General features: G+C 39.5%; 3 long non-coding RNA genes, 1 other non-coding gene and 1 pseudogene across 5 annotated transcripts; 3 read left to right on the top strand and 2 right to left on the bottom strand.

Annotated features, from left to right (window-relative positions):
• The first annotated feature begins 33,183 nt into the window (after positions 1-33,183).
• TRNAE-UUC (transfer RNA glutamic acid (anticodon UUC)) lies at positions 33,184-33,255 on the top strand. Its single transcript has one exon. It is a non-coding gene; the product is annotated as a tRNA-Glu (tRNA).
• An 11,476-nt stretch (positions 33,256-44,731) lies between these two features.
• Positions 44,732-56,087, bottom strand: LOC139083527 (uncharacterized). Of its 2 annotated transcripts, none has more exons than XR_011540330.1 (3): positions 52,006-56,087; positions 47,750-47,811; positions 44,732-46,012 (listed from the first exon to the last, which is right to left on the bottom strand). It is a non-coding gene; the product is annotated as an uncharacterized lncRNA (long non-coding RNA). The 2 variants fall into 2 exon arrangements; XR_011540329.1 differs by having other exon boundaries at positions 55,971-56,070.
• On the top strand, positions 55,501-66,580 carry LOC139083526 (uncharacterized). Its single transcript, XR_011540328.1, has 6 exons — positions 55,501-55,820; positions 55,960-60,926; positions 63,071-63,296; positions 64,766-64,890; positions 64,964-65,138; positions 65,952-66,580. It is a non-coding gene; the product is annotated as an uncharacterized lncRNA (long non-coding RNA).
• An 11,850-nt stretch (positions 66,581-78,430) lies between these two features.
• Positions 78,431-93,352, bottom strand: LOC139083523 (uncharacterized). Its single transcript, XR_011540325.1, has 3 exons — positions 93,138-93,352; positions 89,511-89,566; positions 78,431-79,377 (listed from the first exon to the last, which is right to left on the bottom strand). It is a non-coding gene; the product is annotated as an uncharacterized lncRNA (long non-coding RNA).
• Positions 93,353-139,530: 46,178 nt separating this feature from the next.
• LOC103567321 (RNA helicase Mov10l1-like) overlaps positions 139,531-144,179 on the top strand; it is a 6,967-nt pseudogene continuing 2,318 nt past the window's right edge.

Genomic DNA, 144,179 nt, shown 5'->3' with positions numbered 1-144,179 from the left:
TTGTTTACTCAGACTTCTTGACTATGAGTCCCCCAGCTCTGGGGATGAGGATGCAGGGAGAGCACCTTTCACATGGGAGATTTCCTGCTTTCAAGGGGAACAGAGACAGGAGGTGTCACTAGTACATTCCCTAAGCAGCTGGAAGGAAGTTTAAAGGTGCTTTACACTCCCGCGAGGTTGTTTTTCAGAGCTTTGTCGGGAAGAGATACCAGTGTCAACTGGCCTGAGTCAGATCGAGCCCCACTGCAAGTGCAGCACCTGTGCAAATGACCCGAAGATGACCAGAAAGTGCCCTTTTCTCTCATCTTAATACTATAATTTCCATCCTAAGAGGAGCTTAGGCCTTAGTAGGATAACCTGTGATGTTTGTGAGAGCTTGTCTTCAGACCATGCCCACACCAGCTAATACCCACCTCTACACTTGATGACAAACTTCCCTTTTAAATATTCATTCCCCACCTGAAATAAAAGGACCTGCTTCCTTTTGCTTAGAGAGTGCTATGACTTGGAAATGATTCTGCATTGTCTCCTATTTGCTGCAAATAGGCTTTACTTTACGTGACAGCTACTTCTGCTGGACGTCTGATTTTAACTCACCAGGGAGCGAACTCATTTTGGTTCAGTAGCAGGGGTTCAGAATGCCCATTTTGCTTCTCAAGTAACTATAATTCAAAATAATCAGTAGGACATAGTGGACAATTTGGGGGTCGCCTGCCCTAGGCCCAACAGAAGACATTATCCTGAATTATCCAGGTAGGCATGAAGTAAACACAAGAGTCCTTACAAAAGGGAGACAGGAGTTTCAGAGTCAGAGGAGACATGACAATGGGAGCAGAGACTGGAGTGATATGATACCAAGAGATGAAGAATGCAGGCGACCTTGAGAAGCTGGAAAGGCAAGGAAATGGATTCTCCCCAAGAACCTCCAGAAGGAACACAGCCGTACTGACTCATAAAAGACTTCCCACCTCCAGAACTGTAAGGGAGTAAATTTACGTTGCTTTAAGTCAACAAATTTGTGGTAATTTGTGACAGTAGCAGTAGGAAACTAACACAATGCCTCTTCAGTCTATTTTAGTCTACGACATTGCCCTGGTTATTTTTGCTTTGTTTTTGCATTTTATTTGTTGAAGAAACAGTACCCTTCGTCCTGTAAAATTTCCCATGTTTTGGATTTGGCTGACTGCATTCCGGTGGTTGTGTCTAATTCTTCTATTTTTTCATTTCCTGTAAACTGGTAATTTGACCTAGAGGCCGGGTCAGATATAAGTTTAAATTTGAGGGAAGAAGGCCTCATAGATGGGGCCATACATGTCCTATGGTATCAGCTCAGGAGGCACATCATGTCTGACTGTCTCTCTTTCTGTGAGTAAAGATTAATCACTCGATTCAGGCATCAGTTTGATCAATGCCTCGTGATGTTCCCATCAGCCTTTCAACTAATGGTTTTAGTGACATTCCCGTAAAGGAAGAAAAATGGTCATATTCTCATCCTATCATTTCTTCTGCAGTTATCGGTTTGGTTTATTCCATACAAAGAACCTTTTCTAATCAAATGTTTACACAACCTCAGGTACAGTTTGAACAGGACAGGTAGAGGTATTTGTTTTTCGCTATCAGTTTTCAGAAGAATGAATTAATTTTTTGCATCCATCAAAGGTAATCAATGAATTGGGTTTTTGTTTGAGTTTTGTGATAATCTCATGCACTCTACCATATTTGATGCATCTCAATCCATTGCAATTATTATTGTTTTGCACTGAATTGTCTCCTCTGGCCAGTAGCTGGCCCTGGGTGTGGATGTTGACAGGTGTAATTGGTTCTCTCACGCGTCCTCTGGCAGCCCAGCTCTTTTCTGAGTCTTAGGGCACTGACCCAGTTGGTGATTTTCTTTTCCAGTGAAAGGTAGTTGTCAGAGACCGTCACTTTTACATGGGGTCTCATGCTCAGGTCCCTGTGCCAGGGTGGGTCAAAGTGAAAGGGGATATTAGCACATGGGTGTGAGGGGCTCGGTGCACGTCCCTGGGGTGGGTCTCCATCTGGTCTAAAACCAGTGGTGTGTAGGAGCTAGCTTATACGGACTCAGACAGGTGAATACTTTCTTCCCAACTCTGTATTCAGTGATGTCATGTTGACAGGTTGAAGTAAAACACAGTGGGAGTACTTACACCACGGAAATTAGCAAACATGACAAATCAGAGCTTTTTGTCACTGGAGATCTGCTATTAAACATTTACCACACACCTATGTATACCTTCACAGGCCACTCAGCTCCTCATCTGGCTCTAATCTTTCTTCCTATTTTTTGGCTCCTGGGAATTTCCAATTACTTGCTGCATTTACATTTAATGCTATATCTGATTCAAAATGTGTTTGTGTTTGTAGCAGGAAAGAAGGCCAAGGGCCAAGTTGCCAGGCCAAAAGGGCCAGTAGCAGGAAAGAAGGCCAGTGTGCCAAGTTGTTAGAAACATCTATAAGTAGTAACTATGACAGGATGTGAGTACTGATTGATTATGGGGTAGGGAGGGGGTAAGAGAAAGGGTGGAAAATACTAAGAACTTGCCCACTGCACCCGCCTCACAGCTTTCCCATGATGCCCAGGCTCCAGTGGCCCACATGCAGATATTTTTAAAGTTTTGCAAGGCAATACTAATTACAACAGCAAAGGGGAAAAGCGCAGTGACCAGGGAGTGCAGTCAGACTCAGGTTACAAGAGAAACTCCTACATAGGGCAGGCTGCCTTTCAAATCATTGAGGAAAAGACAGGTTAGCCTGAAATTAAAATTAATCATATTAAAAGAATTTTTAAAACAGAATCTTTAACTCACTCCTTGTAACAAATAAGCTCCAAATAAAATACATTTCAGTTTTTCAAAGGAAATTATAAAAGCAAAATAATACGAAAAAATGTAGGTGAATATTTTAATATTGTTTTCATGACCAATCCCAAAGTCTAAAAATCGATATGTCCTCAAAGCCAGAAGTTAGGAGGAAAAATATTGATAGGGTTTATCCTTATAATATAAAACCTGTCAACTTTTTTCATGAACAAATAAGACAAATGACTGAGTTTACAATATCTGCAATATGTATCGAGTTTTTGAACTTGATATGATTCTAAAGTTCACCAGACAAGACTTGGAAATAAAAATTTGAACAAGAAAAATGACACAGAACCTGCCTCAATGGACATGAAAGTTTATCTAGCGCTACAAAGCTTATAAGAATATTACTCCAGCACAGGAATAGACTGGGGCATGTTGAGTAACCACACTGTAGATAAGAATTTGTAAGTAAACATTTTAATCAGGGGAGAAAGGAAGGGTGATTCAATAGATAATGCTGAGCCAAGTGGTTATTTCTAGGGAGAAAAATAAAGCTAGATTTCACTGTTACAAAACACACTAAAATATATTCCAGGTAGCTTTCAGGGTAATGCTTTAGTAATTAATTCTTGGTCAATTTTAAAGTATAAGAAAAATCAGTTAAACAACTAAAGGTAATATAGCACTTTTCTGGAAAATCTCTCTTTTATAAATTTGATAAGATAAGACTTGATAAGAAAATTGAAACACAGGAATTCACTCTCTGACTGGTGGAAACTTGTGTTATCCTGGGTACTTGGGAGTGTTTCCATCAAGGCTGAAAATCTGCACAGCTGTCAGTCTAATGGCTCCACTCCCAAGGCATCTCCCTTGAGAAACAAGAGCACGTGTACAGTGGGAGACATGTGCAAGATGTTCATGGTAGCATTACTTCAATTAAGGACAGAATGGAACCAATCTAAGCACCCCCCAACAAGGGAATAGAAAGCCTGTAAACTGATGAACAAGATCTACAACTACATCTATCAATTCAGAGAAATCTCCCAAAATATTAAGTGAATAAAATGAAATTAAATAATCATAATTTTATATAAATATCTCAACATACAGATATACAATGCAAATGGATATTATATATATTCTATGGACAAATACACACTGAGAAAGAAAGTACAATGAAAAACATGCATGCTAAAGAAGACCCACCAAATTTGAGGTGGTAGTGAGCAAATCCAGGGGGGTGATGGGCTTTAGCTGTATCTTTAATGTTTCATTTTTTAAAAAATTAATCTAAAGCAAACAGTATAAGCCAATAATGTTTGTTAACCACAATTAGTGTGTATACGGATGTTTGGTACGTTTTTTCTTAATTTTTCTGAACTGCTTTATAATTAACAATTTAAAAGTGATTAGAGAGAAGGAAATGTAGATTAAAATTTAAGTACCTTCAGATGAGAGATATCTTTCTAGATCAAACAAATAGGATAAAATAGAAAATAAAAATTAGAATACCCCAGAAAACACTTTCAGAAAAGTTAAAATGCAATTTAAAAGCTGGAAAAAAGTATTTACAAATTTATAAAGAGGCACAAAAAATCAATAAAAAGAGTAAATACCATTTTAGAAAAATGGGCAAAGATAATGAAGAACAAATAAATACAGAAAATAAGAAATTTTAGGCACTCATTATCATCTTAGGCAAGGGATATGTTTTTGGAGAAGCAAAAGCAACCTAAAAACACATATTTCAAAAGGAAATAACCTCAAAGGATTATCAGGAAAGCAGGGAGTTGGAAGATTTAGTTTCAAGGAGAAGACGCTGTGGGGAAGCAGAATTTGCTACCCCAAAATATTTCTCTTTGGCTTTATTATTTTTAAGAACAAAAGACTCAGGAGGAGACTTTGAACTTCCCCCCAATCACCTAACAGAATTTAAGATAGGAGACCTGTTCCAGGAAGGAGCTCTCACCATAGACAACTATGGTATAATACGAACCAGGTGTGGTAGACAGAAAAGTAGCTGGCAAGGCCCATTTGATCAAAGTCTTCTCCGCGTCTTATTGTTTCTTCAAGGCATGGCAAATATTTGTTTACCAAGCACTTGTTTTTCCATCTCCATGTGAATTGCCTTCCTCCCCTTTGAAGTCCCAAAGCCCAAATATCCTTCTTTGTCTTTAACTAAAGACTGTATTTAAGGGGGTTGCTTCAGCCATTTTGGAGAGTTCATCAGTTTTCCCGGTTTCCCCCAAGTATACGTGTTATTAAACTTTTGGCAGCCAGCCTGGTGGTGTAGCAGTTAAGTTTGCACGTTCTGCTTCCTGGCGGCCTGGGTTTTGCCAGTTCGGATCCCAGGTGTGGGCAGACAAGGCACCGCTTGGCACGTCACGCTGTGGTAGGCATCTCATATAAAATAGAGGAAGATGGGCACTGATGTCAGCTCAGGGCCAGGCTTTCTCAGCAAAAAGAAGAGGATTGGAAGAGTAGTTAGTTCAGGGCTGATCCTCCTCAAAAAAGAAAAAAAGAAAATTAAAAAAATAAAATAAACTATTTTTATTTTCTCCTGTTATTCTATCTCATGTCACCTCAATTCTTAGACCAGCCAGAAGAACATAGAAGGGTAGAGGAATATTTTTTCCTCCCTTACAGCAATCTGTGTTTCAGTCTAGACTTTAGCCTTATTTAGACATGGAGTAGGAGAGATACATGTGGAGGACAAGGAGGAGTAGGATGGGGAGGAATGAAGGGGGTGAGGAGTGCCAAGGGAGTGACAAGACCTCTGCATTCTTTGCTAGCAGTTGGAGCTTCCTGCTCCTTAATTTTAAGAAATGGAAAAAAGTTCATTCCTTTGTGATGCTCTTTCCATGTAGATATGCTCAGGTTAAGAGTTGCTAAATCCCAACCAGAGCAATCCTCACAAGGCAAACTCACAAGGAGTGATGGCCCATGTGTGCCAGGCGCAGCTTTTTTTGTGTGTTTAAAAATCTGTATGTGCAGAGAAAAAGGGACAGAAAGGCATATGTCAAAAGTTTTAATTAATAGTTTTTTTGTTTAAAAATGTGGATATGCAGAGAAAAAAATGCATGGCAGTGTATATATATACATGACACCAGGCATTGTTTTTTGGTGCTGGGTTATTTGTGATTTTAATTCCTTCTTCTTATTTTTCTGTTTCCCAAAACTCCTTGAAGATACTTATTTGGCTTTTTAAAATTAAACAAAAATTAAGAGTTAATTGACTTTCTTTTACAACGGTATGGTGAAGTAAGTACACTGAGAAACCCTCCTGCTGAAAAAAATTTAAAAAGGTAAAAAAGTTTTAAAATATGTTTTAAGTGAGTGGGCAACATAATAAGGAAGTCTCAGAGAGTGTGACAGCAGGGACCAGAAAGACAAGTGGCTTTGCAGCTCACTGTCCCTCAGGGACATGTACCACATGGTGGGTGGAGGTCAGGACCGACTGGATGCAGGGACTCCAAGGGCACAGCCAGAGTGACATGGGGACCACAGAGGCTGCATGAGAGGGACAGAGAGGAAATGGGCCTGCCTCCAGCTTCAGTGAGGACAGCAACCATAGACTGGCCCTATGTCACTGGTGCACCCAATTCATACTTCTCGTGGTTCCTCCAAAATTTCAAATAGAGAATTTATCCTACACAGGTCCCAGATTGATAGTGGGTCCCTACCTGGTCAATATGAATTAATCTCAGAAATATAATGACGAGCAAAATAAGCAAGTCACACAGGAATAAATATTGGATGAAAGTAGTCAAAAGGTACAAACTTCCAGCTATAAGATAAATAAGTACTGAAGGGGTAACATACAATATGATGACTATGGTTAACACTGCTGTATGGTATATATGAAAGTTAAGAGAGTAGATCTTAACAGTTCTCATCACAAGAAAAAAACGTTTTTTCTTTTTAGTGTGTATGAGGTAATGGATGTTAACTAAACTTACTGTGGTAATCATTTCACAATATATGTAAGTCAGGTTATCATGCTGTACACCTTAAACTTATACAGTGTGTATGTTAACTACATCTCAATAAAACTGGAAGAAAACAAAGAATAAACACTAGATGCTTCCATTTTGACGATTTCCAAAAATATAAAAAGTTTCACTATGTATTGTTTAGGGATGTGTGTGATAAGATTTTAAAGAAAAGCACCATAGCTTCAAAATACAGAACTCCAAATTCTACTTGGGGGTGGACTTAACCACACCTCTCTCAGAAAAGGGCAGATTGAATAGAGCAAATAATTAACGATAGAGAAGCTTTAAATCTGCAGTTACTGAAGTTGCATTCATTCATGAAAGAATATGCTTTCTTTTCAAATACATACATAATTTCAAAATAAATTAACCATATCCTGAACCACAAAGGCAATTGTCATAAATTGCAAGAAGTTAGTATCATTCAAATCACATTTATTTTCACAAAGCAATAAAATTAGAAAACAATTTTAAAAAGCCAAATGTTTACATAAGTTTAAATTAAAAATCAAATCAAAGTAGAAACTGCAAACCAATCGTACCTGAATAACAAATGAGAGCACCATATTTCCAATCCCATGGATCAAGGAAGGCAAAAGAGACATTTAAGAAAAGAGATACTCTTAAATGCATTGATTAGATTCAAAGATAGATTAAAAATAAATTAAACTTTCCACTCAAGAATCTAGGTAAAAGAAGAACCAATAAATCCAAAGAAATTAGAATAAAAAACATTAATAAAGAGAAAAACAATTTAATTCAGTAAAATAAACCCATACACAAAACTTTCAGATGATCAGCAACACCAAAAGAAATTCTATGAAATCAAAATAAAACAAACTTTTGACAAATAAAATAAATAATAGGGAAGACACAAATAACTAATACAGGGAACAAAGGGCACACAGGAGTGCCAATACGGGGAGGAGTAATATGTTATAAAAGAATTATGTGCAACTTTAGTTCAATAGAAATAAAGATTGGCTTGAGAACCATTCCATGTATTGGCAACTCCTCCCTATCCTATTTTATTCCTGCAAGAGGGATTCCTAGCAGATAACTGATACACAAATGGCAAACAATATGATACACTGGAGAACACGAGGAAGATATTTGGTGTAAACATAATTCAGCCTGACCTTGTTTTTCCAAAAGGGCCTAACATGGCCATTGAGCATGCACTGTATATCCACTTTAAGCATTTGTTATATCCCTAACATAAGAAGAAACGGCCGTAAGATAAAGATGTAACTTTGCCTGCATTGGCGTTTCCTTAAGGATAAGCATCTCTCCCTAGGCTAGGGATTGATTACCTGCTCACTCTGTGACCACCCAGCTCCAGACCACAGACCCGCCACCCTGCTGTGTCCATCAAGACAACAGATCTGTTACCTACTGTGTGAACAGCTTTGCTGTGCCAGCTAGGCAATCTCATGACTGTGTAAAAGGCACATTCCGATCATATGTTATGTATGCTCTTTGTTCCAAGATGGTACATAACCACTTTGTTCTAAGCTGGTGTATAACTCGACTTCTTTGCTGCCCTTCCTTCCTTGGGGAAGGAAGGCCCTGGGCTAAGCTAGTCCTCAGATCTGGCTCATAATAAACTCATCCCAATTTTTATTTATAGGTTGGTTATGGATTATTTTCTTCAACATAACCATTAAACGTGTATCTCCTATCTCTTTCATGGTAACGCACACTAAAAAGTAGATATTTTAAATGAAGAATAGTATTGTTGGTTGACAAATAGAAATGGCAAGCAATAGGGTATATTGGAGTATACGAGGAAGCCATTTGGTGTAAACCTAATTCGGCCTGACTTTGTTTTTCCAAAAGGGGCTGACACGGCCATTGAGCATGCATTGTATATCTGCTTTAAACATTTCCTATGGCAAGAACAAATGCCTTTAAGATAAAGGTGCAACTTCCCCGACATTGACATTTCCTTAAGGATAAGCATCTCTGCCTAGGCTAGAAACTGATTGCTGTGCTCCCCTGTGACCACCCAGCTCACCTGTGACCACCCAGCTCGAGACAACAGACCTGCCGCCCTGCTGTGTCCACCAAGACAGCAGACCTACCTGCTATGTCCATCAATCGCTGTGCCGACAGAGCAGTTTCGTGACTATTGTAAAAGGGGCATTTGAATCCTATGTGAAACATCCTCTTTGGGGGTATACAACCACTCTATACCCCCCACTTCTTTGGTGCCCTTTCTTCCTTCAGGAAGAAAGGCCCCGGGCCACGGTCTTCACATATTAACTCAGAATAAACTCACCCAAATTTTCATTTATAGATTGGTTATGGATTATTTTCATCGACATTGTCATGATTCAGCAGACATTCACATTTTATAGCCTTAGGAGTGCCCACTTCCCTGAGATACATCCCATGGTGCACCCTCACATCCTTGCCTCCTTCTCAAGTACCTGGTGGGACTCTGCATGTAATTTCTCTGAAGAGGGAAAATGCAGTGCTAAAAGTAGCTCTCAAAAAGGACCACCTTAACAAGAGTTTGTTCCAGCAACGAGCACTTCCAGGGCACAGGTTGGGTTTAAACTTCCCGGGAATTTAGAAACTAAATTCCAGAAGAAAGATTCACAGCTGTCTCCCTTGCTCCTTCTCAGGAATTTAGCAAGCATTGTGACTGCCGTGTGATTTATAGAACAGCATGCCCTGTTCAGGCCAGGTAACCTCCACAGAGCAGGCCATGAAGGCTTCCCCAGAGGAGCAGTGCTTGGCTCTCCAGCTTGTTCTGCCCACTCCCTGAGGAGCTATTCCCCACAGGTAATGCCCCCAACTAGGGCACTCCAGCCTTCTGTTTCATATGGAAGAGTAACGAGTGTAAATCTCTGAAGATGTGTGATAAAGAGAAGGAAAGACTATATTTTCTATACAAAAAAAACAACTCTAGAGCAACTCTAAATGAATAATTTCAGAATTATTTTGCCAAGAAGAAATTTTTATTGAAAATAATCATTGTTTGGGGGATTTTTCACCTGCTGTGTTTCTCCTCCAGGAGCAGACTGCATGATGAACTGAGGGATCCCAAGCTTTCTTGGCTTGTCCCACATCTTGCCAACCACCACCTGATTATTCTGCCATGACAGTCCTCAGGTACCCCCACTCCCAGAACTGACGGCAGGCTCTCACTGTGCCAGTTGACGGGGTTCAGGACATGCTACCCAAAATATGGCAAATTGGCATACTGAATATCTAAAACTGAGGGAATTTGAGAAAATGGCAGAAGCAAGAGAGTCACTCTGACCTCCTCCACCCCTCTTCTTCCCTGAAACAGATCATAAGTCCCAGGTGAAAGGTGCTCTCCCTGTACCAGGGGGAGAGAAGACATTCTTCTCACCAAAGATGGGGATTTGGGGGCCAAGAAATCTGCACAAACAAACCTTGTTAAAATAACCTTATCTTCCTAGTTACTCCTTTACCATTTACTCTCTTAGCCCAAATCCCTTTGTCCTGTCAATTCTTCACATATTTATTGTTTCTTTGTCTAAAAGACATAGAAGCTTCCTGCTCTGGTCACTTCTTTGGGTCTTCATTCTCTTGTGAAGCCTCCCACATACATGTAAAAATTCAATAAGTATGCTTTTCTCCTGTTAATCTATCTTTGTCAGTTTAATTTTCAGACCCAGCCAGGGACCTAGAGGATCATGGAAAACTTTTTCTTCCCTACACCATAATAACCAGAGCACCCGCACCCCTTCTCTCTCACAGTCTCTCAGTGTTCACAAGCTCAGGTTGATGTTTACAGGTGGCCTTTAGTCCTCTGGAGCACCTAGATTTAATTTTGGTATGCAAGATCAGAAAGCCACCTCTGTGTTTCTACTTCTCAAATAGCTTAAATACCAAAAGCTTTTTTTTTAAGATTGGCCCCTGAGCTAACAACTGTTGCCAGTCTTTCTTTCTTTTTTATTTTTTTTGCCTCTTCTCCCCAAATCCCCCCAGTACATAGTTGCATATTTTAGTTGTGGGTCCTTCTAGTTGTGGCATGTGGGATGCCACCTAAACATGGCCTGATGAGCAGTGCCATGTCCGCGCCCAGGTTCCGAACTGCCGAAACCCTGGGCCGCCGAAGCAGATCACGCAAACTTAACCACTCAGCCACAGGGGCGGCCCCCCAAAACATTTTACTGATAAAAAAAGTGTCAATCTTCTCATTGTCATTTTTAAAGTCAGTAAAGGAGTTCATTCTAAGTTATAAAAATATGTCATTTAAAACCTTAGGACTCAAATACATTTATATAAAAATAAAATATTTCATAAAATGTCTCCTCCAAAAATCACAGTGTCAACAAAAATAATCCATAACCAATCTATAAACGAAAATTGGAGTGAGTTTATTATGAGCCAGATCTGAGGACTAGCTTAGCCTGGGGCCTTCCTTCCCCAAGGAAGGAAGGGCACCAAAGAAGTAGGGATGTACAGTGTGATTATATACTGTCAAAGGGCATGTATCACATATGATTGAAATGTCCCTTTAACAATAGTCACAAGGTTGCTCTGTGGGCACAGCGATTGATGGACACAACAGGTAGTAAGTCTGCTGTGTCGGTGGACACAGTGCATATCCCGTCTGTTGTCCTGAGCTGGGTGGTCACAGGGTGGGTGCAGCAATCAGTTCCTAGCTCAGGGAGAGATGCTTATCCTTAAGGAAATGCAAATGCAGAGAAGGTGCATCTTTATCTTAAGACCATTTGTTCTTGTCTTTGGGACATAGCAAATGCTTAAAGCAGATATCCAATGCATGTTCAACAGCCACGTCAGGCCCTTTTGAAAGAGCAAAGTCAGGCCAAATTAGGTTTACACCAAGTGGCTTTCTCATATACTCCAATATATCCTATTGCTTGCCATTTGTTTATCAACAGTATAAGATATGTAGTATATCCTGTAAACCATTATAGAGACCTACAGAGAACATGATCATGAGCTTTCCATTCCCCTTCTTTTTACCTCTGATCCCTCCATCAGAGAGCTAGCTTTAACCTGGTGAGTGTCATCCTAAAACTATGTGCATTATACCTTAAAAAAATTATGAATACACATATACATGTAAACAAATGCCATCATATATTCACACTTATAAATGGCGATTTGTGTTATTGATAGTTTTAAATTATCTAATTTATTTATTTTGAATACATAATAAAGATACAGAGTACAAATTTCAAAAGATCCATGAGGGTATACAAAGGCATACTGAGGTGAGCAGTGCCCCTCAAAAATTCACGTCCACCCAGAAGCACCCAATGTGACCTTATTTGGAAATAGGATCTTTGCAGATCTAATTAGTTTAGAATTTTGAGATAAAATCATCTTGGAATTAGGGTCAGCCCCAAATCCAATGACTAGTGTCCTTATAAGAAGAGGAGACGACACCCTGAATGACAGAGGGAAGGAGGTCAGGTGAAGACAGAGGCAGTGATTGGATTATGCTGCCAAAAACCAAGGAACACCAGGCCCACCAGAAGATGGAAGAGGCCAGGAGGACCCTCCCCTAGAGCCTCCAACGATCACATAGTCCTGCCCACAGCTGGATTCCAAGATTGTTGATTTCAGAGTCTAGCCTCTAGAACTATGAAGGAATAAATTTCTGTTGTTTTAAGCCACTAAGTTAGTGGCAATTTGTTATGGCACCACAGGAAAGTAATATAAAAGGAAAGTAGGTAACCCACCCATCCTTTTCCTGTGTTCCCAATTTCCTTTCCTGTGCACTTACTGTCACTAGTCTCTTGTATATAGTTCCAGAAACAATCGATGCTTAACAAGCACGTTCACCTGTGTGTGCTCTTTCAGTCAACAGCAGGATCAGTGCACTCCCTTCTGCACCTCATTTTCCCGCTAGTGATAACTCTTGGAGTTCCTTTTACATTAGCTCCTATACTGCTGTCTCATTCTTTTTAGCAGCTGTACACTCTTCACTTAATTATCTTTTCCCAGTCTTGCTACTACAAACAATGCTGCAGTGAATGCTCCCACACATTTTTTTCATTTGCACACGTGGGAGCATGTCTCTAGGCTACAATTCTAACAATGCAACTGTTAGGACAAAGGCTATATGCCTTTTAATTTTTAGTAGTTATGGCCAAATTTGATCTCAAGGCATGCTGCCAACAGAGTGTGCTATCAACCATCTTGATCTTTGGCAATCTGATAAGGGAAAACGGCATTATGATTTCACTTGGCTATCTACTCATATGTCTAGAAGCAATTTTTATTTCCTTTCTTGTATAAAGTTAAAATCTTTTTCTATTTTTCTGTTGGTTTGTTGAGGATTTTATTGATTTACAGAAGCTCATTATAGGTTAAGAAAATTTTTCCTGTGCTATAAATTGTATATAACTTTCACGGATTGTTATTTTCCTCTGACTTTGCTTATGGTGATGGTTGGTTGCTACTGATTTTTTTAATTACCTATAATTTATTCTTTCAAACTTTCTGTTTTTGTTGCTTTTTTCTAACGTGGTAAAATATACACAACATAAAACATTTTTTAACTATTTTTAAGTGTACAGTTCAGTGGCATTAAGTACTTTCACACTGTCATGCAACTGTCACCACCATCCATCCCAAGAAGTTTTTTTCATCTTCCCAAACTGAAACTCGACCTACTGCACACTCACTACTCTCCCCTACCCCGGCCCGGACACCCGCCATTCTTACGCTGTATCATACTTTAAAAGGCATTCCCTACTAGCTATCAACATTCTCTGATATCTTATTGAGGTATTTGTTTTGGTTGGGTTTTTAGATTTAAATTTTTGATGTATCTGTAATTATTTTGGTGAAGATATAAAGGATGCATATAAATTTACTTGGATATGCAGTTTCCCAACTCCATTTATGAATGCATTTCCAACCGATTTTTATTCCAACTTGGTTGTGTGAATGTAGGTCTATTTTGGCATTTGCAGTATTTTTCATTTATCCTTCTTTTTAAGAGCCGGCATCATATTCTTTTAATTATGAAATCTTAAAATATGTTTTAAATTCTGGTAAAATGTTTCTCTTCTATCATTCTTAGCTATAATTATCCTAGCAATTATTTATTTATTTTTAATACAAACTTTATAACCAGCTTGCCTAGTTCCTGCAAATATATTCTGTTAGCATTTTATTGCGATTACATTACATGTATACATTACTATAGTTGCAATCAGTATCATCATGATGTTAATTCTTTCCCGAGAAGTTATGTCTTTCCAGTTGTTCGTGCCTTCTTTTGTATTACTCAGCACTATTTTAAATGTTTCTTCATATAGGCTTTACACATTTCTTATTGTTTAGTCCTAAATATTTATTCTTTGTTATTATTTAAAAGTAACAGTTTTTCAGGCTGGCCCAGTGGTGCAGCGGTTAAGTTCGCATGTTCCGCTTCTCCTTGGCCCGGAGTTCGCCAGTTGGGATCCTAGGTGAGTACATGGCACCTCTTGGCACGCCATGCTGTGGCAGGCATCTCACATATGAAGTAGAGGAAGATGGGCACGGATGTTAGCTCAGAGCCAGTCTTGCTCAGCGAAAAGAGGAGGATTGACAGCAAATGTTAGCTCAGGGCTAATCTTCCTCATTAAAAAAAAAATTATTTAAAAATAACAGTTTTTCTGCCATTAAATTAACTAGTTGTAGCTTGTATTTTATAAAGTCAACTCATTTCTGCGTATTAATTTTGTAGTTAATCAGCTGTTAGCATCCTCTATTTGCTTGTAATATCTTCATCCTCCAATTTTCTCTGATATTCCAAATATTTAAATATATCACCTGCAAATAATGACCATTTTATCTCCTCTTTTACATATGTTTTCATCTTTTTGCATTAGCTAGTAATTCTGAAACAATGTTAAATACTAGTAGTAATGTTTTGTATCCTTGCCTTTTACCTAATTTTAATGGAAGATATTCTTGTGTTCTCATTAAACATGACACTGGGCTTTAATTTGAGATTACACACTCACACATACACCCACATACATACACACACAAGAGTTCATCACGTGAAGGAACTATCTCATTTTTTGGGAGGTTTGATAAAAATTAAATGTCAAATTCTTAAAAAATATCTTTTCAGCATCTACAGATATAATCACATTTTATATATAAATGTACAATTATATTAATAGAAATACATACATTGTATTCGGAAAACTGTATTAAGAGATTTCCCAGTGTTGAACCATACTTTCATTTTAAAAAATAAATCAGAAATTGGTTAATTATTTTAATATTGTCTGATGGAATATTTCATTGATATTTAATTTAGGTTGATGCATCAATATTTATGTCAAGTCAGTACGTAGTTTTCTTATTTTGTCCTTTTTATTGTTGTTCTATGTTTTATAAATTTTATTTAAGTAATTTAAAAGATTTTCTGGGTTTTCTATGTTCTTCAATAGTTTACAGAGTTATCTATTCTTTAAAGATATTAGAGTTACCTATTCTTTAAAGTTTGGGTTGAATTTCTGTCAGTGAATTCTGTTTTTGTAATTTCCTTTATAGCTATTTCTTTAATTTATGATATTCGCTTTGTTTTGAGTTTCTTTGTGCATTTTTTTGCCAACCTGAAGGATTTTATTTAATATTTGTTCCAGCAATGAACTTTATAGCTCTAACACTATTACAAACTCAGTCCTCGGGGTCTTTAAAGAGTCTCCACTGTTTTCTTGCTGCAATAACAATCCTGGCGTATTCCCCATGCTAAGCACCTCTCCTCTCTCGCTTCAACCACTGTATTTTAGTTGGTTATTATTTTAGTGTTTACCTTTAAAATTTAAAAACATTTATCCCTCTATTATCTTACTATCTGTTTTGAAACGGTTATCTTGAAGTCAGCCATGAAAGACAAAGGCATCAGAACACTCAAATCACCTTTCATCCTTTGTCCTACTGCCACGGAGTTACAGCCAGCCGGGTGTTCTCTATAGCATTAAAGTCTGAAACATTCGCAGCACATTCTCTGTTCATCATTCCCACCTTGGCTTTAGTCTTTTCATTGAACAGATTTAATCCCAATTGCCTGTATTCTTTCCATAGTATATCCATTCATCTGTTGGCTCTCTGAAATTTGTCTTTAGCACTTTCTTCAGGACCAACTAAAAGGACATATACAATTTAAAAATATTTGTTCTGCTGTCTTTGTAATTAAAAGAATCTTTGCCTTGCAGCGGAATTTTGGCCATAATTCCATTCCATAAGAATTTAGAAAATACTGTTTTACTGTCTTTTAATATTGAATGTTTATATGGAGAGGTCTAAGGCCTGAAGGTAGTCTTATGTTTTGTTTTGGTTTTTTCCTTCTTCATTAAACGAGAGGTAATCATATTAAATGGATGCAAAGGGATTGTTTCTCTAGTCTTGAAGTTTAGTAATTTTGTTAGGATACATTTAAAATGTAATTTTCTGTGTCAGTTTTTCCTGGACAATCAGTTTGTAGATTCAAATTTGTTTTTCTTTATGGAATGTGTTCTTTAACTATTTCCATAGCTTTTCCCTTATATTATATCCCCTCTGTTTCAGCAATCTTTAATTAACACATATGGTTCAAGTTCTCCATCAAACTCTAATTACTCTCTAGATTTTAGATATTACAGGATTATTCAGGGATCGGCAATCTTCCCATCTGTCTTGAGATTTCTTTTTTGGTTGAAGTACTATCTGTTTCAGAAACTTTTGCAAGTATTTTCTTCACTTATAATTGTCAGGTGATACATTCTAAATCAATGCATATGCAAAAATATCATCTTTAACCATGACAAATGAATGGTATCTTAGTTGGGAATGTGTTCTGGGATCAAATTCTTTAACGCTTAGTATTTTGTAGCTATGATCTCACTGCCTCTGAGGTCCAGTGCCACAGAAGAAAGTTCTAACACTATGCTTATTTCTGTTTTGTCTGTTTTCTCAGTTTGGAAGTTAAATCAATTCTCTCTTTATATTGACAATATTAGAATTGCAAAGCCTAAGCATCTCTTTCTTTTTTTAATTAAATGTCTCTCTACGCAGAAAATTTTTCAATCCACAGACTCAAGATTTTATTTTTTATTTTATTTTATTGTAGAAAGAAGACTTAATATGAGATTCACCCTGTTAAAACAATTTTCAGCGTACCATACAGTATTGTAGACTCTAGTTACACTGCTGTCCAGCAAACCTCTAAAGCTGACTCATCTTGCTTGACTGAAACTCCGTGCCTGTTGATTAGTAATGCCGCATTTCTCCCACCCACCAGCCCCTGGCAACCACCAGTTCACTCTTTGAGTCCATGAATTTGACTATTTTAGATACCTCACATGAGCGGAATTGAGCAGTATTTGTCTTTTTATGGCTGGTTTATTTCACTTAATATAATGTCCTCAAGGTTCATCCATGTTGTCACATGTTGCATAATTTCCTTCCTTTTTAAGGTTGAATAACATTTCACTGTATGTGTATATCACATTTCTTTATCCACTCATCTGTTTGTGGAGATCTACGTTGCTTTTGTATTTTGGCTATTGTGAATAACGTTGCAATGAACATGGGAATATAAATATCTCTTTGAGATCCTGATTTCAATTCTTTGGATAAATATCCAAAAGTGAGACTGCTGCATCATATAGTAGTTCTATTTTTAATTTTTTGTGGAACCTTCAAACTGCTTTCCACAGTGGCTGTACCATTTTGCATTCCCATCAATAGTGTCCAAGAGTTCCATATCCTCACCAACACTTGCCTTTTGTATTTTTGAAAATAGTCATCCTGCTGGGTGTGAAGTGATATTTCATTGTGGTTTTGATTTGCATTCTCTAATGATTAGTGATGTTGAGCAACTCTGCATATACGAGTTGGTCATTTGCATATCTTCCTTGAAGAAATGTCTGTTCAGGCCCTTTGCCCTTTTTGTTCCTTTTCTTAAGGAAGATTAGCCCTGAGCTAACATCTGCCACCAATTCTCCTCTTTTTGCTGAGGAAGACTGGCCCTGAGCTAACATCTGTGCCCATCTTCTTCTGTTTTATGTGGGATGCCTGCAATAGCACTGCCGAACAGTGGGTGCGCAGGTCCACACTGGGGATCCGAACCAGCGAACCCTGGGCTACTGTAGCAGAAGGTGTGAACTTAGCTAGGCAGGCACCTCTTTCCCCATTTTTTAATTGGGTTATTAGTATTTTAACTATTGAGTTATAGGAGCTCCTTATATATTTTGGATATTAACCCTTTATCAAATATATGGCTTGCAAATATTTTCTCCCATTCTATAGGTTGCCTTTTCATTTTGTTGATCATTTCCTTTGCTGTACAGAAGCTTTTTAGTTGGATCTAGTCTCACTTGTTTATTTTTGTTTTTGTTGCCTTTATTTTTGTGTCAAATCTCTGAAATCATTGCCAAGACCAATGCAATGGTCATAAAGCTTTTTTCCTATGTTTTTTTCTAGGAGTTTTACAGTTTCAGGTTTTATGGCAAAGTCTTTAATCCATTTTAAGTTAATTTTTTGTGTATGGTATAAGGTAAGGGTCCAATTTCATTCTTTTGCATATAGATGTTCAGTTTTTCACTCAAGACCTTACCCTCATGAAATTTTCCTTTATTATTTAATTATTGTCTCTCTTCGAGCTGTTTATTTTTACCTTTTTGGACAGTTGAATTATTTGCTTGTTATACTTCCTAAAACTACTCTCAGTTTCTAACATCTTTTCTTTCATTATTTCCTTTGGACCTTTTGTTTTAAATTGTGAAATATTTTTCCAGTTTGCCTATAAAATTTAAATTTGGGAAAGTCACTTTTTGTGCTTTAATGAATCTCTTCTTTAGTCCTATTTTTTGTTAAAAATTGTCAGTTGGTTTTTCTGCCAGTTCTGCTTCATTGATGTTGACCTGTAGCTCGTAATTCCCCTTAAGTGTGTTGTTGTTCTTCACCAGCTGTTCATGATCCTGCACACACCCTCAGCTGCTGGGTCACTGAGAGTCTGTCGAGAAGTAGTGAACCAGTAATGTGGGTAGATCTACTTCCCTTCATGCCCACTGGCACTGAACAGGCTTACAAACTACTAAGCCTTTCTTGAGGCAGAAGGACAAAGCATTTTATATATATAGTCTGTAAATGCTGTTCCTCAAAATTGGTCCTTCAACAAAGAAAAAGGAATTATCTACCCAGATATATTCCACTGCCTGAACCCTATGCCAAGATTTCCCTCATATAGCCTTCACTAAGGTCAGCTCCATCTCCTGCATGTGACGTGCCTTCTATAAATAGTAAATTCCTTGTTCACAGCATGGATAGATTCACACAACAGCTAAATCCTCAAGCAATCCTGGGCAAAGAGCCTGAAAGAAGGAAGGCCTGTCACACGTATTATCTCATGTCATCCTTACAAACATCCTGTGAAGCATAGGCGATGCCACTGGTTCACAAATGAGGAAAGAGAGACCCAGAGAATTAGCCATTATCTCATGTCAAAACTGTAGCACATGGAGACCTGTGGTGTTGACCTAGCTTTGCCTGAGGTTTAAACTGGGCTCTGTACTCCACACCATCCCCTGGTCTTGTTTCCTGATTAAGGACATGTTTCCAAGACAGCTAGAGAAGCAGTTTGTGGCTGTGACTCAGATTGAAGTGAATCGTCACTGAGATCACAAATGAGTGTTTTTAAAAAACTATCATAGGAAATTAATTTCAAGTGTAATAGAGAATGTTCAAACTTACTAGTAAATTAAATGCATCTGAATTAACACAAGATACCATGTTGGGCTGACAGCCTGACAAAGATGAAAACCTCTGACTTTACTCAGTGCTGGTGGAATGTAATGATGAAAATCCTCAGTCCCTGTCAGTGGAAATAAAATGTTAGTAATTTTGTGGGAAATATACTTGAATGTATGTATAAAAAAACCCTTTAAAGGATTGTTAAAGTTTTACATGGAAATTCTAAGTCTGGGGTTTTATCGGAAATGAGGACAAAGATTTATGAAGCATATGGTTTGTTTCAGCATGATTTAAAATTGGAAAAAGTTGAAAATAAATGTCTAACATAAAGAAAAAATATGTGAAGGAAAATAATCCCACAGAAGAAAAAAGCCTGGAAGGAATTGTGACAAATTGATTGAGTTGACTATTCCTGGATGAAAGTGTCAGTAGGTATATATTTTGATAATTACATATTTTCGAAATTTGCTACCGTGTGTCATTTGATTGTCAGATTAAATGCAGCAGGCTCTGGCCTGGTCTGCTGGAGGCTGTAACAGAGTAAGAAATGGCACCTAGAATCACGTTACGTGTAGCAAGGCAAGAGTGTCTACCTGCTGTAGTAGAGAGATCATCGAGCGCTGACAGGGCAAAAGATCAGAACAGAACCACAGAACCTACACAGATTGCAAATAAGCATAGGAAAAGGTACATAACATAATTTATCATTAAGGAAATGCCAATTAAGACAACCATGAGATACCACTACACATGTATTAGAACGACTAAAATCCAAGAATTTGACAAAATGAGTGGCTGGCAAGGATATGGAGCAAAAGGGACTCTCACTCATTGCTAGTGGGAACGCAAAATGGTACAGCCACTTTGGAAGATGTTTTGGCAGGGTCTTACAAAACTAAACATACTCTTACCATGTGATCTATCAATGGCACGCCTAGGTAAACACCTAACTGATTTGAAAATCTATGCCCACACAAAAACCTGCCTGTAAATGTCTATTGCTGTTTTATTCATAATTGCCAAAAACTGAAAGCAACCAAGATGTCCTTCAATAGGTGAATAGATAAACTCTGGATACAATACAATGTAATACTATTCAGTGATAAACAGAAATGAGCTGTCAAACTACACAAAAACATGTGAATCTTCAATGCACATTGCTAAGTGAAAGAAGCCAGTCTGAAAAGATCACATACTGTGTGATTCCATTTATCTGACATTCTGGAAACAGCAAAACTATAGCGACAATAAAGAACAGTTGCCAGGGATTTGGAGAGGGAAGATGGTTGAATCAAAGGGAACTTTCAGGGTAGTGAAACTGTTCTGAGTGATACTGTAATGGGGAACACATGCAACCATGCTTTTGTCAAAATGCATAGAACTTATGGCACAAAGAGGAACCCTACATATGTAGACGTTTAAAAATCATTTGTCAGGGGTTCCCAGGATGGAGTTCAGACTGTGAAAAAAGAATCTAACTGCATTGCAAATGATGACACAACCTCACTGAAAAGAGTGGGAAGAAAAAGTGCTGATCTAAGTACTTTTAGAAATGAGTACTTATTATAAGACTAAAGGCAAAAGGAACTATGCATCTGCACTGTATTCTAGATGGAAACGCTGTTTTCTTTCAGGATATGGGTTAACACATCTGAAACTATTATACATAAGTATGGAACTGAAAAGGAAGTGGATGAAGGATGGCGGATGGTGGGTGTCAGTTTTCTCATTGTTAAAGCAGGATGTTACATATAAGCAAGGGTAGAAGACTAGAATGATCTATAGATAATGGATTAGAGTTGGAGACTTCAGTATGAACTCATGTTTAGTTGCATATAGATAGGTACATATAGGAATATAGATCTCTTAGTATCTATAAATATAGACACATATTTAGTGTGTGTACACACATAAATTTCCTTGCTCTTTCCGCCAAGAAGGCCTAGAAGCAATAACACCCAGTAGCAATGAGGACACCTAGCACCCAGATCTTCGTTTCTAATACCAGTCTCTAATAAAAAGAACAAGGACTTGTGGGAGATCAGAATTTGCCACCCCAAAATGTGTCTCTTCAGCTTGATTATTTTGAACAACAAAAGACTCAGAAAGAAACTTTGACCTTCCCCTGACTGTCTAAAAGAATTTAAGACAGAAGTCCTGTCCCAGGAAGGAGCTATCACCACTGGTAACTCTAGGTATGGTAGACAGGAAGGTACCTGGAAAGGCCCATTTCTATCAAAGTTAGATAGCCCAGGAAACATCTGTTTACCAAACATTGCTTTTCCATCTCCATGTGAATTGCCTTTCCCCCTTTTCAAGTCCTAAACCTCTATCCCCAACATCCTCCTTTGTCTTTAGCTGAAGATGGTATTTAAGGTAGTGTCTTTGGCCATTTTGGTGAGTTGCTCACTTTTCCTGGGTTTCTCCCACGCGTACATGTTGTTAAACTTTGTTTGATTTTCTCCTGTTATTCTATCTTATGTCCATTTAATTCTTAGGTCACTCAGAAGAACCTAGACGGTGGAGGAATGGTTCTTCCTCCCGTTCATATTCCTTGGAGAAATGGCTTATTCTTGAGGAAAGGAATATACAAAATGAGCATCTCATTCTGCCAAAAAACAAGGAAGTGATAAAACACACTCACATATACACACACAAAATGACTGAATAAATAAATAGATGTGAAATAATAGGCTAATTTTCTTTGCAGAAGAATTTCAAGTAATTTATGCAGCTACTTCACACTGAAGAAGGTTGAATGTAACTGCCCCTCCTTAAGTCAGAAGTGTGCATAATGACTTCCTTCCAAAAAGTACAATATGCAAAGGAGGGAAAAATACTTTTATAGTAGAGAAACCTGGAAAAACTACCTCAGCCAGGTGAACAAGGTTAAGATCAACAGTTATAAGTCATGTTGATAATAGTACCCTTGAAATGATGTGATGAGAATGGCAATTTACCTCTGTGTTCTTCCTCCTAAAAGCCCATATGTTCAGTTTAATCATAAGAAAAAATCAGTCAAATCCCAACTGGGGGACATTCTACAAAATGTTTGAAGAGTACTCCTCAAAACTTTCAAGGTCATCAAAAACAAGGAAAGTCTGAGAAATTGTCACAACCCAGGGAACCTAAGGAGATGCAATGACTCTATATAATGTGATGTCCTAGATAGAATCCTGGAACAGAAAAAGGACATTATGTAAAGACTAAGGCAAACTGAATATAGTAAGAACATTAGTTGATAATAATGTACCAATGTTGGTTTATTACTTGTAACAAATATACCTTACTAATACAAGATGTTAATAATTAAGGGCTATGCACTCTTTTCACAATTTTTCTGTATACCTGACACTATTCTAAAATAAAACATTATTAATAAAAAAGACATCAACATTATCACTGTATTTAATTAAGTACAAGTTTATAAACAAAATTTTTAATGAATAAAAAATGGAAATAGTGGAAACTCACTAACTCATAAAACCAGTATAGAAGGTTTGAATCACAAGAAAATTTAACCTTGGTCTTGAACAATTCAAAATATTGTACTAACATTTTTTATGGTGAACTAATTGTTCAAGACTAAATCATGTCAAGGTTTTCTTCTATTTTGAAATTGAATCCTTTTCTTATTATAGCTATAGTCACAAAGAGTATTATGTGGATATATTTTTCAGTGTCTACAAAGAGAAACATGGTTTGATAATCTTTCTCTCTTTTTTAGAGAATTTTTACTGTTTATCTGAACTAAATATTCATAGGGTATGCACAGAACGACTGAATGATTTTTCTTATCAGTTAATCTATAAAGTTTCTCAAGAAAGGGGGAAAGATGGGACAAAAAGATGTGGGGAAGCAATCTGCAGACAACTAGCTAATTATCTGCTTTTGCAGGGAGAGAAGAAAGTTTCGAGGTATTTAAACAAAGGTTTTGACATATACACACATGAAAGAGAGTGTCATGCAGCTGGTTTTGATATAATATGGATGCTTGAGAATTTTATTAAGTCATACGATCAAAAAGCCCACACTTAGTGATCCTCAAGGATGAAAACAAAGGAGATCCTCCCCTTTAAACAAAATGATCTCTCTTTCGGACAAATAAGGTAATTTCCTTGTGAGGGTTTTTTAAACTTTCTAAAGTCCCTAGAAAATGTTCACTCAAATGTTGAAGTTAGTGCAATGGGGTGATTTGCCAGCCACTTTCTTTCTTTAGGATCATATCTGCAATTTCTGGCTTCAAACCATTGAGAACAAAGTGGGAAGGTCTTTGGAAATGTCAGCAGTAGCTAATCTTGAACACTGTTAAACTGAACACTGTTCAGGGTCAGGGTTAGGGTTAAATGGGTTTAATATGTGTTTGGGTTAGGGTTAAGCAGTGTTAAATCCTGAACACTGTTAAAGAGGCTGCTTAGAGAGATGGTTTTGCACATTTTCCATTAGCTTTAGCTAAACAATATTTTAAGGAGGCAAATTTGGGGCCTAAATTGCATTTAGAAGCCTCCTCGTACCAATTAAAGACAACAGACAATTGGACAGTTGGAATTTTGTTTCTTTCTTGTTCTAAAGCACTGATAAATGAACAATTTTGCCCATATTAGAAATTCTGTAAAGTGGTCTCTGTGGTTTCAAATTGTCTTGGTGTTCATTGTGCCAGTTAGAAAGATATGCACCAGAATCAGTCACAGTGATAAAACATAAGGAAAGCAGGAGGTCAACCTGGAGGAGGTGCAGTTTATATTGAAGAGACTCATGACAAATGCAAAGTATCTATAAGTGTGGCTCTGGTGTTATTCTGTGTCTCTATAGCTTGGCAAAGACCAACCATCACCTGCAGAGCCAGAAAAACTCCCCTGGTTTCAAGCAGACTAAATTAAATAAAAGCAGTTTTCAGGGACACAAAAACAAGACTGAGGAAGAAATTCTTATCAGACTTTGAAATGGTGACCTGGGCAAAAGTTGCCCAAGGAACACTAGTCTGAGAAGAAACCTCAATTTCTCAGCTCCTGAGATTGACTTGATGATGGATTTCTCAGGTCTAGATCCATTCTCTTCAAATATACTTTTGCCCTCACAGGCAAACAACTTTTAAGACACAAGAGAAGCAGACAGACAGAAAGGGCATTAGACAAGCAGGCATTTGGTGCTAGAAAATAATTTTGCCGAAGAACAATACAAATCCGGTCTAATAACTAAAAATCCCAAGGGCCTAATTCCTAAGAAAACAAAATAAACCCAATGCTGAAAGGCTTTAACTGAATAGTGTAGCCGCCCCTGACACAGGAAGGGTTAATAATCACTGGAAAAAGCTTGCCAACAAACTGTGACCCGGAGGTGAGAAGGCCGGGTTAGCCAATGACGGGTAAGACCCCCTGGGGGGGCAACCTAAGCCAGGCGGCGGCCGCCCGGGGGCACAGATGGAGAAACGATATCGATATCGGGAGCAAGAGGGACCGTTGCCTAAGAGACCTTGCCTGCTCTGAGATAAAAATATAGGACCACAGCAACAACATGATAATATCAAAACAGAGGCCAAGGGAGGGCTCCTTGAGAAATCACTAAGAATTCTTGGCATTCGCTAATTACTTCATCCAGAACACCTGTGTATGTTTAACAGATGTAAGCTATGTATATATTGAAACACTGGTTATAATAAACTCAGAGTGGCCATCAGCCCTCTCCGCATCTATCCTGATGTGTACATTGGATTGCGACACCGACAAATAGCAGAGTTTAATTCAGCATGAACTTACCTTCCCACTAGGGCAGGTGGCACCTGGTGCAGGTAGAGGCACAGGGTCTCAGATGTACGCACCGTCACTGAGTCAAGTGTGCCAGGCCAAAGCAGGAAGCTCCAAGTTCAACTGAGTGGAGCCTCTGTTTCTTTCACTGCCCTTCAGCCAAAGACCACCAGAGGCACACCTGTAGTTAAACAAGTTGGTTTTATTACTCTTTGAAGCGAGAGACAACATGCACCATAGGGAACCACAGCATCTCCACAAGAGACCATTAGAAAGAATCTGCCATATGATTTGGATTCTGGTTGGGTGAGTTGAGAGAGGGTCAGAGGAAGTGGGAGTTTGCTCTATTTGGGATGCTGATAGAAAGTGGAGGCAATTCTATAATTGGGTATCCCAATTCATCTTCTCTAGGGGGAGGGCAGCTCAGACTAGAGGATAAAGGTTGTAATTGATCGGGAAGTGCAGTCACTCATTTTAGCCAAGAGAGGGGGTTTTTTGGTATCTTGTGGGTGGCACAGGGATCTTTTTTGGTCTGTGCTTAGAGACAATGATGAAGAAGGCTTGCTTTGTTTCACTTTACTGTGGCCTCAGAGTGATCTCGTGTTCTGTGAGATTGCTTCTGTCCAAAAGGAGAACAACACGGCCTAGCTATGAGTGCTAGGCCAGCTCCCTGATATCTGGGGCTGTTTTATTTTGCTTTGTCAGAACTAAAGTTTTGGGAGAGGGGAGGAAATAGACACAAGCACACAATTAGAATTAATCATAATATAGAGTGAGAAATGAGTTACAAAGATGTGTACAAAGTAGCGTGGTGGCATAATGGAAGGAATCATCCATTTGGCGTGGATGGAGGGCACCATGGGGACAGAGCTTGGTTCCAGGAAAACGTCCATAATGAGGTGATATTCAAGGAGGCTGTATGAGTGCATGAGTCAGATGCTAATGACCTCTCTGTATTGCTAAGGGATTTGATCTTATATAATTAATAAACATTGAAAGGTTTTGGGTAGTGTACTAATGTAATTATATTAGATAGGAGACAACCCCAAAGTATAGAGAAAGAAGATAGGAAACTTTTGCAGTAGTTCAGGAGTGACCAATGAATGCCTGGCCTGGGGTATTGTTGATGGGACAGAGGGAGAAAGATGACAGAGACCTTCAGTTTATTCCTTATAGCCAGGAGTGAATTTTCCCTGAAGTGAACGGGAAAGCTGAAGCTTCAGGGAGCCTCACTTTGCACTGGCCCTTTCAAGTCCCTGGGAGTAGCCCCTGATGTGTCATCTTATAGTCGTGTTTTTGTAAAGTGTTCAAAATAAGGTATTTTAACCCCAATCAGTTAGATGCTTCTTTCTCCCCAGAATTCTACTCCTTCACAGCTCCCCTCACTTTGGGTGGAACTGGGTGGCTGTGAGAATTCCGGGTCTGGTTAAGGGAAGGCTCAGTCAGGGATACGTTGAATTTGACTTTAAGAGACAAAATCTAGGGGTTCACAGTCACTTTCATGTCAGGTGTTACCAGCCATCCCACGTAAAAACCACTTTCAGGAATACCTCCACTGCTCACCATGCTAATCACCCAACATTGTGACACAAACTGCTAGAGGTGTTATCTTGGTAAGAATATTCCCTATGGCTCTAGCATTGGAAGATGTCTGCAATGGAAGGAAAACAGCATGGACATGTACAGAGCCAGAAGCTAGCCTGTGGAAAATTCTTCCAATCACCAGACATGTAAAATTTTAAGTACAGGATGTCATTATCACAGGTCTCCTCTTAGGAATATATTTGACAACACAACATTCAAACACCCCAAATAGTTTTCTGGATAGAAATCACATGGAATATAATTTAAAAGAATTCCTGTGATTGTTAAGTTGTAAACTCACAACCATCCTACAGGCTGTGAATGTCCATCTGCGTGCTAAGTTGCATCTTTTATGCATTCCAACCCAATGGATCACATCATGAGGTATGTGACAAATCTTGGACACATGGTATGAAATGGCACATAAATCATACCAAAGCCATATCTCATTAAGAGGAAGATATAAATTTCAAAAGTATTTGTGTTTCCCTGATAGCTAATGATGTTGAGCATCTTTTCATATGCCTGTTGGCCATCCATATACCTTCTTTGGAGAAATCTCTGTTCATATCTTTTGCCCATTTTTTAATTGGGTTGTTGGCTTTTTTGTTGTTGAGCTATATGAGTTCTTTATATATTTTGGATATTAACCCCTTACCTGATATATGGTTTGCAAATATCTTCTCCCAATTGTTAGGTTGTCTTTTCATTTTATTGATGGTTTCCTTTGCTGTGCAGAAGCTTTTTAGTTTGATGTAGTCCCATTTGTTCATTTTTTTCTTTTGGTTCCCTTGCCTGATCAGACATGGGACTTGAAAATATGCTGCTAAGACCAACGTCAAAAAGCGTACTGCCTATGGTGTCACCTTACTCTGGTAAGAATGGCTATACTTAACAAGACAGGAAACAACAAATGCTGGAGAGGATGCGGAGAGAAGGGAACCCTTGTACACTGCTGGTGGGAGTGAAAACTGGTGCCACCACTATGGAAAGCAGTATGGAGTATCCTCAGAAAATTAAGAATAGATCTATCATATGATCCAGCTATCCCACTGCTGGGTATTTATCTGAAGAACTTGAAAACACAAAGGCATAAAGATACATGCACCCCTATGTTCATTGCAGCATTATACACAATAGTCAAGACTTGGAAGCAACCTAGGTGCCCATCAGGTGACAAATGGATAAAGAAGGTTTGGTATATATACATAACGGAATACTACTCAGCCATAAGAAATGATGAAATCTGGCCATTTGTGACAACATGGATAGACCCTGAGGGTATTACGCTAAGTGGAATAAGTCAGAGGGAGAAAGTCAAATACCATATGATCTCACTCATAAGCAGAAGATAAGAACAGCAACAAACAAACACACAGCAATGGAGATTGGATTGGGGGTTACCATGGGGAAGCGGGGGAGGGCAAAATGGGTGATTAGGCTCACATGTGAGGGGATGGACTATAATTAGTTTTTGGGTGGTGAACATGATGTAATCTACACAGAATTCGAAATATAGTATGATGTACATCCGAAAGCTATATAATGTTATAATCCAATGTTACTGCAATTAAAAAAAAAAAGATCATGTAGTACAATGATTAGCACAAGGATTTAAGACCACAAGTTGAAAATCAAGAAGTATTGTTTGGTTTTTCATCAGTATTTTTAAAATAAATTTTGATGAGACAAAAAAAATTTTCAGAAGGAAGTGATAAATAGGCTCTCGGATTATTTGATAATCCAGTTAATGAAAAGAAGCAAATCACACAAATTCATTGGAAAACTACTTAAATTTCCCACTGATTTGACACAAAATACTGATATCAACAGAGACTGAAACAACAATGAAACCTCCTAAGATGCCACTGCAATCAGACAGCAACAAAAACTGGTGAATAGTGTCATCAACCTAGAGAACATTTGAAATACCGAGAAATTTTATGGTTCATACATGAAAGAATCTTGAGAGAGGTTTCCTTAATTTGACAGCAATGCTAAAAATTTAAATTACATTGCCAATAATGAGTTATGAAACTGAAGGTAACTTTCCTAAACTATCAATAACAAAAGGACAAATTTCAAAAACCATGTTAAAATAAAGGCTGCATTATTTTTTTATTCTCTCCATAGGAAATATTACAATCTCTGTCATGTGACGATCCCTTCATCCCTTGATCAAACAGTGTGCAGCCAAAAAGAGGCAGGGGAAAAAAAGTCATGCAGGAGGCCTTAGATAGGTAATATGTAAAAACACTCTTTTCTAGATTTTTTTATATGTGTAATTTTTTATTTTTAAATATTTAATTTGTTGTGATTTCTTCTTCTAAATAAATATCCACTTTCACACACTATTTTGTATTCGTGATTTTATATTGCTTTCCTTTAAATGGATCCCAACATTTGTATAAACTCTAAGTCCCACAGACTCAAATAGGCTCCCATTGAACCAGGGCAAACTCTGAACCTGGACTTTCTTCCTGCTGACTTCACTCTTAGAATCAAGCGCAGCTTCACTATTCCGTCATAACTTTTTTAACGGTTCTGCAATCTCTTTAGCGACTTGCTAATTTTCCTAAATGATTACTGTTTTTTTTAATGTGCTTTGAAATGTAATTTATTTTAAAAGTCTCCATTTTAAAGATGAATCCATAAATACTTTTTATATACGGAAAGGAATATTTTCTGCCCCTAATAACATGGGAATTCTGATCAACTTAAATAAAGCTGAAGTTGTGAATCACATTTTAGCTCTGCTCTTACAAATCCAGAACAGATTTGTTAAACAATTACTCTGTGACTGCTCTTTTCCCCAAGGCCACAGCCCTTCTAGAATAATTATTACCCACTACACTTTCATCTTTGCACTATTATTTTAAAAGCAAAGCATCTATATTCTGGAAGCAAGTGTAGTTTTTCTTGCTGTTGATGTTGGAAAAACTCAGATTTTAATTAAATAGCATGCTTTCTATTAATAGTTTCTCTTATGAATGTAATAGGTGAATCCGGATGCTCAGAGTTAGGGAAAGAATCGTGTTAAAACACCAAATTTCCATTGTAGTAATCAAAACCAGTGGGTCACCGGCAATTTCATGTGGTTAACCCAATATAACGAACAATTACTTTTTAAATAGAAGTTTGGTTTGGCTTAGAGAATAACCAAACATGTTGTCTGGAAGCAAGGCCAATTTTTTTGTTTTGTTTTATGTGTTCATTAGAGCAAGATTAAGGGTCGTCATAATCTCCCTTCCCAAATGGACACATTTTTTTGAAACATGACTTAAGAAACTTTGACTTGCCAAAAAATTATTTCCATAATCTTACTATCATTGAAAAGGAAAAAAAGAAAATCAATTAAAAACTTGCACATCTAGCCCATAATTGGCACCGATAGGGCAGAAAAACAGTTCAGACATGGTCTTACCCCAGGGTGCTTGCATTCTACTTAAGATTTTTTCATATATACATATCAAAAGATGATTAAAACTTCAAGGCCTTAAACAATTGCCAAATAAATAATAAAGAGAAGAAGCATTGTCAGATTCTAGCAAAAAATAAAAAACAAAAACAAAAAAACAGAGAAGACAAAGAGCATGCTTCCAAATGGAGAGAGAACACGAGAAATCTTCCCTCTAGTGCGGCCAAATATTGGCTGTGTGCACTCACGCAAGTCACCACAGCTTTCTTCACAGAGGCGCGGGCAGCCTGTGTAATGGTGAAATGCGGGCAACTTCCTCAATCAGACCCAAAATCAAGCTGGAGAAGCCATCATCTACAAAATCTATCAGTGGAGGAAGTGTGGGTCCATTCCATCCATTGTTGGGTAGCTGAGTGAAGGTGGCCAGGTCAAAGCCTTCTGCTAGAGCCTCTGGGGGTGACAGCGACCACTGACAACGCACAAAAGCAGCACCTTCAATTCAGGCAGGATGCTAAGAACTTGCCCTCACAATGACTCACTGAGCTATATATTACTATGGGGAAACTCATATTAAGAGATTCAATAGTATTTCCAGAAATTAACAGCTAGTCAGCTTTTAAATTTAGGATTCATGCCAGGAATATCTGCCTTCAAAAGACAGGAGACATTTATGTGCACGAATACATACACTCGCTATCTGTAGTGTTCTATTTTAACCATCAAGTTACCTGAGTTAATAAACAATTTATTACCAGTAGATTATGCCACCCAAATTACAACTCATAGAAAGACATTGGAATTTAATAACTTTTTATTTAGCATGTATGTTGTCATTGGAATTTTCTATTCCTTTCTGGAGAAACTGCTTTCGAGTTTCTTATTCATTTCAGCATATTCCAATCTTATCCTCATCATGGGATCAATACAAGAAGATCTCCTAGAAAGATTTCACTAAGTGTATTAGTTGGGTGAGTTTGGGCAAATCATTTTAATCTCCTGGATATTTTTGAGATTCTGGCAGTGAAAATCCCCAAGGCTATCTTTCAGATCTAAAAGTTTCAACTCTAAATTCTAATTTATTAAAATACATCAAATACACAATAAAAGACATGTGAGACATTAATTCCTAATTTTTTTTTAATTGCTTCAGTTAATACTACCAAACAGAAGATAAGGATCCTGGTGCACTGCTCCGTAAAGCAAAGCAAAATATTCAAGCTTGCCTATTGGACTTCACTTTTTACCAAAAAACAAAAACAATAAAACAACCAGTGTCTGAGGCACTTAATCATCCACTAGAAAATTCTTTTCCATAGCGCTTGCTCTTATAATTTCAAGAACCTAATGCATTACTCAGGGTAGTACTAACAAGCCCTAAAAGGCTGTGTCCATTTCTGTTGTCTGAGTTTGTGTCCTCACTTCCTCCCCTGGATATTTTAGCATTGTTTTAAACTGTGTCACTATGGTTACAAGTGAGGCTGAGCTCCCCTACCCCTTGAATTTATTGACTTATCAGAACTCCTCACCTCTAGATCCCCTAGTCATATCTTTGGCCCCTTTCCCTGTGAGATTTTTCGAGGTGCTTAGGTTCAGCTATATGGTAAGGACAGTCACTTTTTCCTACCAAACGTATTTCAAATATTTTCTTCCAGTCTGTGGCTTGCCTGTTGACATTATTTATGGCGCCTTTCACCCCACAAATGTTTCAAATTCTTGAGTTTTTATTTTTTTATAGTACAGACATTAGAAATTCTTAGAGATTAAGAATCTCTTAATCCCTCCACTCTTTGATTTTTGCCTAGGGTGATCCTGGCCCTCAGTCGCGGTAATGTTAGCCTGCCTCATGGTGTGTCTGTTACTTTCAGATCAGCATTTCTTCGCATCCAGTGCGTGAGAGGCAATTCTAGAACCATACCGGTTTTACGAACATTAAAAAAAAAAACAATTGCTTGCTCATAGGCACCTTTAGGAGATCCTGACAACCTGCCTCCCCGATCAAGGTTTAGGAGTTTCTAAGTTTCCTTTTTCCCACACACTTGCTAACACTTGACATTTTCACACTTCGGCTTTTTAGCCAAAAAATTCTCACTTTTGCTTTTTAGCCAACTGGGAGTCACTGAGGTTGATATTTTTTTCAAATGCTTTTTAGCCACTGAGCTCCTCTCTAATGGCCTGTTCACAACAAGGTCTCTCTTTTATAGTGAAGTGTTCGTTTCATTATAATTAGATACCAATCTTTTACACAGGTTGTGCAGGTTTACCTCTCAGTCTGTGGCTTGTTTTTTACTTTTTCTTTTCCAAAATATGAACTGTTAACCTACTGCAAGGTGTGGACTTTTCCTTTACTATTTTTGGTGTTTCGCTTTTGTTTTAATAACGTAAGGTCATCCCTAAACAAGTTCTTGATGACAGTCGTCTATGAAGGCCCTTTGCCCCAAAATATTCTCTATGGGCTACTCAGGGGTTCATTCAGCCTTCTAAATGCAAAAACTCAAAGTGTCCTATGACCTAAAACATGACGATTGGAAAATCTAGTCTAATAAAGGTTACCCTCAGCGTCAGACCGGTGCACAGGGACCTGGGGAGCCCAGCTCATAACTTGCTCTGAGCCGTCAAACCATTCTTCTCTCAGATCTCACCACGGAATCTTTTAACAGAGATTTTTGGACACATAGGCCCAGAAGCGGCCTCCGAGACCGGCCGTGTGGCTCCCGGGAGAGGCTGCGGGTCGCGTGGTCCAACGTTGACCCGGGAACGCGCCGCAGCCCGCAGCTGGAGGAGCACAGCGCTGACTGCAATGCTGGGTGCCGAAAAGCCGCGCAGCCGCAAAAAGCTGGCCGGGTCGGGAGGCGGGGCTGAGCATGAAAGGCGGAAGTAGACCCGAAGGATTCAAATGACTTACATTTCAAGACGCTTTTGTCGTCTCCCACATGGTCTAGCGGTTAGGATTCCTGGTTTTCACCCAGGCGGCCCGGGTTCGACTCCCGGTGTGGGAAGACATTAGATGTTTTTGGAAAATCTAAGCGAAGAAATTCATCAGATAAATTTAGATCCTTCTTAGCAATAGTAAGAAAATTAGATTTAATTGGTGAAAGCTGTAATTCCCTAGGGCAAATGTTGAGGCCTGAAGACCACCCTGTGACTCGCAATGTGGAAAAGTCCTGCTTGTGTAATAAGTATTGTTCTTTTGCCCATCATACAGATTATTTAAAATGTCACAATAAATTATCTTAATTTATATTTAGTGGTCAAACTCTATTAGACAAAGAAATTCTCTTTTTTTCACAGCTTTATTGAGATATAATTGACATACAACCTCCTGTAAGTTTAAGGTGTATAACGTGATGATTTGATACAAGTATGTTGTGAAATGATTACCACAGTAGTGTTCGCTAATGCTTCCATCACCTCATATAATTACCATTTCTTTTAGACAAATGCATTCTTATGTTCTGCCCAGTTCACTGGTTTCTGCCCCCACTAAGTGTTTCTGGCCCTAGAATAGAGAGATAGCACTTAATGACTGCTCTGTGTTCTGAGAGATGAGTCATTAGGTGATTTCGTTGTTGTGGAAACATCACAGAATGTACTACACAAACCTAAATGGTATAGCCTACTACACACCTAGGCTCTATGGCAATAATCTTATGGCACCACCATATATATGTGGTCTGTCACTGACAGAAAAACATTGTTATGTGGAGTGTGACTATACTGTGTTTCTGATCAAGGGGAGCCTTTACAGGGACTCAAAGGTTATCTAAGTTTCCGTTTGTTGATGCAGCACCCCAGGCACGGAAGGCTCCATCTTGGGCCCAGAAATTTATTTCAACAACTTCTACATAGAAAACATATAGTATCCAATGCTTCAATCTGGCTTGGTTGAGAAAACAGAGCCACTACAAAAAATTAAGGGAATAACAAGTTGTAATATAGGAATTTGGGCTTGCTTAAATGTTGAAGAGTTGAAGGTCTGAGGAACTGCCACCAGAAAATGGGCACAACAGTCACTAACAACTTTGGTGTCAGGCCTGGAGAAGCTGAGAAGCTGGACTTCACAGGGAAGTTGCCCCACAGAGCTAGCTGTCATGACCAGCCAAGGATAATATTCACTCTTCCTCCACCATCCATACCTCACCACTTCTCATGCTAGGAAACTCTAACCCAGAACCACTCAGCAAAAGGGAAGCTGCAAGTGTCAAATGACAAAAATAATACAATTCAGTAAAGAGTTTGATGTCCCTTATTCAAGGGAAAACAGTCTATGGACTGGGGGAGTGCAGTGCCTCACAAGCAGTGGAGTGCTCTTCCCAAGGGATTCTGGGGCGAGAGCAAGTTTTACAGAACCTTAGAAGAGGCAATGTGTAAACAGGGCAGGATTGGCCAGGAGATCAGGATTTCCTTACAAGGCCAGCGGGTCCTGTTTTCTAGGGAAAGGTGAGCTAGCTAGAGCTGAGTTGGAGGATTGTGACGGGTGTTTGCCAGGTTTCGTTGACAGTGAGGCATTTCACGTAAGTGCAGGGTGACTTAGGTTTAGATTTGTGACTGGGCCAGGCCACTGGGGTGCCTCCATTTTGTGGGTCCTGGTGTACAAATTACCTTTATCACTGGCTTCTCTCTCACAATCCCTTTCTCTAGGCCCAATACAGAGGAGACGTTAGAAATGCAAAGTTATCAAAACAAGACAAAACACCCAGTTCACCTAAAAAAAATACAACCAAGCAAAATCAGTAAGACCTCTGACTTCTGGGCCATATCAGAAGACAAATAGAAAAGGTTTACAAAGCTGGAGCTTACAAACACCCCACCCACAGGCTACTGTGAAACAACTAGCCCAGATATAATGAAGAATTTGACCTTATCTAAAGAAAATATCTGGCCTTGGCCCTGCAGCTTCAGGGATGTAATCTCTGGATCCTTGGAATATTATGCCTGATGGGATTGCCTTTGTTTGCCTGGGGGCCTCTGGTCATACTGGATAGTCTAAAATGTGAGTTAGGGTAGTGGCTGGCTAGATCCATGTAATGGGTGGGATGGGGGCTGGCCATGTCAGAAAGATCAACAATGTGAGAGGTTTGGGTCACATGGTATCAGTCTATCTGGAGACTGAGATTAACCACATGGGCAATCAACCAATCGATCATGCCCACCTGATGAAGCCCCAGCAAAACTCTGGACACCAAAGTTCTGATGGGCTTCCTTTGCTGGCAGTACTTATGTGTATCGTCATACCTAGATGCCAGGACAGTAAAAATCCTGATTCCATGGGGAGAGGACAATGGAAACTCTGCATCTGATACTTCTCCTAGACTCTGCTTCTTCCCTAGGCTGATTCTAATCTGTATCCTTTCCCTGTAATCAGCTCTAATCATGAGTATAACAGCTTTTAGTGAGTTCGGTAAGTCCTAGGAAATTATCAAAACTGAGGGTGATTTTGGATACCCCCTGAACTTGTAGTTGATATTAGAAGTGAGGACAGTTTTTCAGGGACTGTGCCCTCTAACTTTGTGGCTGTGTGTGTGATAGCTTCTAAATACCATAGTCCACTAAATGGAACCAGAGCTCCTTAGAGAAAGGGCTGACTCGAGAGTGGGGGCAGGAAAAGTACAAGATGAGCTAAAAGATCTGTTTTCGTGCCAGAAATGAAGTAAGAGCTCAAAGAAGGATGGGAATGTGTCAAAAAGACAGAAATTGACTTGAAGGGGTTCCTATTGGCCAAATCAGGGGATTTGATCTGTACATAAAAGAAAGAACGCTATAGAAGTGGATTATAACCTTTTGTAAAAATAAAAAGCCATGTGCCCATACAGATATAAATAAAAAAGTAAAATTTGGTAAGGATGGGCTGTTTATGTAGTTTCAAAGTTCTCAAGAGTTCTGAGGTTTTACCCTTGCAATCTAACGAGCTAGCTGCTGAGAGTTTCATGGAGGCTTGAAGAAAACCAAGGACTTTATTACTTGCTACACAACAGGCAACGTGAGCTTCATGTTTCTCTTGGTTCTTCTGTCCTCCAAATCCCATAGGTACAACACGAGGTGGCCCAGGTGGATGCTGCACATACAGTGGGTTCACCTCGCAGTGGAGAAGCCCTGAGCTTAGAAAACTCCAAACTTTTATAATAGCCTCCAAGCAATTTGCCCAGCATTTGCCCCTGAGTGAAACATTATCTTCATTACTCTAGATAGCAAACAAAGCTGCCCTGTGCTCCAGAGGCAGACATTAACTCTAACAAGGTTGCTTGCCATAAAAATATCCTTGAAAATGTTACCGAACCTGAAGTGAGTTCGCCCACCCATTGCGCAGCAAGCCAATCTCTGACACCAGCTGTGGTGGAAGAAAGTAGGAATTTCATTTTTGCACAGCGCTGAGCAAGGAGAGAGGGCAGCTAACGCTGAAATCCCAACCTCCCCGAAAAGCTAAAAGGAAGGGTTTTTATTTGGGGTTTTAGGTAGGGGAGGGGGAGCATATGGCCTTGCTGGTCGGAGCTTTCCCACCAGCCTGTCTTTGGCCTTCCGACACTTGCAGAGAGGAGAAAGCCTGTGACCTTGCTGGTCAGCAGCTTTCCCACCAGTCTGTATCTCTTTGTGGGGAGGAGATAATCCAGGTGCTTGTCCTTGAAGGTGTCTGTCTCCATGGAGGATAGTGGATTCTGGAGCCAGGAAACCAGAGAGTAAGCAGGGAATGAGTGTTTTGGTTTTAACCTCATATATGCTGGGTTTAATGTGGGGAAACTGATATCAGGGTCGGTATCAAAAAGACAGGCCAAAACAAAAGCTAGTCAGTGCCTCTGAGTTGCAGAAATGCAAGAGAGTTGTCTCCCAACAAGAGTATTTCCACAGAAAATACTTATCAATTACAAAGGATTAAAGGAGTCACTTTTCAGTGGAGAATCCCAGCTGACAACTTAATCAAACGATTCCTATGCACATCATCAGCAATGGTACAAATCAAAATTATGCATCCATCTGATAGGATGGAATGGGAAAAACACATTCTTTCTGTGTTATCCCTGCCAAACATCATAATCAGATTCTAATCATGAAGAAACCTCAGACAAACCCAGACTGAGGGACATTCTATCGCAGAACTTCCCTGAAATCTTCAGAAGTACCAAAGTCACCAGAGTCCCAGACAACCTGAAGAACTGTTCCAGGCTGAAGGTGACAATAGACATGACAGGGGCCGGCCCTGTGGCAAGTGGTTAAGTTCATGCGCTCCACTTGGGCGGCACAGGGTTTCACCAGTTGGAATCCTGGGCGCGGACATGGCACCACTCATCAGGTCATGCTGAGGCGGCATCCCATGTACCACAACTAGAAGGACCCACAACTAAAATATATATACAACTATGTACTGGGGGACTTGGGGAGGAAAAAGGGAAAACAAAAAAATCTTTAAAAAAAAAAACGGGGCATGCCTGGTGGTGCAGTGGTTAAGTGTGCATGTTCTGCTTTGGCGGCCTGGGGTTCACCGGTTCGCATCGTGGGTGCGGACATGGCACCGCATGGCAAAGCCATGCTGTGGCAGGCGTCCCACATATAAAGTAGAGGAAGATGGGCATGGATGTTAGCTCAGGGCCAGTCTTCTTCAGCAAAAAGAGGAGGACTGGCAGCAGTTAGCTCAGGGCTAATCTTCCTCAAAAAAAAAAAAAAAAAGACATGACAGCCAAATGCCACATGTGATTCTGAACCTGATCCTTTTTCTTAAAAGGATATTTGGGGACAATTGGAAAAAAAATTGAAATCTGAGGATTGTACTAACATTAATTTCATGACTTTCTCTCTTGACCTGTTCATTTGAGATCGAGTAAGGGAACGTTCTCGTTGGTGGGGATTCAGGTGGGAGGTGGGGAGGTGGCTGCATCCAGTGGGTAACTTACCTGCAGTTGGTTCAAGGAAAAGAATTCTTTTTATTGTACTTTCAACTTTTCCTTAAGTTTGTGATGGTTTTAAAATTTTTTAAAAATTCAGTATCATGGTTTATCATTTTTATAAGTATATTTAATACATATTTTATACTTTTTTAGTATACATATGCCTACATGACTGTGGAAAAAAAACATTAAAATGTGTTAACACTGGGTATTTCTCGTGGTAAGACAATTGGTACTTTCCCCTGCCTCTACTAGTCATATTTTCCAAATTTTCACGATGAGCTGGTATTAATTTCATAATATGAAATATACATGTAAAAGGCCAGAGGTTTGCCATTAGCTTTAGAGTCAGGTGCTCCAGTCTCAGCTCGATGAGCAGACCTTCCACAAACTGCATGCTCACGGCCTCTCCAGCCTCCTCGCCCACTCCTCCACACACACCTGCGTTGCAACCACGCTTCATTTCCAGCAGGTTCAACAAATATCCTGTGCTGGTTTGTGCCTCTTTGATCTAGAATAATCTCTCTTTTCTGCCTACCTAACTCTTTCTTCTTAAGCCTCTCTTCAAGTTTTGTTTTCTCACAGAAGATTTTCCAAAAGCCTCCAATTCTGAGAATCCTCTTTCCGGCCGCATTCAACTGTGCATATGCTTCTACTGTAGAGATTACCCTGCTGTCTTAATCATTGCTTTGATTGTTCGTGCTGCCCTCTAGATGCTAAGACAAAAGCAGGCACTCTCTCTCATTGTCTTAACCACACTCGCTCAGTCATTGAAACAAGGTCTGTCCCTAAAAGTGTTTGACGGATGAATGAACTAACATAGTTTTAATTATAAAACTCTGCTGAGGCCACCTAGACATACTAGTTTTGTTTCATTTATTCATTCCTTCATTTAAAAAAAATGTATTGAGCCCCTTTCATGTGCCAAGAAATGAGCTAGGAGGAAAGACATTTCCCTCACCTCAAGGAGCTCACAGTCTGAGAGGTCAGATGAGCTGTTAACAGACAATTAGCAGAGACTGTGGAAAGCGTGTAGAGATGCAGCAACATGGGGCTGTCCTCGGGGTGGGAGACTGAACAAAACAAAACAAGTGCTAAGGATTTGAAAACACTACCAGCTCAACACACTATAGCTTGAAGTGCATAGAAGAAAAGAGCTACCGCTCGTGCCATTTGGATATTTTTCTGTCTTCCTTTGAGCATATTTTCCTTTGTGTCTATATCCTTATGGAGTTGCTTTGAGGCACTAATAAATTAATAAAAACACCAGGAATGCCCTTGACCCAGGTCAGGGAGCCCAACAGTGGCCAGGCCTGGAGCAGATGGCTGGGATGCAGGATATTAGGAGCGTGAAGACCCGGGTTCATCTCAGCTTCACGTCCTGTGAACACGTTATCTCACCTCTGTTTTCCTCAATTTCCAAAACTATAGGAAGAGTCTGTATATCTCCTCTTCCATGTGTATCATAAAACTGATTGTCCTATTTAGACAATGCCTGTGCATTTTAATATCTATAAATACTTTAGCAGGTGCCTACTCAGCCTCCTATGTGGGGCACACTATTAGCTAAGAATTGACAGTATTAGAGGATCTCCATTCTGCTCAAAGAAATAGGTTACCAAAGGAGAATATATATGTATACTTTTTTTCATTTTACATAGCAGACATTAAAACACTTACCAAAAAGCACCAACAATATAAATGGTGTATTAAAATTTTTTTAAGCTAGTGATTTTTTATGTTACACAGCTGCTCTCCTTTGTGGTGGTCATTGTATTTTTATCTTCACTTTGATTACTGCTGCTGGAAACAGCTGTTTCCACAATCCACGAGAGCATATGGTGCATACAGTTATCACGTGATGAAGAATAACCACCATCAGGCATCTTCTCTCACACTGGAGTTTCACTCTCCAGTTGTTCTCTGCATTCTCTCATTAGTTATCCCAGTGCTGGAAAAACAAATCTTCAAGCCAGGTTCCTGATTTCTACACTAATCTATTATTCAATAATAACATTCCTTACAGAGCTGGGTTAATTAAAAGCAAGTACCACAAGAAACCTGTCACTTCAAGTGTCATTTGTCAAAGCAACCTGATGTTCTTTTCTGTCATTTTTGGAACTTTGGTTACCATGACAACCCATAGTCCCTTTTATATATAGCATCACTTATATTCAGTTGGTTTATTTATTTATTTTTTACCATCAGGAATACAAACTGTTTTTTCTTCTTTTAATAACGCTCATAATGTGGTGGAATAATCAGGCATAATGATAGGTTAATCCACAAAGGAGTACTACATGTTAAATGAAAAATTATTATCTTACATCTGTATATTAAAATACTCTGTTTAAAAAATAAAATATCTTAGAAAAATGAGTCCAGGTTTTATCTCCCAGGTACCGGCTCATTAGAAGTCGGTAGCCCTAGGATGTAATTAGTATCCCATAAAATAGCAGACAAAACAATGATGTAGTCAAGGAAAATTCAGGTGTACATAGCAAGCAATATTCAGCTTTAAGCTGGCTCCATCCATTCAGGGCTCATGGAGCTCACTGACCTAGCTCAGGTCTCTTCTGGAGTTCTCTGTGCTTCTCCACACACTTCCCTAGAACTAACACCAGTATGCTCTGAGGACAAAGCCTTCCTAAGACAGACAGGAAAAGTAGCCTTCTGCAGTGTACAGATGACATTCCAGAAGATTCCAAACTACCTGCCAAATAAAGAGAGACTGGGGAGGAAACACCACAGGTGGAGACTATGTCTGGAAACCATGTTGAGCAAGCCAACCTCCACAGCCAGCCCACCCTACATCCACAAGGCAGTTCTCAATTCTCCCCAAGTCTTTCACCTTCCAATCCATCCAGTCTCGTTATTTTCAAGATAATATATGTCTCTTCTCATTTTGCTTCACTTTCTAATTGTAAGCACCTGACCTGAACTGATCTTGTCTTCTTTCTCCCATCCAAGTCCTACTTGCCTGAAACAATCCATGTCCTGTTTCCTTGGTGACTCCTCCTAACACTTCAGCTCTTGGCAAGCTCTTAACTTCTTCTTTAATCTGTTACTCTTAATGCCTCCATACTACTTAGCAACTAAAGCTATGGCTTCCTTTCATTCAGTTCAATAAGTCCTTATTGGGTATCTACTATGTGCCAAGTCTTTTTAAGAGGCACTGTGGTGAAAAACATGAACAAATTCAGGTTTCAGACTTAAGAACTTTCAGCCTAGTGGGGGAAAACTAGTACAAAAACAGTTGATTTCAGTATAATTCAATAAAAAAGAGACATTCACAGCTCAGGCAGAAGTACAAACTATACATAAGAATATCTGGAGTTTCCTGAAAAAAATAATGCCTGAAATGAAACATTAAAGGTGAGGAATATTTTACCAAGCAAAGAAAGAGGACGAACACTCCAGGCAGGGGAACAGCATGGACAAAAGTCCAGAGGCATGGGATATTGGAGGCTGTGCAGGACCACACAACAGGTATGGCTAGACAATAGAAAGAGGGCAGGCAAGTTGGAGACATGAGGAGGAATCATGTGCTAAAGATCCTTGCTTGTCTTGAATAAGAACTTGGGCCTTATTTGGAAAAGAGGAAGGAGCCTTTAAGGGGTTTGGGGCTCGGGAATGACATGTTTCAATTTGTTTTTAGATTAGAATGTTTTATATTCCTGAGTCCTTCAGTGTTTCTTAGTATATTGATATATTAAGCATATTTCTTTTATTTTATAGTATTTGAAAACAGAATTTGCTTTTTAATTTCTTTTATATATATCACACTTTAGAATATATAAAGATAAGAACTCTAGAAATACGAACCTTCTAAAAACCACTCTTTCTGATTTTCTAGGACTTATTGAGATAGCCACAAAAGTAGTGTGCACAAAAGTCATAGATACTAAGGCAGGATGAACTAAAACAGCCTGTCATCAAAAACATCTAATATGGATTAGCCAATACTTTGGTGATTTAGTAAAAGCAGTGCTAATAGGGAAATTTATAGTTGTAAATGCCTACATTAAAAAAGAAGAAAGATCTCAAATCAATGGCTTAAATTTACATCTTAAGGAAATTGAAAAAGAGGAACAAACTAAACCCAAAGCCAACAGAAAGAAGGAAATAATGAGGATTATAGCAGATAAAATTGAAATAGAAAATAGATAAAATCAATAAAACCTAAAGTTGGTTCTTTGAAAACAATCAACAAAATTGGCACAACGCCATGATCATCTCAATAGACACAGAGAAAGCATTTGACAAGAACCAACATCCATTTATGATAAAAACTCTCAAGAAAATGGGTATAGAAAGGAAGTTCTTCAACATAATAAAGGCCATATATGACAAACTCAAGGAAACATCATATTCAATGGGGAAAAACTGAAAGTTATCCCTCTAAGAACAGGAACAGGACAAGGGTGCCCACTCTTGCCACTCTTATTCAACATAGTACTGGGGGTTTTGACCAGAGCAATTAGGCAAGAAAAAGAAATAAAAACTATCCAAATTGCAATGAAGAAGTGAACATCTTGCTGTTTGCAGATGACATGATTTTATATAAAGAAAACCCTAAAGAATCCATCAGAAAACTGTTAGACATAATCAACAACTATAGCAAAGTTGCAGGGTACAAAATCAACTTACAAAAATCAGCTGCATTTCTATACTGTAATAACAAACTAATGGAAAGAGAACTCAAGAATACAATCCCATTTACAATCACAACAAAAAGAATAAAATATCTAGGAATAAATTTAACAAAGGAGATGAAAGATCTATACAATGAAAGCTGTAAGACACTCTTGAAAGAAATTGATGATGATATAAAGAAATGGAAAGATATTCTATGCACATGGATTGGAAGAATAAACTTAGCTAAAATGTCCATATTACCTAAAGCAATCTACAGATTCAATGCAATCCCAATCACAATCCCAATGACATACTTAACAGAAATAGAACGAAGAATCCTAAAATTCATATGGGGCAACAAAAGACCCTGAATAGCTAAATCTTATGAAAAAAAGAACACAGCTGGAGGCATCATAATCCCTGACTTCAAAATATGCTACAAAGCTATCATAATCAAAACAACATGGTACTGGCACAAAAACAGACAAACAGATCAAAGGACAGAATTGACAGCCCAGACATAAAACCACACATCTATGGACAGCTAATCTTCAACAAAGGAGCTAAGAACATACAACAGAGAAAGGAAAGTCTCTTCAATAAATGGTGTTAAGAAAACTGGACAGGCACATGCAAAAGAATGAAAGTAGACTATTATCTTACACCATATACAAAATTAACTCAAAATGGATTAAAGACCTGATAATACATGAAACCACAAAAATCCTACAAGAAAATATAGGCAGTATGCTCTTTGACATTGGTCTTAGAAGGATCTTTTCAAATACCATGTCTACTTGGGAAAGGGAGACAAAAGAAAATAAACAAATGGGACTTCATCAGACTGAAGAGCTTCTGCAAGGCAAAGGAAACCAGGAACAAAATGAAACAACAGCCCACCAACATGGAGAAAATATTTGCAAATCATATATCTGACAAGTGGTTAATCTCCAATATCTATAAAGAACTCATATAACTCAGCAACAAAACAATGAACAACCTGAGCAAAAGATGGATGGAGGATCTGAACAGACATTTTTCAAAAGAAGATATACAGCTGGCCAAGAGGCACATGAAAAGATGTTCAGCAACACTAATCATTAGGGAAATGCAAATCAAAACTACACCTTACATCTATCAGAATGACTATAATTACCAAGACAAAAACCAGCATAGGTTGGAGAGGCTGTGTAGAAAAGGGAACCCCCCTACACTGCTGTTGGGAATGCAAACTGGTGCAGCCACTGTGGAAAATAGTATGGAGATTTCTCAAAAAATTAAACACAGAAATACCATCCAACCCAGCTATCCCACTACTGAGTGTTTATCCAAACAACATGAAATCAACAATTCAAAGAGACTTATGCACCCCTATGTTCATTGCAGCATTATTCACAATAGCCAAGATGTGGAAGCAACCCAAGTGCCCACCAACTTATGAATGGATAAAGAAGATGTGGTATATCTATACAATGGAATACTACTCAGGCATAAAAGAAAAATCCAGAATCGTCCCATTTGCAACAACAAGGATGGACCTTGAGGGTATTATGTTAAGTGAAATAAGCCAGACAGAGGGACAAACACTGCATAATTTCACTCACGTGGAAGATAAACAAACACAGGGACAAAGATAATAGATTAGTGGTTACCAGAGGGGAAGGGGGTTGGCAGGTGGGCATAAAGGTTAAAGGGGCACATATATATGGTGACTGACAAATAATAATGTACAACTGAAATTTCACAATGTTATAAACTATTATGGCCTCAATAAAAAAAGAAAAAGATGCTTCAAATTAAAAAAAAAAATGGGCAAAGGACTTGAATAGACATTTCTCTAAAGAAGATTTACAAATGGCCAATTGACACATGAAAAGATGCTCAAAAATCTTTCGTCATTAGGGAAATACAAATTAAAACCACAGTCAAGTACCACTCCAAACTCAGTAGGATGGTGAGAATAATTTTTTTTATAAAAGTAAAATAACAAATCTGGCAAGGATATGGAGAAATTGGGATGCTTATACATTGCCAGTGGTAATATAAAATGTTCAGCCACTGTGGAAAACAATTTGGCAGTTCCTCAAAACGTTCAGCATAGAATTACCATATGACTCAGCAATTCCACATTTAGATATATACCCAGAACAACTGAAAATAGGTTCTTAAACAAATACATGTGTACGCATGTTTATAGAAGCTCTACATGCAATAGCCAAAAGTTGGTAACAGCCCAAATGTTCATCAGTGGACGAATGAATAAATAAATTGTACTAGGGGCTGGCTGAGTGGTTAAGTTCACACACTCTGCTTCAGCGGCCCAGAGTTTCACAGATTGGAGTCCTGGGCGCAGACATGGCACCGCTCATCAGGCCATGCTGAGGCAGCGTCCCACATAGCACAACCAGAAGGACCTACAACTAGAATATACAACTATGTACTGGGGGCTTTGGGGAGAAGAAGGAAAAAAAAAAAAAGACTGGCAATAGATGTTAGCTCAGGTGCCAATTTTCAAAAGATAAATAATTCCGTGATTCCATTTATATGAAGTATCCAGAATAGATAAATCCATAGAAATGGAACACAGATTAGTGTTTACCAGAAGCTAAGGAAAAGGAGGAATGGGGAGTGAGTGCTAATGGGTATGGTATGTTATCTTTTGTGATGATGGATATATTTGAAACTTGATAGAGGTGATAGTTGCACAACATTGTTAATGTACTAAATGCCATTGAATTGTAGACTTTAAAATGGTTGATTTTAATGTTAGGTGAATTTTTCTTCAACAAAAAAGGAAGAAAAAATTTGAAAGAAATTTCTAATGTGATAAAGGAATTGTAAAATTTTAGAATTAAAGGCAACTTCAGAAGCCTCTGGTCCAAGCCCCTTGCAGTGGGCATCTTTAGAGTAGTTGGTTAGCTATCTTCACACTTTTCTGGGCATTTGCTTCCTCTCCTACCTTCCTTCCATCAGATCCCCATTCCCGTGGTTCACTGGGAGCATCTGAGCTTACACAACTGACAACAACACCATTCATCCTCACCATCAAAAGTGAATAATTTGGGGGTAAGCCCCTGATCGAGACAGGTCATCCAGAGGCCATGTCCATCTTCAAATTTGAAATCTGAACTAGGAGATATCAGGTTCAGTCTGACTGGCTTCTTTAACGGAAGAAATGTAGACCCAAATGCAGATGGTCATGTTCCACTATGTTTTATCATGGAGCCTGGAGTGAAAAAGCCTGGGAGGAAAGAAAAACAAAGTAGTTTTACAAGGTGGAGCAAAGAGGAATAAAAGGGAAAAATTACTGATTACAGATCATTCTTTGGAGCAATTCTTTCCTGAGACTTGATTGATTCTCAGAGCTTGGGTCCTATGAGAGACTGTGTAACTCTAATTAATTCCAATTTTTTCATGTCAATAACTTGAATGGATTTCTATATCTTGCAACCATTACATTTCTCTTATGCAGTTGAGAAACCAATGATCATATATGATTTAACTATAAATATTAGTTTTCTAATCAGAATTTGTTAAGCATTCATGAGAAGCATTAATTCTAAGAGGTTTAATCAGATAGATTGATACCAAGAAATTATTATGTTGATACTATTATATTTTGTTGATTACTATTGACAGAAACATAAAGTGTGCTTAAATACAACAGCAAAAATTCTTTGTCACTGCACGTAGGCCCTAATAAGCTAGGTAGAAGGCAGAAGGTGACTGCAAGATGTCTCATGGTTGAGTCATGGGGAAAAATGATAAAATATTGACAAAAATGAAAAATAATTTTACCTTAAAAAAAGATTATGTAAAGACAACTGCAGATTGTAAAGTCTGGATTTTAATTTACCCAATTATTTAAATATATATTTACCTGCGTATAAAGCACCAAAGTGTAAACCAGTGAGTGAATGAATGGAAGTAACTGACACCTGATATTGTCACTCTATTTTGTCATTGAAAATAGGTGAAATATGAAGATACAGTTGAAGTTAAGTCTGTATAGAGGCTGTTTTTAGCCATGGAAGTGATTCTACTGTGTATATGTCTAAGTCTGCTTCAAGATGAAGGTACTTATTTATGATGGTTAAGTGTTCCCTCCGTGATCATTACTTTCTAAGGCAACACAAAGATATCTGTAACAGCATCTAGGCTTTCTCGTTACCCTTTATCCAGTTTTAGTGAGGAACATAGAGACTAAAGTAAACATGGAAGTTGAGAAACTAAGTACCATAATTTATTTCTGTGTGTGTGTTTATGGAAGTATGTATGGAAGAATTAAAGGTGAATAGAGATAGAGGATTCCAGAAAATCAGAGATTTGTAAGAGATTGAATTTGGAAAACCCAAAAGAGTTTCCCTTGAAAGTCTAGAACTCTAATGCTACCTATTCAAGTGCCCCATGTAGTAGGGGACTGGTTTGACTCTATTCACATGCTCTTTTAGTCATGTAGCCAGTGTCCAGTGACACAAAGCAGAAACCTGAGCTCTGAACAAATTTACTTGCAGATACACGCATCTAGTATCATGCAAGCTCATCTTCCAAATGTAGCTCAAGACTCTGTGAAGCACAAGACTGAAAGAGGAGAAATTCCATTTCCCCCAACTTTGCGTCCCCTGTGGTGAGAAACATTGTTTTCACCTACCAGGTACTATTTAACTGTGGTAAGTTTAACTGCTTACCAGAGTAAAAAATCTTCAGGAATTGAAATAAGATCATTTGGCATGAAATACATAAAGTTGATCCCTTGCTTTGTCAGCCCAAGACTGTTAGCCTATCTTATTTCATTCTTACAATTGGAGTTTCAGGTATAGGGTAGCACATTTCTCTTCCAGTTATCAGCATGCACCACATAAAGTGACAACATAGAGCTCACTCTTTTCTACTACGGTTCAGCATGTATTAATTACATCAGTTTCCGAAGCGTAGGATGGATAGATATAATAAGTTGGGAGGAGGTTGAATAAAGTACCTTTGTTTCTGTTTCTGCCACATCCTTGAAAGGTTTACCTTCTCAGTGCCTTGTTTATGCCCCTGTAAAGTAGGGATGGTATTTGTAAAATCAAGCTGGAGAGTTGACAAGTCTCAAAAGCAAATGAGACTTTTTTTCTACCCACAAAATAAGCAGAAATGTCCCATAAATAGTTCTTCTCCAAGCAAGCTCATAGCCAATGTTATGTTTTTCTATAAGAAAGATATTCCTGTCCAAACAGCCTGAAAACCTGAACCCTCCTGTAGCTGGGCAGATGTGTGCAGCATAGGAAGGTTCCCTGTGGCAAAATCCCCTTCCCAAGTTTACTTTTCATTTCATGCTCAGACCAGGAGGCAAATGTCAATATAGTTCCATCACCCCAGAGCTTTCATGGCAGAGCACCCCATGGCTTTCATGGACTGATGTCTCCAGTCCTGTTTAAAAAGTTTCTAAGACTTCATTTAGAAATCAGCCTCATTTCTTTTCAGATATCATTCAAGGCCAAATTATAATGTGTAGTTCGATATTTCTTTCACATGATATTTTAGGTCCTCTTGTTTGAAACAAGGATTTATTTTATTTTGTTTCAATGCCTTCTAGCTCTTGCTCTTCAAGTCCTTCTTGAACTTAAGCTAGTTGCCTTCTATATGTTAGTGTAACACTGGGGAAATGAGCTTGTTGTCAGAAATGGAAAATTATGGAGATGAGTCTCTCTTTGGGGATGGATTTAGAAGGATTAGGGGTAGGGGAAATCTTAAACAAGAAAATAATGGACAGCAAACATTGACACAAACATTAATAGTAAATTAATAATAAATAAGGTATAAAGGAGACACATAGAGACAATAGATGAAGGGGGAGCTATTTCAGAATAATCCTTGCAAGGTTTTAAAGGAGGAATCTGCAAATTATTAAAGTAAATGTGAATATGAAGGCAAGTGCAGGTTTGAGAAAATGCTGAAGCTCTGGAGACATTCTCTGAAGGCTTCTGGATGGCCCTCTGATGGCCATGAAAAGCTGGAGGAATCACACGTATCTGCTGAACTGGTGGCCAAGACTTCCAGAGCCCCTACTGCCTGACGTGGCAGATGCCTCCATCAGGGTCAGCATTTGGTTGATTAATTTTTAAAACTCACGTAAAGCAAGAAGTTAACAAAAGTACTGAAACATACTTTGAAAAAAATTTAGATTTAAACGCATAAGTATGTATTTATCAACAAATCTTGTTCTGTAGACCAAGACCTTTCCTTTGACTAAGGTTATAGCTCTGTTTTCCTTACATTAACCACACTCATATTATATCAACTCTGATTATCAGTCAGTGAAGTGAACAATTTAAAAACACTTGCAAAGCAATTTGAGTGTAGAATGTTTCCAGATTTTTGTTTTCCCTGCCTTTGACACTTGCCTATTCAAGAGCAGCCTTATGAAGTCTTTCAAAAGCTTTCAACTAAATTTTCTAGAAATAATTCTCTTTTTAAGATTGTTTTTCCTGGGGTTGTGTAATATTTCATTGTATTATTACATGAATATACATGTTATTGTAATTGTGTGATATAATGAAATAGTATATACAAGGCTCAGAGCTTGGACACAGTCTAGTGGCCTTCAGCATTCCATGACTGTGAAGTCCCTGGCTTTAGGAGGTAATGAAGAGGATCTATTACTTGCAGACTTTAGCACACAAAGTTGGGTTAGGGTACATCCACTGCACCACAAAAGCAGAGCTGGGGCACTTACCCTTTTCAGCCATGTACTCTAGTGAAGAAACAAGAAGCATGGTATGCAGGAAAAATGAAGAAAAGACCAGCAGATTATAGAACAAAAGAGGGCAGACAGAAAAGTGAGAAAAATGTCACAAAGTATACAAAAATATCCAGGAATTCTAGCAATGGAGTTTTTAAAATTTGGGGTTAATACAGTTTTAGAAATTATTTAGGTTTGAAACAAGGAGAATTACATTTCTGTGCTTTGAATTAGTGCGATGGTTCAACAGATGAAAAGCACAGTTGCTTTAAATTAATTCTCTCTGATTTTTCATGCTTGTTTCTCATTGAAAAACACCTCGTTGAGTAAATACCATTTACGACATACTCGTTACGTAACATAACCAAGCTGAGGTGACAAAGGAGATGATGATAGTCCAGCTCCACTCCCCATCAGCTCTAAGAACCTGCATCTCACTCATAGGCTCTTTAAGAGGATCACATGAAGTGATACGTATAAAGACATTCTGTTCTCCTCCCCTACCACGTCATCTTTGTGTTAGAGGGAGTTAGTAGACCAAGATCCAGCTATACATTAGACCATACGCTTCTGGAAGAGGGGGGCTGTCTGACTCACTTGAGGTATCACCAAGTATACCGAGTATTTGCTTTTTCCATTGTGGATACTCAACAAATGCTTGTCGAATTAAATTTAGAGATTTTTTTGAGGCTAAGACTATACCTCTTATATCCTAACATTTGCCCCACACATTTTTATGTTTCTAATGTTTTTCAATTATTGTATGATGATGGTAGGTGTGGAGTAAGGAATTGTTAGGAATCAAAGACAGTTTAATAAGCTTATATTTAAGCGTCATTTTCTCACAAAAGAGGTAAGGAGCCCAGAAGCATAAAGTTAGGAAAGAAGGAGGGTCCTTTGGCATCACATAAGTCTCTGTAGGGTAAATTATTCTTATCTTGGATGTAATATATGACAATTTAAATAATACTGGTACTTATTAAAGCTTCATTCATACTCAAAAGAAAATTTGGGACAACAAATAAATATTGAGGATTCTGGTCTCATTTAAAGTAAATGTATATAAAGCTTTCTACTTTCAGATTGGTTTAAGCAACCTGCATGAAACAATGCCTGCAAATGGGAGCTTAAAAACCAGCGTCTGGGGGCGATCAAGACTTTTGTGTTATCATTCATCATTCCTTAACCTGCCCTGCAAGTTTGGGTAATTCAAGCAATGTGTTTCTTTTTCCCTATTTTATTTTACTTCAGCTCCTATTTTTAAAAATGATGTATAAGGTATAGCTATTAACCTAATTAAATTTTCTTATATATGAGAAAGTTTTTTGAGTTCTTGAGAAGGTAAAGAAATTATAACAATTAAAAGGACAATGAAATTTACTGTAATGATAACTTCTGGATGTATAATCACTAAAGTACATTATAAATAACGGTTTCTTCCTTGTGCTAATATCTTCCTGATATTTCCAATATATCTCTGTCTCCTCTATCCTTCAATAATGGATAGTGGATGATGGTTCTAATACCTGATTCTGGATTCAAAAGGCCGGGTTTCCAATGAGGCTGGAGCAGTGAAGTTTTAATCTTTTCATAGCCAACATTTCCATTTAGTTCACTACTGTTTTGGGGTGTGGGTTGTTTTGGGGTTTTTTTGGTACTGATTGTTTAACTCATAGATTCTTAATAAACTTAATCTATCCTCTTTATTCATTGTTTATTCTCATTTATTCATTAGCATCCCAAACAGAAGAAACAGAGGAAACAAACTGAAAATCACGCCCAAGGCCATCTGTTTTCTCCTTGTCAATGTAGATAAAGGTTTCTAAACCCAGGCTTCCTCTCATCTGAAAGCGTGTCCAAATCTCAGCCATTCCCAAGGCTCCAACTATGTTTTCTTTTTGTGTGATTGCAAGTCAATAGATTCACTCCTTATCTCCCTCATGCCTTCTGAACATCTCATCATGGTGCCTTGTAGGCAATTCAAGTTCAGTGTTTCAAAAGCTATGCTATTTACACACACACGTGCACACACACACACACAAGTCTGTACTTCTTTTTGGCTCCTTTCTTGGTTAATGATAGCACTATTAACCCAGTGGCCTGAGCTGACAACTTGAGAGGAGACTTTGGGGATGACTGGGGTAGCTAGCAGGAGAGAGTTGGTTGGAATGAAGTGAAGACCAAGTTCTGTCCATTCAGCTGCTATGTTCTGCTCTGGGTCTCCACCCTCACCTCAGAAGACTGAGGCCTCATCCACCTTTTTCCAGTTCCTTGTGACAACTTCACGGTCACTTTCTCAGCCTACAAGCTCTCCCCTATAACTTACCCTCTATACTGTGGCCAGATTTATCATCCCAAAACACAGATCTGATGGAGTGGTTCCTCTTCCTACAAGCCTTTAGCTAACCCCTCACTGTGCCCAGGATAAGGGCTGCAGTCTGACCCTCCGCTCTCTCCTAGCACCTTCTTCCTCATTCCATCCCCCCGTTATCCTCCCTCTAACCACTTACCTCTCTCCCTCTGCTCAACCTTCCTTGTCCAGCTCAAATGTCACCCATGTCACTTCTTCTTTGAAGAATTTATGGACTCTCTAAGGAAAAATTAACAGCTTTCTTCTCTAGGCTTCCATAGCTTTCTTTCCATACTGGCAGCAGAACCTTTGTCACATGGAATGGGGAGTCTCAGTCCTCTCATCTGAGTGAACTCATCTCTACACTCATAGGGAACATGGTGGTGATTAGTAAATGCTTATTAAGTGAATCTATAGAATTAAGGGAGAAACGAATAAATGAATGCATGGCACCATCTGTGGACAAGAGTTGTACGGGGAAAGCCAATTTGGGGACTCTTTGCAGATGTGACTAACTCCCAGCCTCTCTCCCTTGTGCACCCTGTGTTCCCAGTGGCATGCCTTTGCCATGGTGGGTGAACCATGGACCCCACTCTGAAGCAGCTTACATACCTTAGCTGGATAAATGACAGTTAACACATGAAAAGTTAAACATAAGTGAGATTGAAAGTAATTATCAAATGTCTCCACATACTACACATTACCATCCAGTGGGTAGGTTTGTAAAAAATAAAATTCCTAGCCCTCATAGCAGACCCACAGACACTATATTGTGAACAAGCTCTCAGGTATATTTATCTACCAGCTCAGCTGCATTCTACAGACTAATATCTGGGAGCCAATGGACTACCTGCTCCAAAATATTTCGGAGTTGATTGGTGGATGGAGCATTGATAAAAATATTCATGGAAGAAAGAAGACCTAAAGAGATTTCTGAAGAATAAGTGGGATTTGGTTGATGGAGCAGAGAAAGCAGGAAAAGCACTTCATAGAAGATGGACTTCTTTGTGAAGACATGGTGGTAGGAATAAGCACCGCATATGTAGGGGCCAGAGAGAGTTTACCAATTTGGCTGAAATAGAGGTAGCTGATGAAGATGTGGTTGGAATTATGAGTTGAAGCTATAGAGGAGGAAGAAATTTTCCTCTGCTCTTCTAAGTTCTTCTGGCTGGCCTAAGAGGTACATTGACAGGAGACAGATGAACCAGAGAAAATCAAAGTTTAGTAACATGTGTCTATGGGAGAGATCCAGGAAAACTGAGTAATTCACCAAAGTGGTTGAAGCCACCACCTTAAATACCATCTTCAGCTAAAGACAAAGGAAGATGTTGGAGTAGTGGTTTGGGACTTCAACGGGGAGGAAGGCAATTCACTCGGAGATGGAAAAGCAAATGTTTGGTAAAAGTAATGTGTGCCATGCCATGCAGAGACAAGGGGACACGGGGAAGACGCTGATCTCTTGGCCGTTGCCAACTCTCCCCCACCACACTTAGCCCATATTCTTTGCAGATAGTCCTGGTGATAGCTCTGTTCTTGTTACAGGCAATTTATCTAAATTCTTTCAGGCAGTTAAGCGGGAGGTAACAAGGAAAACTTTCTGAGTCTTTTGTTTCTTAAACGTAATTAGCCTTAAATAATCCTCATGATAAAGAGACACATTTTGGGTGGCAAATTTTGTTCCCCTTCAGGGCCAGATTTCCTAGAGCCTGCAATGTTAAGCAAGGTAATAAGCAGTGTTTAAGCAAGGGGGATATGCATGATGCAGGTGTTATTTTGGGAGTTTAACTGTGTGAATTGGATAATACAGTGTGTAGAAAGGGCTAAAAGCAGAAATATCAACCAAAAGTTTATTGCAATAAAGTCTTGAAGTAACGATAGCCCTGATTAGTGTGGTGACACCAAATGGACAGGAAGAAGCAAAAGCAGCAAGAGGAGTGAGCAAGGGAAGATAAACTAGTAGAACACATGATCCTGGAGGAATAAAACAAGCCTCCAGAGAAAAGGGAGGACTCAACTGTCAGAAACAGAAATCTGGAGAGGAAGCCAGGCCAAAGTGGAAAGGGGAAGTTTGTTTTGTGGTTATTTTCAGTCTAACGCAAAAGCACAACAGAGGAAGGACTGGTGCTTTAGAGAGAAGATATGCTAGAAATAGCATTTTGGAATCACATTCATAGAAATAATAGCTAGAGCTCTGAGACTGTTTGAGGTTTCCAAGGGAGGGCACACTGACAGAGAGGATAGAACCACCCAAGAGAGTGGCTAAGAATGCCCATAGTCAGGAAGGGGAAGGATAAGAAGGGACAAAGAAGAAGCTCAAAATGCTAGCAAGGACGGCAAGGGCAACATAATTTTAAGTCAAGGGTGGAAAACATTTCAAAGATCAGATTAAGTGCTGAATAAAAATGAGAAAAACATAACGTGGAAAAACTCATAGAATTTGCTAAGGGGTGTCGTAGATGCTCTGCACGTGTAGTTTCTGTAGGTGTGGGGTCAGATCAGAGTGTGGCCATACAGAGGCTAGTCATTGGAGAATTCTCCCTGGGAAAAGAAAGAGATGAACAAACCGAGCTGGAGGGTGGACCAAGGTTTATCAGGAAAGTGAAGACTCTATAGTTTGATGGCAGAGAGCAGGAAAACTGTGCTGGAGAAAGTGACAAGCTCGAAATGACAGGAGCGATAAGGACTCAGTAGAAGTAGAGAATCTCTTGGAAGCACGGAAAGAAGAGAGACCTCTGTCCCTAAGATAGAAGGAGGTAAGATGATGCAAGTATAGCTGAATCACTGTGGGATGGAGATACTGTGAGCAGGTCTGTGCTGAAGATCTGTCTAGAAACATGGGGCTTAGAACCTCCTTGGTGTGTGGCCTGTAGCTGTAGGAAGTGGCAGTCCTTTTACTCTTGGTCCTCAGTGTGGTGATAACAACCCCTGCCCAGCTCTTGAGCCCAGAGCTTCTTGGTTATTTTTACCAGATGTCGCTACAGGCAAATGTAGTCCAATGACTTGACCAGGAAAAGACATTCATGTGGGGAAGTTTCATCAATTCTCTCAATGCCTTGAGTCCCCATGTTACATCTCCAGCCCCTTCCACTGCCTGCAAAAGAGGACTTCACAAGGATAAGGAAACAGAGTGATTTACCACACTTTGAGGGTATTTTATCTACTTATCAAGCACAAGCTCTTTGCTGTAAACAGTATTTTACTGTAGCAAGCACACACATCTCAAATTCCTCTGGGGTGGGGATGTGGCACACAGCACAGACACAGTCAGAGGCCAGGAAAGAAACTTGAGGAGAACCTGAAGAGAGAAGGGAGAAGGATGCAACTGCATCCAGCACCGGCTCTGGTCTTCAGCCCTGAGTAGGGGCACCCTGAGCAGGACACTCTACGGCTCTGTAGCTCAGTTTCCTCATCGGGTAAGGGATAAAACAGCATGAACTTCATGGTGTTATTATGGGATCAAGTAAATCACCATATATGAAGTCTTTAGAAGAGGGAGGCCCTCTAGAGGCATTATGTAAGGGCAGCCTTCAGCAGCAGTGGGAGCGATAGCTACTTTGAAGGCAGAAGGATGCAGCATGTTCTCTGAGCTACAAGTAGTTCTGATTGGCTGGAACCCAATGTTCCTAGAACTTTACATTCAGTGCTGCAAGTCCCTGCACAGGAGGCACAGCCTGCACTTGTCAGGAAGAACTCTACTTGTTTGGTCACGTGACTGTGCCCGTTTGAAACTGTAAACTCCAAGAGGAACATGGACCACAACGTTCTGACAAACTACTGTATCCCGACTTCCTAGTCCTGGAACGTCATAGACAATGAAAAGATATGCTAGTGGGTAGAAGGATGGATGGATGAAGAAATGGAGAGAAGGAAGGAGGGAGAGAGAGAGTTATATAAAGTTATATAAATAAATGGATGGAAGGAGGAACAGAAAGGAAGAAACAGAAAGAGGAAAGGAGGGGTGGAGGGAGGAATGTGGTAAGTTTCTCTATTTCTTAAAACGTGGCAGATGTCGCTGGGGTTGATTGCTTTTTAGTGTAAAATGTGTTTTGCAGAAGGAAAAAAGAAGGAAATGTTTTATAATTGAGTTTGCCCTGTTCTCTGTCCTAATTTTCAGGTGAAATCTACCTGCTCTTTGCTCAGGAGCCAGGACATTCTCTCCCCTTCAGCTTTTAGATTCAGCACACAATGCAACCGGAGGCCCGAGTCATCTCTCCTCCCATTTGCCTTCAGACAGAACACATTTGTTCCTCTGGCCTTCAGTTCCTCACATGATAAGCTATTTGATTGGCCGACTTTGCATTTCAACTTGATTTTTCATTGGCAGCTGGCCGTTTCTAGGAAACGCTGAACAGCGTAGGATATGGGGACAGCTTGTCTCTCATCTTCCTATAAATTCTTGCTTAATGGTTTCCAAAAGCATTTTGCCTCCTGATTATTCTGTTACTTTCATGAATGCAGTTTTCCACAATTGAATTCAAATCATTTGCCTTTCAATCGACAAATTATAGCAGATAAATGCTACCAATTTCTACATAAAACAATTAAGATCCTAGAAGGATTTGCCCAACTGCATTCTTGTTGCATTTTTGGTTGATGTGGAATTTTTTGGATGTGATTTGTATACTGCCATAACAGAACCACTTTCACTGTGTGTTTGAGAAGTCAGGTTTTCCTCCTCTCCTGGCTTTCTTTCTCACCATTTGCAAAAGCTAAGGCCAGCCTTGTGTCTCAGGATTCTACAAAAAAAATATCATAAGGAGCAGCTGAACAGAGCTAGTCAGAAGACAGTATTGCCAGCCTTGACCTTGAGAAGTTCCCTGACCTCTCCCAGTCTCAGCTTCCACACGTGAAAAATGCGGGCAATAAATCCCACCACCAGGGTGCCATGAGGACTGATGGAATCCTGCATTTTGGGGAAAGCGCTCATGAAGCAGGGAGAGTTGAATCTGAAACTGAGCCACTCTACTTGCTCCTGCTCACTCTGGAATTATTCACAAAAAACTCCACTTTGATAAAAGAACCAGCAGAAAAAGAAAATGTAAAGCAAGCATTCATTAACTAAATCATTCGTCAACCACTGCCCAGACCTACAGTGATTATTTTTAAAAACACAAAAAGATTCAGAGAAACCAGCACTTGCCTCAGAAAAAAGAGAGCTAGGAGGTGAACGTGAGCCTTGAGCTCCTGTGTGACGTCCAGGTGCAAATGCTGTGAGTATGCTCTGAACTGGGCCCCTTGCTGTGCTCTGGTTCCGCTGAGGGCAGCGAGTCACTGCGTCAATCAAATACCCTCCTCGGTGCAGTCTCTGTCTATACCTCCCAGGAATTACTAACTTAAAAAATTTGAAATCCAATGAAAGCACTTAGTAAAACTACACTGAAACAATTGCTTTTATTCAGAAAGCATTTCAGCATCTTGCAGTGTCTTCTTTGTTCATTTATCAAGGAGCATTAGACTTGTCGCTGTGAAAATCAATCTTCTCTGCACTAAAGATGCTGTCATCACCATCAATAAACACGAATTAGGTATTGACTGGGTCCATGAGGCTCCTGATAGCAACCATTATATGTTGATGGAAAGGAGATTTTAAAAAGTCCTGATAATATAATGCCAAATAACATAACATTAACTACAAATGACTACAGAACATCCTGTGATATCATATGTGATTCCTTAAACATTTTCATCATATATTTGACATCAAGCCTCTTAATCTCAAGTTCGTGTGCCTGATGCACAGGAGGCCAAACGTAAGACATCGGTGCTTAAAAATGGAGAAAGATTTATTTCAATTGGCCAAAACGAGTAGGTGGGAGCCTAGGTTCACTCAAATCCGCCTCCCCAAGAGCAGAAAGCAGGGGGGTTTTATGGAGCCAAGGCATGTGGCAGGAAGAGCTTTGGGGAAACAAAGGAGTCACTACTGATAAATCCCCGGGCAATCTGACTTCTGTGCTTCAACAGCTGCAGAGCGCCAGCCACTCGGAGATCAGAACCTCCTCAAAGGGATTCTCTTTCTTCTGCAAAACAAGCTCACAAATCCTTGAGACCCCTGAGTTACCCCTCAAGTTCAATGGGAAAAGAGCAAATTGGTTTAATATCTACAGTAATCCTCAGGTACCCAGCTTCATATTTATCTCACTGGTACAATTCATTTAGACAAAGGACTTATGAGCAACAAAGATATGCCAAGCTGGACATTTATTGTGGGTCTACTTGACACCAAGCACAAATGATTCAGTTGTGAGCAAAGACAGATGTGTCCCCTGCCCTCAAAGTGGCTTCGCGCTAGTGGAGGAGGAGCAGCCAACTCAGGTGACATTATCACTATCACAATGGTTGGTTGGACATTATCCAAACAGTCCATGGCGCTTGGGAGAATGAGTGATGGGGGATCTGACCTGGCCTGCTTGGTCATGATTGAGTTAAGATAACCAATAAGAGTTAACTACCTGGAAGGGGATTTTGGTCCATAGGGAACAACAGGGCCCGAGAGGGAACACGGTACACCAAAGCAGCAAAGAAGGCCAGGGTGGCTGGAGATCCGAATGAGGGAAAGAGTACTGGATGGGATGTCAGCGGGTGCAGAGGCAGGAGAGGGGACAGGGTCAGATTTTCTTTTGCTTTTGAAAGGCCCTCTGACAGTTCTTGGAGATAATGGACTGGCGGGGGAAGGAGTGGGTACTGGAGCACTGCCATAGACTCTATCAATGCCAAGACAGGACTGGCAATCTAGGGCCTACAACCCAGGCAGAAGCTAGCTGACTGCAGAGTATGCAAGCTTTTATAAAGCAGACTGAAGGACAAAAGAACATATGGGAAAAAGAAGCAATGGCAACACGACACTGTGAAGCCCAACTTGAGAGGTGGATCTTGTGTGCCAAGCACTGAGCCACAGTGGCTTCTTCCCAAGCAGCAGGGAGAGGTGCTCTCTGTCGAAAACCTCCGAGAGCAGGACAACTCGTTGTAAATAACTAGAGCCCAACTCTACAGCAGTGCCCCTCCCTCATTGCCTAAGGTGCAAACCCATGACGAGAGGCCAAGGATGGCGGATGGGAAGAGCTGCAGTTCAGCATTAGATTTCCAGATCACGTTCTCAAGACGAGAGTGACACCAATAGCCACATCTTTTCAAAGAGGAAGCATGATTATATGCGGCACATCTGTAGAATCTTAAGGACAGAAAATAACCTAGAGAACACAGTCATCCGTTCTTCCAGGACAAAACCAAACCCCTAAGGGATAAAGCCTGTGTAAAGGTACCCTAGCTTTGTGGAGGTACAGAGAGCTTAGTAAACCACTCCAAGATGACACCATTCTCTAAGGGGAAGAAATGGACCCTCTTTTGCTCCAAGACTCCTCACTAGGTCCCTCTGCAACTTTGCTTTGAAAAACAGCCATGCTTTCCAAATCTAGAATTGGCACAAATCTATGGGCATTCTAAGTGGTCCCAACAGGAGTCTAGTTTTCAATTCTTCCTTCAAATGTTCACATACCTGCATACAGATTGAAGTGCCACTAAGATTGCACAGAAAGTGATACCCTTTTTCAAGACAGTTGTGGGATAAGATCAGTAACATTTCCGTAAATTAAAAATTATTTTACTTTGTCTAGGCTAATAACTAATTCTACCTGACTTGGGCTATCAAAGTGGGACCAGAGATCATCCACAAAACTTCTAGTGTTTCTAAAGCTCAAGATCTGTGAGAGTCTCCTAACCAAAGAGTGTCAAGAAAACAATCATATACTGGCTTCCACACCTAAGTGAATCTCACCTTAAATGTCATGTGCAGCCATTTCCAGAAGGCTTGCTGTTTCAGGAGAGTGAAAAATGCCCAGAGAACTTAATGTTCCTTAGAATGATCTCTGGGAGAAAACCTTTTCAGGTGAATCTCCAGCTCATATTGATATCGACCCTGATATCATTTTCCCCACATTAAACCCAGTATATATGGGGTTAAAACCAAAACACTCTTTCCCTGCTTACTCTCTGGCTTTCTGGCTCCAGAATCCACTATCCTCCATGGTGACAGACACTGCCAAGGACAAGCACCTGGATTATCTCCTCCCCGCAAGGAGATACAGGCTGGTGGGATAGGTCTGACCAGCAAGGCCATGTGCTCCCTCTCCCCTACCTAAAACCCCAAATAAAAACCCTTCCTTTCAGCTTTTCGGGGAGTTTGGGATTTCAGCGTTAACTTCCCTCTCTCCTTCCTCAGCGCTGTGCAAAAATAACATTCCTACCTTCTTCCACCACACCTGGTGTCAGAGATTGGCTTGCTGTGCAACTGGTAAGTGAACTCACTTCAGGTTTGGTATCAATTTGCTGACCCAGATGGGACAGTGTCCCAGGTGGACATCTTGCCTGTGGCACACTGGACTCTGGCTAGAGGCCTCTCTTGGAAGCTGTCCTGCAGCTGCCTGAGCCCCTTGTCTCAGGGACAGCCCCAAGTGACTGGTTGCTAGCCAGACATCATTGGCCCATGGCACTTTTGCTTTGGTGGTGGAAGAAACTAGGTTTAGGACTTAGGAAGACGTCTCTTGTAAGTAGCTGGTAGTTTTTGTTTTTGTCTTTGTGTTAACCTTTTCCAACAGGACCAGCTGAAAATAATGGGTACCTTGGCAGCCCTCTGAGCTCCATTTGTTTTGAAGTCGCTGCGACACCGGAGCCAAATTTTGGTTAAGTCCCCCAGTGTGCACAACCGAGGTCCCTTGTCCTTGCTCATTTGGGAAGATCTGCATGGCGGATCTTCATTTTGTTGATGAAAATAATCCATAACCAATCTATAAATGAAAATCTGGGTGAGTTTATTCTGAGCTTAAATTTTAGGATTATAACCCGGGAGAGTCTTTCCACAAAGGAACAGAGCACTCCAAAGAAGTGGGGGTATAAGGGTGGTTATATACCCTCAAAGAGGGTGTTTCACATAGGATTGAAATGTCCCTCCCACAATAGTCACAAGACTGCTCTGTCGGCACAGCCATTGATGAAAATAGCAGGTAGGTCTTCTGTCTCAGTGAACACAGCAGGGTGGCAGCCTGTTGTCTCCAGCTGAGTGGTCACAGGTGAGCTGGGTGGTCAAAGGTGAGTGCAGCAATCAGTTCCTAGCCTAAGGAAAAATGCTTATCCCTAAGGAAATGCCAGTGTGGGGGGAAGTTGCAGCTTTATCTCAAGGGCCTTTGTTCTGGCCATAGGAAATGTCTAAGCAGATATGCAATGTGTGCTCAATAGCCACAGTCAGGCCCTTTTGAAAAAAAAAGTCAGGCCGAATTAGGTTTATACCAAATGGCTTCCTCATATACTCCAATACATCCTATTGCTTGCCATTTTTATTTGTCAATTTGTTGGGTGCCCACCGAGTGTAGGACACGCACTAAGCTGGGACTGGAAGCACTTTGGTTTTTGGTTTTGGTCTTTGTTTTGGCTTCCGTTTGTGGTTGAGGGTTTTTGGGAATGCACACTTGTTTGGTATTTGTTGTTGTTCGTCTGTTTGTCCTTTTAAAAGTGTTAACATGGGAGGTGCTGCATTTATTCCGTCTAAGAGAAACCCTTGGGAAAAACTTGGCTGATGGTTGACCTACAGCTATAAGCCAGTGTCTAAAGAGGGATGATTTTCTTTTGTAACACCACATAGCCACAATATTCTTTAGACTCCGGAGAGAGAAAAAATGACCAAATGATGGATCCTCAATTTGGGGAACTTTTTATAGAACTCTTATGATAAACAACTGTTTTATTGGTACATATGAAAAGGCCAACTTAAGAGGAAACTATAATGACTAGTCTTAAGAACTTAATCAAACTTGGGGTCTCAGCTTCTCATAGTCTTACAGATGCTAATGAAAATGTTAAGTTAACAAAGAGAAATCAGAAAGGGAAGAGTCAGAGGACTCATCCCAATGGGATAAATGGAACAGATATAAATGAAGTTAAAACAAAGGTTTTAATAAAACACTGCCTAAGGTTGGATGGACTAAAGGGACCCCCCCCATTGGCTCCCCAACATTAAAGGACATCAGACAAATCTGTTCTATTTACCCCAGTTTGAAAAATTTAAAAGGTCAGGACGCAAAAATCAAAGTGAGAAACCTGACCAACAATTGTTTGGGGCAACAGTCAGGCTACTAAGATTAATAAGACTATAAAAATTAAAATGTTTAAGCTAATATTATATGAAGAGGTTATGTCAGCTTTGCCTGGATGTTTTCTTTGGGAATAAATGTTATGTCTAACTGGGAATGCTTCCCCTGAACAATATTGTAATACCAAAACTTGTTAATAGAATTCTAATGTAAGTTATAATTAAAAGTATAAGGGGTAGTAAAACTAAGATAAAGTTTTGTAAAAATTGATATACATAAATGGGCCAATTTCAGTTCACCCAAACTGATGTATACAATTGGAAAAGCCAGCTGCAACAACAGGGAGCCTGTTTTAATCTTTTGAGGCTTCTAAATAAAATTTAAAAAACTTTACTGCCTCTTTAAGAGAAAATAATTAAATAACTAACATGCCAGCAGCCAACCCAAATCTGCTGCTTTTGTGTACTCTCTTGCTGAGCTTCCCAGCAAGCTGAGCTTCACTTCAACTCCCCCAAAATTCCTGATCTAAAATTGAACAAGTAAAAATAAGTAAACTTTTGAGATAATTTGGAATTGTAATGACCATTCTGAAGATCTGTTTCAGAAAAGGATTCAAAATCTCTCATAATGTAATGCAGTCTTTAATGAATATGCAAATACTTCTGAGAGACAAAGTTATTTAACATGATATAAAATGATCTTTGATGAATGAAAGCCTGTTTAAGTTTGCTGGTTTCATTTAAAATAGACATGTCCTCAAAGTTATCAGCATTGGCTATAATGCAGACATACAGCCTGGGTTTACTGGTCAAATGAGCTCATGTCATCTCCGTTCCAAAATTTATCAGCACAACTCATAACCCAGTATAATAGCTAATTTTGTTTAATGTCTCATGGAGTTTTTGTAGACGATCTAAATATAAATTTTAAGAGCAGGTAAAATAAATAAATGTAAAAAAATAAAAGTTTTTGGAAAAACTTTTTAACAATAATTATATGTATAACTATATGCATAATAATTATATTATAATATATGTACTTAAAACAACTGAGGATGATAGTTAACTGCTGTAATGTCACATGAAGTTTTTAAGAGTAATTGTTAAAACTGGGTAAGAGTTTTTTTTTTTTTTTTTTTTGAGGAAGATTAGCCCTGAGCTAACTACTGCCAGTCCTCCTCTTTTTGCTGAGGAAGACCGGCCCTGAGCTAACATCTGTGCCCATCTTCCTCCTCTTTATATGTGGGATGCCTACCACAGCATGGCATGCCAAGCGGTGCCATGTCTGCACCAGGGATCCAAACCGGCAAACCCCAGGCCACTGAGAAGTGAATGTGCGAACTTAACCACTGCACCACCGGGCCAGCCCCTGGGTAAGAATCTTAAGTACAATAATTATGTTTTGTAGTCTGCATACTTACAAAACAGCTTCCAAACTCTTTTTGGAACTTAAATTTTATACCTGTACTAAGTTAAGTTAAATAATAACAGTTTATTGGGTATCTAGGTCATTTCCACACGAGATAAAATATTGAAGGTTACCTACTAAGCATATATTTGTCTGCCTTTGGTTTCTTATATCAAAGAGACTAAAAAGTGCCTAGGTTTATTGATAAACATGTTATATGTATGCTGAGAAATTTTCTATGAGAAAACATATATTTCCAAAAGGTCTGTATACAAAGAAAGTAAAATATATGTTCTCAATAAAAAGATATAAAGAATGGAAATATTTTTGTTTCCTGAGTTGAGAAAGATAAATTTGTCCTAAAGTGCTGGGACAAATTCTGAATGTAAAAAAGTAACCAAAGGTTTGTAAAAGTAAAGCCCCAAAGAGATTTATGTATGGTCAAGTTGGCCAGGATAAAAGTAAATTCAATTAAGTAAATAAACTTCTATGTCAAAAGTAAACTGGTACAAAATTAAAACTTCGTTTCCTCTTTCTTAAAAGGATAATTTTCCTAAATTTTAATCTGCTCTTGATAAAACGATTATAAAAAGGCTTTTTTTTTTTGACTATTTTAACTGTTTCCCCTTGACTGTTTCTGTTGTCACTTTGAATAGATACCTGAACATGGTTTTACAGTGAACTTTGTGGTTTTACAGTGAACTTTGTTTCCTATCTAAATAAATGTTTGAAAGCTTTTAATATTTTTGACAAACTTCCCCCCCCACGCAAATATTCAAGTCTTGAATAAAAGCTTTCTTTTGACCTGGAAGAGGAGGGAGAGGTTCCCTGGGGATTTTCAGAGGGCCCCTGGGACTTCTCGGAGAAATTTTCTCTCTTCCTACAAGAAAAGAATGCTAAACTAATAAGGCTTATTTTTTATGTTAAATTACATAAGAAGCGTTGTCAAATAAGTTATGATAAACTTTCTTAAATGGTATTATGTAAATGAGTGTTATTGATATAAGTATTTTAAAAACGATCTGATCTGTTCTGATTGTCAGCTACAATCCTGGTTATTATCTCAAAATGTTGTGTATTGCAGACATGGTCAAATGCCTTTGTCAATTCCCATTTTTGAATGTTTTGTTATTTATACACAGTGGCTGTTTTACTTTGATGTTTTTGCAAATATATTTCATCTTCAGAGAAATTCATGGAAAGGACTCTGACACTCTAGAATATAGGTTTCCAATAAACATTCAGATTGTAAAACCAAACTGGGTAAAAATTACAGAACCTCAACAGAGAAACTGATGACCTCACAAACTGCTGACAGAAGATTAAGATCAAGAACCAATTACACAGGAAAGAATAAATTGATAGGGATGATTATAACTTTTACAACTTTTTGATTGAGATATTGCTGATTTTTGATGTTTTGCTTTTTTTCAGAGTTAAGAAAACCTTTTTCTCTATTCTCTTAAAGAACTATGACTTACAGCAATTTATAAACAAAATTGAAACATTCGTCTTTTCTTCACTACCTGAGCCCTCCAAAACGTAAAAACCCCTGATGAGTAAGTATTCTTATTCTTATGGCAACATAGTTGTTTGCATGAGTCCAGTAAGAATCTGTGCTTCTTTTAACAGGACACAATTGGAAACACTGCTTATATTACCAAGGCTTTGACTGGAACATCATATTTAAAAAAACATACGGGCTTGGATATAACAAGACAGCTTTTGAGGAACGAAGGTTGACATTCTGGAATAAAGCCACTTGGAAATATTGGGCTGGTACTGTGCTTATGGGTTCTGTAGCCTGGTAAGTTTGAGCAAAGAATGTCTCTCCCTCTAGCAGGTACAAGGAACCTCAATATTTTGGGGAACATCACAAAGAGAGGGATTCACCCAAATCTGTAGGTACTGCAGGTAGAATGTGATAACAGGTCCTTTGCCTGGTTTTCCTTGAGAGGCTTTTAAAGTTCAACCTGAGATTCCTTATAAGGTTCTAGCAAAGCAGATTTAAAAGAGCCTATATGATCAATTACTATTCTTGCTGTACTTATGTAAATAATTATGCCAAGTTTATCAAAACTAGACTTATTTTTCAAACCAGTTAGTCTTAATTTGACTATATCTGGTGAAATTGAGGGTGATTTTAGGGAGGAAGATTATGTTTCAATAAAAACTATATTACACATTTATAGATATTGGATTTTAGTTTTTTCAATTGTCTTTGAAATTTTATTTTACTTCTGTTAACTGAACTGGATCTTAAATTCTTCTAGTCTCCTAAAATATCTGGCTAAAAACCTCCAAACTAACATTTTCAGGGTTTTTTTCCCATTATTTTCATTTGGAGTCATTGAAAACTAAATCTGCCCTTTTTCCTAAAGCCTTACAAACTGAAGCTGGAAGACCTAATATAAACATAAGAGAGATTCACGTCTACTGCTGTGTACGCCACTCAAAAACGTACCTGAGTGCCCAATGACACCATCAGAGACATTTCAAACTGCAAAAGATGCTTCGACCCTGACTTCTAGGAATATTGATTGGCTGCCCCCTGGGCCCAAAAAGTGGTTTATAATTTACTCCAAACATTAACCTTGTTTTTCTCTTTTTGTTTCTCTAGAAAAACTTCTTATTAAACACCTGGTTACTTACCTACATGACACAGGCCTAACTTCAGGAGCCCACCAGCATCACTGCCTTATTAAAAGACTAGTTCAATGAGATGAAACAACCTATGCCCCATTTCAACAGGAAGTAGCTATATCAGTCACTGTCCCAAATCCCTCAAGATTGAGGCATGGACATAAAATAGGGGAGAGTTGATATCAACCCTGATATCAGTTTCCCCACGTTAAACCCAGCATATATGGGGTTAAAAACAAAACACTCATTCCTATCTTACTCTCTGGTTTCCTGGCTCCAGAATCCACTATCCTCCATGGAGACAGACACCACCAAGGAGAGGCACCTGGATTATCTCCTCCCCACAAAGAGATACAGGCTGGTGGGAAAGTTGCTGACCATCAAGGTCATGGGCTCCCTCCTCTCTGCAAGTGGTCTCAAGGCCAAAGACAGGCTAGGTGGGAAAGCTCTGACCAGCAAGGCCTTATGCTCTCTCTTCCCTACCTAAAACCCCAAATAAAAACCCTTCCTTTTAGCTTTTTGGGGAGTTTGGGATTTCAGCATTAGCTGCCCTCTCTCCTTGCTCAGTGCTGTGCAAAAATAAAATTTCTACTTTCTTCCACCACACCTGGTGTCAGAGATTGGCTTGCTGCACAATGGGTAAATGAACTCACTTCAGGTTCGGTATCAATAAGAAACTCTGAGTGAATCATCTTTTATTTCAAATCCAAATTTATTTCAATTAAGTTGGAAACATTCCAATAACCCCTTTTCTTTGCCCAAGCTACATAAGTCAACTCACTGTAGATTCTACCATGATTTTCTGAAACTGCTTTTCAAAATTTGATCAATACAAATCATCATAAAACGGTTTACTGAAAATCTTGTGGGAGAGATGTATTTATATGCTACAGTGACCTGGCTGTGAAATCTTAGAATGCCATCATAATTTCAGTTATTTATACTGCACTTGTTTTGTGAAAATGAGTGAGTCACCTGATTGCATACCCCTGAATTGTAGCTTACAATGATTAACTGACATGCCCCACCCCATCATTTCATTGTGTTAGTTGGCTATAGGCTGAGGTCTCTCCCCATAGCCCCGGCAGCTGGACATGAGGCTGCCAAGGCCCTAGGGGAACCAGCTTAGCCAGATCAGGACATAAAGATGTCAAATTCTTGGGTTTTAAGTTTTAGAAATAATAAGTAACCTCAAAGGCATATAAAGACAGGAAGCTTTTAGGAAAATACTTGCTAAAGATCCTGTAAGCTGAAAAGAGAGATGGAGAGGATGTAGGAGAAAGCAGGAGAGCCGGGTACTGATGGAGCACTGAGGAGGGGATTTTTGCATCAAGATCCCCAGAGTTCTCCTACCCCCACCAGCACCACACTCTTGGCCTATGGAGTCTCTCAGCTCTCTGTGAGGGTGTGGAAAGATGGCAAACATTTTTCCTGCGTTGCCTGGAGACACACAAGTCTGAGGCTGAGGGATAAGGTCCTGGAAAGCCTCCTAGTCAAGAGTAGGGGACACGTCCCAGACAGTGGCCTTGACCATGCCCTGCAGAAGATATGCTCCATAAATGCCCAGGTGGAGGTGGACGAGTTCTCATGGTGAGGAGCACACATGATGGCACCTGAAGCAGACACTGTGTGGAAAAGAGCCATCCCTCCCCTTTAAGCCACAGGAAGCCCTTACCAATTAAATATATTCTCCAAATAAGGAGGGGGAGGGGAAATCTTGAATAACAGAAAACCCAGAATTCACAGATTACTTTTTTGGGTGGCAGGAGGGAACTTCATAAAATATAATGGGGTCTTGAAATAGGGATTAAACTGAGTTGTGGTAAGATAAGTCAGTTTTCTTTTTTACACCAAAGTTTGTGACATGAAACCTTGTGCCCCACACAGGGAATTCTATGGCAAGTAAATAAGCCCTGCACGCAGCATGGGATGAAAAAGCCTTGTGTGCAGTCCTTGCTGGTTGTGGGATTTCTATATCAACATAACACAAACCAAAAGAGATGGTGGGAAGAGGGTCTGGAGAGATATGACACATTTCTTGACATACTCTAACAGTATTCCAAATTTTATTAGTAGTCAGAAAAATACATATTCCATCATTATTGTGGTAAAACCATATAAAAATTACTGTGTTCTACTTTTACTAAACAAATAATATGTAAATCTCAAGTCAGTCATGGCCTTTGTTTTATTTCTTTTTTAAGCAATTTTCAGAGTAAGAATAAGGTTAATGGGAATTCAGGCCAGTGGGCCACAACTTTGGTGTCCACAGCTCTGTCCAGCTAGCAGGGAGGACCTTACATGTCTTTCAAATTACTGAACACATTAAGTGCAGGGTAGTTGGTGGGGTGAGAGAACTTCGTGTCTTCTCATTCCTGACACCAGTGATCCATGAATGATGTAGAAGGCAGCCCTTCTGAGGCCAGAATAATCCAGTACTAGTTACTAATAACCCTAGTAACCCCATGAGCAAATGGTACTACCATTTTTACAGCCTCTGCTGAGATCAAATACATAAGTTTCAAATGCACAGATAACTAAACATGATAAAAATTCATTACATGCTATTTGCATATGATATGGGTCTATCTCTACACCATCCAATATGATGGTCACTCACCAGAATGTGACTCTTGAATGTGACCACTTGAAATTGAGATGCGCTGTAAGTACAAAATACACACCACATTTCAAAGGGTTAGTACAAAAAAAAAAAAGAGCTTAAAATATCACATTGATAATGTTTTATATTGATTACATGCTGAAGTAATGTTTTGGATATATTAGGTTAAATTAAATCTTTTATTATAATTAATTTTACCTGTTTCCTTTTGCTTTTTCTAATATGGCACTGGAAAATTTTAAATTACATATGTGGCTTGCATTATATTTCAATCGGATAGTGCTGGTCTGTATGATTGATTTCCTTAGAAAAGGTATAAAAGAAACATGATTCCCATATATATTATGACTATCTCTGAGTTTTGTGACATTGGGAGAAGAAATGTTCATACCACTAAATTTATAATAGTTGGCAATGGCTTATGAAGGAATTCAACATTTTTTAGTGTCTACTATGTGCCAAACACTGCTGGATGTGTCACATAAATTATCTCAAACTTTCCATACCAGTCAAGGGTCTGCACCCAATCAGAGAAGTAAAACCATTAGGAAATATACATGTATTATGCAAAATAAAGGGATTATTCTAGGCATTTAACTTTATGTAATTGTGAGAGTTGGTTAAACAGTCTCAGAAAGGCTGGTGTCTTTGACTCTAAATTTGCAACTTAAAGTTTGCAGAGCAGGCAGTTGGGAAGGGAAGATGGCTGTAAAGAGGGGAAGGGCCAGGACAAGCTGGAACTTAAAAGCACGTGTTGTAATTGATAAAAATGTACTGGACCCATGTCAGCAGTGGTGTGCTGGAGCCCTCTCATTCCAGTTCACAAGAGTCTATTGTATGTGTCTCCTCCCCAACTTCACATTCAGGGACCCTACATTGGTAACTTGAAATCAGCCAAGAGAGTAGTGTTTACACCACGTGAATTGGCAAACACTGCAAATTAGGGCTTTTGTTTTTTTCTGGAGAGTTAATTTTAAAACATTTATCAACACCACTCTGTGCATCCGTCTCTCAGTGCCTTCACTTTTTATGATATAGGTCATCTGCAGGAGAAGCTGACACCCTGCATTGTGGAGTTAAACATACACCTGACCCAGGATTTGGAGGAGCTGACTGAGAACCAACTGCAGATTTGGCTGCTGCTGCACACCAGTAAAGTAAGCCAGCAAGTAAGTGACATCCTGTGTGCCCCTGCTCCAAACTTCCAAGCGTAGGGGAAGAAGACATTTCCTCTACCTGCTCTGGGTCCTTCTGCCCAGAGAACAAATTAAATTCACATAAGACAGAATAACAGGAGAAAATTAAACAAAGCTTTATAACATGGATACAATGGGAGAGGCTCAGGCAAACTGAGCAACTCAAAACTCACCAAAATGGTGGAAGTTCTCTTCTTAAATACCACCCTCAGGTAAAGATAAAGGAGGATGTTGGGGATGGGGGGAGTCAACCATGGGAGGTTACCAAAAAGTACAGTAAACAAGGGTAAGGTTATTATGTAGATTTGAGTCCTTGTCTTCCAAATTGATAAGAATTTCTAGAGATAAGGTCATCCCCCATTTTTCCTGGTACAGAGAGGGAGACACCTTTACAGATGGAGATTTCCTTTACAAATGTAAATGTCTCCTAACAAAGGGTAAGTAAATTGTACTTTTCAGACTTTCTTTCCTGTCTGCAGCTTTTAAAAGCAACCAGCCCAAAATAATCCTCATGCCAAAGAGACATACCTTGGTGTGGCTAGTTCCAGTCCCCGACACAAGCATAATAGCAACACAGCTGCTGCTTCTCTTCTATCCTCCAAATCTGTGAAAAATGTCCCTTGAGGCCTACCCCAACTGGAAACATGGGGAAGAGAATTCTGGGGAACATAGTTCAGCTTAGCCAACTTGAACCATTACAAAGTCACCAAAGTCTGCAACCAGCAGAGAGAAGGATTTTTATACTCATTTTAAAGGTGAGAATATCAAGACCCAGAAAGCTTAAATTACATTTCTAGAGTCACAGAGTCAGTGAGGCAGGATTTGGATAGGTCTGTGTGATTCCAATTCTTATGTCCTTTCTACCACCACACATTGGACTCCAAAATAAAGACTTCCTTTGGAACAGGTGTATCTCCTCCATGAGAAATCTCCTGCTGAAGGAAGGAAACTCACCTCACTGAGTGAGTACTCTGTGGCTGTCCCCATGAAGAATGCTTCACATTCAAGATCAACACATTGGATTCTCCTAAATCCTGTGAGATGAAAAGGTGTTATTTACAGGCGAAGAAAGTAAGGTGCTGGGGAGTTATCAAACCCGTCAGAAGACTTAGAAGGTGGTAGTGCAATAAACAAGGCACAGAATGACAGAGGTTCAGGGCACGTCCCAGCCCCAGCCAAGTGACCAAAGGGAAAAATAATTGAAGTGTGATAATAGCTATTGAAAATGCTTTAAATCTGCTATGAAAGTTGTGAGACATATGAAGTTATTTTTATTTCAATACAGTATATAAGAACCAGCACATTTCTCCTAAAGATAGGAAATTAAAACTTACTACCAGATCTACCCAAGGTGTCAGGGTCCCTTCTGACCCTACCACATGGAAGCCTGCAGGAGCTGAATTTTAAACAGCTATTTGCCTTAGATCTGATGGGTCTGGGTAGAGGATTGTCTTTGTTTGCCAGGCCACCTCCCCACAAACCCTGTTCTCTCAGTTCTGCTCTAAGACCTGGCAAGTTCCTTCCCTCTGCAGGCTTCTCCACTTCTTCCCATTTGAGGCCAGGCACAGCCCCATCTCTGAGGAGGGCAGGTGGCAGAGGTGTGAAGTGAGGGCAGGACACCAGATGAGAGGGGGCTACAGTGCAGGAAAGTGGCCCAGCTGACCCTGGGTGGGGCTTTTCCATTCCAAAGATAGGGCAGCAATTGCCTCTTCCTTCTACCTTATTATTGATCCTATTGTAAACATGTGAGTTTTGGGGGAAAGCAGGACAGAAATGTGAAGCAAAAATATAGTGCAACCAGATTCATCTTGAGGTCACAGACACGAGTTTCAGTAGTGTCCTTAACTTTGCTTCTTGGTTCAGCCTTTCTTTATTATTTTTCTCGCTTTTATTGGTAGTCCATAAATTTAAACTTTGTTGGTCCAGAAGGATAAAAAATTAAAAAGAAATATAACAGCTCCAATGGCCCAGAGGGAAGGCATTTGTCCAAAATGGGCAGTCTTATTTCCCAGGAATATGACATTTTGTCTCAATGTTCTAACTTGCTTTTATTATGAAAATCTTATTTATTTCTGAAGGATATTTGATTATTTCCTTTGTAAATATTTTTTGGGAAATAATTAATTTTACTTACGTAAATTTATTTTGATAAATGTACATGTACACACTCAGATTTATATCCAAGATGGTTCTTACTATCAAGCATACAACATGTGTCCATAGCAACATAGTTCTTCTGAGTAACAGAGAGAATGTAAGCCTTCCTTCCTAAAAGAGCTTCCACCTCTATAAAAATGTTGTTGTACTCAATTATTTTCATAGATATTAGTAATAATATCAGTTATCCTCTCTGGATGTGTGAATAAAAAGTAATTTTAGTCTCACCAATATTTGCTTTCAAGCAGCCATGAGAACATGTTTGTAATAGTAACTCAAAAAAGCAACTGAGCCCTTTCAGAGAGAAAAGCCATTTACTCACTTCTCAGGCACAATGGCACTTAAGAAGTTCTCTTTATTCCATTTTCAATATTGATCAGGGTTACTGAGTGTTAGCAATAAAGAACAAACTAGTTTTCCGAAGAAATGTGTAATATTCTAGAAACTGGAATTCTACACCCCTCTGCTGGACCTTCTGGTTTACAAGATTATTTTTTAACAACGAGGAAGAAAAACTGACATGTTGTATGGATTGGAAATGTTGTCACTTGTCATAGTATTGTTGTAATATTGTCATCTGCTCTCCAGCTCAAGTTGCGGTAAATGAACATAAGGATTCATCATGGAAACTAGCATTTTGAAGTCAGCATACCTAAATGTGCAATTTCTGAAGGCATTTTTGTCCCAAGAACATGTATTACCATGGTATTTAGAAAGTGACTATTTTAAAGTGACAAAGAAGGTGGTGAAATAAATAATAAAGAAATATCTTTTTGTGACTCTCTTTAAAAACCTGATATATTGCACATGTTAGCCTGAATTACTTCTCTTGAGTCCTTCCTAAAATAGACTAATCTGATAGAAACTCAACTGATTGTTGTACTACAATTCAATTCCAGCACTAACCACCCAGAGTTAGCACAGATCCCACAAATTAAAGGGCATGGTCCCAAATAAAAATGCCTTACTTCAGATACCAGGCACACTTAGGGTATCTCCGGGCCACTCATACTTCTGGCTGACTGGCTATAAATTCAAGGGTTTTTATGACCCCCTCAGATTTCATAATTTACTAGAACGACTCACAGAATTCAAGATAATGCTATACTTATGATTACAGTTTTATTATAAAGAATACAAATCAGGAGGACCAGGTAAATGCAGAGATGCACGGGGTGAGATGAGGGAGGTATGCAGAGGTTCCATGCCTTCTTATCAAATCAGGGCACATCACTCTCTCATTACATCAGTGTGTTCACCAACAAGGAAGCTCTACTGTGCCTTTGTGTTCAAAGATTTTATTGGAGTTTCATTACGGAGGCATGATTAATTTAATCATTGACTACATGATTAAACTCAATCTCCAGTCCCCCTCCACTCCCTGGAGGTTGGGTTTGCGAAAAGTCCCAACCCTCTAACCATATGATTAATCTTCCTGGTGACCAACCCCCATCCTGAAGTTACCTAGGGGGCCACCTTGAGTTACCTCATTAGCATACAGTGGTATTGATAGTGATCGCATAGCGGTTCAATGTGTCATGATTAACAAAGACTCTTGTATCACTTGTGAAATGCCAGGGATTTTAGAAGCCCTGTACCAGGAACTGGGACAAAATCAATTCTTTATTATACAACAAAGACAAGACAAATTTGGGGTTATTTCCTCTTCTCCTTTTCTTCATTACTCCTCCTTTTTTCTCATTTCATTTTTTCTTTTTATCATTTTTTTTCCTTTATACTTAGAGCTTTAAATCACACTGAAGTTGCATTAAGTGGAAAAATTAATAGAAAATCACATATTACAATGATGCATGTTGCAACTGTTTCTAAACTCACACACACAAAAGAGAGCTAGAAGGGAATATGCTAAAATTTTAAATGGTGAGATTCAGGGAAATTTCCCTTTTCCTATTTCTAAACTTTTCTGTTCTTTCTAAATTTGCCAGGATGAGTACATATGACCTTTTATACAAGGTCAGTTTATAACAGAAAGTTAAAAAAGCAAAGAAAAGGAAAGAAAATGTAAATCTGGGCATTCAGGTGGAGCAATGCTGTGCAGAGGTTGTGGCTCTCAGTTCTGCATTCTTTGATTACCCAGGGGGCTGAGCTGCCTCTAGTGAAGCTGGACCACCACATGACTTCTTCTCAGAGTGGCCCACTGGCCTCCAATTCATTTCTCTGTGAACTCTAGAAACATCATTGAATTCTGAGTCCCAGTTATTTTCACTTGAAAGTTCTATAAAAACTATCTTATTATCTGGCTCCACATGTGCATTTCTTGCATACCCTTAGCCAACATCATCACTCACAAATTTCCCAGGTTCAAAATTCTAGAGTCTTCTTTTTAATTCCTTCTCATACCTAACCAAAGACACTGAAGAGTGGACGATGCTCAGGTACCATTAACTCTGCGACGTTTCTTTCCTGTGCATCTCCTCCTCTCTTGCCTGTTTCCGCTGAAGCAGACCTTCTTTCCCTTCACCAAGGCAATCACAACAACCTTCTGACTTGGCCCCACTGTCCAGTCTCTGCCCTGACACTCTCTGTTTCCTGTTGCAGACAGACTATCCATCTTCAGACGGAGCTCTGACTAAGACAACCCTTAGTTGGGACACCAGCGGTGCTTGTTCTGTAAAGAGCTGAGGCTTGCTGTGGTCTGAAGCTGATTTTCACTTCTGCATTAATGCCTCTCCCCTCCATTCCCTGGCTGACACATCCCACATTAAAGAGTTGTCTCTTCTCTGCCAGCACGGCTCTGTTGTCCAGTTCTGCGGCTTGTTCTTATTGTTCATTCTCTTTGCTGCCTAATCACTTCACAACCAACTAATGTTACATCTTAATTTTTATTTCAAATGTGTATTATTTCATGTGAAGAAAATGTAGAAAAACATAAAGAATATTAAAATTGCCCATAATCCCACTATTTAGAGATAACCACTGTTAATATTGTGGTGTGTTTTCTTTATATTACTATTGAAAATATGATTTCTGAGAACTATGTAGTATTTTTTCTTTATGACTGTGCTTTAATTTACGTGTATTTTCCTCCAACCTAATTGCTTCCAGTTCTAATTTTTAAAAATAGTTTCACAAGAGCATGATTTTTCTTAAACATTGCCTATACTTGTAGCTACTCCTTTAAATAGATTCTTAAAAGTGGGAAACCTGCATCAAAGGATGTGGGGTCCTTCAAGACTTATAAAACATTACGCAATGTTGCTTTCCAGAGAGTCTTATACCAAATATCATCATTTTTTTCTAATCATTGTCAACTTATTAAGTCAAACAGTGCTGTCTCATTTTATTTTACGTTTAGTTATCAATGAGGTTGCACATTTTTGCATCAAGCCTTGCCATTTTGATTGCTATGCTCTGGCACTTGGCCATTTCTTATTATAACATATGCTGGTGTTCAAGAGCCCACAGTGTATCACGAGGCAGCAAACCAAGACCTATGCACCAAATTGGCCACCTGTCTGTTTTTGCACAATCCATTAGCTTAACATTCTTTTTACACTTTTAAATAGTTGAAACTTTAAAAAAAGGATATTTTATGACATGTAAACTCTTATAAGACTCAAATTTCAGTGTCCATAAAAAGTTTTGTTGGAACACAGCCATGATCATTCATTTGCCTATTGTTTATGGCTGCTTTTGTGTGAAAACAGTAGAGTTGAGTAGCTGAGACCCTCTGGTTTGTAAAGCCTCAAAGTATGAGATCCTTTGCAGAATGAGTTTGCCGACCCCTGGTATACACGAAAGAGAAAAACATGAACCATTTCCCTAGTGTGTCCTCCCCCTCCACTTTTTCCCTTTGTTTTTTAGCCTCAGAAATGTTACCTTTTTTATATTACAAAATAGTTCTTTTGTCTTTCTTTAGAAATTTGTCCAATGTTTTCAGGTTTAAGAAGCACTTGTTTAATAAAAAAATTGGTTAACTATTAAGCAATGTTGCTTTCTATATTTTTGACATGGTTTGCTTTTTTTAGTATTTCACTCTAGTTCATCTGTATTTGTATATCTCTAAGAAAGAAAGTTCTAATTTCATTTTCATTTTTGTTCCAAAGAGTCAATTTGCCCAATACTATTTTTTTATTTAAACAATCCTTTCCATATTGGTTTCTTTTCTTTTTTGTTTTGTGAGGAAAATTCAACCTGAGCAAACATCCATTGCCAATCTTCCTCTTTTTTTTTTTTTTTTTCCTTGGAGAAAATTAGCTCTGAGCTGACATCTATGTCAATATTCCTCTAATTTGTATGTGGATGTTTCCACAGCAATGGATGATGAGTGGAGTATGTCCACACCTGGACCTGAACCCATTAACCTAGGCTGCTGAAGCAGAGAGCATAGAACTTTAACCACTTGGCCACAAGGCCGGCCCCCATACTGGTTTCTGAAACTTCTCAGACAAGACTTAATGCAGTATTCAGGACTACAGATTCTGTTCGACTGATTTATCCATTGGTTTCTGAGTCATTAAAACCCTCCTTTTTATAGGCTTAAATTTGGGGGAGAACATATGATTTCTATAATTACATTTTGTGTGTGTGCGTACAATGAATTTCTCATTCTTCTAATTTCAGATCTTTTCTTCCTCTAAAGAGTCTTTCGAGCTTTTCCTGTTGTCTTGCCAGATCATCATTTCTTCACTCAAATGCTTACTGACTGACTAATGTGGGCGTGGAGCTACAGATGGAAATGTAGGGAAGATACGGTTCCTGCACCAAGGGAACATATAGTTTAGTGAGGGGTGCTAACAAGTACATAAATTAGAGGGCATCTACCCAGAATATGGAAATCAAAGCAGATATTAAGGGTGAATAGTAGTCAGTTGGGCAAGGAAGGAGGGAGATGCTTCCCAGGCAGGGAGACTGGACGAGCTGGTGCTATGGTATATTAGGGAACTGCAAGAAGTTCATGCTACTTACTTTTTACCTTAGTCTCTTCTATTTTTTTTTATCACTTTCTGTTCTTGTTTAATAGGGAAAATAATTTCTTGAATACAATTAAAGATACCAAATACTGTCCCAAAACTTTGTCTGGGTCTTGATGCCCAGTTGATATATTCTTTTATTTTTCTGAAATATTAATATAAGTTTCATAGCTTTTTTGATTTTTGCTTTGCTTCCTTTTTCTTTCTGCAAATTCAGATAAGAATATTGCTTTCCGCTTAGGTAATGAAGGTTCCTCTTAGCTCCATTTAATGTGTTTTGGATTCTGATCCAACAATATAGATGGGAAAAATTGCTTCCAGGCTGATTTCCAATGTCTAGTAAGCTCGGATCTAGTGTCACACTTCTAAAAGAAGACAAAATAGCATATTCTTTGGGCTATGTGAAAAAATATAATCCTCAGAATACACTGCCACCAAGCTGTGATAGCTTCCCTCCACCACTAGCCCGAGCAATCCGTCTGCTTCTGAGAATTACACTTCTCTAATATCATCTACTACATGGAGCTTGCTTTCAGTTAGGAGGGAGAAAGTTACAGAAAACATTACCTTCACACTAACAAAGAGGAAAATCCAGATAAGCTGTAAGATTATGGTTCCAGTTGTTTTTCAGCCTTTCAGAGAGCTGAGAACACAAAGAAATCTAAATAAATTAAATTCTAGAAAGGAATGTGCTCTTCTCAGCTGAGAAGAAAACAATGACTGCTTTCATCTTTGGGGACAAGGTGACAAGAGAAACAAACTTGCAATAGATAGGAATAAGGATAAATAAGCCAAAATTTTAGCAAACATTTAATATACATGCATAATTTGCCATAATGAATTAGAAATCCAAGTAATATTAGCATAAGCATGGACACATATTTCAATGAAATGAAATGGAGAGCCCGTAAATAGGTCCACACACATAAGGTCAAGTGATATGCAAAAAAGTTACCAATGAGGGAAGGAGATTATTTTCTACAAATGGTGCTAGAACATTTGGATATTCACATAAAAAATGATTTAAGGTGGGTTATAGACCTAAATAAAAGATAAAACTATAAAATCTTAAGGAAACAGAGTATATATATAATGTTGGGGAAGATTTCTAACTCAGAGCACAAAGTGCACTGACCATTTAAATAAGTAATAAATTGAACATCATCACAATTAAAATTTTCTATTCATCCAAAGACACCAGTAAAAAAATTAGAAGACAAGCCATATATTGGGAGAAAATATTTTCAATACATACATCTGACAAAGAACTAGTGTGTACATGTGTACACATATATACATATTTTTGCGTATCAACAATAAAAATCAAACTACCCACTTTATAAATACAGACAAAAGACTTGATCAGAAAGTGCACAAAAGAAGATATACAAATGCCCAGAAATGCATGAAAAGGGGTTCAGTATCTTCAGTCATCAGAGTAATGAAAATTAAAACCATATGAAGTATTATTTCATACCCACTAGAATGGTTGAAATCAAGAAGACTGAGAATAAAATTTTTTTTTAATTATTTTATTGAGGTCATATTGGCTTATAACATTCTATAAATTTCAGGTGTACATTACTATATATCAATTTCTGTATAGACTGCATTGTGTTCACAACCAATAGTCTAGTTTTTATCCATCACCATACATATGTGTCCCTTTACTCCTTTCACCCTCCCCCCACCCCATTCCCCTCTCGTAACTCCTTATCCCTGTGTTTATCTTCCACATATAAGTGAAATCATACAGTGTTTGTCTTTCTCTGTCTGGCTTATTTTGCTTAGCATAATACTCTCAAAGTCCATTCAAGTTGTTGCAAATAGCACAATTTTGTCTTTTTATGGCTTAGTAGTATTCTACTGTGTATAGATACCACTACTTCTTTATCCATTTGTCTGTTGATGGGCACCAGTGTTGCTTCCACATCTTGGCAATTGTGAATAATTATGCAATGAACATAAGGATGCATAAATCTCTTTGAATTGTTCATTTTATGTTCTTTGGACAAATACCCACTAGTGGGATAGCTGCATCATGTATTTCTAATATTAATTTTTTAAAGAATCTCCATACTGTTTTCCATAGTGGCAGCACCAGGTTGCATTCCCATTAGCAGTGAGGGGACCCTTTTCTCCACATTCTCTCCAAATTCGTTATTTCTTGTCTTGTTAATTATAGCCATTCTGACAGATATAAGGTGATATCTCATTGCAATTTTGATTTTCATTTCCGTAATAATTGGTGATGTTGAACATCTTTTCATGTGCCTGCTGGCCTTATGTATATCTTCTTTGGAAAAATATCTGTTTGTATCTTCTGCCCATTTTTTTAATCAGATTGTTCATTTGGTTTTTGTTGAGTTGTATGAGTCCTTTATATATTTTGGAAATTAATCCTCGTCAGATATGTGATTTGCAAATATTTTCTCCAAGTTGGTGGGTTGTCTTTTAGTTTTGTTCATGGTTTCCTTTGTCTTGTAGAAGTGCCTAAGAGAAATGTGGGACACTATTAAGCACACCAACATAAGTGTAATGGAGTAAATGAAGGAGAGAGAGAAAGGAGTAGATAAAAATATTTGAAGATATAATAGATGAAAACTTCCCAAATTTCATATAAAAAACATTAATCTACTCATCCAAGAAGTTTGAAGAACTCCAAGTAGCATAACCTCCAAGAGATCCACACACAGAGTAAAAATCTGGAAGCCAAAGACAAAGAGAAAATCTTGAAAGCAGCAAGAGAAAAAAATGACTCATCACATACAAAGGAACCCCAATAAGATTAACAGCTGATTTCTCATCAGAAACAATGGAAGCCAGAAGGCAGTAGGATGACATATTCAAAGTGGGAAAAAAAAAGAGCCGTCAGCTGAAAATCTTGTATCCAGCAAAACAGTCTTGACAAAATAAGAAATTTCTAGATAAATAAAAACAGATAATTAGTTAAGTTGTTGCTAACAGACCCACCCTACAAGAAATGCTGAAGAAAATGCTTCAGGCTAATGGCAAGCAACTTCAAAATGTTAAACTAGTTATCATGTGACCCAACAATTCCACTCCTAGTTTAGTTTCCTAGGGCTTCTGTAGCAAAGGACCAAAAACTGGGTGGATTAAACCAACAGAAATTTGTTATCTTACAGTTCTGGACACTAAAAGTCTGAAATCAAGGTGTCAGTAGGGTTGGTTCCTTCTGAAGCTTCTGAAGAAGGATCTATTCCATGCCTCTCTTCCAGCTTCTAGTGGTTGCCAGAAATCTTTGGGATTCTTTGATTTGTAGCTGCATTGCTCCATTCTCTGCCTCCATCTTCACATAGCATTCTCCTCTCCTGTGTCTACATCTTCTGTGTCTCAGTATCTATGTCTTCACATAGCCTTATTAAAGGACACCAATCATTGGATTTAAGATCCACCCTAATCCATTATGACCTCATCTAATTACTAAGTAGAACTAATTACTTCTGCAAAGAGCTTATTTCCAAATAAGATCACATTCTGAGATTCTGGAAGGGTATAAATTTTGAGAGAAAGTATTCAAGCCAATATAGTATATAAATAAGAGAAATGAAAACATGTCTGTACAACATTTTGTACATGAATGTTTATAGAAGCATCATTTATAATAGCCAAAGAGGTGAAAACAATGCAAATGTCCATCAACTGATGAAAGTTTTTTTTAAAATGTGGTATATCTATACAACGGAATATTTTTCAGTAATAAAGAGGAATAAATTACCACATGGATGAACCTTGAAAACATTATGCTAAGTCAAATATGCCATTCACAAAAGACCACATATTGTATGATTCCATTTATATGAAATGGCCAAATTAGGCAAATATATAGAGACAGAACATAGATTAGTGGTTGCCAGGGGCTGGCAGTAGGGAGGTTGTAGTGCCTGACTACTGCTGAACATGATGTTTCTTTCTGATATGATGAATATATTCTAAAATTGATTGTGATGATGGTTGCACAACTCTAAACATACTAAAAGACATTGAATTGTAGAGTTTAAACAGGTGAATTATGTCATATATGATTTCTATCTCAATAAATATGGCATAAAAAATACTCACATGTGACACAGACTCCAGGCTGTGCATCAGAATCCATCCATGCTTTCTCTCATAATATGATTGTAGCTGAGTGTTTGGTCACCCAGCTAGGGGGCATATCCCCCAGCCAATGCCTCTGAAGCCACAGCTTAAGCTAAAGGTTAAGTTCTTGCTAGTGGAATGGAAGTGGTAGTGATCATGTACACATCACAGACCAGTCTTAAAACTCTGTAGCATTCTCCTGCATGTTGTGTCCCCTTCCCAAGAGATGGAACATAGGGACATCTGAAATCCTGCTTCAACCAAACAAAAAAGGATAAAGTTCTAGGTGGCATGAAAACAAGAGAGAAGGAACCTTACTCCTTGAATGCCCACATAGAGCCAAGAGTTTTTATATATTTCCTGGTGTTTTATGTGAGAAAAAAATGAACATCTTTGTACTTATGGTACTAAACTATTATTGATTCTCTTGCAGCCACTTTGCCTTGTCCCTGCCTAATACAATATCATCCCTTATTGTTTGATGCCTTTTCTTGTCATGATCTACTGCCAACATGGGGACTAGGAAAATAAGCAACCATGACACTCTCTATAGACGATCATATTAATTCCTCAAAGGGCACTGGGACTTGCTTGCTGAGCAAAAGCCCCTAGGCCCATTGCAACCATGTGTCCTTCTGGCTTCCTTCTGGGCAGGCAGCCCAGATACCAGCGTTTGTAAGGATTTGGGCCTGGCCAGCCTGGATCCTCCCTTATCCCACGAGAAGTACATCCCGTCTTACAGGGACACAGAGCCTCTCCATGTGAGCCACTGTTCCTGGGAATGCTGGTCGTACCAAGGACAGCCTTGGCAAGCGTGCGGCCTTTGTTCCTCTGCCCACTTAAGCAAGCTTCTCTTGGGGGGCAATTGCAGGTGCACACTTCTGTCCAGCTGGCCACCACTGGACACTCTCCTGTAAGTAGGACCCAATAAACCTATATGTCTCCTTCACAGTCTCCAGGTCATTTCTTCGCTCTCTCGGCAGGATATCCTGCCACCCTAGCCCAGCTGGGCTTGCGGCCTTATACACGGTGAGCCAGCCAGGAGGCCAAGGAAAGCCCCCGTGAGCGCCAAGACAATGAGTGATGGAGAAGGGAGCTCCATGGGGAAATCCTGAGTTGGCTGGTGTCCTCCCTGTGGGGGCCAGTCATCACCATCCCTTATGGATGGGGCCCACTGCGTGAGTAAGGGGATGCCCCAAAAATGCCAAAGGGCCTAGGGGAAGTCCTGGGCATGGCTGATGTGGGAAAATGGAAAGTAGAAGCCCAGGGGGTAGCTGCTGCGGAGGGGTGGCCCCTCCTTGCCGCTGTGCACTTAGCAACAGAGACCGAAACGGAAGCTAGAGAGAAGGTGAGCCAGCTGCAAGAGGAGTTAAAATTAGAAAGGGAAGCACGCTGGTTTGTGTCAAAACTACCAGGGCTCTGTCCACACACCCAGGGGAGTCTGAGAAGAGGACAGAGCTCTGACCAGCCCTGACTGGCAGGGGCAGGTCCCACCATCTGCCTCTGCCTGTTCCGCATGCGCATTCCCCTAGGTGGGGTTATACTGCCACAGAGCTGGTGGAGCCAGGGAACGAGTGAAGTAAATAGACCTGAAAAGGAAGACAATTTGAGGGCAGGGGAATTTTTAACAATAGTTATGTTTTATGGTGTAAACCCTTGAGAGACAGCTTCCAAATCTTTTCGGTAACTTGAAACTTTAGAGTTTTGCTAAAGTAAGTTAAATGGTAAAAATTCAGTGAATATCTAGGTTATTTTCCAAACAAGATAAAATATTAGATATTGTTTACTAAACAGATTTGTTTGCCTTTGTTTACTTCTCTCAAAGAAACTAAAAGATGCTTGGGGTTATTGATAAACAAGTTTTGTACATGCTGAGGAATTTTCTATGAGAAAACACCTATTTCTAGAAAGTCTCTATAGGAGGAAAGTAAAATGTATGTTTCCAATAAAGAAGGTATAAAGAATAGAGATATTTTTCTTTGTCTTGTTAAAAAAGATAAATTTGTCCTAAAGTACTAGGAAGGGAAAGAACAAAAGAAGACATGGGATAAATTCTAAAAGTAAAAAGTAAGTGACAGAAGGTTTGTGAAAGTAAAACCATGAGGAGTTTTGTGTATGGTCAAGTTGGCTGACATAAAAATAAATGTTTCAATATGAAAAGTAAGGCAGTCACAGAAACAGCTACTGGCTCCAGTGCCTGCACAGGAGCAAGGACGGGCCAGGAGTGCGTCCTGCCAGGACAGAAAGAGCCTGTGAGGGCAGGGAGAACACAGTGGATACCTGGTCCAGCCACCCTGCACCAGCACAAACAAAAGGCAGCAGCAAGTCCCCGCCCCTCCCTTCTCTCCAGTGGCATGACTGAGGACGAGCAAGGCTCAAAGAAAGCAGTCTGCCCAGCCACTGACTGCTGTAGGCCAGGGAAGCAACAAGCACCCCTTTGGGGGAAAAAAAGTGATAAACAACCAAATGCTGTTCTTGCAGCTTTAACAGCGCCTCCGGTGACAGCCTGGGAACAGCCTAGCCCCCTCAACTAGGGGGAGGGCCAGAGGACCTTGACCCATCCCTGCAGCGCCATGCAGGTGGCTCAGGTATTGGGAACTAAAAGCCGTGCATGGAAATAATGTATTGGTCTGCAGGAGCAAGAAGCATTTTGCTGTGGGGGGTGGAAATGAACAAAATGACTTCTATCACTTCCCACCCCACCCTATGGCAATGCTGCTATTACACCATCCATGGACAAAACCCCCGATGTTACTTTGTTTCATTATATTGATAATATCATGTTAAACTCGGAGTCTTTTCCAGACCTTCAAGAAGCCTCCTGCTCCCTCATCACCCACCCATGCCAACGAGGATGGGTAGTAAAGGACAGCAAAGTGCAAGGGTCTGGGTTGTCTGTCAAGTATTTGGGTGGTATCTGGTTGGGTAAGACAAAAGCGCTTCCTGCTACCGTTATAAATAAGATAGAGGCTGCCTGGCCTCTTTAAAAGTTGGTGCCAAAGGGTATTATCTGGGACTGGGGGACCACCAAGCAGGAGGCCTTCACCTAAGCCAAAATAGCCGTAAAACAAATTCAGTCCTTGGGTGTTTTAACACAAAGACAACCATGGGAATTGGTTGTTTCCAGTTACCCAGAGGGGTTCGAATGGGTCTCTGGCAGAGACAAGGCAATAAACCGAGTGCCCCTTGGCTTCTAGTCTCAATTGTGGAAAGGAGCTGAAAACCGGTACAGTGCCCTGGAACAACAATTGTGTGCTGCTTACCTGGCCCTTCAGCCAGTGGAGCCCATGACCCGCTCTCTGCCAGTCACGGTCTGGACTTATTTGTCCATTACGAGGTAGCTACGGGATGCTTTCCAAAAGCCCCACTGGAACAGCCCAAACACAGACACTAGCAAAATGGCATACATATTTAGAACAATGAGGGACCTTCACCAGCAGTCCCCTAACTGCAGAATTGCATGCCATCCTAGGACCAGTAACATATACCACAGAAGAACCAACCCTGTTAGATGAGGTACCTGTGCCTAAAACCTTGCCAAACATATGAGGGGGAGAAGGACCAATCCGGGTGGAGGCCTGATATAGGAATGGCTCTGCAAGAGGAAACCTCCCCCGGTAGACAGCAGTGGCCATGCAACCTTCAACTGACAGCATGTGGTTGGACTCTGGCTCTGGGTATAGCAGTCAATGGGCCAAATTGCGGGCTGCCTGGATGGTGTTGACTCGAGAGCCCCATCTAATATGTCTATGTACGGACAGTTGGGCAGTCTATAAAGAGCTCACCATGTGGATGGCCTAATGGGCACGACAAGAGTGGACTATTAATGGTTGCCCTTTGTGGGGGGCAGAACTCTGGGATGATATGTAGCAATGGGTCCGGGGAATGACAATAACAGTATACCATGCGTCTGCACATCAGGCAGCAACACCGCCAGGAAACCAGCAGGCAGATGAGTTAGCTCGAATTCGCCTCCTGGAAGAAGCACCAGCCGAGAGAGTGGCAGAATGGCTACACAAGAAGACTGGACATAAAGGACAAAGAACCCTCTGGGCCATTCCCTGGGACACAGGCCCAAATAGCCAGAGGCCACCAGGCTGCCCAATGCTGGCAAGTGGACTACCTCAGCCCCTTGCCTCTCTCTGATGGCTGTCAATATGCTCTTACTTATGTGGACACACATGCAAGACTGCCACAGGCATATTCTAGCAAGAGGGCCACACAGAAGACCACCACAAGAGGCCTGGAACACCTCTGTGCTGCATACGGTGTTCCCAAGGACATTGACAGTGACCAAGGTATGCATATTACTGGCCACCAGGTACAGATGTGGGCTGATCAAACGGACATACATTGGCATTTTCACCTGCCATACAATCCCATGGCCACAGGAGTGGTGGAACTAATGAACAGCCTGCTGAAACAACAACTAAAGACAGATGACAGGACTCTGGCCCATTGGACAACACACCTGACAATGGTAATATGCCAACTAAATTAACATGAGAGACGCACTCAACCCAGTGCCTATTGGATGTTGACAGAAGGACCTGATCCGACAGTCTGTCTACAGACAAGAGCTAATCAAAGAGAGAAATTGTAACCACAGCTGTGCACTCAGAACAACTTGCATTTGCCTCTGTCACAAGAGCTCCCTACTGGAACCCACGTGGTCACTTGCCCCTGGGACTGGCAGGTGGGGCCCCGCTGGTGTGTTCTCTTAGCTCCTTGGGGAAGAGGTTTGGAGCAGGCTGTCACAGTGACGCCTTTTATCATCAGGGGAGGGGGGCCACGCCAAAACTTCCAAACTTACTAATGCAGGGCCTCCAATTCCTTAAGGTACCTTTATCGTTTCCCTCTGGTGTGTTGTTGTTCCTCCCTTATCCTACAGTACTGCCCCTCTGGTGCTCACACCAACTGGACAATATGCTATTGCTGGCCTGGCTTGAAACCACAAGCTGGTACCATGCTGACTCAAGGCACTGGAACTGCATGAGTCTTGCTGGATGGTCATGACCTCCCGTTTCTGGTCCCCTCTAAACATCTTACTTTTCGTCCTTAGGACAACATCTGCTAACCTTTTTGCTGCCTGGGCACACCCCATTACTGATGTACAAAATCGCTCCAATTGCTAGGAAGGCGAACTGCCTCTCCCTTCAACCATGGGCTTACCATGACGTCTCCAAGCTGCCAATGCCTCTGACTGAAGAGCCCTGTGAGAGTGGAAAAGTGTCCCCCACTTTCCCATTCCTACCCACTCCCATCAAGTAGCCTGTCTTTACCTCTTATGCTGCCATGCGAAAGTATATCTTTCAGCTTGTGCGTGAGCAGGCTAATGTAACTCTGAGAGTGGGGTACTCTCTTTTTGATGGGGTAGGATGGTTGACTGCTGTACAAATAGAATTGAAGGGTTTTCTTCCCTGGTGCATTGAACGTCATAATAACTCTGCACCATCAAATGAAAGTATTGCAAAAAATATGGGGTGGATACCTAAAGCAATGTGTAACCAAACGGTTATCATTACCACTGATATGTGGCTGGGAAAACAAAACAACACCATGAAAGAGGCCTATGCCTCTCCTCAGGGGTGGTTGTGGGCTTGTGGAGCCCACGACTGCCCTATAATTGGACTGGCAGATGCACACGGGGGCCCCCCTACATTCCTGCATGCATCCTGTCTTCTCTTCAAAGGCTTCCTTCTAATTGGGAGGCAGTCCGTGCATGACATACTGCTGGATGGTTTTACCCCCTCGCCATCTTTTCTCCACAGGCTGCAATTATGGTTGTAGAATGGCAAGTGTCTGCCTTAGCTCAACATATGGCAACAGCCTTCAATAATACCGGACATGCAATAACTCTACTAAATGAAGAAACCACCCAGATGAGACAAGTAGTGTTACAAAATAGAATGGCCTTGGACAGGCTTACTGCAGCCCAACGAGGGACCTGTGCCCTAACCAAAGTAGAATGCTGTGTGTATATCCCTGATTATGCTCACAATGTTTCCTCTGCAATGGCCTCCTTACATGCTCACATACAGGCCATTGACAACCTATCCACCGATCCATATCTACTTGGATACAATCCTTCCCCTCCACCTGGCGACATGTTTTCTTTGGTATCATTGCCTTTTTATTGTTTGTTTTATTCTCATGTTGCGCTCTCTATTGCTGTTGTGGTATCTAGTTACAATGCTCCTCCTTGTGTCTGGCTCAAGGGACTCCGTCGAAGAATGACGTGATAAGATTGTGAGGGCCATTAGGACACATGGTGGGTGGAGTATAGGGCCTGGGCTTTGCTTGTTCAGCAAAAGCCCCCAGGCCCATTGCAACCATGTGTCCTTCTGGCTCCCTTCTGGGCAGGCAGCCCAGATACCAGGATTTGTAACAATCCCGGCCTGGCCAGCCTGGCACCCCCTTATTTCAAGAGAAGAGCATCGCATCTTACAGGGACACAGAGCCCCTCCATGTGAGCCACTGTTCCTGGGAACCCTGGTCGTACCAAGGACAGCCCTTTGGCAAGCATGCAGCCTTTGTTCCTCTGCCTACTTAAGCAAGCTTCTCTTGGGGGGTGGTTGCAGGTGCACACTTCCGTCCAGCGGGCCGCCACTGGACACTCTCCCATAAGTAGGGCCCAATAAACCTAGATGTCTCATTCACAGTCTCCAGGTCATTTCTTCGGTCTCTCGGCAGGATATCCTGCCACCCTAGCCCAACTGGGCTTGTGGCCTTACAGGCACTTAATTAGAAGTCTTAGTTGATGACACCTGGGAGCAACTTTGCTTGTTTTGAAAATCACGAGAAAAAAATAAAGCTATAGGAAAAGACATAATCAAGGGAAGTGAGTAAGGATAACAAAGATAATTAGAGAGAGTTAAGGGAGTTAGAAATAGGAGGGAAAAAGTCTGAAAAACAGAGAAAGAAAGATAGATCAATGATGTTGTAAAACATTATTTTCACTAATTCCATTCCATTAATTAAAATTCATTTAATTTCATTTCATTAAATCCTATATGACAGGATTTTTTGGGTGTGGGGGACAAAAATCCTATTTGCCAAGGCTAGACTTTGGACACGGAGTATCCCGTAATAAATCTCTGCTCCAAACATGTCGTTCCCTCCTGTTGTCAGAAGAACTGTAAGATGGCTCCCAGGAACTTTGCTCCCTGGTGATACTCCTGAGATTATCATATATTATATTGCAAAAAGGGAGATTATGTGGGTGGGTCTAATCTAGTCAAATACACCCTTTAAAAGCAGAATTTTCTTCAGCTGGTGATAAAAGAAGTTAGCTTTGAAGTATGAGAAGGACTCAACGTGCCGTTGCAGGTTTAAAGATGGAGGGAGCCACAAGAGGAAGAATGAGGGCAGCCTTAAAAGTCTGAGAGAGGCCTCAGCTGAAAGCTGACAAGGAAACAGGGACCTCAGTCCTATAATCGCAAGGAAAGGAAGTCTTCCAACCACTTGAATGAGCTGGAAATAGGATTCATCCCCAGTGCCTCCAGATAAGAACCCAGTAGAGCCAATATCTTTCTTTGGCCTTGTGAGATCTTAAGCAGAGGACTCAGCCGTGCCTGCCCAGACTTCTGACCTGCACAACTAGGAGACAAAAATTTGCATTATTTTGTGCTGCTAAATTTGTGGCAATTTGTTATCGGCAATAGAAAACTAGTACAACTCCCCAAGTCATGGAGGTAGGTGCAAATGCTTAAAGGTGTGGTGGTCAAAGGAAGGAAGGTGGGGCTGAGCCCAGTGAGTGGAAGCTAGAAGGCAGAATTGTTGAAGGGGAAAGGATGTAAGCCAGGTGATGAGGAAACTGTGGAGCTGATCTCCGTTATGAAGAAGCCCTGATGATGTCCAAGACTCAAAAGGTTATGGTTATCTCAGGAACTGATGTCCATAGGGTGCCCCCTGTGTGTGAGAGATCACACTGAGCGGCCCACTCACTTGGCGTTCACCTTTCATGCACTCTCCTGGTTGATTACAGCCAGTCACTAGCCAGAAAATGAGAAGAGAGGGAGATGGATCGAGGGAGTTAACTAAAGATAGACAGGTATGAGGATGTTCACAGAACAGTCTGGGGGAAAGAGATGGTATTTATGTGAGGGATGGAGGTGTTAGCTAATGCACCACAGTGCACTTGTCTCCGTTCACTTATTCATTTACTAAGTACACATTTATTTAACACTTATTATAGGCTGATCATATTGTAAAACAAAACAGACATGGTTCCTAAGCTCATGGACCTTACAGTCTGGTGAGGAGTCAGAATATAAAAGTAAATAGGAATAAACATAAAACAATAATGGTAAAATTTAGAAAAAAAGAAAAAGTCTGAGGGTTTTCAAAGGACGGAGTTCTTTTAATAGTGAAAAGTTAGACAACCTGGAAATATCACAGGCAACCCGACTGAGCCACAATCCTGGGGAGGGAAGGATGAGAGTAATTGGACTGGGAGGAGGGACTAAGGGAGGTCGGAGCTCTGCGTCTTATGGCAATGCAGGACTAACCCCAAATCTCACCCATTCAGGAGCAAGGATGCTTATCGATCTGTTTATCCTCAGGATCCATGTAAAAGCTGGAAATAGAACACATCAAAGCATTCATTTCAGTTTTAAGGAGCTGTTAAAGGATGACGAGAGTGTCCATGAAGTGTTTGTGCTGTGTGATTAAATAACTTCCATATAATATTATCATTAGTTCAGATGAGGGTGCAAAGTGGGCTAGGTGTCAGGGGAGGGGGGAGGGTGTCTACGACTGTGGGCAACTTGCTTGGTGGCTCATGTCAACATTAAAAACAGGCAAAAATATCAGTGTCTTATTTTTCTCACTCTCCAAATAAGTAGGAATTGACTTGCAATACCAAATGCAGCAATCACTGGAGGGTTTTCAGGCAGCCACCCATGTGGAATTTAAGGCATTATGCAGGATTAATTACCTAATAATTCAAGAAGGTTGTGTTTGTGAAGAGAGCATTTAAAGCATTCCTGGTGGCAGATTGTGCTGCTAGCAAGAAAAAAGATGCTTTGATATTGCTCAGTTTCTAAATGCATTTCCTTTAAGAAAAACTTGTGCTGGCATGTAAATAACTGCTGTCTTCCTCTGGGATTCTAATTACAGCCATCCTAAAGCAATGGTCCTTCCCATTTTGCCAAGGAAGGAGGTACATTAAGATGCACATGAAATGGCATAGCTGCCCATGAGCATTAGGCACAGCAGCCCCCTTTTCATCTTTCCTTCTCAGCAGTTGTCTATGCACATATTAAAAATCTACCTCTGCCTTGATGTATTCAAATTCTTTCAGAGTTCATAGGTTTATTATGAGGTAGATTTTGTTTTAGAAAGAGCTTCAATTCTAGAAATGCAATCACCTCAGTATCACTTTAGAGGGAGATGTTTTTTGTAGCCAGTGTTATAGGTAAACTCTAACTATGAAGAAAGCAGAAGAACTGCAGGAGCACTGATGGGGTTTCAAAGGGGGTACTTTGTGAAGTGTCATCATTAGTTGAGGTGATCCTATACCTGCTCTCCAAGTCATTGTGTAAAGATACTAAGTGAATCTGGGGTCCTCCTATAATATGCAAGAAAGTGACTGAAAACCTTTCTTACTCTACAGATAGTGACGACTCTAAAGGGTAAGGTATAAAATACAAGTGATCATAATTGCAATTCCATCACTGGAATGTCATTCAACCATTCATGTTAAGGTGTGAAACTAGAATGGAAAAATGTGATGGAATGTGAAGTAATCAAATTAAGAAATAAAACTGTACCAATAGTATCTTTCTCTCTATTTTAATCTTTTTTTAAAACATTAAAACCGAAAAGAAATAGACCAGATGATTCTTTTTTACTTTTTCTCTATTTACCAAATGCCTTTACTGAGTATGCAGTACTTTCCTAGTGATAAAGGAAAGGAAAGAAAACAAGAAGGGGTAAAAGCGAGCCCTGGGCAGGCCTGGACTCCTGGAGTGAGGGCAAGGTTGTGCTACTGAAGGGCATGAGCCTGAGCTCAGCTCCTCCCATGGCTTCCTTTTCCATTTTGGAGTAAGGAGCAAACAATAAGACAATTTCCAACGATAGGCAGGAAGGATATTTCTAGACATACCTACATATCTCATCTCCTCTAACTAGGCAAAATCGCTTGAGGCCAGAAACTTAAATTGCCTTGTACATTATTCTTGGTTGGGGCCATGAATGAGGGCAGATTTATTTGCATAACAGGTACATTTTTTAAGCAGGCTTTGATCATTCTCTTTGATCATGTGGTGTAGGAAATAGGACACAATGTAGGTGGCTCTGGTTTTCCCAACTGCAGTGACCAGTCTTTCATGCCAGTAAGTATTCCATGGCCAGCTTTCACAACTTCCAGTCTCTCAACATGGCTGGAGGATGCTTCTGTTTGTAGAAGGAAGCTGGCCTGTGATGGCGCATTGGGGGAGGGAATCCCACAAAATCAAAGTTCAGGGGAATTTAGGACTGTGTCCAGCCACTATCTCCAGCCTTCTAGCTGCAGGAACCCCCTTGATCACCACCCCAGCCAGCTCTCCCTCCAGCCCCCTGCTCTGTCTGCTCTCTATCTGAGGCTTCCTCTCATCTCAACACTTGCTGCTGGCATTGTCCCTCTTCAGGGAAACCTTCTCACCCTCTGTAAGCCTCTCGCAAATGCCTAGTGCTTGTCTTTCCCGTGCTTCTAACTAACATTCAATTATCTGTCGTCACTTCTGTAATGCCTGTCTTCCCTGTAATTCTGTTGGACCACAGAGAGAAATAATGTACAGCCATGCAACACTATATCCTCAGCCCTTGGTACTATGCCTGGAACACAGTAGGTGCTTCATAAATGTTTCTGGCTGGCTCTTGGACTGACTGACTGTACATGAATGCTGTGTCCTTGCAAACATGCTGGTAAAGTGTGCTGCCCAGACCTAGGTTAGAGAGCACGAGTGTGTAAACCTGACTGGTGTAAGTGTGTGTGTGTGTGCGTGTGTGTGTACTCTATTGCTGCTCTTGGTTGTTTGAGCATAACAGCAAGGCTTTCAAAGCCAGCAAGAACCAACTAATGTTGATACTATTCAGATGCCTCCAAGTTCACGTCTTTCTATATTAAGCTATATTCCAACTCTGTTCCTTGTGTTTTCCAAATATGTATTTATTCAAATCTAAATTAAGATTTACATTTGGCTTTGTAAACAGCAGGGAACCTCCAGTCTAAGCCTCGGAATATCTCTGTCCATAACTGTTCTGATTGCTGCTCTTGTTTGGCTCTGACAAATCTGTATTTCACACCATCTTTCTCCAAATCATTCACTGTTCCTGTAAACCTTCCAGGCTAGATACTCACTGCTTTGTTAAATCGGCATGGTCTGATTCATTCCCTTACTGAAGATTCATTCCCTTACTGGAGATAAGAAGCCAATGTTCTTGGCTTCTCTCCACTCTGCACTTTCATTCAGTTCAAGCTGCATTAACAAGTGTTTCCTGTGCAAAGCCTTGCATTTGGAGTGTGTGGGCACAAAAGGACACAGAGTCCAGGTGAACTCTAGAAACCCCTGAACCACAGGTTCTGAGTGCAGGCCTTATTTTCCAGTAAGTATTCAGAAGCCTATGTGTTCATGGTCTGAAGAGTCCAACAGTGCAGTCAAGTCAATAATTGCAATCTCAGCAGGGGTAGACAGGTGTCTTGTGGTTGGGATAGCATTCCTTTGAAAGGCAGGACTCTTCTCTCCCAAGTCTCCAGACAAAGCTTCCTCCCTGGGTGTATGTTTCAACCCAGGCTCTTCTAGGCCCCCTATCTTCTTCCTCTAGAAATTGGTGGGCTCCTGCCAGTCTCCCCGTGAGACAGACATCTCAGTCACAGGAGTCCCCACCCTCTTCCCCACCCTGCTAAGATTCTCAGTAGGCAGCTCATGTTCCAAATAAACTCCTTTCTCTTACATTCCATTATTTGAATTTGTCCCCATCATACTGAATATCGAGCCTCTTAAAAATTGCTTCTGACAATAATAACTATGTTTTAGTTCTGGGAACTTTATTCACCAGTTTTTGTGTTACTTTTCCTAGCTTTGCTTGATCAGAGTTGTTCTCCTTCCTTATCCTTCTATGTGATGCAAGTGACCCTGTAACAGACAGTCCTGGGGATGACATACCCTGGGCTTCCCTCTCCACTGCTGGAAAGTTGTCAGACAGCCTGGACCCTGCTCAGAGGCACTCTCTTTAAGGATGGTGGGCACACCTGTTGTGTGCAGAGGAGGGGAAAGGATCCAGGCAGTGTGTCCTGGAACATTAAGTTCCTCATGGTTAGTTAGCCATGTGCCCCTGGGCTGAACTATCCACACCAAGATGGCAGAGGGGGCCAAGAGGGGCCAGGTGACTGCATGAGGTGACGATCCTTGAGAGTGACAGGAGGCTTGGGTGTTAACTAGAAAGGAGTGCCGGATCTCTGTTGTCAGAGACTGAGACCCAGTAAACTAAGGCATGTTTGGATAACTGAGTAGAGCAACATCAGCCCTGTGACAAGGCAACAGGGCCTCCCATGGGAGATGACAGAGCTCTAGGAGGAGAATGCTGGGGACCACAGGGGAGCCAGGAGCCATTGGCAATAAGGGGAAGAAGGAGAGCAGCCTGAGGAACCAGAGGGTGGTAGGCTGTTCTCAGGGCCAGAAATTTGCAGAAGCTGACTTATAGACATTGATATGATTAATTTCCAAGTAGCTTTTGGGCCAAAATGGCAAAAAACAAGGTTGGGTGGATGAATTTGTTACTTCTAAACAGCTTGTGGCAATAAACTGTCATACCTTTTATTATGTTTATAGCTCATTTTATTATCAGCACTATTCAAAATAGCCAAGACATGGACACAACCTAAGTGTCCATCAATGGATGAATGTATGAAGAAGATGTGGTATATATACACAATGCAATATTATTCAGCCATGAAAAAGAAGGAAATCTTGCATTTGCAACAACAGAGATGGACCTTGAGAGAGTTATGCTAAGTGAGATAATTCAGACAGAAAAAGAAAAATACTGTCTATTATACTTAGCATATTCAGTATTCAAACAGAACCAGAATAGTAATAAAAAGGAGTGTGCTCCTTTTGATGAAGAAATCAGTTATTTTTAGTTGTGAGATAAATTTCAGTCAATTCAACTTTTCTTTGTACAACTCTGGCAATTGATGGGTTTTTTCCCCCATAATCCCAGTTTTTAAAAAACCCAAACATTTATTCCAAGTGCAATTATCAAAATCCTTTTTAGACGTAAGATAGAAAATTCCAGCTAATTACAAATGTGATCCACTAAAGGACATTTAACAAGACAAATTTATAAACTCAGAGTTTGTACCAGTCAAACTTTTCTAGCAAACAGTGCAATATTCATGCATTGTCACATGGTCAGATACAAAGCAGACTCTCTAAGAGGTTATGCATTTAAATGATCAATACTCAGACTTGTCTTTCTTGTTTGCAAATTGTAGTTGCTACTGTCATAGGCCACTATGAATGGGAAGGCTGACAGTAGAAAACACTGTGTTATTATCTATTAAAGTTACACTTTTAAATTTCTTTCTCATAAGAAATTAATGTATACTGACTTTTTTCTTGTAACTTCAAAATTTACAATTATGCAATAGAGCAATCTAGATACCATGACAGATCTTTCTGCTGAACTAAAACTGGAAAAAATATGACAGGAAATATTTTTATATGCAGCAATAACTTGGCAAGTGAAAGCAGAATTTTCTGCAGCCAAACTCTAAGTGAAAGTTGAAACCCAGGGAGGTAAGCTGGTTTTGCTTTGAAGGCATCTGACAAACACAGTGAACCTCAGCCTTGGGTTCTAAGGCCTGATGGAAGAGGGAGAAGAAGCTCAGACCCTGCCCAAACTGGGGGCACAGTAGACAGCCTTCCCACCTCAGGTAGTCACTGTGGTATAAGATAGACTCAAAATAAACTCATCATCCCTCAGGACTATGTAGGGGAGGAAGACATTTCCTCTACCTGCTCTGGGTTCTTCCAGCCGGAGAGCAGATTAAATTCACATGAGACAGAATAACAGGAGAAAATTAAACAAAGCTTTATAACTTGTACACATGGGAGAGGCTCTGGCAACCTGAGCAACTCCCCAAAATGGCTGAAGTTACCACCTTAAATATCATCTTCCGTTAAAGATAAAGGAGGATGTTGGGGGAGGTTACCAGACAAGTACAGTAAACAAGAGTAAGATTATTATGCAGATTTAGATCCTTGCCTTCCACATTGATTAAGAGTTTCTAGAGATAAGGTCATCCCCCCTTCTTCATGGTACACAGAGGGAGACACCTTTACAGATGGAGATTTCCCTTACAAATGTAAATGTCTCTTAACAAAGCATAAGTAAATTCTACTTTTCAAAGTTTCTTTCCTGTCTGCAGTTTTTTAAATTAACAAGCCCAAAATATTCCTCATGCCAAAGAGGCATATCTTGGGGTGGCCAATTCCAGTCCCCCACAGCTACAAAGATAGTTGTCTGGTTGTGTCAAACCTTAGCACTGAGTGCAATGGAAAAACATTCCTGCTGAGAATCCATGATCATTAGCCAGCCCTCAGGAGTTTTCAGCCCAAATTCAGATTTCTCAGGTGGTCAGAAAATCCACAAGTTGAGAATTCAGTTTAGACTAAACTCTGGCTGATACTCATGCTCAGTGGAAGAAGGATGTTTGACTCTTTCCTGAAGGACCCATTGCAGCCAGGCCTCAAAGAATTAGCACAGAAAAGATCCAAGGTAAAATAATCACAAAATTCCCAAGGAGGGAGACAACAAAGACAGACCTGCAGAGATGTTACATATTGGAAAAATCAGACGTGGAATTAAAAATAGAGGAGTTTATTATTTTTAAAGAACTAAAAGGAAAGAATGAAAATATGAATAAAGAATAAGAGATATTATATATCTATTAAATAAGTAGCTTTGAAAAAGAACCAAATAGAACTTCAGAAATGAAAACTATATAAACTAAAAATAAGCAGTTTAACATTAGGCTAGAGAATTAGTGACCTGAGAGTCTGATTTGAAGAAATTACTCAAAATGTAGCACAAACCCACAAAGAAATGGGAAATGTAAAAGAGAGGTCAGGATGTATAGTGCAAACTATGGGAAGTTTTCATATACGTAATCAGAGTTGAGGAAGCAAAGGAGAGAGAAAATGGGATAGAGGCAATACTTGAAAAGATAAAGCCCGAGAATTTTCCAGGACTGATTAAAGATCATAATCCATAGAATTATAAAGACTAATGAAGCTCACACAGAATAAATAAAAAGAAATCTACTCCTAGACAGTGAAATAATATCATCCATATGCAGAGGGAATTCTATGCGACATGAAACTATATCTTTTAAAATAAGGGGGAAATAAAGATATTTTCAGTTAAACAACAACTGAGCAACTTTGCCACCTACAAACCACAACTGAAGGAATTTCTAATAGATGGTCCAAGATATACATATTAAGGAGAAAAAGAGGTCCTATGTCATTAAATCTAAATAAATATCGATTTGTGAAACAATAATAGTGTCTTGTAAGATTTAAAAGCTATAAGATAAAAGGTAAAGTTAAACTAAGTGACGAAACAATCAGGGCATGTAAGTCAGAAAGTGAGTTGTTACACTCTGTTCTTCTTAACAAGGCCTGCCCTCAGGAGAAGCTAGTCAACCAGAGCCTAAGCTGCTAGAGTTTTATCAGAGCCTAACTGATATGGGTAAGAGAAATACCCACCTCCAGCCCATTTTAGTCATCCTGTACCCACTCAGGTGGGGAGACTGAGAAGCATATATGAAGCTCACTGTCCAGAGGCACAAGCTCACTAAAAGATTGAGACTTAATCATAGGACTATAGAACACTTGCCCTCCCTCCACATTTCACCATCACATTACTAAAGGCCTCTTTACAGCAGTTCCTTTAACCAAGATCACGTCCAGCTACCAAGAAAAAATTACAAGACATAATAAAAGAAAAAAATACAGTTTGAAGCAACAAAGAAAGCATCATAATCAAACTCACATATGGCAGGAATGTTGGAATTATTAGAACAAGAATTTAAAGCAATTATGATTAACTTGCTAATGGCTGTATGGATAAAGTAAATACCATGCAAGAATAGATAGGCAATGTAAGCAGAGAGAGATGGAAATTCTAAGAATCAAAAAGAAATGCTAGAAATCAAAAACACTGTAACAGAAATAAAGAATGCCTTTGAGGGACTTATTAGTAATCCAGACATGGCAGAGAAAAGAACCTCTGAACTTGAGGATGTCTCAATAGAAACGTCCGAAACTGAAATCAAAGACAAGTAATAAAGAAAAAAACAACAAAACAGAATATCCAAGAACTGTGGGACTACCACGAAAAGTATACCTTATATGTAATGTGAACTCCAGAGGGAGAAGACAGAGAGAAAGAAACAGAAACAATATTTGAAACAATAATGTCAGAGAATTTCTGAATTTCCCCAAATTAATGTCAGACACCAAACCGTAGAACCAGGAATTTCAGAGAACACCGAGCAGGATAAATACAAGAAAAAAACAACCCACAAAAAACACTACATGCAAGTGTATAATTCTCAAATGATAGAAAATCAAAGATAAAGCAAAAATCCTGAAAGAAGCCATTCCAGAAGAAAATACATATTCCCTATAGAGGAATATAGATAAGAATTACATCTCACTCCTCCTCAGTGCAAACAAGAAGACAATGGAGAGAAATGTTTAGAGTGAGAGAAAAAAATCCCCACTAACCTAGAATTTTGTACCTTGTGAAATTATCCTTCAAAAGTGAAAGAGAAATAAAAACTTTCTCAGACAAACAAAAGTTGAGGGAATTTGTTGCCAGTAGACGTGCCTTGCAAGAAATGTTAAACAAAGTTCTTCAGAAAGGAGGAAAATGATACAGATCAGGAACTAAGATCTACATAAAGAAAGGAAGACCACTGGGGAAGGAATAAGTGAAGATAAAATAAAAATTTTTATCATTCTTATCCTTAATTGGTCTAGCAGATAACAGTCTGTTGAAAATAATAACAGCAACAATGTTTTTGATTATGTATGCTTATGTATACACCATATATGTATACACATATAAATGTGCCTATGTGTGCTTATGTATGTGCATATGTAGATGACAGCAATGATACAAAGGATGAAAGGTAGAAATTAGGAGTATTTTGTTGTTATAAGATAACGTGCATCATCCATGATATAGTATAGTGTTATTTGAAAGAGGGCTAGGGTTAGATGTAAATGTATATTGCAAACTCTAGGGCAACCACTAAAAAAAGTAAAAAGCAAAGTACAAGTGATATGCTAAGAAAGGAGAGAAAATGGAATCAAATAAAATGCACAATTAAAACCACAAAAGGCAGAAAAATAGTGGAAAGCAAAAATAGGAACAAAGAATAAGAACAATAAATATAAAACAGTAACAAACATGTTAGATATTAATCCAAGTACATATCAATAATCCCTTTGAACATCAATGGTCTAAATGCACTAATAAAAACACAGAGATTGTCAGAGTGGATCAAGAAACAAGACCCAACTATGTGTTACCTACAAGAAACCCACTTTAAACATAAAGATACATATAGATTAACAGTAAATGGATAGAGAAGGATATACCATGCTAACATAAATCAAAAGAAAGAGAAAGTAGCCCCATTAATTTTGATCAGAACAGACTTCAAAGCACAGAAAGTTATCAAGGATAAGGAGAAGCATTTCATAATGATAAACAACTCAATTCTCCAGGAAAACACAATAATCCCTAACATGTATGTGCCTAACAACAGAACATCAAAATACAAGAGGCAAAAACTGGTAGAACTGCAAGGAGAAATAGATGAATTCATTGTCATAGATGGAGATTCAACACTCCACTGTCAGAAATGGACAGATCCAGCAGGCAGAAAATCAGTAAGGAAATACTTGAACCCAACATCCACAATAAACTGAAAATAAAAGATCACATGAAAACTTCCTTATGTAAAAGGATGATAAAATGGAAATTTCTATAGACACCAAGCCGTGATACATGCTATATTCCAAAACCAAATTACCACATGGACAAGTTACAAAGAAAATGTCCCAAAACTTCTTCAAGGTCTTTTGAACTCCTCACCAAATTTAAGATTATAAAAAGAGTCAAAAGAGGAGAGAGAGAGAGATCAGGGAAAAAAAATAGAATATTAAAAATAAAGCCAAATATATTTCTAATAAGAATAAATGGAAATAGAATAAATACCAAGTAAAATATAAATAATAAAGAATATCAGACTGGATAAATAAACAAATCCAGCAATATGCTGTTTAAGCGACATATCCAAAACACAAGGACACCCACATATTAAGAGGAAAAACTGGAAAAAAAAATAATAGTAATAATAATATAAGTAACACTTAGTGAGTGCTCACTGTGTGCCAGGTATATTATAAACAGGTTACATATATTAACTCATTTAATAACCCATGCTAAAATCTAAGTTCCAGAAGGAGAGGAACTTTTGATTGTAGCTATTTCTCTCAAGCATAGAATAAGCCCTGACACATAGTAGGTGTTTAATAAATACGCATTGAATGAATGAAGACATTAATGAGTAAACAACCTTGTGAGGTTGGTCTCATTGTTCTACCCACTTTAGAGATAAAGAAATTGAAGTATAGAGATGATAATTAACTAGCACAAGGTCCCACGACTAGGGTGTAACAAGGCCATTCATACGAGCTCATACAGGTATATTAATATCAGACTAAATATATTTTAATGGCAAAAACATACAAGAAATAAAGAGTCTTGAAATAATATGATGACATTCATTAGACCAGGGAGCTATAACAGCTCTACGCTTGTATATAACTAATAACTTAGTCTCAAAGTACATTAAGCCATATTGACAGAATTACAGGGAGAAAGGGATAAATCCACCATATTAATAGAAGCTGTCAACATGCTTCTTTCAGTAATTATAGATTAAAAAGACAAAAATAAATAAGTAGGCAACAGAAAATTTGAATAGATTTTATAAGCTTGACTTACAGGACATATATAGAACATCTAATTTCTATAAAGCACACATACTTTTCAAACACAAAAGAACATTTATTGACCAGATAATGAGCGGCAAGTGAATCTCAACAAATTCTAAAAGATTGGCATCATGCAGACTATGTTCTCTGCCACAAAATGCACCATGATCAAATGGGATTTATTCCTAGGATGCAAGAATGGTTCAACACATGCAAACAAATAAATGTGATACATCTCATTCATAGAATAAAAGATTTAAATTATACAATCATTGCTATAGATGCAGAAAAATCATTTGGCAAAATATTGCATCCTTTCATGATAAAATTCTCAACAAATTGGATATAGAAGGAACATATCTCAACATAATAAAAACCACATACGCAACAGTTAAAGATTGAGAGCTTTCCCTCTAAAATCAGGAACAAGACAGGGGTTCCCACTATCACCACTCCTATTCAACATAGTACTAGAAGTCCTAGCCAGAACAATCAGGCAAGAAAAAGAAGTAAAAGGCATTCAAATCAGAAAGGAAGAAAGAAAATTGTCTTTTTTTGCAGACGATATGATCTTATGTATAGAAAATCCTAAAGACTCCACGAAAAAACTGTTAGAAGTAATCAGCAAATTCAGTAAAGTTGAAGGATACAAAATCAACATAAAGAAATCAGTTGTGTTTCTATATGCTAACAACAAAACACCTGAAAAAGAAATAAAGAAAACAATCCCATTCACAATAGCACCCAAACCAATAAAATAAGAAAAATTTAACAAAGAAGGTGAAAGATCTGTGCATTGCATACTATAAGATTTTGATGAAAAAAATTGAGGAAGACACAAATAAATGGAAAGATACTAATGTTCATGGATCAGAAGAACTCATATTGTTAAAATGTCCATACTACTCAAAGTCATCTATAGATTGAATGCAATCCTTATCAAAATTCCAATAGTATTTTTCACAGAAATAGAAAAAGCTATCCTAAAATTCAAACAGAATTACAAAAGACTTTAAATATACAAAGTAATTCTGAGAAAGAACAAAGCCGCAGGCATCATACTTCCTCATTTCAAACTATATTACAAAGCTATAGTAAGCAAAACAATATGATACTGGCATGAAAATAAACGCACAGACTGATGGAACAGAATCAAAATCCCAGAAATAAACCCTCACATATATGATCAAGTAGTATGTTTTTACAAGGGAGCTGAGAATACTCAATGGGGAAAAGGTAGTCTCTTCAATAAGTGGTGTTGAGAAAACTGGATATCATCACATGAAGAAGAATGAAATTGGACTCCTATCTTATGCTACTCACAAAAATTAATCAAAATAGATTAAAGACTTAAACATAAGACTTGAAACTATAATACTCCTGGAAGAAAACATAGGAAAAGACTCTTTGACATTAGCCTTAGCAATGATCTTTTGGATGTGACACCAAAAGCAAAAGTAAACAAGTGGGGCTACATCAAACTAAAAGGCTTCTGCGCAGCAAAGGAAATCATCAACAAAATGAAAAGGCAACATACTGAATGGGAGAAACTATTTGCAAACCATCTACTTGTTAAGGTATTAATGCTCAAAATATATAAAGAACTCATACAATTCAGCAGCAAATAAGCCAAACAGTCCAATTAAAAAATGAGCAAAGGAACTGAAAAGATATTTTTTCAACAAAGACATACAGGTGGCCAACAAGTACATGAAGAGATGCTCAACATCACTAATCATTAGGGGAAATGCATATCAAAACCATGATGAGATATCATTTCACACCTGTTAGAATAGCTAATATCAACAAGACAAGAGATAACAAGTGTTGGTGAAGATTTAGAGAAAAGGGAGCCCTTGTGCACTGTTGGTGGGAATGTAAATTTGTGCAGCCACTATGGAAAACAGTATGGAGATTCCTCAAAAAATTAAAAATTGAACTATCATATGATCCTGCAATCCCACTTCTGGATATTTATCCAAGGAAAATGAAACCAGGATCTCAAAGAGATACCTGCACGCCCATGTTCATTTCAGCGTTATTCACAATAGCCAAAATATGGGAACAACCTAAGTGTCCTTCTACACATAATTGGATAAAGAATATGGGGTATATATATATACAATGGAATATTATTCAGCCATGAGAAAGAAGGAAATCCTTCCATTTGCAACAATGTGGATGGACCTTGAGGGCATTCATGCTAAGTGAAATAAATCAGACAGGGAAAGACAAATACTATATGATGTCACTTATATGTGGAATCCAAAAGAGTCAAACGTATAGAAAGAGAGAGTAGAATCATGGTTGTTAGGTGCTGGGGGGGTAGATGAAATACGGAGATGTTGGTAAAAGGTTATAAATTATAACTTATTCCAGTTATAAAACAAATAATTTCTAGGATCTAATGTATGGTATGGTGACTATATTTGACAATAATGTATTATATACTTGAAAGTTACTGAGAGAATAGATTTTAAATGTTTTCACCAGAAAAAAAATGTGGTAATTACGTGAGATGATGGAGGTGTTCCCTAACCCTACATGGTAATCATTTTGCCACATATAAGTATATCAAATTATCATGTTTTACACCTTAAAGTTATACAATGTTATATGTCAATTATATCTCAATAAAGCTAAAAAACAACCCACGCAAAGTAAGTAATGCACTATTTGGGGATACAAATATATGTGCTAATATTACAAAGAAAACTAAGAGAATGGGAATCACAGAATCCAACACGGTGGCTGCCCCTGACTCTGGCAGCAGAGATAGGAATGAGTTGCAAGCAAGGAGAACACCTTAGGAGATTTTACGGATAAGCATCACATCCTTTTTCTTAAACTAAGTTGTCTGCACACAAATTTTTATTATATATAATTTTTTAATCTTATGTAGATTTTATAATACTATTTTGTGTTTATTTCATATTCAATTTAGAGACAACAAAAAACTTTTATAGAGTAGTCAGGATTTGCCCAGATATACGCTAAGACCTCTAATTCTCAATAACTAGACATATATAATCCTGGTTCAAATATATCTCCTGATTAGACCAACTAGGTGGGGAATAAAGTGAACCAGAGGATGTTGGTTTTAAATTTTTAGTTTTAAATGGGAAATAGCAAGAAAGCAATTTAGTACTGATGCTGCAGATTGAATAATGTCCACTTAAATATTGTACAGCTAAAAATAATAGTCCACCTCTGATTATTTCCAGATAACATTAGATTAGAGCAAAGGTGACTTTTATACAGAGGAAGTCCAAACCCAGCATGAAGAAGCAAATCTGTTCTAAGTTCATCTCTGAAGGAATCCTTAGGCTTTGTTTGTAGAGTGAAGTTGAAAATGAAATTTGTAAAAAGTTTGTATCGCTGGGCAATATTATCGCTTTCCTGGTCAGTGAATCGATCAGCATTTTGAGAGATGGTTATGGAGCTGACTTGGTTAAGCATATGGTAGTTTGCCTTCCACGTAGCAGCGTCCACTTCTGAGCAACAATTTCTGGGTTCACTGCCTCTACTACAAGCACAACCTGGGGTGATGCCAAGAACCTGCAAGGTGATAATTGTCCTCAACACTAGGGCAAACTATACGGCTGCTAGAGAACATGGCCACAATGGTGTCACATTGTTGAGCAGCCATCCATCTCCCATGGGGCATATGGGACCGTGTCACTGTTAATTGCTTTTCCTGGAGTTAGAGAGTGTGTCTAGGTATTTCTCTAGAAGTTCATTTATGGAATCAATCATTCTTTCGATCACATCTTATGTATCTCATTCAGATGAAATATAACCAAAACGAACAGTGTATCCTGTGTTTTAGTGGAGAAAAGATTACAAAAGAGTTCACATACAGCTTGAATGATGTATGGAAAAGGGGGAAAAGGAACAGCCAACCTTAGCCCTGTATCATTATTACTTGTGTAATAAGAATTATGATTTATTGAGCACTTCCTATATTTCTAGGCACAATACAAAATTATTTTGACAGCCTGTCTCATCTTCGAAAGCATCCTATGAGGAAAGTGCTTCATAATTGGGTAAACTACTGTTTAGAGAGACACACTAAATGAATACAGACTGTGGATTAGATAACAGTTCAATGTTACATTTTTTTTGTTTTGATCATTGCACAGGGGTAGTGTAAGAGAATTCCTTGTTCTTTGGTCTTAGGAAATGTACTCGGAGTATTTTCAAGTAGAAGAGTTCAGTGTCTACCAACCTCTAGTGAAATGATTTAAAAGAGGGGTGGGGAGGGAGGGCAAAGGGAGAAAGCAATGATAAAGCAAACGGGGCAAAATGGAAACAACTGGGTAAAATTTTTTATGTCATTCTTGCATTTTTTTCTGTAAATCTGAAATTATAACAAAATTAAGTTATAAAAAGTACAAATATTACAGTATATAAATAGTTCATTTATTATTTATTTAATTTCCCTATACATTTAATGTTTCAATAAAATTGTTCCAACAAATGCTAATGTTTAACTAAAATGTTAATGTTAATATTTGACTTACATCAAAAAATTTCAAATACATTAAAATTTTTAATTACATCAAAATTAAATTTTAAATTATATTAAAAATGCTAATGTTAATGTTTAACATTTACACATTTAATTAATGTTTCAATGTTTAATGTTTCAACAAATTTTAATGTTTTTTTTTTTTTTTAAAGATTTTATTTTTTCCTTTTTCTCCCCAAAGCCCCCCGGTACATAGTTGTGTATTCTTCGTTGTGGGTTCCTCTAGTTGTGGCATGTGGGACGCTGCCTCAGCGTTGTCTGACGAGCAGTGCCATGTCCGCGCCCAGGATTCGAACTGACGAAACACTGGGCCGCCTGCAGCGGAGCGCGCGAACTTAACCACTTGGCCACGGGGCCAGCCCCAACAAATTTTAATGTTTTAACAAAATTTTTTAAAGGTCCCAGGACAATTCTTTTGATTATCCCACTTTGTATAGTTTCAGCTTGCACGGTCATTTTTATGATCCTGCACCATGATGCAAAATGAAGACAGCCTGTATTGTGTTCACTGTAAATGACTTTTACATCTACACTTACTTTCTGACCATGAGAAGAAGGTTGTGAAGATGAGTCTCTGAAAACTTGCAGACTTTTGTCCATATGCAATTTCTTCCCATAAAATCTGCAGGAGCCACAATAAGCAGGTTGCCCCCATGGAACCAGGTTGAACTCAATCTAAAACTGGAGATGTAAGAACATTCTAGCATCCAATGAGGCCATTTGAGCTACACTGGAAGATGGGGGAATTTCCCTTCAACAATGCCTGACTCTTGTACAGAAATATAGCTGTTGTGCTATTTAGGCCATTGGAATAACAGAAAAGAAAAGTATTTTCAGTCTGCTTCCAGTGATGGGCCTGATAGTAAAGATAAATGTGGAAATAAAGCAGATGAAAATCTCATAGGAACTCAGGAACAGTGTGTAGATGGGCCTTACCAGAAAATTAAGAATAGTAATTGTGCCAGAAATCTTAGCTATAGGCCTCTGGGACCGAGGCAGCAGTAGGACTTGGCTACCTTAGGTCTTTGTGATCACTCAGCTTCCACATCTGTTTATAACACTCCTATTTCCCAATTGCACGCCTCATCTGATTCCCTAAATGGCTTTTCTTTTTCGTGTGGTTTCTGCTGGCTCAAAATTCCAACTCTCTCTTGGTCTTCCATGGCCGCTCTTACTGCTTCATTTCAACATCTTCTTCTGAAACTGACTGGACTCTCTCTCCATATTTCCCTGTCTGATTCAAAGAGGGAAAATCTGATTGGCTTTGCTGGTTCCACCTCTACTGTTTATAAAGAGCTTTCCCTCCTGGACAGGCTGTGACAGCGACATTGGTGAGGGAATGACAGAGGCATGGATCCAGGACAGAGCAGGAGTGTGTAGGCAGAGACCTTGGTGAGGCTATGGCTAGTGCTCCGGTGACACTAAGCCTTGGAGGTACAGTGCAGTTGGACCAAGTGTGATGGTCACAGCACCTCGATGGGATTCAAACATTCTTTAGAAAGAAAGGATGTTCTGCTAAATTAATAAACAGAAACCTCATTAAATTGGAGTCATGAGGCCAAAAGGGGCAGCTCTCATGCCCTATATTGATAGTAGAGCCCAAGAGGAAGAAGAAAGACTTCCTCTTCTTGACAAGCAAGATCCTCAGCCAATGAGAGACTGTCACAACTCAGCCAGTGAAAAGCCACCACACTTCAAACTTCTTGTTTACAATTGCCCTCCCTACTTTCTCTTCCTCTCTATAAAAGAGTTTCTCCTCCCTTGCTGCTGGGGGACCTGCAGGTGGTTCACCATGGTTACAGACCCCGAATTGCAATTCTTTGCTGATCCCAAATAAACCTAATTTTGCTGAAGAAATAGCTGGCTCTTTATTTGTTCAAGGTCAACAGGTCCTTGCATCAGATGGATGAATGCTTGCCTTGCACATAGTAAATAATGAAGAATTAAAAAACATGTTTTGACACATTTTTGGAAATAAATTAAACCTAATGTATGCTATTATAGTCACTAGCAATTATCTTATTATTAATAAAAGAATATCATTCTGCCCCTTGTCATATTTCCTTGGTTTATTATGGTACCTAAATGGGAGGGGAAAAACACTCAAGTACCTTTCCTTGCCCACACAATTATACTTGAATTGTCTTTTAGTTCAATTAAGAGTCAGAAGGCTCAGCAGGGACAAATCTTATTTGTCCATAGTAGCATAGCTTAGCACTGAGATATAAAACCATAAATATTTTGAAAATATTATCTTAACCACCATCTTTTAAAATAAATATAGAAGAGACTTACCTACAGCTGAATAAACTGTCTCTAATTTTGGCCTCTTTGCTCACCCCCTGTAAAGCTGAATAAAATCTGAAAGCAGCTTATGTAAATAATTAGTCCAGAAGTTTAAGAGATGCTAGAGATAAAAAAAATCTGAGCTGTAGCAGAAAATCAAATTTTACAGTCTTACAGAGAATTTCTTACCCTCCTTCCCAGAAATGTCATAATTTATGCCAAAAAAAGAGAAGAGTCAGGGCTCTCCATAACAGTACTTTAAGAGGAGAAATGTGACATAATAATTATTATTATTTTTTGTCCAGGTCTTATAGTAAGCATGTTACTTGCATTCTGTATCTTTAATCTTTACAACAATCCTGTGCAACACACATTATTTTTAGCTTTATTTTACAGATGAACAAACAGGATTTATAGATGAATGTGACTTACCCACAACCACACAGGAAACAAATGCCTGAGGCAGAGGTTGACTCAGAGCCTGCACTCTTGAGCAGACGCTATCAAGGAACAAGGCCAGGCTGTCCTGCATCTGTTAGAAGTCAGACCTGACCCCACAAAGAGCTTGCACGAAGAGAGCTGGGTTTCAAGCCCAGGTCTCTTGGTGCCTAATCTAATTCCTCTTCTACGAAATGCAATTCCCTGAAGTGGAAAATGCACCGAAGAATTCTGCTTTTCCCCAACTCAGCCAGTTCATGATATAAGGTGTTGTTAATGCCAGGATGTCATTTCCTGACTTCTGTAGTTTTAATTGATTTACTTAGTAGGACTTTAATGTATATCTGCAAATTTAATTCTTCATAATAGAAAGTCTATTGTAAGTTAATTAAGAGTGTTATTATGTCTTAAAATTGTCAGTAGAGTTTAGCAGATTTTAATGGACTGCTGGTCACAGAGGATGTATTTCCTTATAATGACATCTTTGCTTTGTTCTTTAATCGTAAGTAATTTGTATAATCAACTACCACTGTTGCCAACTTAATGACAAAAGGAAATAAAGGGAGCAATATTGCAAGTACTAAAATTACAATTCACAGGTAAAAGCAAGAATAAGATAATGATGCCTTGGATTTTTAAAATAATTATGATAAACAGTTGAACCAATGACATCTCTGTGAAGTAAAGAAAACCCTACATCACTGATGGGTAAATTGTAATTAAAAGGAAGATTGGAATTATTCTCCCCAAGGAAGCCAAGGTGATGATTTTGAAGAGATAGAGTTAAGGTTTTTGCCTCCAGGGATAATGGCATGTGAGTTTCTGGTTTTTTTTTTTTTTTCTTATGAAACAGTAACAAAAATTAAAATAAAATTTATGAGTTTCAAGAGATAAAGTTTCTCTGGATCTTTTCCAAGGGAAATAAGAGACCTAAATAAATGGAGAGACGTGTCTTATTTACGTGTTAGACTATTCAATATTGTTAAGATGCTTATTCTGCACAAATTAATCTCTAGATCCAATGCACTTCCAATCAAAATCCCCACAGTTTTTTCTCATAGAAACTGACAAACTGATTCTAAAATGCACATGGAAATGCGGAGGACCTGGAACTGCCAAATCTACTTTGAAACAGAGCCCAATTGGAGGACTAAGAAGACCTGATTTCAAGATTTTTTATAAAACTAAATTCATCAAGATAATGTAGTACTAACATAAAAAGAGACAGTTAAATCAAAGGAATAGCATAAAAAGTCCCAATATAAACCCACACATATACGGACAATTGAGTTTTGGCAGAGTTGCAAGGCATATCAGTGAAGTAAGGACAGCTTTTTTATAAACGACATGAGAACAACTGCAGATATATGTATACATATGAGTATTGCTTCAAATGTTCACACTATGGGAGGTCTGTGGGAAAAATAAAGACAAAATTTTCTCAGTAACTTTACACAAAGCATCGCACAACAATGTTCTTCAACATGCATGAAATAATACAGGAAGGTTCAGAATCCTCAGTGAGGAAATTAACTGTACAATATTCACAGTTCTTCATTTTAAAACAAAATTGTTCTCATAAATATTTCCTAGGTTCTTATCACATATGAGCATTCATATTTCAATCAGTAGGTTGAATTGTGTTTATATTATTATTTAAATAAAAACTGATAATTAACAGAAGTGATTTTTCTGTTACCTCCTAGACCAGCAAGTTTCCCTCCAATTTTGTTGACATCACATAAAACTAAAGGGAGGGAACTACAATAAAAATCAATGCGGCTCTCAGTTAAGCCCTCTATGGAAAAGAGGAAACTGCTTCATTTCTGTTATTACACAGACATTTCTTGGGTGGTGTATTCGTGCAGCCTCAGAGTTGGCCAGCTTTCAGTTGATCGAAATGAGTTCTCAAGTCAGGACAGCTCTGTGAGCAGCGGTTCCACCAGCACATATAACAGATGCTTATTGTCGCTTGTTTCCTGCAGTGCATTGGATATTTTTATTATAGTATCACGAGCACTTTGCTGTCTAATGAGGCTCTGAAAGATGTCTGGTATGTGTTGAAGAGCATGAGATCTTACTGCTGTGCTTCTTGCCCTCCTTCTGTTGGAGAAGCAGGGGCAATGTGCATCCTTCCTACCCCAAATCCAGGGAACTGGCCCATGAACTTCAGGGCTCCTCTTTCCAAAAGCCTTGGCACCCAACAGACCCTGGGGCTATGGGGAGTTCAGGAGGTGTGGATAGGGGAAGCTGTACAAATTCAGGCAGCTCCAGCCTGCAGTCTGGTGGGTTGCAAATAAACCTGAACCATAGAAAGGACGCATAGCAGACCTGACTTTGTTGCCCTCTACCTGCTCCTCACACACACTCAGGTTATAGTTTTGTGGCAGTGGTACTAACCAATGGCGGCACAGCTATGCAAAATGACAATCGTGACCAACGTGGTGACTCTTTGTGCTGGTCACAAACTCCTGTCTGTCTGTCCTTTGGTCTTCCCTCCTTACTGAATAACAAAGGCATCATCACCTGGGCTAGCCCATGTCTGATGTTGTCCTAAATCTCAAGCCCACAACACTGACTCTACACTCTTTGGCCCAAGAATTTTCCAAGCAGCTGTATTACTTGAAAACACAGTTGAAAAGGTGTTAAGAAAAAGATATCAGGGCAGAAACTGAATCCAGTGACCTACAAACAAGAAGTCCTGAAAAAAATATGATTTGTTTTCCCTCCCAATTTTTTTTTTTCCTGAAGAAGATTCACCCCCAAGCTAACATCCATTACCAATCCTCCTCTCTTCTTACTTGAGGAAGATTAGCCCTGAACTAACATCTGTGCCAATCCTCCTCCATTTTTTTGTATGTGGGACACCACCACAGCATGGCTGGCAAGTGGAGTAAATCTGTGCCTAGGATCCAAACCTGCGACCCAGAGCTGCCGAAGTGGAGCATGCAGAATTTTAACCACTCGACCACAGGGCCAGGCCCACCCACTTTTTCTACCATTAGAGATGGAGCATGCCACAGTCCAGGAGCTATACCAAGAGGCTTTGTGTGCATTCCACTGACTTGAAGAACCTGGAGGGCAGGCACTGCTCTGCTAGTACCTACTGTCAAGTGATGAGAAAGGAAAGAGAGAAAGAAAGAAAGAGGGGAAGGAAGGAAGAAAGGACGGAAGGAAGGAAGGAAGTGAGTGAGAAAGAAAGAAAAAAGGGAGAAGAAGGGAGGGAGGAGAGAGAAAGAGCAAACGAAGGAATAGGAAAATGTCCAAATAGGTAGAAAATCATAGGACAAGCCTGTCCCTATACAATGATAAAAGAGGAAGAGGATGGGAGTGAGGCAGCATTAATGTTGAGAGAATAACATGTAGACTAAAAATATAGAAAATAGAAAAAAATAAAAGGAAAGTTGGCATTAAAACTCTTCAAAATATACTGAATGGAATACGAAAAAAATCCCTTTAAGTCTGCTCTTAAATATGATTGAATAAGCCTGTGATTACGCAGTGTGATCAATGAGATGAGGCCTCCCATACCTAAGCTTTATGGTAGTTAGTGATACCACGAAAGGTTCTTTTATAATGTCTCAGAAGGATTCTTTAAATGAATTCAGAGTCAGTTTCAAATATAACAAACAATACTGTCCTCCTAGATTTAGTTTCTGTTCAGATTCCTGATTCTAGGGGAGCAGATGCCATGAGAAGAAGCTAAATCTTGTTAATGATCCTACATGCGAAAAAAAATGTTCCCTGGAAGGTACTAAGTTGCCACAAAAATGGCTGTAGACGGGGAAAAGTTACTTCATCTGTGCCTTTTGGTTCTTCTCTTTCCTGGTAGAACTAGTGTCATTGATTTTTATTTTTAAGCATGAAGCTGGTTTCATGTTTTTTCCTTGACTGAATAAATGTGTCAGCTAAAACTTTTCTCCTAGAAAGTGCCAGCCTCTGGCTGTGAGAGCTGGCTCTACTGAACTAGCTGTGCCATCGAACAAGTTACTTCATCTCTCTGAGCATCTTCACGTGGAAAAGAGAAGCAATCATTTTTTGAGAATTGTTAGATAATGAGCGTGAAAGTGCAGTAGTAAACGTAAAGTATTAAAGAAGAGAAGCTATTATTACTATTCAATTTGTATTCTTGTAACTAATTCACATGATTAAGCTGACAGAAGGAAACTGAACAGCTTCTTGGCTCACCCACTGCATTTCTGTAAAAACAGATCCCAACAGGTCTCTGTTATAGAATGTCCAAGACAGAAATTACAATCTTCAGATATATGCAGTGTCTACATGTGAAGCTTTCTTAAAGTTCCAAGAAGGCCTGACTTAGGTACTATTCATTAACTCTGTACATGTTGAGTATAAACCTGAGTATATCAGGATTTCTCGGCAAACAAGAGTATTGAGACAGAGATTGTAGATGAACAAGGGGACTTTCAAGACAATAACGACTGGGAGACAATTCTCCATGGTTTTTCTGCACCTCTTAAATCAGCTTTTGTTCCAGACTATCATTTCAAGGATATTTGTATAGCAAACAGCTTTGGAAGATAGAATGTCTCCCTCTGAGGCAGAGGGTAGGTTTATTTCCTGACCAGGATAATAAAGATAATGTCTCCTTCTGTGGCATCGATTGGGTTTCCTAAGCTTGGAGTTCCTCAGTTACGATACAAACTCACTGTCCACACTGTCCGCATGGGTCCTTCCTCCATGTCACCTCCAGGGAACGTGGAGGGCAAGGGGGACCACTATGCACCCGGAGCTCAGGCTGCCTACTGTGCGGTCACCATCCTTTGTTTCTGACCGCCCAGGAGTCTCATGTCTTCTGCCAGCAGGCTAACTCAGCTTGAAAATAGTGTAAAATCTCTGGCCCTTCAGAGTTCTTGACAGTAGTTTTCTTAGGCTGGCTAACGATGATTTCTTAAGCATTTGGACATTTTTGAAACATCCTTTTAATAATAATTTCAACAATCTCATCATCGCCATTAAGGGACTGCAGTAGCCCATAAGACCACGTGGACGCAATCCTGCCTAAGCAGAGATTCTCAAACTTGAATGAGAATTCAAATTCTCATTCAGTCAGTCTGGAGTAGGGCTAAGATCCTGAATTTCTCACAGCTTCCAGGTGATGCTTCACATGCTTGTCTGTAGACCACACTCTGAATAGTTAGTCTAAATCATTGTTCTTCCAGGTGTGGTCACAGAATAATCTGATTGCATACTAGTGTTTGAGGGTCATCATTCCAACTTCCAGTGTCAGGGAGTGCAGGCTTTTGTAGCTGGTGCCAAACTGGAAGAAGTCCAGGTCTTTTCCTTTATCACTTCAAAGCCCTTGGAGCGTGGGGTTGGGTAGGGAGGCCCCAAGGATCACCTTCACCAGATCACAGTCAGCAGGATTTGGGGGATGACGTTGCAAAGTTTGAAGAAGCACATGCTATGTAGGACCATTGATCCACATGGAATCATGCCTCCTGTCATTGTTCTGAGGGCACTACAGGATCACTCACTCACAAAAGCACTTGTCACACCAAGCCTGTATCAGAAGGCAGAGCAACATTATCTTGCACTGATATCTTGTCCTTCTGGAGAGTTCCAAACAGTCTAAAGCAAGGTCTAGCAGAGCTGGGAGAGGATGCCTGTAGAGCTCCTGCTCACCCCATCCCGTCAGGTAGGCTGCACTGAGTCACTGCCCTGGGGCCCAGTGTCCTGTCTGTGAAATCAGGCTTGGAGGCCACCTTCTAAGGAAAATTTCCTCCGGCTCTCATGTGCTAGCTTCTAAATCTTGTTCTTCAGATGGAATGTGTTATGCACTGAATTGTGTTCCCCCAAAACTCACTTACAGAAGAAGTCGTAACCTTCAGTACCTCAGAATGTGATCGTGTGTGGAGATTGGAACTTTAAAGGAGCAATTAAATTAAAATGAGCTGTTTCAGTGGCCCTAATCCAATTTGACTGGTGTCAAATTCGTACACAACATGAGCACGCACAGAAGTGAGACCATGGGAAGACACCCTGAGAAGGAGAGCTGAGGAGAGAGGAGAAACCAAGCATACCGACACCTTGATCTTGGATTTCCAGCCTCCAGAACTGGGAATAAATAAATTTCTGTTGTTTAAGCACCAGTCTGTGGTAATTTTGTTATGGCAGCCCTGGGAAGCTAATACACTATTCTACAATTAAAGGAGCTCCCAGAAGCAACACTCTCAGTCATCCCGACAATTCTGATATAGTATTTTACAACCATATCAATTGGGAAGTTCTTCCTTAAAGCTGATCTACATCTCTCCTACAAGGATGAAGTTTCCTTTTCTTATCTGTCTTTAGTAATAATGAGGAAGTGGCCACCATTCTCCACATAATAGCTTTTCACAAAGATAAGCACTCTAAATTAATCATCCTTTTCTAAACTGAATAAACAGAACTCCTAGAACCTCACCAAGAAAAAAAATGAAAAAACCACTCTGATCTAAATGTGCACACACTAAAAGAGATGCAAGAGAGGCGATAATGAGAAACATGACGCTAATGAAAACCAGACAGCAGGTCTAATTTCTATTTCCTTTCCTTTCTGTTGCATTTCGCATTTGGTCTCCATGGAAACCCACATCCGTGGGTGACTTCTTCTCACAGGAGTTACAGGCAGATTTTTCAGTTTGCACAACTCAGTGATTAATGGAGCAGATGTAAAGCTGGCAAGAAGGATGGAGGAAGGAGGGTGGAGAGAGAACTGGGTGTGGCGGGTCTAGCTGACCTGTTGCCTCTGCTCTGCGAAAGAGTGCTCCAAGCCTCAGGAGAACCACTGTGCAGGGCCCCAAGTCAGGAGCCAGGGAAATCTCTGTGGAGTGAAAAGACCTAACTCTCCTTTTTCTCATGGAAATTACATTTGCAAAATCCAGAGTATCATGGAATCTGGAGAATGGTATCCAACACCCAGTAATCACATTTCTGTTTGTAATGGTCCACACTGTCACAGCCCTGGAAGCTCCCAGGTCGCCATCCCCTTGCCTGATCCAGGCCTCTCGCTCTGAACTGGCTCCAGGCCTTGGGGTCCTGATACCCTTGATTCCTCTCTCAAAGCTAACTTCACATTAGAAGATCCGGTAGCTTTTAAAACTCCCTGGCCCCCTCCTCCAAACCAAAAATCATCAGCTTCCCTGGGGACAGGCACAGCGAGAGCTTGGGACCTAGAATCTTCAGAGGAGCTGGTCTCCAGTCTGAGTGTGCTCCCCGGGCCGTAGTGGGGCTTGTGGGAGAACGGGCAGGGCTGAAGTATCATTAATGCCGATTCCTGCTGTCCCCCTTCCCCTCCTAATTCGGCAATTTCACTGACGTTGCTACCAGCTGGCCTCGCTGCCTGTCAGGCTCCACTCCTCTTTTAGGTTTTTTCCCCTCTGTGCTCTTGCGCTGGCAGGCTCCCACTCATACCCCATCCCCGCCCGAGAGGGCTAAGCATAGGCTTTGGAGTGTAGTCACAGGTTCCAAGTCCAGCTTTACTACCTAGGCCTCCCTGCACCGTGCCTCTCCCACCAATGAGATGGGAGTCCTCACATCCCTCCCTGAAGGGTTCTTTCAAGGATGCCACATGAAGGGTTTAGAACCACACTCATGGCTTCGCATTAAACTGCTCTAATCGATCAGACGATACACAGGAGTCCAAGCTCAGCAGACACAAGGAGAAGTAACAAGTCCCTCTGCCACTCACTTCTCCTCCTGGGTTCCCTATGGCAGTAAACAGTCCACCTTTATAAGCTGGAGACTCCTCTGCTCTCCTCTGCTCCCTACCATTCCACTGGACCCAGCCCTGTGCCCCCTAACTCCCAAACATCTCTCAAATCCAGCTCCCTCTATCTCCATTGTCCCAGCCCTTGTTCTAGAACTCCCTCCTGCTGAATCAAGGGCATCCTGGGGAGACCCAGACTGTGGGCTTCTGATAAGACTGCACCTTCTCCACCCACTTACCGTTTGCAGGAGCTACTTTCACCCCCTGGTGATGACTCTGAGATCATCAGGACTCATCTCTTCATTTGTGCACATCTGTTCCCAGAGACCAGAACTCCCAGGTTACCTCCACAGAGCCCGATGGCTATTGAGGCAACCGTTCCTACCCACACCTCTCCACCCTGCCGTTGCCTCCTGGGTCCTTCACAGATGTTACGACCACCCTCTGAGATTATGTCAGCACTTCTTTGCTTTACCATCCCCCTCTCTAGAATGCAAACTCCTCAAAGGCAGTGCATTCTGGCTGTTTGTTGCGGAATCCCTAGAGCCTGGAACTTTACTAGCACCCTAAAAAAAATGTTAGTTGAACGACCGAATGAATGAGGAGCAAAGAAATGAATGAACTGCAAACAAACTAGGGAAAGAACAGCCTCTCCAGTTAGGCTGCCTTCCTTTCCTCCCCTCTACAAACAACCTTGTTTCTAAACAGCAATCAGAAGGACCTTTTTGGAATTCAAAATGCATTGTGTCACCTACCAGAGGAAGTTGCCTGAAATTGCTTAAATAATAACTCCTCATGTTTCCTGGGTAACAGTCCAAGTTCAGAATTCCTCAGAGGTTTTGTCTGACCTACTCCCACCTTCCAGGCTGGCCTCTTTCTGACTGTTCTTGTGGCCAGAAGGCGGCACAGGTGTTTCAGGCTCTCCCACGCCCAGTGTGCCTTCTCTTCCAAGACTCAGCTCAGGAGCGACTTTCTCCAGATTTGGACACTTTTCTCTGGCCTGATGACGTAATCAGCTTTCTCCTATCCTAGTGTTTGTCACACTGCCCAGCACATATTTCCCCGGAGAGAGTGTACACTCCTTGGAAACAGATATCATGGACTGGGTCTTTACTCTCCCTGCACCAAGTACAGTACCAGCCACAAAATAAACACTTGATTTATTTTGGAATCTATTGTTCATTAATTTTAATCACATACCAGTATTCACAGATCCCATATTTATAAATTCATCTGCTTACTAATATTTATCACGACAAAATCAATACTTGACATACTTTTAGGACCATTTGCAGACATGTGCAGAGCAGAGCAGTGAAAAATTAGAGTCACCTGATGAACACAGTCCCAGCTGAGGGTGAACAAGGTGACACTCTCCTTCTTGTTCCAGCTCTCACACTGAACAAATGTCTTTTCTTAGGTCTACTTAGTGCCACCTTTTTCACATTTTTGTTGGTATTTTCACTGTTTGAAATGGCCCCCAAGCATAGTGCTGAAGTGTTGTCTCTTGCAGCTAAGCACAGGGAACTGCAACGTGTCTCATGCAGAAAATCTATGTGCTTGATTCAGGCATGAGTTACGGTGCTGTTGGCCATGAGTTCAAAGTTATTGAATCAACAATACAAATTTACTGTTCTGCACCCAACTCCAATGTGCGGGGAGTTCTCCCCACATCACCAAGCAATTCTTGGACACCAGCTATGTGTACTACGATTCAGCTGAAGTATGACACTATCTACGTGGAAATGGCATCAGATTCCACAGGTTAAGGGCTCAGTCCCAGAAGACTGCCTGCACTTCAGATGTCAATTGCAAGTCCAGGTTGTCACCTGTGCTTCTGCCCAACTGGCTATAAAACAGAGGTTCCTGTATCCGCCTCTTTCAATTCAATTAATTTGCTAGAGCAGCTCATAGGACTCAGGAAACCAGTTTACTCACTAGATTACCTGTTTAATAACCTTTCACGAATCAACAGCCAGATGAAGAGATACATAGGGCAAAGGAGCTTCTGTCCTCATGGAGTTGAGGGTCCTGCATGGTGGCATGTGGAAGTGTTCTGGTTCCTCAACCTGGAAGTTCTCTGAATCCCATCCTTTTGGGTTTTTATGGAGGCTTCATTACATAGGCATGACTGATTAAATCCTTGGCCATTGATGATTGACTGGATCTCTAGCCCCTCTCGCCTCCCAGGAGGTCACGAAAGTAAGACTGAAATTTCCAACCCTCTAATCAGTGGTTGGTCCACCTGGCAACCAGCCCCCATCCTTAGGTGCTTTCCAAAAGTTACTCGGTAACATAATAGAAGACACCTTTATCACTCTCATCACATAGGAAATTCCAAGGGTTTTAGGAGCTCTATGGCAGAAGTGGAGATAAAGACTAAATATATATTCTTATTATGTCACAACATCGCAATATTAAATAAGGTCTCTTTAAAACGAAACACACATAAAACAAGGTTATGTGATGATAACTCGATGAAAATATTGTGGCTAGAATCTAACCCTGTATATCCCCTGGGAGCAATGATGTTCAGTGTTCAGAGAGACTTTATAGAACGTAGCTACTGTGAATAATGAAAATTAACTTACATCCTTTAAACAACTCGCACTTACAGACCTTATAAAGGGCAGAACTGAAACATGCTTGAAAACTCAAGGAAGTTTATGCTACACTGGGGTCCTTAGACATGGGTACAAGGTGGGCCAACAGACTAGTTCATGTGGCCACTACACATGCTGCCACCTAGCCTAGCTTTCACAATCATACACTGTTAGAAACGGCACTTTGTTGTGTACCCATATACTGAAAGCTAACTGTGCAACTACAGATCGGTCCATTAACTTTTCTCATACTGTGAACTTAACTGCAAAATTACAAAGTTTGTCTAGATGATTTTGAAAGCCACTCCTAGCTTGCAAAAGTTATGTTTCTTTGATTATAACACAAAATGCCTCTTTCTTTTCACTCACAGGGCCACGTCTCAGCCAGGTCCTCAAGCATTGCACTTCACTGCACTGAGTAGGGGGAACATATTTCTCACTGGGATGTTTCAAGGATATTTGAACAGTGCATTGTGCAAATTCCCACTCCTGAGCAACCAAAACTTAGGCAGAGAGCTGAGGCGCACTCAGCCTCAGGCAAGGAACTGGCAGGAGTGGGTGGGAGGAGGGGAATCTATGCGCCTGACTTTTCAGTCTGGTTGTGAAGACAAAATAAAGGCAAATGAAACAAATGGTAGGAGTTCATTGGCCAAGTGGACGGTCCTGAGCTTCACTGATAGAGATTCTGGAAGTAGAATTTCCCCAGGGGCTGAGCACTGTTGGCTTCTTTTTATGGTAAGTGGTGGCTCCATAGCCCCTGTACACCTGCCCAGTGACCCAGATGTTACCAGACCAAGACATTCTAAGGTCCAGTGGAAAAAGAGAGCTGAAATGATTGATGGATTCTTGATTCCATGCTTCCAAACTGACCTTGTGTCTCTGACTTTCCATCAATCTCCAAGAGTCTAAGGAGCTGGAAGAAGATGCTTAGACTTTGCGGCCAACAATAACTTCTTTGGCAGCCATGCACTGTGAATGCATGACTACATTTTATTACTATGAGGTGATCCTTCCAGTCCTTCTGATAATCTGGGTGTCAAAGTTCAAGACAGACTTTGATTACCCCATTGTCTTATGTGACACGCTAACAAAGAAGCATTCACCCTACCTGGAAATTACAGAAGCTGGAATAGGGCCTCTTGGGATTCAGTGCCCTTGAACACATTTTTCATGCTATGCATTCTCTCCTGACATCTGCAAAAGAGTGTTTCAAAGTATAGTAATGATGGGGGAGGTAGCATATCTCAGGGGCGAGCATCAGTTTAGGGAAAGGGATCAGAGTCTTCCTGAGCAGTCACTTTCTGAATCGCCTCTACTAGGTTCCCCAACCTTCACTGCCTCATCTATTCATCAGGGATAATTACATTTGCCTGAGGGCTGTCTCAGGGTTTTTGTAAGGATTAAGTGAGGCACAACCTGGGTAAAGCACTTAGGACACTGCCTGGAACCCAGCGTCCCTGATGGTCATCATTACTACTTAAGCAGAAAACATTTATTGATGACCACAAAAGTATATGGCTGAGAAATTTAGTTCCAATTTAAGCACATCCATGTGATATGAAAACAAGGCTTCCTTCTTCCCTCAGGATGCAAAAGCAGAATGCAGCCCTCCCGAATGACAGGTTGCAGCACCCTGCGGCACACCCATCAGCTTGAACAACTTGGAATGAACCAGCACTGTCACCTTTCCTCAGAAGTCCCTCCTCAGCCACCAGTCAGACTTGTCTTCCTAAGCAGCCACTGTTACTCTTAGAAACCCATCATGAAATTATAATGACTGGAATTATAATTTAGAGACAGAAGCTCAAATTTTAAAAAGTACTTAAAAATCGGAGTAGAATATGATTGAAGTTCAAGAGATGTTTCCACTTCAGCTTACTCCCATTCCTCCCTCAGAGTAAATTGAAGTTTGAGGAAAAGCAAGGAAAGAAAAGGAAGGAACTTTTGTTTTCCTGCAATAATCTACTTGCAGCTTTTGTTCATCAGCTCCTCCTGGGAAGGACGGTGTGTTTAGATGGGAGAGCTCAGTCACCATGGAAACGTGTCATAAAAGGTTCAGTTATGAAAGAGCAGGGTATTCTGGTTGCCATGGGCAATGTATCCCTAATGGTGTTTCAAGGCTAGGGATGTGTTTATGTCTGTGTGACTATTTATTTGTATCAAAGATTAAAGTGTGTCTTGTGTGATCTTTAACACCAGCCATCAGTTAGATTTTCCTTCCCTTTGTCTGACTTCCACTTTGTGAAAACAAATTAATCTCCTGGAACATGATAAACACCACACACCATCTTCAATAAGGAATGTTGTTTGTTTAATAAAAAAATGGTAGAAAACTAGAGCATTGCTTCTTCGTGTTCTGTAAGTATAGGAAGACCCTCTTTTTAGATCCCTTTCAATGTGGGATGTTTAAATCTCAGCCCAACCCCTGAGAGTTAGAACCCCTGAGGCCATGGATGGGAGGACATCCTGGGGGCTTATTTGCCTCCTGAATCTGAGTTACAGTTTCTGGGCAGACAAGGAGGGCCCTCACTTTCTCTAAACCTCTGTCTTCACGGTGACTGGCAGGGTGTGGGCACTTATTTATTCATTCATTCATTCACTCATTAATTCCTTCGAAAGCATTTATTGAGCATCCTAGATGTGTAAAGCCTGTATAGACGCTGAAATGGAAACAAGGATTAACTCAACATTGTGTCACTTGTCACAGTGTTCCTGCAGAAAGAGTAGTGCAAACCCAGGGACAAAGGTTTGGGTAAATAAAGTGTTTTAAAATGATTTACGATGCAGAACCTTTTCCTAAAGATAGCAAAGAAGCAAATGCATTAACTCAGGAAGAATGAAAGAAAAGGTCCATCTCTGGCCATATTGAAGGTCTCCCTAACTTAGCGGCTACAGAAGCATGAAGGATCCTTTTATATGGCCATGCAACATTTAGAGCTGCCTAAACACTACCACATCCCTTCAGTCACATTTCAGTAAGATGTTGTATTTGTTGTGGAATTTTTTTGGACTGATTTTTTTGTTGTTTTGCTATCATCACACACTTTATGTTGTGTTAGGCTCCATAGGAGTCCGGTAAGGGGTGGGATTCAAAGACCTTGCCATCCATTCATCTATTCAGTAGTACTGAATGAGGCCTCCAAGGAGCCAAAAGGACTTTGAGGTCTGTCTCTGCAGAGTGTTTCTCTGGAGGAGTTTAAGGCTCATTTTGTGAGAACGTGTTGGGCGACCCCAGGTGAACCTTTAGAAGATGTGTTTGATTCCCACCATCATCACCTTCCCAGCGTCAAGATAGGTAAGACTCACCTTCATGAACCTTACAGGAGCGTTCATGGCAAATAACAATAACTACTGATCCGAGCAATGGGCTTGCTCTGCTCGCCATGGTCTGAACCAATCAATCACAACCAGTTAGGGACTGAGGAGGGAAGTTTTAGTTCAATTAGGCAGCGTAATTGGGAAGATGGCAGACTAATGTCACAAAAAAAAATCTTCAAAAATTGAAGAATCTTAAGGTAGTTATACAGGGAAAATGGAGAGTAAGGTGGGGGTTTCCTTCAGGCGTGATGGACTCCAGGGTCTTTTATTGTTCCATTCTTTCTCTCAGCTGTGATGAATAGCTTGCAGGTGTGTTTCCCACCTGTGGTCAGCCTGTTCCTGGAGAGAAATTCATAGAACAAACTTTTAATCTATCAAGCTATCGGAGAGTACATACATAAGTAGAGGTCATAAATCAGGAGAGCATGAGAATTTTTTTAGAGTACATGGAGAGCGGGGTGTAATCACACAGAAGAGGGGCTGGAGCCATTTAGCATAACAAGATGGCCTCACTTATGCTCACTTACACTACCACTAGCAACACTGTCTTAAAGGTCAACACAGAGCACGAGGGGTAAATGATTCTGTTTGGGGAGATCTGAGAAAACCTCAACATACTGTTTGAATGATCTGTTTTAGATCACTCTGAAGGCAATTGTCCCTAACAGTCTGCGTAGAAGCCCACAGCATGGTGCACAACATGCACATGTGTTTGTGTACTTTAAAGTGTGTGGCTGGCATGACAAATGATTGGGCATGTCCCACACATGCTGTACTGTGGAGCAGTGATGGTCTCTTGGGCTAGAGCACTGAGGAAGGGTGAGGGACAGATGGTGGGCATCTGGAGAGCCATCCCTGGTATGTGGGCAATGTCCCACAGCAAATGGGTGGTGACTGGAGGTGTCCAAGTTGAAGAGTCATAATGAAATACATCATGGGGCTCTGTGACAGGAAACCAGCTGATGACGAAGACTCTTAGATAACTTCATAGTTCAATCTCTAGAGAGGGAGCTCTGAGACCAGTTTTCCACAAATTACTCTAAAACATTCTCACAAAATATGTTAGGTGAAAAAAGCAAGTTGTAGAATAGTGTATGCTCAATGCAGCCATTTTGTTTAAATAAGAAAGAGAGAGAAAAAAGAATATGTGGCAAGTGCAAAAACAAACACAAACACAGAAAACAAAGAAACAAGTGCCTCTGGAAGGCTAACAAATAGGGGAGTAGGGAAACAGGACCTGGGCAGATGGGGACAAGTAAAGGAAGACATCCAGGACCACTTTTTCATATTTTTGATACATGAACCATGTTCATGTACTACTATTAAAAATTAAGTAAAGAATTTCAAAACTCTTAATTGATATTGTGTGAGGATTTACAGATGATGAAGTTAAAGACCAGGAAGTTAAGTCACTCTCTGAGGCCACTCAGCTCATTGACAGTCACAATGGGCTACTCCACCTCAGCTGGCCTACCCTACAAACACTTACAGACCCTACAGACACTGCACACTGCCTCACTCCTTCCATCCCTCCTCTGTCCCATGAAGCACATGCTCAGAGGTCTTCACCTGGAGAATCACTGCTACCCTCACTCCCATTGTTATGCCTACAAACATAGGTCCTTTACCCGCCATACAAGAGGGGCCAAATAAAAACTGAAGCACCAGGCTTATGGCAAGGAAAGTGTTTTTATTTTGGATAATATCAACCGGGAGATGAGAGTGAGCCCTCAAATTTGTCTTGCTTCATCTTGTCTCCCCGAAAGAGGGGAGGAGAGGGGTTTTAAAGATTTTTAAGGAATGTGGCTACTTGTAGATAGTGGGGAGAATCCGTGGCCTTTCTGGTCAGAGCTTTCCCACCAGCCTGTGTTCGGCCTTGGAAGGCTGTTTGCAGGGAAGAGCAGATGATAAGGAAATTTGCAAGTGGGCAACCTTGGCTGTTTGTCTTCATGGCGGATAGTGGATTCTGGATCCAGGGAGCCAAGGAGTAAGCAGGGAAAGAGTGCTTTGGTTTTAACCCTACATATGCTGGGTTTAATGTAGGGGAACTGATATCAGGGCTGGCATCACCATTACACCTATGTCACTGTCATTTAGTACATGGCATTGTGGCTTCCTGAGTATGTAACACATGTCTTCCTACTAAGCATTCCCTTAGAAAGGACGCAGTGTTTATTATTGAATTTAATTTCCATCAAATATAATAAGGTAGTTCTTATTTTTCCCACTACAAACTTGAAGTTAAGAATGTGTCCTTCTAAAATCCATATGTTGAAACCCTAATCCCCAATATGATGATATTTGGAGGTTGGGCCTTTGGGAGGTCTTGAGGGTGGAGCTTCCATGATAGGATTAGTACAAACATAAGAAGAGGAAGAGACTAGGGTTCTTTCTCACTCAGCCATGTTAGGATACATTGTGAAGGATACACCATCTTCAAGAGAGCCTTCACCAGGTACTGAATTGGACAGCACCTTGATCTTGGACCTCTCAACCTCCAGAACTAAGAAATAAATGTTGTTTAACTCACGCAGTCTGTGGCATTCTGTTATAGCAGCCCAAGCCAACTAAGAGATAATTAACCAAAACAAGATCACAGCTCTTGAGCCACAGAATTGGATTTGAACTTGGATAACTCAGATTCTAAATCCCTCATTTCCCTCTACATCATGCTCTTTTTTTGTGAGGCTGGAAACATGTCAATCTTAGTTTAACCAACACCCTCTAATTCCATGGCAGAAGTCACTGGCTGCATTTGTTGTCTGCAGGGGCCCTGAGCACAGACATAAACTGGGTTCCAGCCTATTGGTGGAAGACTGTCTTGACAGTATGTGACCACTTTCCATGATTTTCCCAGCAAGATGACTGTGATGATCTCAACATTAGCTGGCAGAGTTAACTCCTTCCTGGCAATCCCATTTTAGGACCCTGAAGTGAAGAGACAGATCTATAATCTTGACTAAATTCACCAACTCTAAGAACACTCTTGAAAGAAAACCATTGTCCCCCTCCTGGCACTCCAGGAGGCAGAGCCAAAGAAATATTTAATGGTGCTACATCTTGCCACAATCAGTTCTGGAGTGGCTGCTTTTAGGAGTGCTGCTGTCTACAGTAAAACAGTGTGCTTTACTAACAGGCCTTAACTTTGCACTTCCAGCTTTTGTGTTTCAAATGATAAACCAGCCTGAAGGGAGCATAATGAAGTCTTGTTCTTTTCTTTCCCTTAAGGGAACTCAGTGTGTCAAGTGACGAATAAAAATGGCAAGCAATAGGATATATTGGAGTATATGAGGAAGCCATTTGGTATAAACCTAATTCGGCCTGACTTTGTTTTTTCCAAAAGGGCCTGACTGTGGCCATTGAGAATGCATTGTATATACATTTTCTATGGAAATAAGAAAGGCCCTTGAGATAAAGGTGCAACTTCCCTCCCCCTCCCAACATTGGCATTTCCTTAAAGATTAAGCACCTTTCCTTAGGATAGGAACTGATTGCAGCGCCCACCTGTGACCACCCAGCTTTGAGACAACAGATTGCCACCCTGCTGTGTTCACTGAGAGAGAAGACCTACCTGCTGTTTCCATCAATCGCTGTGCCGCAGAGCAATCTCACGACTATTGTAAAAGGCACATTTCAATCCTATGTGAAACATCCTCTCTAGGGGTATATAACCACTTCGTGCACCCCACTTCTTTGGTGCCCTTTCTTCCTTCGGGAAGAAAGGCCCTGGACCATGGTCCTCACATTTCAGCTCAGAATAAACTCACCCAAATTTTCATTATAGATTGGTTATGGATTATTTTCGTCGACACAAGTCACTGGGAACTTTCCCACTTTTTGTTTTACACCCAGTCTGACATTTTACACAACATCTAGTATATTTCATATATCACCTTTATAAATAGGGATACCAATCTTGTCCCCCATGACAGAAAACACACATCTCTGAAAGGCATCAAAACGTTTAGATTCTAATCTAAACAAACTACCAATTTTTACCCTGATCTCTCTCTCTGTCTATATCATACTTGGAAAATCTGGAAAATCATAGTGCTAGTCCAATGGCTGGCTGAAGTCCTTGAGTACAACCCATTTTACAGCACTTAGCTCCTAATTGAAATTTCGCAGTGCAATATTTAAAACACAACTCCAAATTGCATTGCCATTTAAGCAAATGTGTTTTCCTAGCCATTTAACTGTGTACGATTTCCTCTCGGCTATATGCTTCTTATGATTTACTGTTGGTGGCCATTGCAATTAAGTCCTTCAGTATTTATTTAAGGATATTCTAGAGTGTCCTATTTCTCTGTGAATTGAATTTAACTCAGTAATGTAATTAATAGTCTCACCATAGTGTGTGCCTTTGGAAGGAAAGAAAATATTTCCAATCTCAGAGGAGATACTATTTCCTGGATCTCCCTATCTCAGCCTTTTCCAAACTGTCAGTCCATTTTGGTTTCCTTGTTCCCAGGCCTGATCCTAACATGAGATTGTGTAGGAACTCAATTCCACAGATAAGAAACACTTACAAACAGTATTTAAATAATAATTCATTTGAAAACATTAAAGTCTGTTAATAAGACAGATCACAGTAACTATTGTCAACAAAAATAACCCATAACCAATCTATAAATGGAAATTGGGGTGAGTTTATCATGAGCCAAATGTGAGGACCATATAGACTGGGGCCTTCCTTTCCCAGGGAAGGAAGGGCACCAAAGAAATGAGGTGTACAGAGTGGTTATATACCCTCAAAGAGCATATTTCACATATGATTGAAGTGTCCCTTTTACAATAGTCACGTGATTGCTGTCGGCATAGCGATTGGTGGACACAGCAGGTAGTAGGTCTGTTGTCTCCAGCTGGGTGCTCACAGGGTGGGTGCAGCAATCAGTTCCTAGCCCAGGGAGAGATTCTTATCCTTAAGGAAATGCCAATGCGGGAGAAGTTGCATCTTTATCTTAAGACCATTTTTTCTTGTCTTTGGGACATAGCAAATGCTTAAAGCAGATATACAATGCATGCTCAACAGTCTTGTCAGGCCCTTTTGGAAAAAACAAAGTTGGGCTAAATTAGCTTTTACACCAAATGGCTTCCTCATATACTCCAATGTATCCCATTGCTTGCCATTTTTGTCACAATCCTTTTCTTTCTCCTTCTAAATCAATTTTTAAAAATTTACTATAGAGGGGCCAGCCCCATGGTCAAGTGGTTATATTCACGAACTCTATTTTGGCTGCCCAGGGTTTTGTTGGTTCAGATCCTGGGCGCAGACATGGCACCACTCATAAGGCCATGCTGAGGCAGCGTCCCACCTGCCACAACTAGAAGGATTCACAACTAAAATATACAACTATGTACTGGGGAGATGTGGGGAGAAAAAGCAGAAAAGAAAATAAAAGATTAGCAACAGTTGTTAGCTCAGGTGCCTATCTTTAAAAAAAAAACAAAAAGCCTAAACTTAAAAAAAAAACTTTCTATAGACGTTTCAAATAAGCAAAAGGATAGAATAGTATAATGAATCTCCCATGTACCCATGTTTCAGCTTCAATAATTATCAATATTTTGCTAATCTTTTTCCATCTACCATACTCACTCCCATTTTTATTTGTTTGATTGTGTGCTAAATTGCTTTCTAGAGAATTTTAAAGATAGGCCATAAACCATTCAATATGTGTCTCTAACTGATAATGACTTTTTTTTACTATTATCACCATGACATAATTACATCTGACAGAATTAATAGTAGATGCTTAACTTCAACTAATGTCCAGTACATATTTAAAATTTCCCAGTTGTCTCAAAATATGTCATTTCACGGTTGGTTTATTTTTGAATCAGGACCCAAATATTGCTTTCAATTTTTGTACCTTATGTGTTTTTTATCCAAAGAGTCCTCCATCTCTTTTCCTCCAGCATTGGATCTGTGGGTGAACCTGGTCTCTGGAATTCCCTCTCCCCACCCTTGTTCTGCATTGGGGAGATGGCTTCCTGGTAGGATCATTTAATTGTTCCATCTGTGTCTCTCTCTTATATTCCCTGCAAATTGGTGGTAGGTCTGAAGACTTTCTCCTTGCAGGTAGCATGTGAAGAAGAGCAGAATAGACCACCCAAAATATGCCACTTTGGAATATTGCTTATTTTGAATTAAAGCTATTTGAGAAACAGCTGGTATAAGAAGGATACTTTGATCCTCCTTTGTCCCCCAGGAATACGAGGAAATACATTTCCATTTTGAAAGTTACCCTCTCTGTACCGGGAAGGTAGAAGACATCCTTATCACAAAAAAGGGGGACTTTAGGGCCAAGAAGGCTATATAAACAAACCTTGTCACTTCTTCACTAGTTTACTACTCCAAGCCCAAACCCCTTTGTCTTGTCAATTCTTCACAAATTTATTGTTTCTTTGTCTAAAAGTTCACTTCTTTGAGTCTCATATTTTCATGGGTCTCCCCTACTTGCAAAATTAATTTTTTCTCCTGTTAATCTGTCTTATATCAATTTAATTGTTAGGCCAGCCAAAGAATCCAGAAGGAAAGAAGAGAAATTTTCCCTACCCCTACACTTGTTTATACAAATAGAGATCTAGACTCATTGAATCCCAGGGCTTAAAGACCACTGCGTTATCTGCTATCTGCTACCTGAATCCTTTTCACAATGTGGCTTCCCAGGTGCTTGCCCAGACAGGGAGATTGTCTAAATCATCCCTTACAGGGGTAGGGAGACTTTGTGCCCTGAAACATAGTTAAGAAACAGGAGTGGGAAAGAAAGAAACACTCAAAATAACCCTGTGAAAACCCAGATGCAATACAACTCACCTCCTAAAACATCACCTTGAAGGGTCTCAGCCAGGAAGCAGAACCAGGGATTGAAAAGGGGTCCTCGGACAGATGAAGTGTGTTTGAAATGGAAACATTTTGGGAACCTGGACAGAGCCCCTCCAGGGTTCAGGTGGCACAACTGGTAGCTTTTCCAGTTTTCCCATTGAGATACTGAGGCAGTTTGGAATCACTGACAAGAGGAGACAAAGCATCCACTCCCCTTACAATTACATTTCTCCTCCAAAATAAGGAAATTGATGGTGAACATTTTGCATCCGTTTCTGGAGAGTTTATGGGTGTGATTAGATGACTCTGGCCCCAGCCAGGACAGCCCTTCTCTACAGGGTTCGCTCTGAGGAGGCTGAGGCGGGGCACTCATGTGGGGGATTCATGAAAGAAGCAGCTTTGGGGATCTTTTGTCAGCCGGCAGCTGACTTGTTCTTAAATACTCTGTCCTTAAACAATCAATTTTTTTTAACTCTATTGTCATTTATTTTTTAAGCCCTGCTAACACAGAGTCATTCCTCCCTCCATCAGTGCCTATATTTCACTTATGGGCATCCCTGTCCCATCCTGGTTAGCCCACAATCTGACCTGCTGAAACAGAAAGAAGAACCTTTTTTTTCCCCAAGTTCTTTCTTACAGTCCACAAATTTGAGGCAGTTAATGCAGGTGTCTCTAAATCATTCATAGGAATGTTGACCAGGACAGGGCCAAGGACTCCTAAGCCCATCAGTGAGATCCCCCAAAGCAGAAACCCATCCAGTGACCAGGACCCTGGCTACCATCATCTGACTGGTGGTCAACATATGTCCATTAGCCAAGCTTCCAACTACCCAGGATCTCTACCTCTTCTGTGGGATACCTGGAAATACTTTACAAAAGGCTTAGTTGTGAGCCCATACACTCTGGGAATCACTGGTCCAGGACAATTTTTTGTTAAAAAAAAAATCTAAGTTCCCTTGTGGAGGTCAGTACTTGATACTCCAATTTCTTTAGGTGTCTATTTTTCTCCCCACTGTTGAATCAGAATTAAAGCATGGGCAGCTTCCCTCTCTTTGGGAAGCTTCTTGTCGTGGAATTGTGTCCCTCTTTTCTCTGAAACACGTCCTCCTAGAATATCAGGCACGTGAATGGTTTGCTTACATCTGTCCTTGCTGAGGCACTGACCATATACCCATCACAAAAGTCATCTTAAAATGGATTACATACAGAAATATTAAATGGAAAACTATAAAACTCCTAGAAGATAATGTAAGAGAAAACCTAGATGACCTTGGGTTTGGTGACAACCTTTTAGATACAACACCAAAGATACAATCCATGAAAAAAAATTCATAAGTTGAACTTCATGAAAATTGGAAACTTCTGCTCTATGAAAGACACTGCTAAGAGAATGACAGGAAAAACCACAGACTGGGATAAAATATTTGCAAAAGACTTATCTGATAAAGGACTGTTATACAAAATGTACTAAGAAAACTTAAAACTCAACAGTAAGAAAATGTACAGCCTGATTAAAAAGTGGGCAAAATATCTGAATAGACACCTCACCAAAGAAGATATACAAATGGCAAATAAGCACATGAAAAGATGCTCAACATCATATGTCATTAAGGAATTACAAATTAAAACAAGATATTATTACACACTAATTAAAATGGATAAAATCCAAAACACTGACAACACCAAATGCTAGCAAAGATGTGGAGCACAGAAATTCATCCATTGCTGGTGGGAATGCAGCATGGTATAACCACTTTGGAAGTTAGTTTGGCAGTTTCTCACAAAACTAAACATATTCTTCCCATATGATCAGGCAATCATACTCCTTGGTATTTACCCAAATGAGTTGAAAACTTATGTTCACAAAAATCCTACACATGAGTGTTTGTAATAACTTTATTCATAACTTTCAAAACTTGAAAGCAATATGTTCTTTAGTAGGTGAAGAGATAAACTGTGGTACATCCAAACAGTGGAATATTATTCAGTGCTAAAAATAAATTAGCTATGAAGCCACAAAAAGACATAGAGAAAACACAAATGCATAGTACTAAGTAAAACAAGCCAATCTGAAGAGGCTACACAGTATATGCTTTCACCTACATGAACTTCTGAAAAAGAAGATCCGTATGGAGAAAGTAAGAAGATCGGTGGTCCCCGGGCTTGCAGGGAGGGAGGACGAATAGGCAGAGCACGAGGGAGTCTTAGGGCAGTGAAATTATTCTGTGTGCTATAATGGTGGATACATGTCATTTTACATCCGTCAAAATCCATAGAATGTGCACCACCAATCCTAATGCAAACTATGGACTTAGGGTGACAATGCTGTGTCAATATAGATTCATTGATTATAACAAATGTACCACTAGTGGGGATGTTGATGGTGAGGGAGGCTGTGCATGTGCAGCGGGAAGAGATATATGGGAACTCTTTTTACTTTCCACTCAGTTTTTCTGGGAACATATAAATGCTCTAAACAATAAAGTCTATGTTTACAAAAGAAAAACTAATAGGCTAGATGTTATGGGGGAAATATTTCATATGCAGAAAGCATTCTTGGTCATCAAGAATGTTTGCTTCCTCCATATAACTTCAAAAAAGTTGGTCTACCGCAGCATCCTCCTTAAAGGAAGCAAGCCTCAAAACACACTGAATGGTAAAAAATGTAATATTCATACTACATAGTGAGGATATAATAATTTGTGTGACAAATTTTGTGATTTCCTAAGCTTGCTAGAGAAAGTAAATTGTTGCTATATTTGGACCCAAAATGCTCCAATATAAATATTTTAAAATTAATAGACTATTTTTAGAGCAGTTTTAGATATGCAGAGAAATTGAACAGCTCGTATAGAGTTCTCACATGCTTTGTATCACATGGATACACGGTTTCTCCTATTCTTAATATCTTGCATTAGTTGGTACGTTTGATACAATTAATGAACCAGTATCCATGCATTATTACTAACTAAAGTCCATAGTTTACATTAAGCTTCACTCTTTGTACTGTAAAGTTTTATGGGTTTTGACAAATGCATAATGTCATATATCCACCATTGCAGTGTTATGCGAATAGTTCCACCACACCAAAAATCCTCTGTAATTCACCTCTTCATCTCCACCCCTCCCACTCCCTGGCAATCACTGATCTTTGGTTTTACCTTCTCTTGAAAGTCAAATAGTTGGAATAATCTAGCTGGCTTCTATCTAGGTTGGCTTCTTTCATTTAGCAATATGCATTTAATATTCCTCCTTGTCTTTTTGTGGCTTGATAGCTCATTTCTTCTTAGTGTTGAATAATATGCCATTGTATGGATGTACTTCAGTTTGCTTATCCATTCATCTATTGAAAGACATTTACATACAATGAAACATTATTCAGCCATGAGCAATAAAGAAATCCTGCCATTTTTGACAGCATGGGTAAAACTTGAGGGCATCGTGCTAAATGAAATAAGTCAGAGAGAGAAAGACAAATACTGCATGATGTCACTTACATGTGGAATCTAAAAAACCAAATTCATAGAAACAGAGAGTATGGTGGTGGTTACCAGGAACTGGGGAGGTGGGGAAAATGGGGAGATATTGGTCAAAGGGTACAAACTTTCAGCTATAAGATAAGTTCTGAGAATCTAACATGCAGCATGGGGACTATAGTTAACAATACTGTATCATATACTTGAAAGTTTCTAAGAGAGTAGATCTTAAGTGTTCTCTCTACAAAAAGAAATGGGCATTACGTGATGTGATGGAGGTGTTAGCTAACTCTATGGTGGTAATCATTTTGCAACATATGTGTGTATCAAATCAACACATTGGACCCCTTAAACTTACACAATGTTGTATGTCAATTACATCTCAATAAGAAAATTATAAAATAAAGTAAAAATAAATTTAAAAAAGAAAGACATTTTGCTTGCTTCCAGTTTTTGGCGATTACAAATAAAGCTGCTGTAAACATTTGTGTGCAGGTTTTTATGTGGACATCAGTTTTCAACTTAATTGAGTAGACACCTAAGAGCATGATTACTGAATCATATGATAAGATTTACATTTGTGAGAAACAGCCAAACTGTCTTCCTAAGTGGTTGAACCCCTTTCCATTCCCACTAGCCGTGGAGTGTTCCTGTTTCTCTGCATCCTCACCAACATTAATCATTATCAGTGTTTTGGATTTTATCTTTCTAATGGATATGTAGTGGCACCTTTTAACTTTTAATGTTTAATTTTATCTTTTAATGTTTTAATCGGCAATTCCCTGATGACATATAATGTTGAGCACTTTTTCATATGCTTATTTGCCATCTGTATATTATTGCATTCTTGTTATTTTGCATTATTTTGCCAGGGCCGCCATAGCAAAATGCCACTGACTGGGTGGCTTAAAAAATAAACATTTATTTTCTCACAGTTCTGGAGGCTACAACTCCAAGATCAAAGTGTTGACAGTTTGGTTTCTTCTGAGGTCTCTCTCCTTGCCTTGAAGATGGCCACCTTCTCTCTGTGTCCTCTCATATTCTTTCCTCTGTGCATACATCTTATGTCCATCTCCTCTTCTTTCTTTTGGTGAGGAAGATTTGCCCTGAGCTAACATCTATTGCCAATCTTCCTCTTTTTTCCTGCTTAAGGAACATTAGCCCTGAGCTAATATCTGTGAAAATCTTCCTCTGTTTTGTCTGTGGGATGCTGCCACAGCATGGCTGATGAGTGGTGTAGGTCTGCACCTGGGATCCAAACCCGTGAACCCCAGCTGCTGAAGTAGAGTGTGTGGAACCTTAACAACTCAGCCACAGGGCCAGAGCAACCAAATCTCCTCTTCTTATAAGTGCACCAGTGACCTTGGATTAGGGCCCACCCTAAAGACTTTATCTCAACTTAATTACCTTTTTAAAGACATTATTTCCAAATCAGGTTACATTCTGAGATACTAGGGGTTAGGTCTTCAACATATAAATTTGGGGGAACATAATTCAGCTCATAACACATATCTTGTTTGGTGAGGTATCTGTTCAAATTTGTTGCCCATTTTTATATGATTGTTTGGATTTTGTTTTTGTTGTTGAGTGTTAAGTGTTCTTGTATATTTTGGACACAAGTCCTTTATCAGATATATACTTTGCAAATATTTTCCCCAACTCTGTGTCTTTATCTTGTTATTCTCTTAACAGGACTTTTCACAGAGCAGAAGATTTTAATTTTAATGCTGCTTAACTTTTCTATTTTTTTCATAGATTGCGGTTTTTGTCTTGTATCTAAAAACCCATTACTAAACCCAAGATCATCTACAGTTTCTATGTTAACTTCTAGAACTTTTATAATTTTGCATTTGTATAGTTATATTTATGATCTACTTAAGTTTATTTTTGTGGAAAATGTAAGATCTTTGTCTAAATGAATTTTTTTGGCATATGGATGTCGAATTATTCCAGCATCATTTGGTGAAAAAACTATCCATTCTCCATTGAATTATCTCTGTTCCTTTGTCAAAGATTAGTTGACTAGATTTATTTGGGTCTATATTCAAGGGATCAGTATTGATAAATTCTCCTTTATTTCTGATATGAGTAACTTGCGTCTTCTCTATTTTTTTCTTAGCTATCATGGCTAGAGGTTTATCAATGTTATTGACTTTTTTCAAAGAATCAGGTTTTACATAATAAAGGCCATATATGACAAACCCACAGCAAATATCATTCTCAATGGAGAAAAACTGGAAGCTATCCCTCCAAGAGCAGTAACCAGACAAGGATGCCCACAGTCACCACTTGTATTTAACATAGTATTGGAAGTCCCAGACAGAGCAATCAGGCAAGAAAAAGAAATAAAAGGGATCCATATTGGAAAAGAAGAAGTGAAACTGTCACTCTTTGCAGATGACATGATTTTATATATAGAAAACCCTAAAGAATCCACTAAAAACCTTTTAGAAACAATAAGTGAATACAGTCAAGTCGCAGAATACAAAATCAACATACAAAAATCAGTTGAGTTTCTATATATACAAACAACGAAGTAGCAGAAAGAGAAATGAATAATACAATCTCATTTACAATTGCAACAAAAAGAATAAAATACCTAGGAGTAAATTTAATCAAAGAGGTGAAAGATCTGTACACCAAAAACTACAAAATATTGTTTAAAGAAATTGAAGGAGACACAAAGAAATGGAAAGATATTCCATGCTCTTGGATTGGAAGAATTACATAGTTAAAATGTCCATACTTTGTAAAGCAATCTATAGATTCAATGCAATCCCTATCAAAGTTCCAACAACATTTTTCACATAAATAGAACAAAGAATCCTAAAATTTATATGGAACAACAAAAGACTGTGAATAGCCAAAGAAATCTGGGGAAAAAGAACAAAGCTGGAGGTATCACACTCCCTGATTTCAAAATATACTACAAAGCCATAGTAACTGAAACAGCATGGGACTGGCACAAAAACAGACACACAGATCAAAGGAACAGAATGGAGAGCCCAGAAAGAAACCCACACGTTTATGAACAGCTAATCTTCGACAAGGAAGCCAAGAGCATACGATGGAGAAAGCAGAGTCTCTTCAATAAATGGTGTAGGGAAAACTGGACAGCCACATGCAAAAGAATGAAAGTACACCATTCCCTTACAACATGCACAAAAATCAACTCAAAATGGATTAAAGACTTGAATGTAAGACCCAAAACTATGAAGCTTCTAGAAAAAAACATAGGCAGTATGCTCTTTGACATTGGTCTTAGCAGGATATTTTCAAGTACCATGTCTGACCAGGCAAGGGAAACAAAAGGAAAAATGAACAAATGGGACTACATCAAACTAAAAAGCTTCTGCACAGCAAAGGAAACCATCAACAAAATGAAATATCAACCTAACAACTGGGAGAAGATATTTGCAAACCATATATCAGATAAGGGGTTAATATCCAAGTTATACAAAGAACTCATACATCTCAACAACAAAACACCCAACAACCCAATTAAAAAATGAGCAAAAGATATGAACAGACATTTCTCCAAAGAAGATATATGGATGGCCAACAGGCGTATGAAAAGATGCTTAACATCATTAGCTATCAGGGAAATACAAATCAAAACTACAATGAGGTATCACCTCACTCCAGTCAGAATGGCTATAATTAACAAGACAGGAAACAACAAGTGTTGGGGAGGATGTGGAGAGAAGGGAACCCTCGTACTCTGCTGATGGGAGTGCAAACTGGTGTAGCCACTATGGAAAGAAGTATGGGGTATCCTCAGAAAATTAAGAATAGATCTACATATGATCCAGTTATCCCACTCCTGGGTATTTATCCAATGAACTTAAAAACACAAATGCATAAAGATACATGCGCCCCTATGTTCATTGCAGCATTATTCACAATAGCCAAGACTTGGAATCAACCTAGGTGTCCAGCAAGGGACGAACGGATAAAGAAGATGTGGTATATGTACACAATGGAATACTATTCAGCCATAAGAAATGATGAAATCTGGCCATTTTTGACAACATGGATAGACCTTGAGGGTATTATATGAAGTGGAATAAGTCAGAGGGAGAAAGTCAAATACCATATGATCTCACTCATAAGCAGAAGATAAAAACAATGACAAACAAACACATAGCAGTGGAGATTGGATTGGTGGTTACCATAGGGGAAGGGAGGTGGGGGGAGGGTAAAAGGGGTGATTAGGCTCACATCTGAGGGGATGGACTGTTAGTTTCTGGGTGGTGAACATGATGTAATCTACACAGAATTCGAAATATATTACAACGTACATCTGAAAACTATATAGTGTTATAATCCAATGTTACTGCAATAAAATAAAAAAAATAAAAGAATCAGGTTTTACTTTTGTTGACTTTTTCTATTGGTTTTCTATTTTCAGTTTCATTTATTTCTGCTCTCACTTTTATGATTTCTATTCTTCTACTTGATTTAGGTTTATATTGCTCTTATTCCTCTAGTTTCCTAACGTGGAGTCTTAGATTATTGAATCTAAGATCTTTAGATTTTTCTTCTTTTCTAATACACACAGTCAGTGCTGTAAATTTCTCTCTACATTGCTTTTGCTGCATTCCACAAATTTTGATGTTTTATTTTTGTTTTCATTTAGTTCAAAATATTTAAAAAATTTCTCTTCAGACTTCTTCTCTGACCCATGTGTTATTTAGGTAAGTGTTGTTTAATCTCCAAATGTTATGGAATTTTTCAGCTATCCTTTTGTTATGGATTTTTAGTTTAATTTCATTATGGTCTGAGAGCATACTTTGTACGATTTCTATTCTTGGAAATTTAAGGTGCGTTTCATGACCCAGAATGTGGTCTATCTTGGTTAACATTCCACGTGAACTTGAAGAGAATGTGTGTTCTTCTGTTGTTCATAGAGGATTATATAAATATCAACTAAATCCAGTTGAATGATGGTGCTGTTCATTTCAACTATATGCTTGTTGATTTTCTGCCTACTGATTCTGTCAATCCCTAAGAGAGGAGTGTCGATGGTTCCAACTATCGTAATGGATTTGTCTATTTCTCCTTGCAGTTCTATCAGTTTTTGTTTCAAGTATTTTGGTGTTCTGTTTTTATGTGGATTTGTGTTAAGGATTGTCATGTCTTCTTGAAGATTGCTCCCTTAACCATTATGTGATGCCTCTCTCTATCTTCAACATTTTGTCTTGTTCTCAAGTCTGCTTTGTCTGAACTTAACATGGCTACTCAGCCTTCTTTTGATTGATGTTATCATCATATGTCTTTCTCCATCCCTTTACTTTTAAACTATCTGTATTTTTATATTTAAAGTTGATTTCTTATAGACAAATTGGGTTGGGTGTTTTTTTTTAATCCACTCTAACAATTTCTGGGTGTTAATTTGTATACTTAGCCCATTCACATTTAAAGTGATTATTTATATATTTGGATTAATATCTATCCTGTTTATAACTGTCTTCTATTCATTGTACTTTTTCTTTTCTTTTTTTAACTGTCTCCTCTTTTTCTGACTTCTCCGGTTTTGACTGAGCATTTTGTATGACTCCATTTTATCTCTTCTCTTAAAATATCAATTATACATCTTTTAAAAAAATTAAGTGGTTGCCTTTGAATTTGCAATACATATTTACTACTTATCTAAATTCACTTTCAAATAGCACTACACTGTTTCCCAGTTAGTGCAGATGCCTAATCATAGAGTGTTTCCAATTCTTTCCTCCCACTTCATGCAACATTGCTGCCACTCATTTCACTTATCCACAAGCTATAATTACCCAATATACTGTTGTTATTATTACTTTGAATAGTTCTTTATTAGGTCAATTGAGTAATAAAAATAAGGTATTCTATTTTAACTCCATTTATTCCATCTTTGATGTTCTTTCTTTCTTTATGTAGATCCAAGTTTCTGACCTATAAGATTTTCCTTCTCTCTGATGGGATTCTTTTATATTTCTTGAAAGGCAGGTCTACTGGAAACAAATTCCCTCAGTTTTTCTTTGTCTGGAAAAGTTTTCTTTTCTCCTTCACTTTTGAAGGATAGTTTTACTGTGTATAGAATTCTAGGTTGGTGGGGGTTTTCTTTCAATATTAAATATTTCACTCCCCTCTTCTCTTGCTTGCAAGGTTTCTGATAAGAATTTTAATGTAATTCTTATTCTTGTTCATCTGTATGTAAGGGTTTTTTTTCCCTCTGGATTCTTTCAAAATTCCCTCTTTGCCTTTGGTTTTCTGCAGTTTGAATATAATATACCTAGTTGTAGATTTTTTTTTATATTTATCTTGCTTGGAGTTCTCTGAGCTTCCTGGATCTGTGGTTTTGTTTCTGTCATTAATTTTGGAAAATTCTCAGGTTTTATTACTTCAAGTATTTTTTCTGCTCCTTTCTTTCTTTCTTCTCCTTCTGGTATTACCAGTACATGTATGTTACATCTTTTACAATTTTCCCACAGTTCTTCAATATTGTTTTATATATTTTTTAATTTTTTTGTCTTTTAATTTCAGCTTGGGAAGTTTCTATCAAGATATCGTCAAGATCACTGATATTTTCCCCAGCTGTGTCTAATATACTGACAAGTACATCAAAGGCATTATTCATTTTTTCACAGTATTTTTTATTTCAAATATTTCCTTTATGAATCTTCCTTAGAGTTTCCATCTCTCTACTTATCTTACCCATCTGTTCTTAGATGTCATTTACTTTTTCAATTAATGTTCTTAATATATTAATCACATTTGTTTTAACTTCCTTATTTGATAATCCCAAAATTGCTATCATATAAGATCTGGTTCTAATGCATGTTTTACATACTCAGATTGTGTTTTCTCTTGCCTTTTAGCATATTTTGTAATTTTTCTTTTTTTAGAAGCTGGACATGCTGGACATGCTGTGTCTGGTATTAGGATCTGAGGTACTCAGAATTTCATTGTGAAGTTTTATGTTAATTGAATCAAGTTCTGGGCTGCTTAATATTTGCTGTAACTGCAGGCACCCAAGGTTTCAGTTTCCTCTAGTTTTCTTGGTGTGTTTTTTTTTCTTCCCATCTTATCTTTGGCTTCCCTAAGAACCCTTTCTTAAATAGTTTTATCTTTCAGTTCTCACATTCAGTCCGCTGTTCTTATCCTGGAGCCCTGCTGATGTGGTGGTAAGGCATTGGTGAGGGGAAGCATCTTGCAATCTTACAATTAAATTTCATGTTTTTAGTGGCCCTGAGTCTCTGGGCTCTGACCTTCAGAAACATTTCTTAGTCTTTTCTTTTTCTTCCCTTAGGTGAAACAAGAAGGCTATAAGCTTCTTGAATTATCTAATTCCTCTTCTCCTACGTCAGATAAGGCTCTTTCAATTAGTTTCCCTTGAGAGTAGTCCTTTGCTATGGAGAATGTTCCTGGCTTATTTCAAATGGCTACTTTTTGCCTCCCTTTGCCTGAAGCATGAGGAGAGTTTTCTCTGATTTTCATTGGAAGAATATGGTGAGGCTTCTGTAAGTAAAACTGATAAAACTGTGGGGGCCCCAAAGACAACTGCCCCCAAAAGTTTTTAACTATCAAGATGTTCTACACTCATCCTCCAATGATTTGTCAATTCCTACCAGTTATTGGCTCCAGTGGCTTCTGCTCCAGGTTAGCTGAACTCAGCTGCAATACTCTGTCTCTCCTTGTCTTTCTAGTTTTGAGGGTGGCAGCTTGCCCTGTGACTTCCATTCTCTGATGGGTCTAAAAAGAGTCACCGATTTCAGTTTGTTCACCTTTTTTCTTTTTGTAAGGATGGGAGTGATGACTTCCAGGCTCTTTACATGTTACTTATAAATAATTTTAAACATAAACAATCTATAAAATATAAACCTGGATAGCAGGATAACACATAATCAAATAAGTCTCTTGGTAGATATGGAGTCTTAGGCCCCTGCCACCACTTCCCCAGGGCATCCAGGGATTTTTGTCACTTGCTCTATTTTCTGATGTTTTAGCACAATTTCCAGAACTTACAATATGGCCTGTGGATAATCCTCAAAGTAGGTCACTGTTTCCAGTCCACCTCCCAGGAAACTTCAGGGCACACAGCAGACACCCTCATGCGAGGACCCTGCCAGACTCAGGAGGTTTTTTTTAGTTTAACTTAGATTATCTAGATATGGTAAGGCCAACACATCAGGAGACAACTGCCATTGAAAAGATAGTTTTTATACTCAAGATCCCAAGAGACACATCATGCCATGGGGGCCACACTGAGAAGCACCATCATCAGGCTCAAGGTAGAGGGAGTGTGGGGGAAACATGGACAAGAGCCTCTACTGTGGTTTCCGGGGTAAGAAATGGGTGAGGCAGGGTAAGCAGGATTATGATGGGCTAGTCTGAATAATTTCTGTGAGCTCTGGGACATAGGGCCTGTCCCGAGTTGACTGGTACCTGATCTTGGGTGATTAGGCAAGAGGATAGTGGCTGGGAGTCTGAAAGCCCTGTAGAGGAGATGGTTGGGGTATGGACTCTGGATTGGTTGGTTTGCACTTGAAAAGTGAACCTCTAGGAAGAAGACTCCCCCCTGGGGGGGTGAGTAATGATGAGGGTGGCAGGAGGCCAAGGCAAGGGGACTCAGGCATGTCGTGGGATTTTCCAGAACAAGGATTGTCTGACATACGCATATAGGGAAGACATTAAAGCATCAAGTTTACAGAAGCTAGAAACATGGTTAATACAGCTAATACATTTCTCCACACCCAAATGTGGCTGATGGTGGCAGAAGAGATGAGGAATCATTTTACTTTTGTCTTACCCAGCATTACCAAATTTTAAAAACAAAACTCCATCCTATCTTGTTTAGCCATTGAACCTACTTATCTAAAACTTCTTGGGCTCTCATCACAGCTCATCTCTGCTGTTGCTCTTGGGACAAGCTTGTATCGTAGAATTGAGTGGAAAATGCTTCTCTCTGACTGACTTGTGCATGGGGGAGATGACTATTGTAGACATTTATAATTTGTGAGCAATCAGTTTCTTCCTCAGGGAGAGAATCTCAGTAATTAAATAATATGATTATTAGTGAAAGAATAATGGAATGGTAATCCTGCTATTTCCTAACAGCATTAAAATGTCTTTAACCATGAAAGATTTGTAGGAAGGAAAGTGAATTGACAGCCTAAGATAGAAACTAATTTGGAATACAATTAATTTTGGTGCTCTTGAAAAGTAATGTATTTTACATTATGGCAAGTGGTTGCAACTAATTATTCTCTGAGCAATACTTGTAAATTGGTTATTTGTTCTTTATTTAATATAGTTTCTGTGACTGCTTGAACTCTTATTTATGGGAAGGACTAGTTTTCAATTTAAAATAACTACCAGAAAAAGAAAAGAATGACACAGTTTTGCCATGAAGCAGTGGCATATACAAACAGCCAACCTTGGGTAGCATCAATGGTTAGGCAGTTTATCTTTGCTGCCCCCTGCCTTCCCTACCCCTCTCATCAGAACATGCTTTCCGCCCATGTACACTGTATGCAGTGCTTCTGTCAGTTAGACTTCCTGCTCAGAGGGCCCACAGGCTTCCCTCCTCCCTGCCTCCAAACCAAGTCAACAAAACAACAACACAGACAACTAAGTAATGTAAGTCTTGCTTATTATGTACCTCACCTATGTTAAATGCTCTATTATTATTTCTGCACTAATTTCCAACTAATCTTATAAGGCAGCATCTATTTTTTTTAAATGAAAGATAAGGAAACTAAGGCACAGAGAGATTAGGTAACTTGGCCAAAGTTTCTCCAGGTAGCAAATATTAGAGCCAGAATTCAGAGCAGGCATTCTGACTTCAGAATAGATTTTAAAGGCCCATTATCCTGGCTCCCAATGTGCCTGTTCCACGTTTTACGCTTGCCCAGCCAAGCGGTGACCTGTGCCGAGCAATGGCCCTGCTTCTCAGTGCACATGTGTCCCCTTGAACACTGTTTCAGGGGCTGTTTCAGGGGAATCCATTGGTTTTCTGCAGGTCTGCCTTAATCAGGCTCATTCAGAGAGCCTGAGGGGCCCAGGCCACTTTCAGGTATTGAGAACACTAACCATGATACAAATGTGAAAACAAACAAACAAACAAGCAGCAAACAACAACTGCCACTGTGGACTTTTTGCCTTTCAAATGCAAAACTTATTGCAGAAAACCTATCCTTGAGTGGTCTATACTTTACCCAATATCACAATTGATATGAATCAATGAGGAGACCGTTCTAACACAAATAATTAACATGGGTCATTTTGGAAGCCCACTTTGAGTTTGAGGCCCTAGAAAATGGCCTTCCCTCTCTCCACTGCCAACTTGCCCCTTCCACTGCCTCACGTTGAACCACCCTCAGATCACAGCCTGACCCTAACTCTTTAATTAAGAGGTTGGATAAATTCATTGCACTAATGACTCAATTCTTCACTCCCTTTTTTATTCACGCTCTATCATGTGAATTTGCAGCTCCTTTCCCTAAAGAAGCAAGGTCTATTCCCTATCCTTTGAATCTCTGCTAGCCTTGAGAAGTGTTTAGTCAATAGAGTAGAAATGGTGATGTGCCAGTTTTGATCCTAGGCCTGAAGAATTCTTGCATGTCTCCACTTCATCTTTCTTACCAATAGCATTACCGTGAAAACATGCCTAGCCCAGCCTGACAGAGGATGAGAGTCCTGTAGAACAAGCCCAGTCACCTCAGTCAACCAGCCAAGGCCAGCATAGATCTACCAATTGCTAGCAGACTCCTGGATGGTTAGTAAGTTGAGCCAAGACAACAAAGTTCCCTAACCAACACTCAAAGCTAGTCCCAGACATAGGAGGTACAGACACATATTATTATATACTACTGAGATTTTTGTTGTTATTTGTTAAATGACATTATTGTGGCAATACACTTTGATGCAGAGTCCCTGGTTTTGGTATAAGGAAACAGAGTCTTAAATACTGTATGCACTTCGTAAGAGACAGGGGCCATTTGAAATTAAATAAATTTAAACTTGATGAGCCCTAAATAAAGAACTATTCTTCCTCTTACCTTCATCCCTAGCTTTGGATTTTATTTTAATTTTGAGTTTAAAAAAAAACCCTTAAATCTATACATAGATGAAATCACAGACAAGCCTAACTTTGTATCAAAGATCTATGAGAACTCCCCAATATAAACTGAAATTAAGTTTGGAAACTTAAATAGATTAAATTATGTGGCAGAACTGGCATGTAGTGTTCCCAAACGATTCTCAAAGCTTGATAAAGGTAATTTATCTAAACTGGAATAAAAACCTGAAACTGGGTAATTTCTATTTTTTCTCACAACGCTTGTCTTTTCTTTCTCTTTCTTTGAATTTGAATAAGTTAGTCTATCAGATACTGCTTTAGAGGTCGAGAAATAACCAGACAGATTTCTAGTTTCCTTGGTGTCCTTAACAAGCACTTCCTTATTTCTTTGTTTAAAAAAGGGATTAGTAGTTTTGCAAATCATAAACCAATGCTCTCAGTGATAAGCTTAATTACTTTGAATCTTTCTGTGAGAGCCATTTAAAACACAAAAACAGGACTGAGACTCCCTGCAGGATACCCTTGCACAGGAAAAGTAATCAACTAACTTATTTTTGTGCATTGAAAGCAGAAAAATCTGAGTAAATGCTACCAAAAGTTCATTCACTAATTGAGACAGACTTAATCCAATCTTTAACCTCCAAGACTATCCGCATCAGGAGACCTTCCCAAGTGGATTATATCTGCTGAGTGCAAACAATCAACACCACTCTGGGATTGCTTGCATTGGTATCGGGCACCCAAAGAAGGTTGTTCCAACAAATATGACTTTGAACTCTTCGTCTCACTCATGCAAAGAAATCAGGCTAGACATGTCCTAATAAAATATTTTATGTGGTTTCAAGTGGGTTGTTGAAGGGGGTAGGTCTTTTTTGGATGTCAGTGCTTCCATTTCAGTCCAACAGAAATTCAGGGATGCAAGACAGTGAAAAGCGATTAAAAGTAAACACATTGCTCAAGATATTTACAAATGTCTGGGAAAGATGTGTTTTATATGAACTTAATTCTTAATTTACTTTCTTTGGTAGTTTTCTTATGAAATCTCCCTAACCAGCACTGGCTCCAGTCACAGCCCTTGCCATGACCTCTTGGCATCTGTGTGCATCTTCCCCTAGAGTTAAATGTGGATGTGAGTTTGGTGTCACTGGAGGAATCTTTATGGAGTTTAGCATGGCAGCTGGTACACTAATCATGGGCAAAAGAAAAACACAATAAAATAATAATACAACAGGTATGGAAGGCAAGCAAGAAGGAAGTTCTCCCCCTAAACTAAAAGTTCCTTCAGGGTACTATCTGTGTTTTCTATTTTTTTTTAATCTCCACATGGCATTTTAGCATAGAAGATACTCAGAAAATACTGAGTGACTGAACTCATGGATGTCTTGGGTTGTGGTGAAATGGTGTTTATAAGCCCTTTCACCTGTTCAAGCAAAATGTGTCTACCTACAACAGATAGATGCTCAAGAAGTAATTGCTGGATGAGTAAACAGAAGTGGAGGAGGGAGGGAGGAAGAGAAGACTGTTCATCATCAAACAGGTTGGGTCCTCAAACTCACCCCCTTCCAAGCAGATGACAATTCAGTCCAGTATTTGGACATTTACATTCCTGGTCCTTGGCCTCAGCTTCTCTCTCAAATGTTTCCTAATAGTTACCTGTGACTAATCTGAAGGAGATGGGGGAAAGGAGAGAAGAGAGAAAGAGAAAGAAGCAGAGGGAGGGGGAAGAGTGGAGAAGGAGGAGGAGAGGGAGAGGGAGGAGGGAGGAGGAGGAAGGGGAGGATAAGAGGAGAGAATAGTTTAAAAAATTTCAAACAATTTTTAAAAAGACAACTAGGCACGGCCAACCTTGTGGCCTTCTTCTGGAAGAAGGTGGACGGCCCGA

Source organism: Equus przewalskii, chromosome 1 (assembly GCF_037783145.1).
Source record: "Equus przewalskii isolate Varuska chromosome 1, EquPr2, whole genome shotgun sequence".
In the NCBI taxonomy this organism is placed as follows: domain Eukaryota; kingdom Metazoa; phylum Chordata; class Mammalia; order Perissodactyla; family Equidae; genus Equus; species Equus przewalskii.
The sequence above is the reverse complement of the archived record's forward strand: the minus strand, read 5'-3'. Positions and strand labels throughout refer to the sequence as shown.